We start from the raw sequence: 144,179 nt of genomic DNA on the forward strand, positions 1-144,179 counted from the left end.
CCCTGTGTTCCAGAAGAGAGATGCTGTCACCTGACATGGACCTGCAGTTGCTGAGGAAAGGAATTTGTACAAATAAAAATGCAACTAACAGAGCTTTCTTTCAATCCTTATTAGCTATGTTTGGAAGAAGCATTGCACATGAGTCCTGGTGTCTGTTGGAGGCTACTAGGTTCTGCTTATCTAAGTAAATATACTTGGTACAGGAATCAGAAGGATTTTTTTGGTGGTTGGAACACAGCTTTGACTATTTACAGTAGTATTAGTACAATGGTTGTGCAAAGATCKTTACTAAATAAAGTAACATACAAAATATTCAAAGGCTCTGAGCCTTTGAGTACTTTGGAGCAGCTATGTGAAAGGAAACTCATATCTGCTTTTTTATAAAACACTGGTACACCCATATGAGGATCTGGAGACCACTTGCTTTCATTTTGTTGATAGAGGATGAAACATCAGGACAAATTTGTGAAGGYTGGAGTAATTTTTCTCTTCCTGTCTTAGTTTCTTCGTGCAAAAAATTGCCTCCCTTAGAAACTTCTATCAGCCTATCTGCTGCTTTCTTATCTCACCTAAAAAGCATATTAGGCCTGTGTGTATTCTAGTAAACTATAGCAGAAATATTGCTTAATGTTTTTCCATTTCTAATCTGAACAGCCCAGCAAGACCATGCTGAGGTAGAAGCTGCCTGCTTTGAAATCTACACAATTTACTTGTGTYACTGAACAGAGCTCAAGAACGGTGGTCTGAAGAAAATGAGATCAAAGCAAGGCAAAGGAACATACAAGATAAATCATGCAACAGTAACAATATTCTGTGTGTTTAGAATTCTCCTGGTCTAATATGACCAAATACAGCAAATAATAATCCAGCATTATTGCCTTTGTGCTGTCTTCCTCCACAGATCACTAGGTAATAACTAAGTCTGCCATAAGACATTTTCTCCTCAGCTTTACAGTTAAGTTTTTCTCCTACAAAATAATTGTGATGAATTGAAAAATTCAACATGAAATGAAAACATTATGTAGACATTATGTAGACTTTCTATATTTAATTTTAAAATACTGAAATTAAAGGTCACTTTATGCTGAAATATCTMCATGTCAAAAACTTCCAACATGACTGCTGAATACTGATTCAGTGGATATGTTCTTCAAACAACTTTTAAGTTGTTTCTTGACCTAAAACACTAACAAAAGTGGCACAGGCCTGCAAACGGCCTAGATTTCAGCAAAATCTTTCATCATCTTCTCACATAAGGTGAGATTCCAGATTAAATATGGTAAAAATGTAGGAGTGGGATGGAAAAAACCCCAAAACCCAACCAAACCAACCAGTCTACTGGAAACRCTCAGCCTGCTTTCTTAAAACGCTCACCCCTGTCCGTTCTCCCCGTTAGGTTGTTAATCTCCAGATCCTTTGGATGTGTATTCTGTCCTGTGGGTTTGCTGTGGTTTCTGTGCTGGTGACAGCAGGAAAATGTGCCTGTGTGGGCTTTCAGGGAAGTGCATAAGGAGCAGTCTAGGGGCAGTGGAAGGGGCGTCAGTTAGGATACACCTCAGAGACTGAGATCATCTGAAGGCCAAGATACTTGATCCACRTTTATTTCAATGTGCTTTATGAACCATTAGTGATTTAAGGTGCCACTTGTTCCATAGTGCTTGTCAGCCTGCTGGAAGAAGCTCTCCACCAGCAACAGCAGTGAAGCAGAAATAGGAGAGCAGAGAGAGGCAGCAGAGGAATTGAAACTATCAGTTGTTTTCTGCCAAAACAAAAGGGGAGGGTGGTCAGATATAATTATGTGTTCTTAGCAATTTGCAGTCCTACAACTCACCCTTTCCATTTCTTGATTTGGGAACTGGAAATARTTTCTCCTGTGTCCTCTGTAGCATATGGAAATCTTCATCAATTCTCAGGAAAAAGAAATTAAAAATAAGGCGTAAGATCTCTAAGAAGATCTAAGAGTAATCTTTCTCTAGCAAGTTATAGTGCTGGCTGTGCATTGAGGAAGGCCTTTTATTTCATTGAAAGAGCAAATTGAATTATGTTTATTTTAAGCATTTAATTTTCAGTTCTTTGCCTTTGTTCTTGACCTAAGTCCAGGACTGTTAATATTACTGTAATAACTTGCATACCTGACTTTTTATTTTTCCCATTTTTAGTCATGTAGATCAAAGCAGGGGAGCAGATGTACACAGGAAGAAAAYTGAGGTGCCTTTTGTCTAAAGGCAGCCTTTTCTAGACAGGCTGGTTTTAGACAATCCCAGTGTTTCAGGAGACTTGCAGCCTGCAAAGTTTAGATGCACAGATTGTTGTGTCAGCAGTTTTATGTGTGTGTTGAGCATTGCAGTGCTGGTCAGTTCGAGGTTTTACAGGACACAACAGTCACACCGTCACCTTTTGGTTCATCAGATTAGGGATCTTTTGCAAACCACAGCATTGTCCATGAGCAGATGGGGCTCAGATTCAGCCATTTTCAGATTAAATTTTAYACTATATCCCAATGTAAATGCCTCCACCTATATGACCCAGGTGCTAAAGTTGTAGCAGAAGGTGCCTGGATAAGCAGGATTGCCTGAATATTTACTGTATGGCTATAAGTAACTTAAAAACAAGGGGATACAGTCTCCATATGGTGCAGACCTGCCAAAGCTTTTGGTTTAAAAGTCTGCAGTGGCCTTAAGATAGCTGAGGTGAGTGGAACTTGTTCAGAAGGGTGAACATGGAATGACAGCTTGAGAAAGAAATTCACTGTCTGCTCTTTTTCTCTCCTTCTCTGTGAAGTCAAAGCACTGATCTATTTTTAGTTTGAACTAAAACAAATTTCAGGTTGTTCAATCAAAATTGATTCTTTGACTCCTCAGTGGTATCTTCAATCTGCAAGAATTTTCAGTTTCTTCATTGTGCKTATGAGACCACAAGATATGACGGTATTTAATCTTGCTGGTTTACCACTGTGTGTTTTAAACCTTGGGATATTTATTGGAACCAGTCAAAGACCAGCAGATGTAATTTGATGAATAATTTGTTTGACAAGCAGTGGCAAAGTTCCTTAGATGATTCATACTCTCCTATTGCCTCACCTAAAGCTTTGTAGTTGCTTTGCTTTCMCTGCTGTGTCCTCATTTGTCTCTTTGCAATACTTTCTGCTGAAAGTGATGCAAATCACTTTTCCCAGTCCTTTTCATCTTTCTCTCTGTGTGTGCATAGGAAACAGTGGAACATCCTAATGTGAGCATTTTGAGCCTGTGGTGGATRAGACTTTACAGCATGCACTCAGACYCTTCTCTGAGCCCAGAATGGGAACAGGACATGCAGTTGTGCATTTTTCTGACCAATGTCTCTCATAATCTGTTGAGGCATCCAGGACCAAAATTAGCTTAATTCTAAAAGTAACCAGTTTTCTTCCTCTGCAGTTTTAGAATCTCATTGCATACATGATTAAATATTTAATTTTYAGCCTAAAGGAAGTAATTTTGGGAGTAGAGTTCTGAGTCTCTGATTTTTTTTTTAATTTTATTTTAATTTTATTTATCAAGTGCCTCAAAGCATCAGAAGGAGAGAGATCTTCTCAACAAAGCACAGTCTGTGACCATTTTTCATAAAATGGGATTTCCACTTCTTGTAACAGCTGTGTTGCTATTCTTTTAGGGCCTTTATGCCTATTCATGGAGGAAACTGTAAAGACAGTTTAGTCTTTATCCTCTTCCTTGGAGACTGATGCTTTTGATTTGTTCTTTTGTTGATTTTTAATGGGAATGTGTGATGTGTCTGTGGCCAGGTCCCACTATATCCACACTGGAAAAAAAGCCTGTGTGGTCAAAACTCCTCCCAATTTTGTGATTATAATGAAGGCTTGCATGCCAGTTTTAATTACCTCAAGTGAGCCATTTCCTGGCCATGCTGCTAACACATCCTATTGCAACAACCACGTCTCAGCCATGGTGGAATACCTGCTCGTTTGGGATAGTTATAAAGACAGAGAGTGCAACACCCACCACTGAAGAAGATGTTAAATTTGCTTMTACTTTGATTTCATTGTATTATTCCAATCCAATCTATTAATAAATAGATCTTTAATCAATATACTCTCGCACTTTTCCCAAACTCACAATTTGTCCTGAACATAAAATYTAGTGCAACTTCCTTTATTCACCAGAGTAACATTAGGATGAACTTATTCGTGAACTTCATTTGCAAAAACCACTGGGGAAATGCTACTTTTTCATCTCTGCATGGTTGATTTGTGAGTAGCCTGTTGCATTTTCACATTATTAGGATAAGAATGCTGATGTAGGGGGTCCTGATTCAGCTCCTATTCATTATTCATTTCTATCCCAAATAAACAGTTGAAGGCTTGCCGCTTGCCGTGAGCCATCACGCTGCTGAAASTGCCAGAGTTTGCAGCGAGCAAAACAAAAGGTCACGGGCACTCCAGGTCCTTTGGCGCTGCTGCAGCAGCAACCCTTCCTTACAATGGCATAAGAAAGCAACAAACCCAGCACAACCAGGTGATGATTAGCGGAGTGTTGGGGCCCACGGGAGGTGCAATCCCACCTGAGATGTTTGTTGTTTCTCGTGAGGCCGGTGCACACGGCAGCTGCTCCGGAGGTGTGAGGGGCTGAGGGAGCGGCGCTGCCTCCATCGCGTGCGAGCCCGCGCTGCCGCCCTGCCCCGGGGCCCGTCAGGGGCACTGCGCGGCGGAGCTGACAGGCAGGGCGTGTTCACTGCAGGGTTACTCGGAAAATCACCCTGCTTGCCCACAGGATGGGCTCCCGTTCACGCTCAGCCAAGTTTCATCTGGCTCTGGGATGCTCGGGAAAAGAGGGCACCGAGAGGAGTTTCGTTCTGCCTCGTGACTGCTGTGAAAGGGCCGGAGATAAGAAATGCTGAAATCTGGAGGGATGCGGTGATAACGCCTCCGTGTGCCTCTGGCACCAGGCAGGAATTGGGTCGAGAGCAGCAGCTTGCTCCTCTGATGTTTATGAGCATGCTTGCTGCAGGTTTTTTTACAAGTTTCTGTAAACTTTGGGTGCCGTCAAAGAGAGCAGGCTGGCTTAATTTGGGGTCCAGCCCAGTAGGACAATTTCTGTGTACCGGTACCACCTCCCATGTGGAAGATTTTTATATATACTGATAAATTACTTTCAGATTTCCTTGGTTAAACAGGCTATAGAGCAACATCTTCAGGAAAAGAGGCTATATTAAAAAATGTCAAGTTTGAGTTAATTTCCCAAGTGTTTTTAAATGCTTCAAAATTAATTATTTTAAATTTCTGGTCATGTGCATTCACTTGCTGGGGTGTTTTAGTTATTCTCTCTCTCCCAGACAACTCAAAAATAATGACTCCTTTTAAAGGCACTATGATTGGCAGGACTATTCCRAAAGTATTATGTAGTAGGTAATTTCCACCCATATTCTCTTTTCAGACTTAGGATTGATAGGATAGGTGCCAAGCTGTCACATTATAGCCTTTGGTAATTAAAATATAKGATGGCATTAATATTGGTTCTGGATAATTACTTGTTTTTTGAGCAAAGCTTTGACAGACAATATTGTGGAAGGTCTTCAGAAATTTGATTTTAAAAGCTCCTCTCATGCCAYAGAAAACAAAGATTATATTTTGCAGGTAGGGCTATTTGGAGACCAGTTGGTACCATTTAATGTCGGAGATGGTTGAATGATTTGTGGAGAATAAGGTTATCTGACAAATTCAGCCCATATTTCAGTTAATAAATAATTCATAAGCTAGTCGTGACTTCCACAATGCATTCATTATTCATAAGGGCTCACTGAATAATTTGTGCAAACAAATTTCAGCCTATAGAGTACCCGTGAGTTGTTTTGTGCTTGTTATTCTTTGTGTGTGATTGTGGTGTTTGGTTTTATTTTCTTGCTATACAAAACTTTTAAGTTGGAGGGTAGTAGATAACATTGAATAGTTCCCAAAGCAAAAAAAAATCCTTTCCTGTATGAGACAAAAAATATTTGTGTCATGCTTTGCCACTGCTGCTTTTGACATAAAAGCATYGTTGGGGCTGGAGCTGTTTACATCTTTAAGCACAGGCCCACAAAGATGTGGTTCAGTTGGGCTTAAAATTTTAAGTCCAAATGTCAAGTAGTTTCCAGTTCTGCATGGATTTTTCTCAGGAAATATTTTTATGCCTGACTGGAAGTCTTCCTCTTTTTCTTTTTTTGGGGGTTTTCTTTGTTTGTTTTTTGTTTTCCCACTTCAACAGAATTTTTTCATGTGCTACTTTGCTGCTTTCCTTTTTGTGAAAGTTGCAATTCATCTGATTTCCMGGGGAGTTGGATATTGAGTAAGAGAGAAGGGACAAGGAGTAKGAGATGATAACAGGAATATAAATAGCAGTAAAAAAAGATCTCCTGGAAATTATATATAGATATTTCAAAATTCTCCAATAAGAGGGCATGAGTTGATGTAAATCTCTACATGTAAAATGGAGGTAGCATTCCTTAATTGCACATTCTGAGACAGACTAAAGTTCAGGAGCCATACTATTCCATTACCTGTAGGAAAACAACTGGAATCAAGTTTTCAGTTTTCATTAGAGGGATGAGTTATGAAAAGAGTTAATAAGGTACTCCTTAGGCAGCTGTGGAGRTGCAAATTTTGAGGCAATAGACCTTTTTGTCAGTTTTTTGGTTATAGTGGGCATCAGATGTCTTTTGCACCAGACATCTGGAGTGATAAGCAAACCCCACTTTTTGTGAGTAGACACATAGGAATACATGGTGGAGTCCTGGAGTGCATCTTGATGAGAAATAACACACACACATTCTAATTATTCCTGTTTGGAAAGCAATAAATAATAATGTTGTCTGATATTTGTACAAATGCACCRTCCAGAAGCTCTGAGGAAGATTAAACCAGCCTCATGCTTCACACTAGAATGGCATTTCTGAAGGTCTGGGTATTGAGTGCAGCTCCTTAGACAATCTGAGGCACTGACTATTTGAGATTGTATTTGGATGGTAGAATTAAGTCAGAGAATTTCTGTGAGATGTTTGATGTTCAAGCTGCATTCCTCAGACAGTGTCTGTTTCTTTGTGGATTTGTGATGTTGGGAGGAGAGTCTGGGTGACCTGTTCAGGGGGTCTGGATGCCTCCTACAGGGATAAAAGCTGGAGACTCAGCTATCCAGTAAAGCTGTAATTTTGGGATGGCAATACTTGCTTGGTATCAGACACGAGATGGTGACCTCTTATCATGATTGCAGCAGACAGGAATTGTTGCAGTAGAAATAGTTCCCTTATTTACACTCACTGGCTCTTCACTCGGAACAAGAGTAGAAATGAGTGTCCTCATTGCCATCATTGGATGTTGGCCCAGTTTCTAAATTRAAAGCATATTCCATATGTGAGTTTAGTCACTGAACCTTGGTGTTTGGCCTACAGTCATAACTCCCTGGATCCAGACAGCTCTCAAAAATTTGGGAAAATTTAACTGWAGATCTAATTCTGGATTCAATTTTCACTGCCTGTTAGATGCTTTCATAAGTTTTGCCTGCCTCTGAGCCACAGAAACAAAGCTGTGTTTTCCAGATAGGGGGTAACCAGATGTTCTGCTGGAATGGGATGAGATAGTTCCAAAAGTAAACCTTCCAAGGTGGGAACAGAGCATACTTGTGTGTGTACGCATACTGAGAAGAAATTTCTGTTGTGATATCAAATAAAAGGGTTATTTTTAACCCAGACTGTAAAGGACTTTTGAGCTATGAAAGAAAAGGGAAGGTAAAACTTCTTAAGCCAGTTTTGCTGTCAAAACACAGTGCTTCCTAAAGCTGTACCCCCTTGCAAGATTATATAGACCATCATGAACAAGGTACCCTCTTTTGCAGTACTCATTTTTTTCTGAAAGAGAAAAGCAAATGTCTGTATTAAAGGGGTCATCTTTTACCAGTCCTCAGTTTCCCTTCACTACTTTAATATGTACCACTAAAATGATTACAGATGAAGAGGTGCCATTATGCCATATGTCCTTTTATTGGTCTCTACGGAGTATTTGCAAGTACACAGAGATAAGTGGAAGTTATTGCTATGATAATCCAACCATGCATGTCATATGATATGTAGAAATTATATGTTATTTAATAAATAACTTTTTTTAAAATTAAGTAACATTTCATTTTAAAACATGTATATTCTTACATGTTTATCTTACACCTGGAATGTAAGATTAAATAAATATACGTGTCATGGGAAGGGCCAAAATTCTGTAAGCAGTAGCTGAAGATTATGTGATCAGACCTGGAACCCTCAAGAAAAGGTACCACTATTTATGTCCTCTCACATATTGTACTTAAATTTCCATATTTCCCTTCTCCTTCTGCTGTAATGCTGCTAGTCAACTGGGTAATTTTATTGGCAATGCTTTAATTGCTTAGGTTATCAGTGCATATTTTTTATTGCATTCCACCATCCTTATGCCTAAAAATTGTATGAGGTTTTGAACAGAGAGATTCACAGCTGGACACTTCTGATCCTTCAGTAAGTAACAGAGAATGGAATTAATTTCATTTCTTTGTGTTCTTGGTCTTGGTCGATTTTCTCTTTTCTGAARGTTTGTTTCAAAGTTTATAGTCTACCTACTAAGGTAGGTAGACCTACCTATAGTCTACCTACTAAGAATACACATTTATGAAGGAGTTTAGTGGAAGGAAGAAAACTCAGTCATTGTACTCTGCCTGCTCTGTTCAAAAAGATATTAATCTAAAATCTATATTTTTTTTTATTTTGCCAGTTTTGATTAACTTGCAGAATTTACTTCTTGATTATTCCTRAATATTTCCAAAGCTGAAAATACAATCTTTCTCTAGGTAGCAGGAAGGTGTCCCTACCTACCCCAGGCCAGAATATTCTTGAAACAAGAAACCCCTCATGAAAGAACTTCACACCTAATCCTGAACAGGGGAGAGGAACCACTTTGTGGCTAAAATCTAGTTTTAATTGGGCATAAATTGAATAAAGTAGGAATTGGCTAACTAATACTGACACAAAGAACTGCAGAAAACAACCCAGGGCTTGCTCTTGCTGTATCCAGTTGATGGAAGGATTCTCTCCCACACAAATGGAAACAAGCTCTAGAAATAACTCTAGTATTTTAGCAGCTGTTTGTTTGGGTTTTGTGATCTTCCTTTCTTTCTTTTCTTTCCTCCTGACAACCTACCTGTCAGGAAACTAACCTGCTATTTAATCTAATGATATGTTTACATTTATTAATCAATTTGAATATATATTTTCCTCAGTGTGACATTCTTCCCCCTTGTCTCCTCCCCCACATCTAAGCTGGCATCATTCAAAATGATAAGTATCTTCCTTCCTTTTTCACTTGAGAAAGTGGTGCAGAACTTAAACCACTTCAAAGAGATTGTTATCTCCCCACAGCTATTGTATAATTAAACATCAGCCTCCCCATATCTATGTACATTCTCCTTGATCTTTAAGTAGGAAAACAAAAAGAAGAGGCATCTCCTATATTTGTCTCCTCTAACAGATGAGCATTAGCTTTTCACCTTTCTGCTGTAAACTGACTTGCTTTGTTGGAAAGMAGCTGAACTAGGGCAAAAAGATTTGCATGGTGCTACAGAAAGCTACTAATATAATCTCTCTACCAATTGACTAAATTTTGAGGATGTGTGATTAATGACAGCTTGGTCAAATGTGACCTTTTAAATATAGGACAAGATGTGTGCAATGACTTGCAAGATTTAAAGTGGAGTTTTAAGCTGTGGACAAGGGGATGCTTTGCTTGTCCGTTTTGCTCAGCATGTCTCAAATAGGTTTTAGCTGTAGCAAATTAGGTAGAGCTAGATGAAATGAAAGCCACCTCYGGCAGAATTATCCAACTTAAAACAGCTTTAGCATACTATTTTTAGATTTAAATATTCCTGTTTCATGGTGGGAGATGCCAAAGTTAATCTGCTTATAAAGATTCAGACTTCAGAAGTTTCCACATGGGGTCTGTTCAAGAAAAAAAAATACATTTTCTGTTTTAGTGTTTTAAACAAATTTTACTTTAGGTTTTAAATTGTTTTAAATTTTAGCTAGAGGAGGCAAATTGCTACCCAGGATCACATTTTGGTGTCGTAGATAAATCCTTATCAAGCCAAATTTTCAAGCACATAWACTCGGATTGTGCCACTAGCTTCAATGATGTGGCAGGATTTCTGCCATCAGCCAAGGAGTTTTCTTCTCTGGAATCAGTCAGTGCAAATGGTAGGTGAGGGGAAAGGATGTCATGGCACTAGACACTCCTTATTTTCAGCTGTTTCTGCAAAAAGTAAGAAAAGCTTGATCAAAGGTGTTCAAAAATACCTCTCCTCTTGCTTTAAAGGACAGTAGGCTGACTGTATAGAACTGTAACAGTCAGCTCACAGGAGACAGGTGCCAGCATTTTGCTTGGTTTCAGACTCACTGCAGTAGGGYCTAATGAAAGCATCTGCTAAAAGCTCGTTAATGTTGGAGCTCTAATTCATTGTTATATATAACATAACGATAACTATTAGTGCTGCTGATCTACAGCAGAGGGCTGAATGTGCAAATAGCTTTTCCTCTAGTCTGGAGCTAAATGTTGCTGGCCTGGCTGCAGTCCCAGCTGGCTGGTTAAAGAAATGTGTCAAGGGATCACAGGAATATAGACATCAGTGGTGCATTTGGAATTAAAGCTTGCTCTAAGCTCTTGATTCTTTTATTCTCCKTAAAGATTTCCAGCACAGTGCAGTGTGGATAACTCTTTTTAGCACAGGGAACCTGTCCAAGCAAGTGTCTGAAGTATGGTTTCAGATTGGTTTTCTCAAAGGAAAATATTTGTCTTTAAATCTTTTCAGCTCTAATGAAGCCTGCACACCTACACTTCATGTCTGTGTGAGCTGTAATTGCTAGCATTTGCACAGAGGAGCAAATGAGGAGCTGCCATGGCTGCTTTGCAAAATGCATGCAAGCAGAATCCAGCAGCCAGGCCCAGTCAATTTTAATGACTAGCTGACTGGATCTTGCAAAAAAAAAAAAAAAGAATGGAGCTCTGCTGCATTTGGAGCCTGCTCAAAATAAATTGGGGATTGCTACTGGGGATTGCAAGCTCTTCTTCCCTTCGGGGATTAGACTGCTTTGTGCAGCAGTGGCAGGGGAAGCTCAGGGAACGGCTGTGCTTGGGGAAGGAGCTGCAGCCACAGGGCTGATGCCTTTGCCTCCCTCCCAATCCATGATGGAGTTACCAAAAGCATAATGCTGGGCTAGCAGCTTAGGGTAACAGYTACAGAAATAAGTAAGGGAGGAAGGAGAAGTAGGTGTAGCTGGCTGGATAGAGAGGAACTGATTCATATCTTGGCTCCAGTCGTGCTGTGCCCTGGTCCTGCCTGTCCTGCTGGTGCAGCAGGTAGGTGTGTGTGTGGTGGAGTTGTCTTATCCCCACTTTCCCTCTTCCCCCGAGGCAGTAGGAGCTGCTTGCTAATAGGCTCATGGCAGAGGGGATGGACCTTAGCTCCATTATGCTGTGGATCCGTCCCTGAAGCACAATGCTTCTTCTTCTTGTGGATTTGCTTGGTCTGGGTGAATGGATGGAACGAATCTCTCTGTGGAGCATGGATATGTGGGAGGTATGTGCCTTTCTGTCTCCAGGCAATAGCTACCTTGCTTCTGGAATTGTCTTTTTGGCCTGATTTTTCACCTTGRCTGGCTATCTGTGTAAGTGAAGGCACAGTTTGAGATTGAATTATACTACTGAAATGTTMCTGATGTGTTAAACTGGTGTGAAATCAGACTCTGGTTACTAAGTCAGCTCTCTAGGAGTAATGAAGGAGCTGAATTACTCCATCCAACAGAATCAGTCACTGCTTGCAAATCTGGTACCTTGTCTGATACTTCAGCAGAGACTTTACTGTCCTCAGGTGAGATAGCAGGTGAGGTATGTGATTCTCTACTRGTGAACCAAAACCACAAGTTTATTGCATCAGCTTTTACCTACTGTGGTTAAAATGAAATTTTTTCTCTGGGGTTATTACTGTCACTCATTATTGAAGGTCTAATTAATGCTGTTGATTCTTTATTATTGGTTTAGARTTCATTTCTGATTTCCCACTTGATGAATGTTAGCTATGTAAAAAAGAAGGCTTTAATTAATTGAATGATCTAACTTTTCCCATATATATCAGGCCTGCTCTTTTCCACACAYGTATCCAGAAGGGCAGAATAAAAGTGACATATGGTAAAAGGAAGCAGAATGTCTAAGCTTGGGTCATTAAAACGGTAATAATAAAGGCTTCACTAAATGGAAAATACCACCAGTCTACTCTAAACTGTCTTGATCCACACTCAATTCATTTTTATTGTTTATAGTGTTAATTATTTTGGTGGGAGAAAAAGTTTATATCAATTAAATTCATAGCATGGTTGTTAGATTGTAAATAACTAAAACTGCTGAAGCTTTTCCTCTCATAAAATTGTAATTGGCCTTTTAAAGTAACTGCACTAATAAATTTCCCTTTTCCTCCTTCTTATACTTAACAGAGCAGCAATCCTTAGCTACCATAAGTCAGTGCCATTCTTTTAGTCCAGTGAAGTTCTCTAGCCTACACCAGCTGGAAATCTGGCCCAAAGCAGGGCTGTGATAAGGGAAGAGAAACTTCACCTTCAGTGTATTCACATACTGGATTGTTACTCTGGCTGAAGTCAGTACATTACTACTAACAGAGGAGCAAAAGGAAGGGCATTACAATTGTTTGTACTCATTGAGATGGTTTATACAGAGTGATAGAAATTTGGAGTGTAAAATACAGTTCCATTTTGCAGCTGCTGCTGGTTACACATTTATCTGGTTTTACCAGCAAACAGAACCAATGGTAACTGCAATGCACCCCTGCTCCTCAGGATGTGTAAGAACCTGCACGCTGCTGGTTGGAGCATCTTCTGATGCACAGGGTACCTGATGGCAGCTGTGGGGCTGCAAAATGGGGCAACCCCCCCAGATTTTTTCATCCCATGGTATTGATCTCCATAACTACACATTTGAACAGCCTGGCCAGCTGTTGTGCAAGGATGGGAGCCTCTGAAGGATGAATACTTTTATAAACAATGATATGAATGATTAAGCCAGTCCTCTGAGGCAGTGTGTGTAGTGAAGCAAAAAGAAGAGAGATCTTCCACATTTTGAATKGCCTGTCCTCTCCTTTGTAGCAATCTCAGACTGCCTCTGATGTTTTATTTTTTTCTCTCTGTGCCATTTCTGATAGCAGCCATTCCTAAAGATCATTTCTTTCTTAAAATAACCTTAGATATAGCAATTCTTTTGTGCACAAGAGTTCTTCAGGATTCTCTACTTCCTACTAYCAATATATTTCTAGGGTTTGGCTGTGAAGTGTTTCTCAGTGGTTAATGTACTTCCAGGCCACTTAATCTACAGATTCTGCATTAAATATTGAGGCTTTTATGTGTAACCTTTACAGTTTTACATGTGTACAGTACATGCAAATACTGAAAATACACATTTCCAAGTKCAGCAATCCCATTTTGTTGTATTTATACCTGCAAATTCCATGTACCTTTGCATTCTGACAGCAGGTGTGGGATATTCTGGCAGCAGTTTTCCCTGCATGGGAGTGTGGCAGAATCCTCAGGGTGGAGCACAGTCCTGGCACTCGACTCTGGTTTCGGGTACTGCATTGTGCAAGTGCATCACCATTTTCCCCCAGAGGATAGAGGGCAGGGCTCTCCCCCATAGTKCCAGCAGAACCTCTATCTCCCTTTTAGAGTCATGGGAAAGGCAGCCACCCAAACATGTCACATAATGACACTGTTGTAGCTGCAGTTTCCCAGTTGTACACAGTTTCTCTCCCCTTGCAGATGTGGGAGTGTATGGACACACCAGAAATTGGCCTTAACATGTCAGATCRCAAGGAACCTTCTCTGGGGCCTAATTATTCCCAGTCTGCAGGGCGGCTGATTCCCTGTAAATAGCACTTAGTCTAGTCTCAACCTGTTAAAAGAGGATGACGATTAACTTTTATTTTTCCCCATTTTGACAGCACTATAAACAAAAGCACTTCTATGCATCTTTCTTTGCTGAATTATTTATTTGAATGTAGATATGAATCATCCTTATTGCGGAATACAGTGCAGTCAGGTTCTGGTACTAAAACATCAGTGCTAATTAGCTGGAAATAAAATTGTCAAAAATACTTGATTCTAATTAGGGTCTTTTTAATGTTTATACACTGTGGACTTGATCTTCCTCTCAATGACTGTGTAAATCTGGAATGCTTTCATTTCTCTACTATGGTATATTCATGCAAATAAGATGATAACTTTATGGCTCATTCTAATGGTTATTATATGCTGTTAGCTAAATGAGAAAGCAGTTCAAACTTTAAATTGTTTGATTAAGTAAAATCAGTCCACATGTTTTCCACTGTATATCTAAAGCATAGAAATATTATCAGCTATGCAATTCTAGAACTGTAGATCTGACCATAATCTGAAAAATAACCACATACTYCCACCTCTTTTACATACAAATATGCATGTATAATTAACTGACTCATTTTTATGGCTGGAATTGTTCAGTTTGTATGGCAAAARTATTAGAGCTGATCTGCACAATGGGCAATACTGATTCATAAGTGTTAAAAGTTATCAAGCTTCTCTGAKGTTTCCCCACAAAATTCATTTTACCATTAACTTTCTCTTTGAAGTCTACTGTTTTTTTCTGAAATAAATCTCAGCTGCTTCTTGATGTAATTCCTTAGTTGTTCCCTATCCATTTTCCCATTTTTCCTGTTCATCAAAATSCCCAATCCTGCAGTTTTGCCTCTGCTTTGTACTTCTGTCCCAAGAGGTTTCTAAAATAAGCTTTTGATGGTTGGGYCCAACATTTACATTTAACAAGATGTGAAATGGGTTCGGATTTAGTCATTACTCTGTTTTAATAATTGAGACAAAGTTTGGATGTGTGTCTGAACCCTCACTGAACTTTGAAATAGGGCACATCTAGTGAACATCTCATCCTTGATAAGCAGGAATTTTTGAATCCTGAGTTGACTCTCACTGAATCCTGGTGATCAGCCTGGGACAACCGAAGCATTTCTGCAATTCCTTCAGTCCAGATTTACATGCTGTAGGCTGTTCTCACTAAGGTACATGCCCTCTGCTTTATAAGTATAAAGACAAAAAAAAGTATTTGCCTTCATTTTTTCTGAAATGAAAGTGAACCTAAATTGTAACTTCTTTTTGTTAAGAGTTAAATTCAAATGCAGTCGTGCCAAACTAACATGGTTGCAGGCTGTTAAGCTATTTATTTTTGCAGCTGCTTAAGTAGAAGCTAAAGTAGAAAACATTTTTTACAGCAAATAATTGACATGTTATTTTTCTGCTTTATAAATTGCTTAAGGGGGACTTATGATTTTATTCATAGATTTATAAATTTGTTATAAGTGTTTGGATAATTCTGTGGCTAATCCTTGAGCTGTTAAATAGTTTATCAACTATTTACTTTTTATTTTGAGTATTTTTAATTTAGAATTCAGAGGCTATCAATAGCTGGTTTCTTGTGTTCTTGACTTGCTCTAGGTTCTTGCTTTTTCATGGTCTGTAGGATGAATGTCAGGACCTTCAAAAGCAATTGCAGTAGTAAAGAAATAAAAGTGACTTTAGATTGCTCGATTTAGCAAAGCAGCATATTAGGTTTCTGGTATGACCAGCCCAGTTGGAATCTTGCAGTCTGGGAGTATTCTCTGTTGTTTAGCCCTGAAGTAGGTCTGAGCCAATCATAGATTGGGGTGAATTACCTCAGGTATTGACTCAGGGATTTGCTCACCCCAGGATCTTTGAGGTCAGAAAAGAAACTGCTTTGCTGTTTAGCTGAGAAGTAAATTAGAGAGGTCTTCTTAAGAAATGGATCATTTCTTTTTCCACATAGACCCTGAATTAATTGCCAAATGAAACTGTTTCCCTGTGTCAGCATCCCTTGTTGTCCCAAGTCCTGCTTAATGGAGATTTGAGCTGGATCTGCTGTGCTGCAGCCCCRTTAGCACAATCTGGAGAGGCCATCTAGGGCGCTCACAGATGTATAGTGACACATACATTTGTGTTTGATGAAATATGACCCAATAAATGGAGAGATTGCGTTTATCACCTGTCTGAGGAGGCTGAGTAGGAAACGGGAGGTGCTTRGGAAAGGGCTGTTCAGCCTGCTTTATGTTGTATCTCATTTAATTCAAGAAACTCCAGCTCAGTCAATTCTGCTGCATTTAGGATGACTGTAATGAGGGATGTAATGTCTCTATGAATTACCTGAAAATCTTTTAAAAGCTCTGTCACTATTCTTTCCCTTGAGATTAAAGACCAATCTTGGCTATTTGCCATTAAGGAATCTACCTAATTACCTGAGGTTATACATCGGTCAGTAAGAGATACTTTRTGAAGGACAAGGGAATTGTTCTAGTGTTTGTAAAGTCAGAAATAAGGCACATCATTTCTCTGCAGATTGGTTTGAGGGGACTAAAATAGTAAATTCCTAATGGCTAACTCTTATGAGATGATCCATCTCCTCAAAGTGGGTCATCACCTCACCTGTGGGCCTTGATGACACGAGGACCTCAGACTGGGCAGGAGACAAGGCYCAAAGGATGTATTGCTGCATCCCCAAAAGCTGGTGGCAGTTCACAGATCCAAAGGTATTTCCTCTAGTTATTAAGCAAAATTTCCTTTCTAGGGGAATTTCAAGACCTGAGTAAAAGGTGTAGGGGTGCTATCAGCCCTTCCTGYTCACAGAGACAACCTCATGCACTGGAGCAGCAGCTTTGCAGCCTCATTATCTTTATCACTTTCCCTGCCTTTCCCAGGCTGCACTGAACTCCCTGAGCAGCTCCCACTCCTTCAGAGCATTTTAACTAGCAAAATGCAGTTGCTCTTATGGAGCAAGTACTTTTATCATTCCTTGAAGATCTGTGCTCCCCATTTGGCTTGTCTTATTGGCATTTCTCCCTCATCAGTTCCTCTGGGTTTCTACTGTAAAGGCTGGAAGGAAAGGGTCTCAATTGTTCAAAATCAAGGTGAGGGTTTGTGGCTTGTGTTTGCAGGCTTGAGTGGGTTGTTGCACCCATCCTCCTTACTTTCCTAATGGAGATGGTTAAATGAAATTTATTCCCTCACTAATTGCTGCAGTATGCCATCAGGCTTCGTTGATATGCTGGGCTTTACAACAATTTATTATAATTTTTCAAAGGCAATGGACTGGCTTATTGTGCTTTAATCTATCCTGAAAGAACACATCTAGAAAGTATTTTCAAGTACTTTCAAAAAATATTATGACACTTTGTTGACAAGGTAGCTGCATCTAGAAGCAACACCAAAACAACCCTGAAAAGACAGTGATTATTTGACTTTGAAAAAGGAGTGAAGAATATGTTTTATCATAATTCCCTGACACTTATTTGAGCTGAAACTAATGAACAGAAAGTTTTAAAGGCTATAGATTTTGATGCTTTTTACACTTTATCGCRGGACCACCAGTTCAAATAATGGTGTTAATGCTAAGTATGTCTTTTTATGTATTGTGTTAAAACATCAGGAAAACAGACAGTTATTTGATGGTTTCTGCTAAGTAATACTTTTTATTATGCTTCTACAAGTCATTTTCTCTTTAGAAAACAAGTAGTTTTCTCCTCTTGCTAAAACACAGCTTATTAAGTCTTTACTTTATTTATAAATTATAGAAATTTATGTTTAAAACCTGGTTTTTATCCAAAAACTTACCAACTTGACCTGGAAAGTATGTGTAGCAAAAATGATTTGGTTTTCAGACTGAATTGCCTGAACCATATTTCACACATTATGGGATACATTAACACATACTGGTAGAAAAAACTTGGCCTTGAAAATGCTCTGTTTCTACATATAGAAACCCATAGGCTGGGGGTTCACCTACCACGTACAATAGCCAAGACATAATCAGAGTAATTTCTTTCTAATGATTAATTAAATTACCTGGGAAATTACGTGGACATTAATTTTCGCATTTCATTTAATACTTCCTTGAACCTCCTATGGTTKGGTAAACCTGAACTGTGATTTGTGTTTGGATCAATGAAGCACTTCCATAAATAATAAATAGTAAACTTGTTTATTCTCAGTGGTATCACACTCTCTTCCCATGGTTTTAGGTTGAAATAAAACCTTCAAGATAATGATCATACTTTTATTCCTACCACAGAAAATGATGATTTAGTTGACTCTTGCCATCTTGTAAACATCTTAGTGCATAGGAATAGAGTAATGCATAAGACATCTTTACTGTTTATACATACAATGATGATTTAAATATGTGGTTGCACAAACTAACAACACACAGAATTTGATCTAAGCATGGATATACGTTCTCAGGCTCAGCCTCAAGAGTAAGCAAAATAGCAAAACAGGAACTCAAGGAAATGATCACAGACTGAATCTTCTGAAGTAGTTCCAACTCATTTTACTTGCTGTTTGACTCAAATAATCAGATCATCTTTCTCTATCAGAATGGCAATTTTTGTTTCGGAAAACTGCTTGTTGTAGGTGAGTTTTGTGAGGGAATGGAGGCCAGCGCAAAAAAAAAAAAAAAGTCAACAGTTACATGATATGGTATTTAGAGCCCTCAAATTACTTCCTGACTCCAAACAAAGAAATTTGAATACSATTCTTGTGTCAGCATTGGGAGCCATGTCAGCAGGTCTAAATGCATACTTTGGGTTTGTTTGTGAACTCAAGACTCTGATCGAGTCATGTACTAAGGTGGTCCTGTATCAAAACATAATAGGGGAGGATATTTGATCCTGGTGTAGGTCAAACATTGCATGCTCCTGTACCATTACACTAAGCTTTGTGAAATACAATACAATGTCTCATATCTGGGCATTGCATCTTCCCAAATAATCGCATTGCATTGTCACTGTACTCTGAAGACTAATTGTGGAGACTCACAGAAGGCAAAGATTGCTTTATGCCTTTCCTCAGTAGTGGAGTTGAGAGCAGAAGAAGAGTTCTCTCTCTTGAACAGATGAATTTTATACCCAGTCCAGAGAGAGAACAAATGTCCTCCTATATGGAATGTTGCCAGTTTGAATCCTGATGAAAGGATTAGTATCTTTGGATCTGAGCCCTGAAAATGCCTGATTTAATACAATGTCTTTTACAATTTATCCTGCCAGCTGATGTTTTACCAGTGGCACCATGTGTTTATATCCAGCATTATCCAAAGGGATGTCCATGACTTGTGTAGGTCATGTTGTAGTGATGTATTCCCACTGCCAAACTGGACAGCTACTTCCCCTAAAACCTGTGTCTGTCATCAGCTTGTATTTCAATTTCCCTCTAGTGCTTTTGGATTGTGCTTTAGGCTACMCATCTTTTAAGTAGCTATCGGTAATTTCAAGACCTCCTACAATYTCCACTTCAACCAGGCTTTGATGCCAAGGCCAGTGTGCTGTAGAGCTGGAAGCCATATCCAACAGCACTTGAAAATGACTTCTGCCTTTTAAAAGACTACATGGTTAACCTCTTACAAGTGTTATTTGTGAAAGAGAGAACTGTGACTGTCACATCTCGGGGTCTGACTTTTGATAGCTCYACTCTTTGTTTCCAGCCAAGGGATTTCTGCTGTTTAGCCCTTTCTCAAAGAGTTTCAAGTGGACTGGAAACAGGCTGATGATGGGTACTGCAGAGTTTCTTGTAAAGCTCCTCTTCACCTGCCATGATGAGGTGAAAGGTGCTGCTGCTACCAGCTTATCTCTGTGTTTTAAGTCCCCCAATGAACGACACCTGTAACATGTTAGGCTGCTAAGTAAATATTAAAACCAAAGATCAGTCATAAGAGCTACCTCTTATTTAATTAGATAAGCTCTGCTAAATTTGGGTTTGGGGAGGATTTTTGGGGTTTGTTTGTTGGTTTGTTTGTTTGTTTGTTTGTTTTTTGTATACCTCTCCACTGCAGAGCATGAGATAAGGAAAAAAAATCCTTGACTTCGGATAAACACAATTTAGCAAAGAACCAAAACATTAGTGTGTTATCAACACCATTCTCATTCCAAATCCAAAACACTGCTCTGTAACAGCTACTGAGAAGAAATTAACTCCATCCCAGCTGGAACCAGGGCAGTGTCACAGCAGAACAGATTTTRCATTGCTTTATTAGAAAGCATTGGACTATTCCCATTTAAATGCACTGTACTAGGGATTTTACTGTTAACTATGCATTGACACAGTATCTTGTGTGAGTGATCCAACTTTTAATGGTTTTATACTCTCCGTCAACATGATATATCATAATTGCTTTTTTGGACGAGTTACAAGCTGAGCGTAAATATTTAGTATTAATGAATTCAAGTTTATTATGTGTAAGTGTATCTGCAGTGCAGCAAATATGCATCCATCCATGAAGTATCTTACAATGCTCAGGGCAGGACTTCTCCCTTTGTTTCTCATCTTCTTCTTCCTGTTTATCTGGCTCCTGGAAAACAAAATAACTTGTTTTTCTTCAGTTGTTACTGGTCCCCTCAGCCTTGGCATTTCTCCACGCTTACTGGACACACACCTGCATTTCTGTCTGTCATGTCTTTTAGTATGAACAGGTTGTCCAGATATTCAAATGCATTCATAGGTTGCTGGTCGAGGGCTATATTATACGCTTCTCCTTTAAGTTTGCTGGGGAGTTTTGGAAAGCAAGGTGAGAAATAATCAGGTGAAAGCTGTAGATAAGCCAAAAGCACATTCTGCTTTGCTTTCCAGCTCTGTGGCCTCACTGCAAACCCCTTTTGTGCTTTCAGGCCRAAGAAAGACTTGGTCTTCTGAGAAACCACCATTGTCATTTCTGTCACAGAGAGTGCACTGGTGAGGGGGTTCTTTTTTAACGTCAGCAGCTCCTTCCTGAATTGATGTGTGGTGCCTTGYGGTGCCCCCTCTCTGAGGGCTCTAAAGCTGTGCTCAGACCAGTATTTCTGTGTATTTCAGAAGTGAGACTCTAACATCATGGAGAAAAGCAAAAGCATGACAAATGGTGGTTCTGGGTTTGAAACTGCAGCTTGGGAATCATGGGATGTGAATTCAGGTTTTGGCTCAGCTGTATCTTCTGCATCATCTGCCAGTCCTTGAAACAGGGTGGTTGGTAGCAGTTACCCAAGAGAAAATGCTTAGGAGATCTAAGGTACTGCAAGTCCATAGGACTATATATCTGCACAAGACAGCTGCCATGTCTGCATCTCGTGTTCTCAGTGGGTTTTCTGAAGTCCTTGCCCTCCTGCTSCTCTGCAGCTCCACATGTGGGTCWACTTCTGCTCTGTCAAAACTACATCTATCTTTTTAGGGTGCCCTCTGCTTTCCAATGCTCCTCAGGCACTCCTTTCCCCTTGCCCCTAGATGAAGCTCAAGTGTTGTAAAATGTCAGAGCCAGCTTACAGCTGCTGACRGCTGTGGTGGTGCTGAACATCTGCACAGACGCTCCCAACATGGAGTGCACAGRGTGACTGGTGGTTCTGCAGTAATAAGGGTGTACAGAAAGGAGGAGAAAGGAATGTCAAGAGATTAGGCTGGAATCAAAGGCTGAGAGAAATGAGAAAGAGAGCAGTGRATGTTTCTCTCCAAGAGCTCCTCATGAATCCTTAGGTTTCCTGCTGCCTTCCCACATTTTATAAATGGACTGAACAGATGACAGTTTATATATATAAACCTAACGAGATGCTGCTAGTCTTCTGTGAAATTGGTTGGATACCTAGTGATAAGCTAATATTTGGTAGCAGTTTCCCCTCTCATGACAGTCTGAGTCCTAAATATCCAGTTTTATTTGGTGTCTTTTGTAATAAGGCAGATGATCTCCTCATTAAGGCAGGATTGGGCTAGAGCCAGGCTCCCTCTGCTCAGGCTGCCTGGTCTAAGATGCTTCTGGGCTCTTACAGCTCTTGTGGAGATCAKAGCCTCCTGGGCTGGCTGTGATGGTGCTGCCTGCTGGACATGTACACACTGGCCCTGCCTCAGGGAATGACAGAAAATCCATGCAGGGGAAGAGGAAAGAGGCTGCTGAGAGCACCTTGTTCTGGTAGGGGTGGCTGGCCAGTGGTTCAGTCTAATCTCTCAATCCCAAGCCTCTGCTGGACTGTGGCTTTAAAGTTTCTTAGGGTTCTGCAGAAGTCTGTAATTGCTCTGTGTCTGAGCTGACCTGGCCTGTGCTTAATCATTTACACATATTGCACAGACTTGCCCAGAAAGTGGTAGGCATTTTCAGAGAGCAGGATAACTACTTCTCTAATGCCAGCAATAAAATTGCCATTTATATTAAAAGACCCAGAGTGCTTAAAATTTAGTTGGAAGTAGTASATGAGGCATTGCTTAATTTTCTCCTGCCCTTTCAATATCACAGTCAATTTTTGCTGCTGTTTTTAATAATAAATTGGAGAAAATGTGCATGCTGTAAACCTTTTAGCTATGATTAAACTCCTAGAGTTGTGTTTCTTTTTTCTTTTTCTTTAATTTAGGTTTTGGTAGGCAAATAATTTTAAAATAAAGTGGAGGCAAGTAACAAGGCCTKTTCTGAATAGTTTGGAGGCCTAGACGTTACCTGATGGAAGGCATTTCTCCTGTAATATCTTGTAATTTACTTAAGATTGCTAATATTTTGTAGCCATAAATGCAGTGCAGCAAGAATTCTATAGTCATTCTGTAGGGAACTCTGCCCTCCAATTGCATATAAAAATCTTRAGCTTGAGTTGGAACCTGTTGTAGCTTCAACTCACTGACCCCTTCAGGGGTTTTATTAGCAATTTAAATTAAAAACACCTGTTTGGAAATTTTAAAGCTGTTTTAGAGGATTCTAAAGTGAGTTTCCACTGTGAAAAGGTCATCAGAACAAGCTTGTCTGCTAATTGCCATACAGCCCTCTCAAATGTCTAAAAAAGAAATGCCTTAAATTGTTTTGCCCATTGATCTACTAGTCACTTTAAGCCCCAGTGGAGGCAAGCTTCTTTGAGGGTCTAGATTTGCTTATTTTTTGTTCAGCCTTGCAAACATAAAGTTAAAACTTCATAGATGAATTTCCCTTTGCCTCAATACAACAAAATACAGAGACTATCAAACACATGACTGCAAGCTCACCTTAATAATCTGAGCTTTTAGACTCACTCAACCTGAAAATAAATTGAAATGTACTAGAATTAGGTTCTTGCAGGAACATTTTCTACCACAGGAGTTCTAATAAGCAGGTAACAGACAGACTGGGCAAGGACCTGAATAATAATAAAACACATTAGGGATGGAAGCTAGCAAAATGACAGAAAGTGCAGGAAAACAAAAAGGAACAGCAGTGGTCATTCTCAAAGAATACCATTGGATTTATTAAATCGTATATTAGAACTTTGTCATTGGAAACAGTACAGGCTTAGATTGAAGCTTTCTGCATGAGAGGTGTAAATCATGTGAGCCATGCATGTGTATATCTGTCTGCAGAGGAAGGTTTGGGGAGCTTGAATCTCAGGAACTTTGAGTTTTGGGTGATTTRGGCTCTGTTTTGACTCACCATTACCTTGCATTTTTGCAGTTAAAAAGCAGGACAGAGGCTTGTCTGGCTCACATTCTTCCTGGCCCCAAGAAGCACCAGGGCACAGAGTGCTCCTTTCCAGGGACAGTCTTAGATGTTTGTTTAGCCATGAATATGCGCTGCAGTCACTGAGTGACTTGACTTGGAAGGAAAAAAGCTGACCTTTGYTTATTTCCATAGAAAACAGAGCAGTCAGTTTATCCTCCTCTCTCACTCTGTAGTCCTGACAAAGCACAGTGGGAAGATCTGAGCCTGGCTTTGGCAAAGGATGTGAGGAGGCTGTCCATGGTAATGGGACAGAGGGGATTGAGAGTCCTGCTCAGGTTTCTCAATTTTGTAGTGATTTCTTTCCAACTTGATACACAGTGGTTTGATCTTCTGGTTCCAAAAGCAAAATGCAGCTGATCTGATCAACTTAGATGTTTTCTTCCTGCTAGTCTGCATCTTTGACAGCTTGGTGAGTTTGCAATCAAACTCCACCCAGCTGAAATAGGTTCAGTTCATGTTCTCAAAACCAAAGTAAACCTTTTGTGGAAGTAATATTGATGTCTTTTAAAAGGGATCTTTAGCTGCTCTCATTGTACATCACTATTAATACAGGAATCCAGTCTTTCATTTCCTTTCTGTATTCCTGTATCATTTAATCATTTAAAATAATATTAATGCATAGACTTTCTTTTTTTCTTTTCAGTTCATTAGCCAAATTTAATGTTTATCTCATGAGAGTGAAAAATGTAGGGAAATAGTTAATTTCTAGTTGTTATGCTACTTCTGGTGTATTTAAATGGAAATGTATAACAGACTTAGGGATGCATCTGGCTYGCCTTTTTCTGCTATGCGTTACTCAATTCTGCTGAAAGTGAGGAATAGAATCAGTGCTGTTCTATTCCCTATAATTTGAAGCAATCCATTTTCTCCTAGCCTGAAATTCAGGTTATTTCCCAATCCCACTGTGTTCAGAACATGAAGGAAACACTCATCTGTTCAGTCCTAAAAAAGAAAACTCAAATGTGGCTTTAACATGTCTCTTTGCTGATGTGGGCTTCCTCTGACACACACTGATTGCCTGTCATCCTCTTTAAATCAAAGCTATAGATCTTCATGCTCCATACTACCACTTCTGAAAAGGGATGTAATTTATTTTTTATTTGGCTTGAAGGGCAGTAAACACAGATTAGTAAGTATAKGCATAAATAGCTCCTATGTATTATGGAAGTTTATAGTTTGCATTTATTTTTATCTGCTTTTTATCTGCATTTCAAGAACTACAGATGATAGCATCTAGTAGATAACCCARTTTTGTGACTTTCACTGGAGAGAATCTTTCCTTAGGAGATGTTTTCTTTCCTTGATACTATTGTTTTRTGAACCCTCTTGAAACTGTTCTTGAAGCTGATGCAGGAAGGACAGGGYAACAGGCTTCAGTGTCCTGAGTGGGCAATGGGCCACAGGGCAAGGAAAGGGATGTAATATATTCTGGTGAAGAGAACAGTATTTTCCTGGGTTTAATAATAAAGAAATCATTTAAAAGCATAGCTGAATTGCTCTTCTAAGGGGGACAGTCATCCCCTGTGTACTGCCTGGTGTGCAGATAACTGCTTGGGCTGCAGTGCTTGGAGCTCACACAAACTTCTGTCTGAGCTTCTTCCTCTTTCAGCTGTTTTTAACTGGGCTGCTGCCTGCAATRTAGGTTTGAGAGAGGGGAATCCAGCTTGTATCGTGTCAGGGTTATTGTTTCTAAATAGAAGACCTTTAAAGGGGTTTAAGCTTGCCTCGGAATGTACATGCATTACAACTTATTACCAGCAGTTTTGCAGATTTTAATAATAATTCTTAGTGAAAAGAAAAGCAACCAGACATAATTTTTGGTTTGTCATCTTTATGTAAAATTAGGTCCAGRCTTAATGTAACCCCGGCTGCCACAGATCATCACCTCAGTGTGCACAGAGCACTATTTCTGCAAGCTGAGACRCTTYAAACAYRAKWCTCAATAAAAGAGAAYTCTGAAGAGATTCCTGAGGAATAAAGGGAATTTACACCCTTTCAGTATGAACGGCACAGAGCTGATCACCTCTCATGCAGGGAACCAAACTAGTGCATTCCCTACTTAATCTACCATTACATCACTGAATTCAGGTTTCAAGGATGTTCGCTTTTTGTTTTAATGTTTAAGCTCCCTGAGAAATCCTCACATGGACTTTCACAGCTTGGAAAACAAGCTGTCACTTTAGCAAAATTCCATTTCAGTGYAGCTTTATAGATTGTAGTGATGACCCTTTGGCCAATATAAGTACATGTCCCTAAAAGGAGCATTTAAGTACCATCTGACTTCACTGTCAGAGTTTGTTGGACATAGCTTTTGCTCAAATATTTGGCAAAAAGCTACTTCTGAAGGAAATAAAAAACAACACAGCAGTGCCCAAAATTATCTGAACATCCCCATTTGCAAAAGTAATTCTGAGAGTGATGAAAATCAGCATGTGCTGATTTTTGGCAGCTTTGGAAGTTTATTGGCAGCTTTCATTGTAGCCAGTTGCCTCTGGTGTTAAACTCCTATATACATAAAACCTTTTAGTAGTCTGCTGGATTTCCTGGGCCTTGTCCATCAGCTCTGTGCATGGATAACGAGGAGAAAAGAATTTCTGTACTTTGCATTTGGACAATTCACCTTGATTTCTAAAGGGAATGCATGGAGATGCAATGAATGTGTTGGAAGACCTCGGTGTGGAAAGGGTTCAAGGTCCTGCTGGGTACCTGCATGAATGGGGAAAGATGTGCTTTTGCTGGCTGGCCTCTTTCAGTGTCCTGACTCAAATTACTAAGCCCTGACCACCTTTATGCCCACTATACTTGTTTTTCACATGCTCTGACATGCAATATTGAATTAACTCTGTTTCTGAAAATAAAATGTCCTTTTTTATTTATTTCTCTGAGCAAATGAGTAGCTTCTGACAGTGCTGGCTAAGAAAATGACATCCATCAAGACAAGGAAAGAGTTGTTTTATATTATTATTTCTAAATTTAGATGTGAAGCACATTAATATTCTGTTGCGGCAATAATGATCGCTTTGTTACGCACAGAAAAGTGACATAAGCAGGGAAATCTTCAAAAGGACTTAGTGAACAAACCTCTCCAGGCTCTGATGATAAGAACTGTYGATACTGATGTACAGGATTTCATGTAGCTTTATTTAGCAGATTGAGAMTGTTGAGAGAGGAGGGAGGGAAGGAGACCAGTGTACACATCTCTGGATGAAGAAACTCCTTTTGGGTTTTATGGGTTTATTACACCAGTCAAAAACATTTCACTTAGTTTTTTGAGTCTGCTTCATTTTTTCAAGGCACAGATACTCACTGCTGTCCACTTAAAACACAAAGTGGTGATTGACAAAGGTGAAACCTTTCCTCCAAACATCAGAAGGAACAGAGAGATGATGATGTGTGAAAGCACAAGGTTAGGAATTCTAGCTGTAAAGTCAAAGCAATGGACTCAGGCAGAGCCCTTCAGGTAAAAAAGGATTTTCTGGTGAAGATTTCTATGGGTTCCAGAACCTCTGACAGCAAAGTGATGTATCCAGCAGAAGATTTATGTAGTTAATGAGTAAACTGCAGTAAGTCAATTTTTTTTGTTTCCTATGCAAAGAACAGTCCAGTGCACAAAGTCCTTGTARGTGGGGAAAATACTCAAGTAAGCCTTGCACTGTTTGCAGAAACTTGCACTGTGCATTCCCCTTAAATAAAATTTTTAAGATACAATTTGTAGGTTAAATTTGATTTAGTCCTGTTTAAATTGCTGGTGTGAAGATGTTTTTGCAGTAACTACCAACTGACCTGAATGTCAATGAAAGAAGTGCCTAAAACTGTACCCAGAATATTTGAATATATGCCTGATCAAAAGAATGTAAACTCCTGAATTTTGTCATGTGCTAGGACGTCTGGAAGCAAAATTGCCCTATATTAATATAACAGCTCTGGGGTGATGAGCTGCCAGAAGATAGGCTGTTGCATAAARCTGTCCCTTCAGTGGAACCTGCATCCCTGTCACATCCCTATTGTGACTGTGCTCCTGGGACCTTCTCCCACTATGCCAGGAAGTGCCTCTCCCTTTCTTACCTACTTGCACAGCTTTTAAAGTAAACAAAGAAGCAGATCAGATCAAGGAGTGTATTTTGAACTGCAAGTTATGAATGACAATATTATCACAAGAATAATGTGAATAACTGGAGCTTCAGGTCACTARTTGTGTAAAAAATAATCTGTATGTTTTGCTGTGTATCATGTTAAAGTGAAAATGCTTCTCTTCCTGTTCACTGTCTGTGAGGATTGAAGGGTTCTTTCAGAGTCCTTTCTCTTTGGAACTGGATACCATAAGAAGCATAATTTCATTGTAAATCCAATTTGAGCTTGGATTTTAAAAGAAAAGTAGAGTCWTGTTTGCTCGAGGGACTGAGAAGAGCATCTGTACAATTGCTGTTTGAAAAAAGCCTGAATTTGGAAAGGTTAGACCCAGTGTAACATCTCAGCCCACACAGAGCACTTGGCTTACAGGTCTATGTCTGAGCTTCRGCACTTTTCATTCATTTCTTCAAGTTTAAACTTTTCACAGCATCTGATCCACAAAAAGTCTTCCTTATTCTGTAGATTTTTTTTCCGTTAAAACTTTGAGTCAAAACTGAAGAAACATTTTCTCACAGAAATGTTCAAAAATTATTTTGTATGTTAATTTATTCCCATATCTCATTGAATTTACTTAGCCACAGTTGTTCAGGCAGAGTGGAGTCTGCGCCATGTGGTTTTCCAGTGAATGTGATAAAAACACAGCCTTGTTTGAGCTCCACCCATTTTTGACAGGATGCAAAACCCCACTCCATTAATGTGAACATGCATTTGCACTCAGTTTAAACATTGCATATGCTCCATGTCTAATTCTAGGTGACTCTGAACATATGAGCTTTCATTTGCTGGCTTTTAGCCGTGCATCCCCCAATGCAAAATTAAAAATATCTGTAGCCATATAACAGCARTGCACTTTTCACTCCAGCCTCTTAAGTGTGGTGTATTCACAACYCACAGACGCTCCCATGTGCATCAGTTGGTCACCAGGCACACGTGGAGCTGCAGCACTGGCAGCCCTGAGCCCCAGATACAGCAGTGAGAGTTGGTCYTTCTGAGGAGAGCAGTGTCAGGCCTTTGTGGATGTTCAGGCCACTGCAGTCATCCTTAGTCCTAGCTTAAGAGATGGTCTGCTATGAGTAGAAGCAATGCCAGTGGAAATTAGAACTAGTACCTGCACTTCTGTTTGKAATCTTGAACCATTTGTGTTGAGTTCTCTGTGGATCAGAAAGGTYCATACTCCTCATTTATTCCTTTCCAAGCTGTCTAGCTTATGTTAGATTGGTTATAAAATAGCATAGAGAGTTTTTAATTCCTCAGTGTTCCTCATAAAGTGTTTTGTGTTTGTTTTGATTTTCTGTTTTTTTTTTCTTTTCCCCCAAAAGTCCAACTCTTGCTAGCATTTCCAACCTTTTGCATTATAAAAGTAGTTGACTGCAGAGCATAGCAGATCRTCATTTTAAATCAGATTTTCTGGCATTATATGGAAAACCTGCTGTGGACAGTCCTGGTTAGTTTTGCATTTATTATCCATTGTGCAGTGCAGAGGGATTACAGCTGTCTTTTGGTTGCTCCCCAGGGCCTCAGTTAATCTTACAGTGCAGCCACAACATGTGCTGTGGTGCTTCAGTTTCAATCTTSTGTGAGTCCTGTTGGGGATGGCAGCAGCCAGACTCTCAACAGTAGCAAGACTGCCTAAAGCAGTATYCCAATGTCAAAGTGGGCAATTCTTCAAATCTGCAAGTGGTGTTGCTTACAGCAAATTCATGAGGGAGAAGCAATTTCCACRAAACTCCTGGGTATTTCAGTGCAATAATGCAGGTATTCAGAGAGGGAGTGTCAGCCCATTGAGTGTCTGGAGGATCAAACCCCAGGCCTGTGGTTTGACAGGTGGGATAAAAGAATAAATTTTATTTTGTAGCACTAATATATTCTGTATCCCAAGAGACCTGACTTCTTAAGCAGCCCCTGATCTCCTACCTCAAAAGCAGAGGCATGCAGAAGGAAGAAGTCTGATGTACATAGACAAGTTGGGTGCTCATTTCAGACAATCCTCCAGGTGCAYGAAATGCCTCTAAATCTGACCTTTGTCATGTCTCATTTACACTTTAGCCTATATTTGAAAAGATGGTAGTATTATCCTCGGGATCTTGATTTAAGATCATGGCGAGTCATTTGGAGTATTTCAGAAAAGGAATGCAAAAAAAAGAAAGTGTGTATGTTCTTTGGGAATAAGAAGGGAGATCTCTGAAGTGTTATTAAAAAACAGAGATAAATGTGTGAAATATCTATGTTTAACTTTTGTGAAAAAAATGGCATAGATTTGTGTAAACCCATACCTGCAGTACAGTTCCTTTATCCATGATTGTGATCCTGTCCTTACTTCTCCAGTATTACATTTCATGGTCTGCTGAAATCATGTTTAGGGGGATAAAAATAGTATATCTTCTGTTGTTTTGGCATCCAACCTCTAATTTACAAATATAATTTATGCTAATCTTGAAAGTGCTTCTCAGATACAAAGTAAAATGTGTCATCCTTAGTATATGTGTGTATAATTTATTCTGATGGGGAATAGACATTTCAAAGCCATTTCAGCCCTTCATATGCAGAATATTTGATATGAGCAGGGGAGCTGCGTGTTCACTGCTGTAAGAGCAAGGAAATGGTTAAAACAGCAGTAGCTACTCTCATAACCCAGAAAACATAAATGCACTGTGGGATAAACTGCTGYTTGTACAGTCAAGCCAGCTCGTATAAAATCCTTGAGTTAGGTATTTTTATTCCTTTTGTTTTGCTGATGATTAGTCATTTCTACAGAAAATTCTTCCTACGCTTTCAGTTAATTTTTTTGTGACTTTTCTTCCGTCTCTGACTCAGATGGCTTCCCTGGTGGGTTGGAAGCGTGTCATGGGGGGTTAGCTCTGCGTGGGTTTGCAGCTCCCCAGAGGGAAGGAGCCTGGCCATCCATGTGCTTCGTTTGCCCTGGAATTCAGAGCTCTCCCCACTACCACAGAGGAGCCTGCACAGAATCCCAGCTCAGGCTCTGCCAGCCAACAAAACAGKGTCTGTGATGAGTCTTCTTCAAGCACAAGAGGGGCGAGCAGCTACTGTTGAAATGGTTTCTCTTGGCTGCCTGGGATTTCAGCACTTAGAAGGATGGTGACCTTCTGTGGTCCCTGACTGGAATGTATCACATCACAGCAAAGAAATGGCAAAATACCTTTAAAGGTGCCACATCCCCAGTAGAGTACATCCCCCTTCCTCCTGCTTAGGAGGTCAAGTCTCAGAGTTAGGTATTGCTCCCTTTTTGAACTTGTATCTAAAAAGCAGAAAATCTCATGTAAAGAAGCCAGGAAGAAAAAAGGAAACCATACAAAGATGAGGAGAACTACCAAGTGGKTCTTGGTGCCTGAGGCATGAAACTAATCCAGTGTAAATTTAAACTGATAGGAGAATTTTTGCAWGAAAACCAAGAGCAAGAGTAAGATAGATGGCTGGGAAGAAAATGTATCTCTAGGGCATTCTGAGTTCATGGTCTTAGTCCCAAGATTTCTACTCCTTACAGCTGTACTGAGGGATTTAATATTCCATTTCATTTATAGTTAAACAGAAACACCAAGTAAAACAAAAGTTTTCATACAACTATCAATTTGTTTTCCAGGATTCAATTCAGTTTCTGCCTTGGCCAAGTAATGAAACTGCACTGCAAATTAAAATTGTTCTTTGCAGTATTAAATAGGAACGATGCAAAGTAGAAAGACCACACTGAATGATGCAGACAGTCTCTGGRTACTTTTTGTTTGCCATGTATTTTTCAGCAATGTGATGAAAAATTATTTGTCTTAGTTTTTTAACTTAACAACTTGAAAATATGTTCACAGTCAACAGGAACATTATGACTCGTGGCAAAGCAAGGTGGACACGACCTTCCCCATGCTGTTTGCATTTAGAGTACTTTCTGTGTTCATTTTCAATGTTTAGTCTTCCTTTATAACTTGCACTCTTGTGATGTGTGATAAAATGAGTAACATAACAGACTTTTTCCTCTGTAGTTCTTCAAAGACATAAACACTTCCATTATTCTGTGCTGTAGTTACATAAATACTCCAGTATCTGCTTGATAGAAAAGAGCAGGCAGAACACCAGAAGTGAGCTGGGATTGTCCAGCACTGCCATGACCACAGCCTGTGCTGACTCTGCTGTATGACAGCAAGGCCAGTGTGGTTTAATGCTAACCCAGCATCAGTCACTAGACCTGGGCAAACACTGAAGTGCATTTTCAGCACAAAGTCAGCTTGGATGTGTTTAACGTGAGCGATCTTATGATTAATTTTGTTGTTATATAATCACGGCCCTCTTTGCAGACAAATGTCTTGTATTTTTAATGGTTATTTAATGCTGTACATAATTCTTTGTCAGAGAAGCATTTGATCCTGGCCAAGTTCAAATTGAAACTTCCCAGAGGAATAATCCAAATCTGAATTTCCATATATATTAATAAACTATGTAATACTTGCAGCAACTCACATAATGTAGTTTTGAAATGAGATAGAGCTCATTATCAGTACAATGAGGAGTGCAGACTGTYTCCTGTCAGCAATAATGGAGTGAGATCTACAGTTACTTTCTCTCACTGTCTCTGTAGTCATTCCTGCACAGCAAGGTATGTGTAARTCTTTGCCAGCTTGTTGTGCTGTAGTGGGACACACAGTAGCCYCAGACAATTCCTGTGGTTGCAAGCAGGAGGAGTATATAAATAAATCCTTTCATTCTSTCTGGTTTCATGATGTAACAACAGCAGCAGTGTGCATTGCACAAGTCCAAATGGACCTTCRGGATGCTGCTGCCTGAGGGCAGGGGATGCCACGTTTGAAATCTGCCATCCTSCTTTGAACTTGTGCTCTGGGTATGAGTCTGGAGTGATTCCTTTCTCTTTACACACAGAGGATTTTGGTGTGTGTTGCTGAGGGCTGAAGTGTGAGCTTGGCACCCCAGCCTGTGTTGTGCTGGTGTGTCCTGGTCAGGCTCAGCTGGGAAACACCCTCTGCCCAATACTGGCAATGGCTACCAGCATAAGTAACAAGCCTAAGCCTTTTGTGATCCTGGTCAATGAGCAGGGCTCAGGATCAAAGATGAGAGGCTACTCTTCTTCAGCTTGTAGTTTACAGTGCTTAAYCATCAGCTGAGCATTGGCTCCTATGCTCAACGACAAATATACTCTCTTTTAAATGTGACTGAAAATGAGAAAATGGTCCCCTGCTGGTTTTGCRTGGTATCTGAGCAGAGGATGTAGAAAAACAAGACTGGATCTACTCCAGCTGTGATGCTGAACAGCAAGTTCTGTTCCCAGCTATTCTTTCAACCTCCCTCTGACCTGGCTATGGGCTGTTCTGGAGAAAATGTAGAAAGGAAGTGAGGTTTTAATCTGTGATGCTGAAATTCAGTAACGAATGAAAAAATTGMGGGAGAGGAAAAGAAAGGATGTGATTTAATTGTTTAATGAGACAGTACATTTAGACACTTATATTTTGTGAGTTTTCATTTCTGGAATACATGATGCAGCAGTTTGGCAAAACCCCCCATCCTTCATATAAATGCAGTTCAGTATATTTTTAGGAAAAGGTGAAATATGTCACCTCAGTGAGATTTGTGCAAGTCCATCCACAACAGAACCTGGCTACAGCGGATGGTTCAARCACCTTCATGCAGCACTGAAGTCAATGCAGTAATTAACTAGTTAAGAACTGTAATGTTGGAGACAGGGCAAGCTGAAATTTTCTTTGCTAAACGTGATTATCCAATGGACTTAAGAAAGGAAGCAGATTCCCCACCTGCATTCTTCAGCATATTTGGGTAGTAATCTTCTTTAAATAATGTGACAGGCCCTTTTTGTAGTCCAGTGTCAGAGGATTATATTATTTTCAGAACAATTTATGGGAGATTAGTAGAGACATAGTTAATCATTTGAACTAGCTACAGGTTTTTTAGAAATATTCAAATTAGTGAGTTCTACCTTTTGATCTTTCTGGCTAAAAATCCCTCTGGAATTGATGCAAATTACAATTCAGTAACAACTCGGTTATGAACATGGACCAGTGTGTGCATATGAGTGTGCACACATGTTTACATATGTGGGTAGGTGTCAGTGCCCCTGGAAAGTGGCACATGGTCAGTTAGAGCTGTTCTGTTGTCAGCCAGTTTTGAAAGCAGACGTCTCCACTTGGAGAGGAAATGGAATAACAAAGCAGGGAGAGTAGTAAGCAAACAAAGGTTCTGTTTTATCATGCACAAAGCTCTATATTGCTCGTTGCCAGTCTGGTGCTTTTAGGACAAGCAGATACAGTTTGTGATTTACCTGCAGTGAAGTTGGGGACAGTATAGGAAATGAAGTGACCTTGCTTACTTTTCACACTTTTGAGAAATGTTCTTGTCTTTTAAAAAAGGAAATGTGCTCCAGCACCAGATAAACTGCACCAGCCAAAGGCAACATTGAGTAAGAAACTTTCAAAGAAGCATTGACCCTGCTTAGAGCTTCACTCTCTGTGAAGGGGAAACAGGAGCTAATTAGAGCTTTCTGACACTTCACAGWTCTTGTACTGACATTTCTATGTGCCCACCACATTTCTATGTGGTACCATTTCAAACCTCCTTGCAAAGAGGCCCACATTGACCTGTGTGTGTTACTGAGTTTCTCTGCATAGTTACTGCCTTGCCTGAATTGAAATGYGCTGTTGGTTTGCAGTATAAACACCAGTAAGAGCTGTTTTTTCASAACTGATGGGCATGAGCAGAACAGGAATAATACCAAGTTCTCAGCTGTGCCACCCACAGGAAAATGCAGTACTTGATGTGATAGCACTTGTTTCAGCTGAACTTTCCTTCTTTTTCTGTGTTTCTGAATGGCTGGAGATTATTTTCTTCCTGGTGTCCCACAGTCCACAGCCTTTTCATCCCATACATTTGTAATTTACTAGTCTGAAGCTGCTTGTGTTGCAGATTTATGTGGATTTGATGAGATGTTAATGTTTGGTTTCCTATATCCAAGTAATTTTTAGAACATTTCTTCTTTACCATCCCTCAGTCTCTAGGGAAACGATTGATTGGACCACACAAGCCTTGTTTCCCAAGCTACATGAGCATCTGTAGTCAAAGATAAGTGTCAGGGAGTGTAGATCAATACACCATGTTGTATTTCTAAAGTATTATTYCTTGCCCTACTCACAGTCTCTTGTTTTCCTGAAAACTCAGTTCTGACTTTCAGTGTTTGAAATTTATTCTGTAGAAAATTTCTAGTTACAATGCTATGAAACCTGACAAAAGCTTTTCTTGGTTTCTTCTTGCAAAATTCTGAGTGCACAGCAGTGTATATATGTCTCAGTTGTTGGCAGCTTATGTTGAAAAATAGACTTTTCTGGTAGTCATCTTGTGGATAGAGAAGARCATGGCTTGTTTGAAAATTCAAAAGTACTATCTGCTCATCACAGGCAGAATTGAGAGCCTGGTTCCAGGTACAGTTCAGGCAAACATGGATCTTTTATTTATATTTGTATTTTCTGTTACAGCATAGGTGGAGAAGTAGCAAGAGGAAATGAAGGCAGCTACGTGGGGAAACATTTCCGCATGGGATTTATGACAATGCCTGCTCCTCAGGACAGATTGCCACACCCCTGCTCCAGTGGCTTCACTGTCAGATCYCAGTCTCTCCACTCCGTTGGAGGGACCGATGATGAAAGCAGCAGCTCTCGAAAGCAGCCGCCTCCAAAGCCGAAGMGAGACCCCAACACCAAACTGAGCACCTCATCTGAAACAGTCAACACTGGAACAACAAGTAAAAGTGGGAAACTACCAGACAGGACTGAAGGTAAACACTCTCATTCCTTGGGGGAAAAAAGGGGGTTGATGAAAAGTATTAGATTATCCAGTTGATAATCTTGCATTGAAGAATTACCTGTATATTTCCCTATTTGAATAACAGTGCCAACACAGATATCCTAGATGACTATTTTCTAAATTTTGGACCAGCTTCCAGTTTTGCCTTTGACATTTGTCACAGAACTGTGCCACTTGGATGGTCTGRATGTGTGCTGGAGAGTGAGTTGAATTTATTCAAAGTGAAGGGGAGAAGAGATTGTTGTCATTTGGAATGTAAGCCAATGTCATCTGCCCACCAGCCAAGGACCACTGACCATATCATCAGTGCAAACCACAGCTCTGGAAAGGGTTCTCCTCAACAAAGCAATCAAGAATAGAAACTAATAAAAAGAATASTGCTAGGCCTCAAAACTCCACAGCAAGGAAATATCATCCAACAGTAAAACTTTTACTCATGATATAGTATATTGTCCAAAGCTTCTTTTTGTGTCTGAGACATCATTTTCTYTTCCCACTCTTCCCAGTTACATTTCAGCAAGTGCAGCATTCGGAAGGGAATTAACAAATGGTTTTAGTAAGGATATTGCTTCCTTACTCTGCACTGCTAAAGATGAGCTAACGCTGTAGGGATCATCGTCTTCCTTTATTCCWTGCTGGAAATACATTCTGTGCAGCAGTAGGACCAGCTGTACTCTTTCCTAGGAGAGATCAGAATGACTCTGCTTCACAGTGTGAGCTGTAGGAAGGAACCCTTAAGGACAAATGTATTTGATCAGTGCTGGTGTCTCCCACTGCTGTGTTACATATCGGTTTTGACATCCCATGCAGCACATTGTGCTCCTTGTGCATATCCTTTTTGCTGGGTKTTGTGGCCACAAATACGTGCTAGCTACATTCATGCTATGACCTCTTTTAACCAAATCCKATTTTAAAAAGTTGCCAGTGATAACAAAGATGTAAATGAATGTGTAAATCATGGTGACACATATGTCTATGATTGTGAAGTTGAACACAAGTTGAACAAAGCTGTGGATTTATTTATGCTTTTGGTAGTTATTTTGTATATGGCATTTACCATGACTTCCATAGCTTGTCCTCTTCAAGCGACCATGACATCAGCTCCATGCAGCTAACATGATAAATGCAAGCATTAAGTAGCTGTCCTTAACAAAAGCAGTTTTCCACCATTTTACTGGACCAAAGTCTACACAGAAACCATTTAACTTGTAGTCACAGACAGATTTAAATTCTTATATCAKAAAGTCTTTCAGATTTTAATTTAATACCAAAAGAGAAGTCATGGCACAAACTTCTTGGTCTGATATGCCCTGAGCTGAAAGGCAGGAGATCTTAAGTTACTCAAAACTTTCTTTAAAAAATCCATTTAAAATTATTTTTATAATTCTTTAATATATTCATTAGCACTCTTTCTTCCTGAAAAAAAAGTGATTCTGCCCAACCAGAATCACCAAGACTAGATGAAGTTTGTTTTGCAGACAGTAACAAAAAGTTTAGTGTTTTCTAACTCGTTTAATGACTATTGCTGCAAGTGTGCATTGAGTCACACAGTAYATTGTGCTGTTCAGTATGGCTGACCTTGGCATTATCTCCAGGATGATTAGGAACAGAGTCTGTTTTACATCCATCTCCCAGCCCTTTTCCTCATTTACTGAGAAGCAAGAGAATTTGACAAACCTGAATTAGCAATAATAATGAAAATGACAATTGAAATGTATTCAAATATTTTGCCAGCCTCAGAGCAGTTATGGCAGACCCCCTAAGCAGCCTTTGTCCTCATGGAAATAGGTTTTCTTCATTATTGWCATTCTGGAAGGTTCTGAAAATTTTGTTTCCTTTCCCTCATCTTCTTCTGTCATCTGATATTTGAGTCCAAGGAAAGAATATGTAGTCATGTCTCCTTTCTGCCAGATTTCAAACTTTGAAATTGGTTGGCATTTCTATTTCCAAAGACATTTTTCCTCCTCCACTCCTTGCAGGTTGRGCTTCATCTATCCCATCACATGATGGTTATGAATGACATGTGTGGTACTGTAGTCTCATTCACTCTGGTTCATCTGTATGACAATGGTACTATACCAGAGCCTAAGTATTGCAGAGCACCTTGGATTCTTCATTGTAAGCAAGAGCTGAATATTCATAGCAAGATCTCTGGAAAGAACTGATGAATGAGTAATACTCCATCACTAGTGTAAAAGAGAATACCTAAATGTTACCTTTCAGGGTGAATAAATGCCTTCATGGAACATTAAGAATCTCTATGATGTTTAATTTAKGACATGTATTATGTTCATTCTGCTGTTTTGCATGCGGAGCAGTAATGGGCACTTTCAGGCTAAAATGAGGATGCTCCTGGTGGTTTTCAATTGACAGAACCCTTTAATCACACTGTTGTTTTCATGTGTTCAGAATGTCTGCCCTGCTTCTATATATCTGGTTACTGGGGTTTCACCAAAGAGTTTAATACTTAGAAAGATCCGACTGTAGGGTTTTGTTTCTTTTTTTTGTTTTGATTTAGGCTTTAAAAAAGCAGTCAWATTTTTAAGATAGATATACTAAAAGGTGATACAATATGGTGTTTAGATGAACAGACTGGATTTCYAAGATGTTTTGCTCTCACTAGGAGAGGCTTTGTTATCACCTGTGCACGCCAAGGTAATGTTTGTTTTGATCAATTTTCACAGTCTTATGGCTAATATGGGAATGTTTATATACAAACTATGGTCATATATTGATGTGAGCATCTAAAGATGAGCAGAACCAGATGAAAGTCAAAGTTGATTATCTGCARTATTGTTTAATACAAATATTAGGCAAGCTTTGTCACTGAATATGAAATCATTATGTTGCTTTAAAATTATTTCCTAGCAAATTTTGTATCTGAAATTGTGCTCAGAGAATCTTGTGAAACTCTGATTCTACTAGTCTGTTTTTTTGTGGGCCAGTGATTATGTTTTTACATATGTAGTAGTTCTCATTCTAGTAGCAAACTTTGAATTCAATATATTGTAAATCTGTATCTTCCCAATTTCAGGTGAGAAAGTCCATAGGATACAATATTCATGTTCTCTTTTGGAGGTCTTTGAAAGCTCAGGTCCAAGAACAGGCAAGTTTAACTTTCAGTCACTGTTGTCCATTTTGTACCCAAATATTTGTATATGTGTGTGTCTCACACATTTGCATGTACTTGTGGTATTTGCAGGCTGAATGACTACAGCCTTTTCCAGGAACAATGGAAAATAATGATGAAAAACCCTATTGTTTCTCCATCAACTACTGTGGAATCTCTACAAAAGGGTTGTCACAAAATTGTTCCCAGCTCAATTTTTTAGGGCTGTGCAGAATAATTCAGACTATAATGTCTATTGTCTGACCCTGTGGCTACTTTAAAAAGGAATTTGCTACATTTTCTAGACAACTAGGGACAGCSTCACCATGCATTTTTATTAAACATGTTTACTTTTTGCTTTTTGATAGTGATCCTCTTTATGCAAACAAAAGCAGTTACTGATAGTAACTTTGATACTCTCTTTGTCCATGGTGAAATCAAAATATTAAATTTATCCATCATARTAACATTAACATCTGCCATAACATTAGATTATTTTGAGTATGAGTCTGACTTTACTGCAGAAGAGGCAGTAGAAATTTGGTCATGAGCTTGAAAGACCTTTTCCTCCTGAAGCACAAATAGCAGCAGTGTCACCCACACTGGTTCTGTGCACTTTTCCTATAAGAGCTCTCCTTCCACATTTGTGGGAGTGTGAGAATCTTCCCTTAAATTGCGGTGACACATATTGGCCCTGTCTCGTTGTGCAGCAGCATGGTAACACTTGGGTTTGTTTGGTTCATCCCAGCCTGCGTGGCTCTGCCTGAAAGAGCCCACTCCATCCTGAAGGCATCATTCTCCTTAACTTGACTTCAGCTTTGTTGCTGTTTCCACACTTTGTGTCCCTTCCTGTGCTTTAATATTCCATTTTTCACTCCTCTGGCTGCCTYTCATATGCACCCACTGAACGCCTTCCACCCAATGCATTTCTCCTCTGTGACAGATTTCTGGAAAGTGGCTTTTAAAAAATGTGGGTTGTCTTTTCTTCAGAGTTTTCAAACTCTGGTAGGAACAGCAAACAAATGGAGCTGTGCCCCATGCATCACACATTGGAAGTGAGAAGTGAACAGAAAAGGGTAATTTAAAATAACATTTCAGCGTGGAAGGCATATCTAATCTTGATCCTGAAAGGCWTTTTATTGAGAAAATGCAGGAGTGTAATTAATTGATTTGTTTTCAGTGCCCAATCTTACAGAAAAAGGAAGTAATAAAACAATATAATTGACTCATGTAACCAGCCTCAAGCAGTGTTTTTTGATATGATCACTGCATATCTACAGGAAAGGTTTACAGATCTGCTGCAGTGTGAGCAAAAATGAGGAGATATAAGTGAATTACACTTCAAAAGATAATTTTTTGTTAAAATCCTGCTTAGTAATATAGAGTATTACTTTATGCAAAGAAATACACATAAAATATGTAATTTAATTATACTATTTAATTGATGCATGCATAATATACACAAGTATAATGAAAACACAGCTTCTATATACTTGCATGTATATATAAACATGTGCACACAGATACAAGTCAGAACTCAGAGCAGCATTTTCAAAATGCTATTCATGGTTGTAATTCTGCTGCTGCCAGAACTAAAGGAAAATTTACCTCTGATGTGCGAAAATACTTGCAGGGGATCCACCTCTTGAACCCATTCAATTTGTTTAGTGTTTTTCCTCCAAGTGTCTTGGGGAAGAAGATATCCTTCTTGCTGCTGCCTTCTAAGCCCTTGCAGTGAGCTCAGCAATTTCTAAAGGTGGGCAACTTGTAAGGAAAATTTTCCTCTGGAGACAAGCAATTACAGTAACAGTAACAGGGTTGCAGTCCAGCTGGTCTCTCTCATAAATCTACTTTTCTGTCAGCTAGACTGGTGGCTCTTCATTGTAAATTTGAACTTTTGCTACTCTTATTAAACAGAGTTTGGATTAAAGGGATTTAGCACTTCTGCTGGTTTTGCATAGAGCTGGTTTCCCTTTATTTCCTACCTTAGTGAATAATGTATTTAACCTGAACTTTGAAATTATGTCCTCTGTGGTAACCACGACATGCCCTCTCTTATAGCCAGATCTTATTCCCAGATCTTTTTATCCACGCCTACCAAAGGAAGAAATATCATTAATGAGCCCTAATCAGACCTAACGAGTCTAAAGGGACTGACAGATGAGTTCTGGTGGGTTGACCTGTGGGCAGTGTGAGATGCTCCTGCTCTGGGCTATCTGCTTGGCCTCCTGCTGACATGACAGCCCAGCGCTGACACAGCACAATGCAGTGTTTTAGGGACATGGCTTTGAGGCACGAGTGCTGCTGCACCCCCGTGACAGGAGCGGTGGCACAGGAGTGGGGAGGAGGCTCTGGMGAGCAGCATCCTGCAGCACAGCCTGTCAGAGCCCTGCACAGTGAGCACGGGATTTGTGCCATGGCTCTTGCAATGAGCTCCCTCACAGCCAGGGCCACTTGTCCCTGTGGTTTGCAGTGCTGCTGCAGTGCCAGGCTGTGGGCATGGAGCAGGAAGGGCAGCGTGGCCAGGCAGCTCCAAGGCATCCTCCCAGGGCATGGCTCCTCAGCCAGGTGCTCAGTTTGAGCTGCAAGGGGTCATTGTGCCTGAGAGGCCTCAGTGCTTACATACTGTGCACTGTGTGTTTTCCAGCTCATTTTCCTCTTTCCTACAGCCCGCACTGTGTTTTGAGCGCAGTGGTTTTCCCTGTGGGAAGCTGCAGCTTGGTTCACATTAGCTGTGTAGGTATAATGTGAGCCAATATTGAGCCAATATTGTGTAAAGCAATGTGTTTTCCTTCACATACCTTAATCTGATTCCTGATCTCAGCTCTGCCTTGCCCATTATTGTTAGTATGCTGTGCTGTATCCCTTGCAGCCTGTGAGGCTTGAGAGAGCTTAACTTGAAACTGCACGTTGGGAGAAGGGCTGGCACTGACAAAGGGAAGAGTCAAAGCCAGAAAAGTCAGAAATCACGGCCYTGCCGTCAGTAGAGCGAGGTGGAGCTGGCTTTCAGCTACCATGTATGACTCCAGAGAAGTGTTGTCCTCTCCAGGTTGTGTGGGGATGCACATGGTGCTTTCACAGTGGCCATGCAGCTCCTAATGGAACCCTGGCACRTCTTTCCCTTTGCTCAGCCCTTCCCCTCACAGCCTCCTTGCTGCAGCAGGGATTGGAAGGGTGGAGGGCAGCGCTGGCCTGGGTTTGCCTTGGGACTCGGCCCAACAGTGCCTCTGCTCTGTGTTTGGCCCCTTTTGTTGTTGAAGCATCTTGTCAAACTGATCTGCATTCAAGCAGGTAGGACATGGCAGAGGTTTTGGTCTGTTCTCTAGTATTTAATGGTTTAGAGATTTTCAAAGGTTTTGCTTTTTGGGGTGGTAGTGGTAGTAGTTTGTCAGTGCTTTGGGATTTGGTTTTCTCTGCTTTTTCTGAGATTTCATTTGCCCCTCACTGCAGTGAGTCAGTTTTCAGATTGCAGCTTCCAGAGCTGGGTTATTTCCCTGCACCATCTCCTTCAGCCCTTCTCCTTTTCCAGATCTGCTTTGTGGTCCCTCAGACACACAAGGGCAAGGGGAAAGGAGGGAATGAATCCATTCCAATGGCTGTTTTAATAGCTTTCTGTGCAGAGCGATGAACACAATGCAATTTTTGGAGGGATTTATAAACAAGTTTTGAAGCCACAGAGGGAAYATGTTCTTACCCTCAAGGCACATATGCATGCTCATTAACGTTAATGGAAGCTGCAAGCATTGAACAGCAAATAGACCAGGCACTGGTAAAAGACACGAAGCTCTGTTACCCACTTGGGAACCACACAGTGCCCAGGACTTGGTAGTTGGCACTTCAGCTATGTTCTGCTAGTCYATCCTGTGTACTTACTGACTTTTTTAAATTCTTCTTAATTTAACAAAGCTGCTTCATACATTCCTCCTYGGTCTTTTCACAATAGGATGTTGCTCATTTGCTGAGACTCAGCACCTGGGTAAAAAAAAGTCTAAAATTAAATGTGCAGCCTCCCTGCAGTACMGCTATTGCTCTGCTCTCAAGGGTGATGGAAGCTGTGATGTTCTTGATAATAGAAAAGCTTTAATAATGTGAGTTCAGGGAGTGTTTTGCTGATTTACCAGATTAACTGCAAATGCAGCCAGTCCAGGAGGAGCTGTCTGCCCTAAGCTGAGGCCAGCAAACTCTGCTAAACATTTGTGACTCCTGCTGTGACTGTGTGGGCTTTGCTGCTCTCTGTGCCCCAGTGCTCCAGGGCTTGTGAGAGTTTCTAAGCCTGGTCACAACCYCAGGTCCAACTGCTGGTGAATTCACACCACTCTGTCCTGAATTAGCAAAACCATCTCAGACCTAAGAGCAGTGTTGGGCATAACACAGTCATACTGTATAGGAGATTTTCTCAGGTTGCTGTCCTCTAGCTGTACAGGTCACTGTACCCCCTGGACATGCCAACAAGGCAAGGAAATGTGAGCCACTTATTCATGCAGTCACCTGGGATCTAGGAGAGAGTATTAGCACAGGTTTCMTATTATATGAAAGTCACTAGGCTGCTTTTAGAGCCAGCCCAGCCCTGGAAGTACTTCAGATGAGCTCCTTGAGGTGTCTGAATCAATAATCTCTGCCAGAAAGACCAGAATGAAGAGGCAGTCTCAGAAGAAAGCTAAAGTGCGGGTGGTCTTGTTCACTGCATGGGTAATTTGCAGCCTTGATAGACAGCCCCTATGTAACTTGTAAGATTATTGTATCAATAAATCCATTCATTGTCAGGAGGTCACTGTAAGTCATCATGTTGGTGACTTTATTTCATCTTTTATTTTGTTTATACCTCAGGGGACCATAATACTGAGATATTATGAGCTGAAATACTATGAAACACTAGATTCTTGCATTATTTGCTTCACTGAATGGCTCTGAAGTCAAGGCCAGGAGAGGAGGGGAGGAGAAATCCAGGTTAATTCTCTTGCCTTATTTTGACAGCACATCACAAATTGTTAAGTAAAATTAAATGCCTCTGAAACTGCAAAAATAACAATCTGAGAATACTCCTACTACACTTCTGTTTTACATACTGTSTTTGGCATGTTTGTCTGTTAAAGGCACTATGGACAAATGGGTAAGGGCTTGAGGGATCAAACTGAAATCCTAAAGCCCCTGTTTACTCTCAGAGCTGTCTGTAATAATAGACAAATTGGCAAAATTCATTTCGAATTAAAGGAAAAAACCACAAAGCAGCYGCACTTTTTATTCTACAGCAAATACATTGGATTTGTACCTCTTTGTCTTACCTTATTTTTAAGTGGTGCCCTAATTCTGTTCTCACTTTAACATCCAAATGAGACAAATCCTCATGGAGTGAAGCATGACTGAGCTCTCARAGCATTTTGTGCCCCCTGCATTCACATTGGCTTCACTGGGAATGCACAATTCTTACAGAATCACATCCTAAGAGATTCAAGTCTAGCTCCAGGTGAGATCCTGTCATGGCCAGCCTCTGTTTCATTGCTAATTTCTTTCTAATGACTGTTTGAATACAGTAGTCTTGGTTGGTGCACTGGTTTGCTGCTTTCATCCCTTCCACTTGGCTTAATGCTGGATGACATCAGGGAACATATGCCTGACATGGCACRACTGTGTTTGGCACTTCATCCTTTCCGTCCATCCGTGTACAAACAGTGCAGTGCTGGAGTAATGTGCACGGCACTGACAGCTCCACAGAGCACAGCTTCCTTTCTGCAGTGCCATCAACTTGCCTGGAGGTCACAGTGTACCAGCCTGGGCTTTTCATAGATGCAAGAGGGGAAAAAATAAAACTACATGCATAATTTTGGTGCTAATTTTAGTTGCCATAACTTTAAACTGCTGGCATGTCAAACAAGAAGCACATACCCCAAAGTCTGATGTGGTTTGTAGCTGGCTGCTAGTTTYGGGTGGGGAAGGGCTTAGAAGTGGGCAGTAAAAAGCTGGAGCATGGTGTACTTTACATCAGCAAGAGCTTATTATCCATTTCCAGTGCAGTGGTATAATATTTACTATGGCTTCCATAATTTCTCTGAGATAATCATAAATAATACTCTACCTTCAAATTCACAACTCTCTTGTATTTAACAATTAAAGAATTATTGCTYCTCTTATGCTTAGTAGTAAAACAAAGCCAATATTACAAGTACAGGACTCTGAGCATAAGYTTGCCTGGAAAAACCCAAGTCTCTCTTGGGAGCAGTATTACCTTTGGGTTGTTAGCCCTTACAGTACTCTGTGGGATTAAGGAGATTCCTGGACTTCTCCCCTCCAGGCATGACTGCAAAAGGTGTTGTCTCCTATTTCCTCTCTTTTCAATACCAAAGAATGGACTGGCTATRAACTTTGCCTTAGAATCAGTGGGGTGATGCCAGAAATCTCAGTTTCAATGGGGTTAGGATTTTGCTTATGACAATKGAAGTCTCAATATTTGAATTTTGGTGAATAGGATAGTAAGTAACCTTTTTATTAAAAGAAAATAATCCACAACCATAAAAGGCAATGTATGAAAGTGTGCCAAGCACAAACTTGAAGCTATAGGACTAGTGTGGATGCAAAGGCTTGATATGTCTAGACTGTTTATTTTCTTTAGTATGAATATTTAAAAGAAAAAGCATGAAATCTCAAAGTGTTCTATGATTCTGAATTTGTTATTTCTGTTAAAGGTGAATTAATTTTTAGTGGTGGTGTGGTCAAATATCTGCTGTGACTCATTGCCATATGATCCCAGTTCTGCAAATGCATGCTTGCATGTCAGTAAGTGTTATGCCAAAKGGAGAATTCTGTAAAATAATACTAAGCATCATCTCCCAGGGGTGTAAGTGGAGGAACAGCCACTGGCTCAGATGACCTTGAGCRTTTCACTTGCCCTCAGTGTCACAGATTCCTCCTTTGTAGCACAGAGATAGTGACAAAGGCTTTGTTTAGTGAGGCAATTTGCAATCAGCTAATGATGAGAGTTTCTGCTCACCTGGAAAACTTGAGCTGMTGGGACACATGTCACTTCTTCTGTGAGCAGCACTGTAGAAAGGGGCTTTTGAGTAGAGAAGGGAATATGTGAAAAACACTGTTGTTGCTAATGTGAAATTCCACACATCTGGCAGGGTTTTATTTGTGAACTCAGGGCAGTCACTGTGGAAACGAAGACTTCAAGCAGCTACTTGGTGTAGGAATTGCTCATGTCCCCTTTTCCAACCTTCTGTTGGTCTCACCAATGCTGCAGAGTGTGAATAAGGATGGCAAAATCTGAGCTGCCTTTATGGTCCWGCTCTGAAGTGCTGAGTGCCGTGGGTTTACAGAACAGACAGTCCCAGGAGATGGTGTGTAACAACCCCCACGGAGCTMAGGCTGTTCTGAGCTGCACTCTGCTGTGGACTGCTGGGGATGAATTCCTGCAAAGAGCTTCACTTCTGAATGACAACAAAATGGCACCAGCTGCAAACACTAGGTTAATGCAATAACTTCTGCTTTCCCATTCSTTTTTGTGCTCCATATTTGCCTTTTCATCCTCCGTCTTGCTTCTCAGGTGGARCAATGAGGTCAAGCCTGACCTTTGAAATAGGAGTTGGTTCTCCTAAAGCTTGAGCTGCATACAATACTGTCAAAATGGCACTGTCCACTGCAGTCATACCAGGTGAATTTATGGAGATTGGGCCCAGCTGCTTGACCCTTGTAGATCAGCACTATTACAGGCTCTACTAGTTTCACTACACTATCTGCAAATAAATATGGGATAGAAACCAGGCACACAGCATAGCTCTGAGTRTGAGGCAGCTGATAAAGAGAGTCCTGTCTGTAATTTTGTCAGCACTTTATTTAGAGTTGAGGAAGAGAGAGGAGTCACCCCTATGGAGATGGTAGTAAAATTAATAGCTGGGAGGCATTTTTCCTAAAGCTGATTGCAGTATTTCATGCCACTCAGCCTCTGATCATAGTGCTGTTGCTGTTCCATCTCCAGGCACTGCTGCCTGCCTGTGAGCCCCTCTGGAAGTGCTCTGTCCACTTCAGCTGTCATCATATTCACCCAAAAGATGTTCAGTGACAACCTGCAAGARCTGCTTCTGCAGGGTCACATTGTGGCCTTTTGGTGGAGGAAAAAGTGCCCTTTTCACTGAACTCTTGTTCATTGTGGCTCATTTGCTTTCTGATGCTCCTGCTGTGGTGACTCATCTGACCCTGGCCATCAACCCTGTGCTTTGTTTTGAAATGAAAACTCYGTAGTGGCGGAAGGACCTGCTGGATGTGTCAGTCAGTGGCAGCAAGAGGCTCTTTGTACAACTGCCTCAAGGAAAGAACTTTACAGAGCCCAGAAAACTTCATGGGGAGAGGGGGAGAGTGAAATCTGTTGGTTCGTTGTCACTTTTGGAGATGCCAAGGAAGCATAGGAGCCTGTGTGGGGCTGCCACCCCTGTGGAACATTTGGACACAGCACATCTCTTGTTGAAGTTCCCAAGAGCTCAGTATTGTGCACAATACCACCTTGGTAGGCCTGCCAGCTTGATTTAATGAGCTGCAATTATTTTAGAAGCTTGGCAAACAGATTGTTACTTATATAAGCAAATAATGCATTTGACCTACTTATTGTAGCTGTAAATAGAAGATAGGCATTGCTGTGGATYGGAAAAATGAAGAGTCTCATATCCCTGGATAAATTATTCAAGTCTTTGCATATAGTAATTGCTAGTGTTCTGGTCTGGTTGTTTGTGAACCAAAACAACAAATCAAGGGAGCAAATACAGACTGTTTTTTTAGATAAATAAAGTAGGTGAGTTAAACTTACTGTTTCATTTAGCATTTCTTCTTTCTCTAGCTTGATTTCCTTCTTTACCATTTCTCCAGTAAATAATTTCCGAGTCTACTATTTGGGTGTATGTCCTGGTTTTAGAAATCCCCCAGAGCCAGGAAGTCTTGCAGACATCTGCTTCATTCGGTGTTTGTGTGAGCACTGGGTTAGAAAGCCTGTGTGCTGTACCTTCTCCAAGAAGTTCATGAAAGTTCAGCAAATGATTTCGCAAATGGTTGCCCTCAGCTGTCACAGCCAGTAATCAATGCAGTGTTGTTCCTGTGAAGGCAGGAGCTGCATTCAGACTGGAGTGTGCCTCTGTTTCCAGGAGCAGCAGCAGATGATAGCGCAGGGCCTGCGGTGCCTTTGGGCTGCAGGGAACGCAGCAAGGAGAGGCTCACCCCTAAAGGATCACTGGCACCGGGGCTGCCCTCCACACACCGAGCTCATGTCACACAAGGGTCCAAGGTGTTGATGGCACTTAGCTCTTCACACACCCCAGAAGCTTCCCTTTCTGAACAGAGGGGAGATTTTTTCTTTCTGCAGGCCAWCAGAAATGCTGCTGTGTTTGCAGCCATCCCACGGCACATCCCGTGGAAACTCAGAGCAGATACAGAGCCTCACCATCGTCCATGGGATATTCAGGGAATAGCTACAGGGGAGCTGCAGAGAGGGAGAAAGGGCAGCTAGTGCAGGGTGACAGCTCCACGAGAATTGCACCACAGCAAAGACGCTGATTTGGGGGGTGGGGAAGGCTGATGTCACCCCTTGTTCTCTGCATTAAAGTTATAGGAATAGAGCAATASCACTTCGTTTACAGTAAACCAACAAACTCTTCACATTTCATTTTCACAATGACAGTCGAGATTCCATAAATGCTGCTATGAACCAGAAGGGCTTTACTGATCTGCTCTGTGGCTGTTTAATGTACTCTGCTGTAAACATATTTAACCTCTCAGTGCTCCAGCTCCACATAGGTTGCTGCGTAAGAGACACCAACAAACAATACACTTTGTGAATTAATGTCTGCATGCATGATTCAGTAGTTCTGTTTGCACTCTCTTCACTAATAATGCTTGTGATAGAGAAATTTCCATGCCAATTGTCTTTCTCTATCTAGAATTCCTTCAGAGTATAGAGAGTTACAGACATTTTTATTGTCACTGTAACACTGGTTGCAAAATCTGTTTTGCATATCACAGTCTTCAGAATGAACCASAACTTCAAAAATACTCATTGCATATGTGGGCAGCATGAGGATCTTTCCCCAGTAATCCTCCCACCTCTCTGTCCTCAGAGCCTCTTCCACTGGAACTGCTATAACTTTAATTCAAGTAATGCCAGAGAGCTGGTCCCTTGATGGTCATATTAGTTCAAGGATATTTTTCTAGATGGGTACCCAGAGAGTAACCTAAAAGAAGTTACTGAGAGATTTTCGTTTGCTTCCATTTGCACTCAGCACATCAGTTTCCCTGTAAAAGGAGGATGAATAGTCAAATTGACTATTCTTTCCTTAATTATCCAAAGCCTCGCTTTTTCTGCCTTTCCAGGCCTGTGCCAACTGACAATAACTTTTAGCCTCAGTGAATARCACAGAACAGCTTGATTGCAAATAATTTGTAATTATTTCTGAAATACCCTTTTTTTCTTTGCCTATTCAGTATTATCTGGAAAAATCAGGGACATCAATTCCTCTTTCTTTAAACAGACTAGGATGTGAAGTTCAAAATATAGGAGAGCACGAGGCTGGGCATTCAGGAGGAGACATTCACTTTATAATTTTTGTAAGTTTTTGAAGACCTTTKCACTGTAGGAAAGGGTAATAGGCCAGATGGATGTACAGATAAGGGAGAGCTGTGGAGGAGAAGACCTGGCAGTCAGCCTGCTCTGGGATGTGGCAATTTGGGTAGGAACCCTCTGCACCATGCTGATACTCCAAAGCTTTTGACATCTCSTGGCACCTCGGGGTCTGCCCTTGTTTGATGCTGCAGAGCAAAGGACTGGCTGCCCCTGCTGTCCTGGGAGAAGGCTCTGGCAGCWCTGGTGCCCTAGGCTGGCTTTTGTGGGCCCTGGGAAGGAATGGCAACCTTGGCATGTGCGGAGTGGAAGGGGCTGTGGTGTTGAGGCTGGGACTTCAGTTTTGTGGCCCAGACATGCAGCTCTGAGCTGAAGCTGGCAGAGGAATGTCTCCAACCATGGTGCCTGTCAACTGCAGTGGTTGTACTGCTGGAGTAATGCTGAATTTAACTGCAGGCCCCATTCTGCCCTCTATGGCACCAATGTTTAATTCTGGAGTACCACTCGTRAAGCCACTAGCTCTCCACCACTTTGAATTAGAGCACAAATCAATCATTTTAAAAGCCAAAAGAAGTTGTAGCCAAAATAAAGGGACCTGAATGCTTTTGAGGAAGTCTCCTTAATCATAGCTTTGAGACATACAAGTAGCACATCAGTATTATTTTATGACACTGACTTTTAGTCTTTTCATTTTCAGTATAGTTTTGTCCTCTTTAAATGCCCAAATAATTTCCAGTAAGAGCTAATACATTCAGGAGAGGGAAGAAATATGTACTGCTTGAAACCATTGTGCCGAAACCATCTATTRCCAGTTTGAATTAATCAAATGGTTCTTTTATTCCTCCCATGTGCTTCCCCTCTTATAGAGCATTTTTTAGGAAAGAAGGAGGAAACCTGTAGGGAAAGCCCTTGTGCCCATGAGGACAGTGGTATTTTGAGAGCCAGGCTTTTTTTTTTTTTTTTTTTGAGAGAAATATATTCTCTGATGTTAATTCCACCTATTGGTGATATTTCAATAATCATTTGCTAAGATGCATCTTTTTGTGTAAATTTTATGGCTATCCACAATGTAGGAACATTTGTCTCCAAATACTTCGTGGAGAAGAAAAGATGTGTGTTCAACACTGAATGTCTCCAATAACAGCATTTAATTTGTTTTTGTTTTCTACTGTTGCTTTCCAATGATTGGAAGCCCTGTGCAAGTTTTAATATAAACAAATAAATGTGTAAAAAACCTCAGAGCCTAACCTGGGAAAAAAAGAAATATTGAAAGGTGGCATTAAGGGATCAAATGATAAGTGAGGCCCTGTGGCCTGTGAAAAGAGATGAATTAAACTCAGGTCTCCTGAGTGCCAATCTTTTGCACAGTTCAGAGGACTGTGCCTTTTAAAATTCAGTTTCACTAAGAATATTCAAACTTCATCTACAGAGATAATGAAATCTAACTCAATATAAGCACCAGTGCACAAATGCACTTAAGACCATGGGCRGCTCTGAGTAACCCCACTGGCTTTAATGAAATGAACTGCTTGTTCATAGTCTTGAACTTGCACATATATGTGTAGGCTCTGTACTACCCTAGAGCTGGATGTTCTCTTCTGAATTATGTGATGCAAATCAGAATCTGTGCATCTGTGACTCAGTATCCAGCACATTCAGGGTTTAATTAAAGAAATTMTATTTCCTTTCACTTCTGGAGGCTCTTTATGGTAGAGGTACCCCTCACAATAAAGCAAGATTCATTCCTTCTGCTTTTAAAGTCRCATTTTTAAGAAGTTTAAAAAAGTTTAGGCCCCAAATCTATCCTTCATTGAATCCTATAGCCTATCATAGAAATTGAAAGAGAGGAATTKTCATGTTACATGTGGGTTTATTCTGTTTGTTACAGTGAACAGCACAATCCACTGGATTGGTCTGTGAAATGCAAAAGCTGGAAAATACCTAAAGGACAATATAAAATGACAAAACTAATTTTAATTTTTAAATGGTTTCATTCATTCCTTATACAGTGAGCAAATAATAAACAACAATCTGACAGCACATTTTTATATTTCAGTCTCTCCTTAAAGAAGAAAAAATGCTTCAGAAGGATAATACTAGAAGCATTCTGTATTTCCAAAATTAAGTATGAAAGGCAGATTATCTGGGCATGTCTGAAAGCTATGCATAACCTTTGCGCTACAAATATCTCATTTCAAAAATGTCATATTCTCCTTATTCAGTAGGACTTCCACAGGGCTATTTTAAGTACTGTGCTTCTTGCTTCAAGATGAGAACTGGAATTCCTAGAGTTGCATTTCTTGTTTCCCTTAAAGGTTGTTAGAGCCAGATAATTGCTTGGAAGGAGTGCTCTACTAAACACAGGGAGTTCCTGCCCAAGCAGCGGGAGCTCTGTGAGATTCACTTTTGTTTGCAAGGTTCATTGTGCCTCCAGTTTATCAGCTGTGATAGTTTGGGTGGCTCTGATGCAAACAAGGAGGTGCCAGCCCAACACTCCAAGCTCCCGCAGCCAGGGCATAGGACAGAGGATCATGGAGAAAGGGCTGGGCATCATCCCCTGAGCTCCTCCCATGTGCTCAAACTCCTCCCAGGCCTGGTGCTCTCTTGTGTTTGTGTGAGTCTGTAATAGAAGCMCTCAYGAGAGGTTTSTGATGCAYTTTGAGATGGGTGTTTAAGGGAAGTTGCACCTGGCAGGGAAAGAAACAGTTCTCACTTTCATTTCTTCCACTTAGCTTTGGATCTCTGTGTTCTGATGTACAAGTGGTAGAGTCTCAACACAAGTTACTGGCAACAGTTTCATCAAGGACACAGTAATTCATGTTGAAAAGCACTTAATTACTCCATGTTTAGAGCAGTCAACACGGCTGTATGTGTATCACCAATATGCCAGCGTGGTTTGCTTTTCATGGAAGTTTATGTTCCCAGCAGGCACYGAATGCTTTTTCTGCCTGATAAATGTCAAGTACTTTAAGCAATCTTGCCTGTTCCTCTCTGGAGACTGCCAAATAATCTCCTTTCAYTGGGTATGGGATCTTGCCAGGGCTTCTGCATTCATGCACATCTATCCCTGCCAAAAGTTGGCAACACAGGAAGWGCACAAACACTCCCTGCTCCTTTCATCAGCTTTGTTCAGCTGCAGGATTCCTGTTTCTTTTCTCTGTTGTTCTGGGTTGGAGCAGTTCATGGTCCATATTCCATTAACAGGTGTGCTGTAGAGTTCAGCCCTTGCCATGGAGCTGTGCTTCAGAGTAGAAACTTTTATAAAATAAATATGTCTTGTGTGATAGCCTTCTTAAACCTAATTCAGATTGCTGTCCTYCTGAAGCTGTGGGAGTTCCCAATAGGTGTGAACAGCTCCTTTGTTTCCAGAGATGATATAAAGGTTCCTTTGTTGTTTATTCATTTACCTGTGTATTTTCTCTAGGAAGTCTTATAACAGAAAATGTCCATGCTCTGTGCAGCATATAGAAGGTACTTTTTTACCTTTTAATGTATATATAATATTTAAACTAATATTAATTTAAACTTAAAATAATTTAAATTTTAAAAAAATTAAATTATTTAGTTTAAATTTTTTAGTTTGAAAAGTCCACTTTGTCAAGAAAGGAAAAAGATCTCTGTAACTCACCACATCCTGGAAATAGAAGGTTTAGTAAAATGAACTGGGGAAAATGAAAAATGCTTATATAGAAGATGGAAAGTAAACCACTTTGTCATATTTTACTCTGTCTCATACAGCGAGACTGGGTCATTTGACCTTTGTGTTGATAATGTCACCAATACATTCTAGGCCAATACCACATATCATGCAATGGCAGATGAGGCTCTGTGTGTCACTGTGGTACATAATTTCAACCCATGCAAAAATACAAGACTAAATTGCAGAATGTCAATYGCTTTGCCTTGACATTTCTCATTTCCTCGTTTGTAATGTTATAACCTGCTGATGTTGTACATGGGAATTCCAACACCTAAGGATGGGTTTAGACCATGTAGCAGAACTTCTTCATTTGGATAAAAATTGTGAAAATGGAATGAAGGAAGAGAAGAATGTGCTTTTTCTAGGTTTTGCRACCACTTCTGCCTATTTTTAGATAAAAATGACAGTTACCATTAGTCTTGAATGAGCACAGCACAAGAGCAACTCAGCTTTTAATTATTTTGTCCATCGTTAACACCCATCCAGATAAAGATATCAAAGAGTGGGATTGTGGCTGTAAGACAGAGCACATTCTCAGTGTGACACCTGTGGCACAGAAGATGTAAAAGGCAGCACTGGGAGCAGGGACYTGGGGAAGCAGAGGAGCAGGAACTGTTTCTTTCTCAGGTATCTATTAGAGATGGCAGCAAGATGCACAGGGAACTGAAGACTGTGAGTCGCCTCTGTGTACAAAACATGWGATTTTCAAATGCAGCTAAAGTAGAGTTCAGGTCATGTACAATATGTTCACAAATGATCAGGCAGTTTGTGCCAGTTTCATTGACTGTCTCTTCATTTTAATGACAGCAATCTGAATAAGATTGCTTCTGACAGGGTTGTAAATCAGATTAACAGAGGTTGGAGAGAGGACTGAGATCAAGTTTATGCTAGTAAAATATATACAAACATAATATACAAATAAGAGACTAGGCAGAAATGAAATTATTTAGCTGGAAGCASACGAGAAAAATCTGCTAGTATTGTCAAATACATCACAAGTAATATTTTCTGCAAAGCCCAAATGATTCTGGTAGCCTACATCTTATTCCCAAAAGTCTAGCCTAATACATTCAAGAAAATTAATTTGGGTTAATTAAAAAGACAAATTTAAAATGCATTAGGATATATCCACACAGTAAAAAACTATCAAGCTACCAAACACTCTTATCTGTGGTAGCTTTTGCATGTCCCTAGCCTGCTGCAAAGTGGAACACATTAATTGGAACCATCATGAAAGTATAATATAATTTTTTGAGTCTTTTTGTTCTTTTAATTCTGGCAGAGTTCTTTTGCTTTTTGAATTGTTGTACCTTAGTTATGTATTAAGCTTAAACAAATGCTGCTGACAAAGAGTGGTCTCATTACTTCATATATGTACACATTCAAAGCTCCCTATTCCTGAACAAAACTTGTTTATCKTTTGCCTTTACTGCTATGCCTTGTGGGAATTGAACAGAAGTTATTTAGCAGATCAAAGCAGAAGTGTGACAAAGTGGTAACACTGTTTGAATCCTCCTCTGATAGTGACCAAATCACGTTAGTAAGATGCTTTATGCAGGAGTTTTCCAGCTCTGAGCCAGCATCCTCCCCRACTCAAAATGCTTTGAGCTGGCAGAGCACTGCTGGCCTTAGGAATATGTTGAAGACTGCATGTTTAAGGGGTTTCAACTCCATGAGCGCTGCCTTCCTGGTTMAGCGACAGATGTTTGCTGGTTGTTTGCTGATGGGTCAGCAGAAGGTGTCTGGGAATTTCTCTGAGCATTAGTTCAGTTGGCAGATATGCAGTAGTGATTTCTGAAAAGCAACCAATGTGTTTGCTTCAACTGGGAAACTTACTAGTGAGGTACCAATTACCTTCTAGAAATATAAGCTAGGTTTAGTGTWTGTCATAAATTTTGTTTCTGAACAAGTTTGTTGAGTCTGCTTACAATAAAAACTGACTTTACTTAAACATTTAATGAGGCATTTTATTAACCCTAACATTTAATGAGATGTTTTATTAGCTCTTTATGCAAAATGAASAAAATGCAATTTGCATTAGTTTCTTTATTGTATAATTCATAATGMATAATTTCCAAGAAACCCTTGACCTCTCATTTCAAATGAATTTCATCACAATGTTTTGATTTATAATTTCAAAGACTAAGTTTCTATAAAAAACCTGCATGGAAAGGATCTAAATCCATGAGATACTTTGTTATTCTTTGATTTTATAGAAATCTCATTAACAATAGAATAGAGTCCAGATAAATCACTMGGATTCTCTCAATAGCAGATTTTACACTTTGTATATGAGTATTTTCTTTCTCAGTTAATGCTGAGACAATTGGTGTGCTTTATGCAAGAAGTTACTATAAATGAAAAGGTCTTCATTCATCCCTTTGTCACTGCAGAGTTACATCACCGTCATTCCTGTATGACTGTCCAGGATCTTAACTGTTCTCTTGGAGCCAAAGAGAGCTCATTTTGATACTTAGTGCTCTGTCTTTGGCAACTCTTTGGGTCTTTAAAATCCCACAGTGATATTTGAAAAGCATAATATTTAAAAATGGAAAGTCCCCTGTCCCAAAGAGTTTGGGAAAGAACAGATGTCTCGGGGGAAGGGAAGTGCTCACTGGTTACTTAATACTGGAGTGTCAGAGCAYTCTGGGGGAAGTCTAGGAGTGTTTTGAGTAGAGAGTTATTTTTATAGTGTTCTATTGATGTAATACCAGAGAAAACCAGCAACAAGCTGGTCCCAGAAAATACATTCCAGAATTATGACACTGTAACAGAGATCCTGTTGTTGACAAAGTGTGTTACAGGCATCTGACTAGTTTATGTTTTGTTCTGTTTTCAGTGTCAGCCAAACCAAGACCTCACAGTGATGAGTACACAAAGAAGATTCCACCTCCTAAGCCGAAACGGAACCCAAACACTCAGCTAAGCACATCCTTTGATGAAACATATATCAAAAAGCATGGCCCTATGAAGACAACACTCACTAGGGATGCCTCGCTATCGCAGGTCAGCAGTCCTGCTCCAGACACAGAGGAAGAAGAGCCTGTTTATATTGAAATGGTTGGGAATATTCTCAGAGACTTCAAAAAAGATGAGGATGACCAAAGCGAAGCAGTCTATGAGGAGATGAAATACCCTATATTTGATGACGTAGGCCAAGATTCAAAGTGTCAATGTGAATATGACCATCACACTTGTTCTTCTCAGTGTGCTACTCCCACAGTGCCTGACCTAGATTTCACCAAGTCTTCAGTGCCATCTACTCCCAAGGGCTTGCTTTGTGATATACCCCCGCCATTTCCAAACCTGCTTTCTCACAGACCTCCACTGCTGGTCTTCCCACCAGCACCAGTGCAGTGCTCCCCGAATTCTGACGAGTCTCCTCTCACTCCACTAGAGGTCACAAAGCTTCCCGTTTTAGAAAATGTGTCTTACATCAAACAGCAAGCTGGAGCTTCTCCATCTTCCCTGCCTCCTCATACCCCAGGCCATCAAAAACTGGAGAAAGACCAGACAGTATCTCATGGAACTAGCACYCCTGGGCACACCTCCTCACCTCCTCATCCTTCTACCTTGTACAGAACGCAGTCTCCACATGGGTATCCTAAAAGTCACTCTGCCTCACCTTCTCCCGTCAGTATGGGTAGGTCTCTTACCCCCTTAAGCCTCAAAAGACCTCCACCTTATGACTCTGTACATTCAGGAAGTCTCTCAAGAAGCTCTCCATCAGTGCCTCATTCTACAGCCAGAAACACATTGCAAGAAGGAGGAAAGATGGTCAGTGTCTCAGTCAGCACCTACGGGTCATCATCTCAAAGCAGTTCCCGTTCTCGGACGCCCACCAGTCCTCTGGAGGAACTAACCAGCCTCTTCACCTCAGGACGAAGTCTCTTGAGGAAGTCCTCCAGTGGCAGAAGATCTAAGGAACCTGCAGAAAGTAAGTCCTCAATGTAATTTTTCCCTGTTTTTCTCTGTAGAATAATACCTGACATAAAATACCTGTAAATAATATATATTATTAATATAATTATACCTGTAAATAATATATAAATTATAATACCATAAAACATAGACATAAAATACCTGTATTTTACTAGATCAAGTGCTTGCAAAAATTAAATATCTCAGAAGTCTGAATTCCTTACATAAATTTTGTGTAACTAAAAGAAAACGATTGCTGAAATCATTTCAGTCTTAATCTTTATTATATTTTCAAGCTTTTTAAGTAAGAATGCTGCACTGTAGAGTACAATTCATGGCTTCATCTTGCAAAAAGATGAAGTTTTCATTAATTTTTCCATGACTGTAGAGATTCCGTGTGAGTTCAGATCTTCCCAGCATGTCACATCCTTCCTTTCTTGATGGATGTTAAGACAGTTTTAGCTGCTTGTAGCAGAATAACCACACAGTTGCTGTTGAGGAGTATTTGCTAAGATCCACTGATCTCCCTTAACTTGGCCAGCAGTCCTAGAAAATATTATGGCAACCAGAGGTACCAGCCTAACCTTGGTTAAGCCTTGGTCAAAGGTTAAGGTCGATGATCTTGGAGGTCTTTTCCAACCCAAATGATTCTGTGATTTGCTGTAAACCATGCCTCTCCTGCTGTGCCATGGATTTTCCTTTCAKCTGGATTGGTGTGACTGGTTGGGAGGCTGTGCTGTGAATTGATCTAAAAACCAACATGACCAATGCACATAACCTATAAACCTGCACAGGAAGGAAAGCACAGAAGAAGGCTGTGAAGGCAAACCTTAAGCCAATATTGATTTGTCATATGCTGTGTCATAAAATTGATGTTCCATATGCATTCAGTATATATGTTTGTACACCATGTACACGATGTACTTCTGAGCTGGTGAAATATGGAAAGTCCTATAATCAACAGGAGTCACATGTGTGAAAGCAGAACCTGGCACCAGTATTTCTGTTGCAAAAGTGTTCCTGTTCAGYGGGTGTCCTGCAGTGGAAGGTCATTCTAACACCTCCTGTCACAGTGCAAAGCAGACTTGGGATGCCTTCTCCTCCATTTCAGTAAAATCTGTTTATGACTGAATTCTTGACACCTGCCTAATGGAAAAGCTGTCTTTGGAGAGCAGCTGATCTCATGTTTGTGTAGGTACTGAATTATGGCTATTGACAGCTCTAACTTATTCAGTATGGTATGATAAGCTGTGCTGATTTATACCTGATAAAGGAAACTGTTCTGGTTTCCAGGATACCGTATCAGCACTGAAGAGAAGTGAATTCTGCACTGCGTTTCTGGTTGTGCTTGTGCCACTCTGTTTTGTCACTCATTGCAGTGTGGCACTTCGGGACGTGCTCACCAGGACATCCCCTCAGGGTTTCCGTGGGCAGAATTGTCTGCCTCACACTCTGCAGCTGAGTGAGGACATGCCTGTGTGTAAGAATGGAGAAGCTTGGTGGCAATGAGTTGGGTTGGCATAAAACACCTCCCTCCTGACTCATGRACCCCACTTCTCCAGCCTYGGTATTATTCTTATTTATCCCTGCACATATTAGGAATAAYRACTCTGCAGTCAGAAGGTGGAGGTGAGAATAGAATTAGTGAAATACTGAGAGTACTAGTTATTGCAGCAGTTTGCTTAATTTGCTTTTAGTATTTTCATAGCCTGCAGTCATTAATCCTGTTTTATGAAAGTCTCAGCTCCATGATTCATTAGGGTTTCATTAAKTGATTGCAGTAGTAAAATACAGTAACACCGGATTTGTGTGCTGGATGGAAGCAAGTTTATATCTAAAAGGCAAGATGATTTTTGTAATTGTGGACAATTATGAGGGATGTGATGTGACATTTACAAATAATTTCACTGCAGTGCTAGGGAGATTTTGSCAGATAATACTGAACATTATTAAACACGCTTCTTATTCATAAGTGAGCAGAAATCCCCTGTAAACCCCATGATACACCAGATCTACCCAGTGAAGTTTGTATGCTCACCWGTGTAACCAGGTTTGGAACCTGAAGAAATTCCTGAAACTTCTTGAATATTGCAATCCTGGGAAATTTCAGCATATCTGTGCTGCTGTCTCTTACCTGTCCCCAGAACACATTTTTTGTATTCTACTTGACTGAACTTGAATGCAAACCTTTCAAGGGAGTTTTCACTGATAAATTTAAACTGAATCTTGCCCTGCAGATCTGTACCAAGAACAGCTTTTTTTGACCTCTGAAGGAGAGCTCTCTTTGCTCCTTAGGAAGTAGAAATGTGCTCCTTATTTGCCACAAACAGTAACAAGAGAGATATGAAATTGAAATTGTGTTTATTTACTTTAAGAAAAACACATTCATGTTATAAATAAACGCCAGTGGTGAAAAGACCCTGAAGTGCAGCTGTGTTGAGTAAATGAACAGACTGCCCATCTAATCYGATTGTAATTTGTCTGGTATTTACAGTAGGACTTAATCCTGTGGGATTACTGCCCTGAGCAAGAACCAGGTTCATGTTCAGATATTACAGAGGTAGAAGACACTCTAGAAGATTTATAGAAAACATATTGGTCTGACATTTTATGTCTTGCAATTCTACATTGAAATGGTCCTCCATAAAGAATSTAAATTGGGAAATTTGAACATGGCTTTTGACCAGACTGCCACATTTACACGTCATGATTTACATGGGGACAGACAGGGAAGGCTGGGCTGCTCATCTGATGTGTTAAAGAAACTGTGCTCCTACAAACCACCCTGGAAGCCTAAGGCACTCACACTGTTCTGGGCTGGTCATTTGAAGCAGTGGAAGAGCAAATGCAGACTGAAACTAACTGGGAATGCCATGTCAATGTAATTTGTTCTCAGCATACAGAAAGATTTCCAGAATTTAGAGGATTATAAACACAAAAGAAAAAAAGGAAGTATATGACTCTTAAAAAGTCATGCTAGGAAATTAAGAATATTTGCTCCTAAAATATAAAACTATTCTGAGTACATCTCAAGCAACTTTCTCATTGAATCCTCCAAGACTCTGCCCCCTGTGGCTTTTCTGAAGTTCTCGCTACCATATGCTAGTATGAAAAAAAACCCACAATATGAAATTTTTATGTTCAGCTGAGTCTATTTGAAAAATACTTCAGCAGTTACAGAGATAATTGTCTCATCATTATGGTTACTGCAACTGACTTGGTGGAAATTCGGCATCAAAGTTCAAACTCCAAMTGTATTTGCTGGTTTTTAATTTGTGGCATTTTTGAGTGGGTTCTTTTTGGAGGAGGCAAGACTGCACAAAAATTATTTCCAGTCAAAAGCTTTAGTACACAAGCAAAGCTGCCCTTTTAGCCTTTCTGCATTATTTTCTTCATTTTTCTGCCATTTTTCCATTTTTATTCCACTCCTTTTTATTTCTTTAGGGTTCATTTGCATTATTGAGAAATTTGGATAAATCAGTGATAGTAAGCAGTCTGTCACCTCACACATTTTCTGAGGATATGAGCTTCCATTGAATCTCCAGAAATTGTTGAACACACTCAGCATCCAGTGGTTGCAGCTGTGATGTGCAAATCTGGATTTTATAAGCAGCACACTTACTGTCTTGTGTTCTAAAACACCTCTTGTATGTTGTTAACATCTTAAATATGCATTAGAGCACAATTATGAAAGTGGGGGGAAAAGAACAAAGAAAAGTAAATTGTACAGCCAAATAAAAAATTTAAAAATTGGTGAAACAGGATACAAAAAAAAAGGCAGAATGATGAAGCGAGCCCTACAGAAAAACAAAGAAAGGTATAGAACATGAAAAATGTGAAGGAGTGGAAAAGGTAGATATTATTAGTCACCACTGACTGTTCCTTAACCCTTCAGGTTTTTTTGTGGGATTAACCAATATGGCAGTGTGCCCTAGCACTTGGCAGACCCCTGTGAAATACAGTGTCAGTCCTCAGAGGTTAGAGAGAAACTGAAGGGTACCAACCCTGCCAGGTGTCCTTGGGCTGCTGCACTGTGCCCCTTCTGGTGCAGCTGGAAGGTGTTTACAGGCACTCAACGTGGAACCACGCAGTCCCTTTGTTGTCACTGTGCACGGAGTGTCTGTGCCACCTCTGTCCTTCAGAAAAGAGGGATTTATGGAYRGAGAGGAAGGGAATGRYCTTATTTTCCTGGAGCTGTATTTGCTGCTTCTGTCTTTCCTGCGCCATAAAAACCCGCTGTACTCCATGGGAAACTAGCACTGGAGTCATGTGCCTGGAGGCAAACCCACATCCTACAGAGCAGAACAGAGGCTGCTGTGCTTCTGCACTGCGCTGCCTTTCAGGCTGTGTGTGGCTCCAAGGCTTCCTTTGTGAGATGGTCCTGTAAATCCTTGTCAGTACCAGCCTTTCTTTCTGTRTATTGATTGTTTCCATTTGTTAAGGCTTCCGTTTCCTCACAGTTTCCTGGGAACTTCATGCCAGTTTCGAGTGATTATTGCAAACACTCACCCTTAAGGAGCAGCACAAGAGAGCAGTGACCTCAGCTGTGTGCCCTGACTCTGGATGAGCACAAGGTGTGAGATCAGAACAACTGATGCACGGTAGCTCAGAATTATTTTCCTGAGCTGCTCTGCAGGGTTTCAGGGCTGCTTTGGCTTTTGCCTGCACAAAGCTTCACTCTTCAGCTTCTAGGCACATATAGGGAGGAAATCTGTGGTTGTGCTGCTTTGAAAAATCAGTTATAGTGATTGAAAATTGGGATAATTATTGACATTTCCTGTTCCTGGCTGGTATCCACTAAATAAAGAATCTAAACCTATCAAATAGTGTGAGGAGAGGAGGGGCGCTAAAGTAGCTAACTTGTTAAAAAGGAGCTCAGGCTGCTGATATGTAGAGTAGATTTTTTTTTTTTTCCTCTTTTTTTTTTCTGTTGCTGCTTTCCCGGAAGCTAGAGAAGTATAGGATGTCCCATTCCTGGCACTGTTAAAGGCCGTATTGGATGGGGCCCTGATCTGGTGAATGACATCCCTGCCYATGKCAGGCAGGTTGAAGCCAGATGTTCTTTAAGCTCCCCTCTAACCCAGACCATTCTATGTTTCTCAATCATCTTTGAGTTCCTTACTAGATAGAACAGTGTCATGGAGAAGAGAGTATGGGAGATGCACCAAGTGAAAATTCACCCCACATGGGCCTGTTTAACCTCTATCTTCATGCTTTAAGCTCAGAATGAGGGACACATGGCAGGAGTTCAGTTTATGTGTTTCTAAGAGTTAAGATGAGAAATGTTGGCCTAAGGAGGGTGGGATTGGGATGCCATTGTGTGGATRCCTTCTCATTTGTGTACCTGCTCAGCCTCTGGTATCCTAAAGAGGGAAGGCTTACCTGCAAAGTGAGGCTAGACGTAGAAACCATGAATGATGCTTCATTACTTCCATTGCTCAGCTACTGCACAGTTGAGTCGACATTAGAGACTGAAATTTGAATATCTCTGACCTCTAGGTTAATATTTTTTCCATACTTTTATTTAAAGGGATGTCAGCCTAATTCTCTGTCACTTTTCCACATTATGGCAATCGATTCTATGCAATATGATGTTATATTCAGTCAAATGAGACAGCAACAGCTTTTCAGAAATAATACCACATAACTGAAGTTATTCCTGAACCTTTGCCCAGAGGTGTAGTGGCTTCTTCATCAGTGGAGAAGCACCCATTTCCCTAAAAGTAAGATTTTGTAATCTGATGAGCCATGATATGTGTGGGATTAAATGAGGTGATSAAAACCTCAGTCGCATCTCATTTGACAGTCCTGAAAGCAGGTCTGRAAGCAAACACTGAGTGGGAGCAGGGGAAAGTGACAGAGGAAAAGGTAAAGAGAACACGAGCTTCGAAGAGAATGGCACTCATTCACCCCTGGAAGGACATGATCTTGCAAGAGTTAATTCCATTTAGTTGAACCCCAAGAGGGCTACGTTGCTGCATCTGTTCTGATCTACCAAGCTATCAGCAAGCCAAAGAGTTGCAGTATCAGAAATACTTTCTTGAGGTGCTCACTTGTGAGTACATATTTGGGGCAAGAGTTGTGAACACCTGCAACCACAAAGATCATGATCTGCCCAGCCTGCCAATGTCACTTGGGTCTCTACAGCTCTGTCCTTCCCTAAGGGACAAATCTGTTGGGGACAGTACTGAAAATGCCTGAAGTGTGCACATGGGGACGACCACATGTGGTCAGCATMCTTCAGGAGACAAATCTCTGGGGAAAAATAAGATTCACTTTGCAGTTCAGTGGTATTCAGTGCTGCTTCAGCCTGCTGTTGCCCTTCCCCAGTAACCCTTAGATCCCCAGCAAAAGAAAGACTGGACTAAGTATTTTGGTCTGGATCATCTAGTCCGGCCAGCTGGAGACTCTTGTTGAAGCTGAAACACATTCCCCAATTAGAAATCACAGACCAGAATCTGAAAAAAAAATCATAATGTGTCAGTAAGGTCTTTCAGCTAAGCCCAAAAAAGACAGGAAAAGGATATTTCATCTGGGTGAAATGGGAAGTTAAGGGGAAGGCGCGAGCTGCAAAGCAAAGGTACAAGGAGGAAATGTTTGGAAGCATGCCCAGCAGCCCTGTGGCACCTTGCACATACCTGGGTATAATTCCGTGCCACAGCTACACCATCACTGCCCCATTTTGCATTGCACACCAGTTATTCCATTCTGTCTTGGCACCAAGGGTAATGTCAGGTTTAAGAACTTGTTTCCAATAGGGAAATCAATGGACACCTGTTCCTTGATTGAACTGCACTCTGTSTGTTTATTGTCTTGCTGCTTGCACACAAAAGTCGGTATGGCCATTTTAAGGGCATTTAGTCATTCAAGTCACTGATGGTGGGATGTTCCTCCATGTTTAGGATGAAGGAAGTCTTTGTTAGATGCAGTTATTRAAACAGAAAACAAGCATTTTGAGAGGATATGCAATACTTTTGCTAATTGGTACCATGGCATTGTCTCCTCTTCTAATTCAGCAATTTAGGCTCATCAGGAAATCAGGCCCTCCTGGGATTCTGAGGGTATGCAGAAGCATTCAAGAAGACATAATTTCATAAATAATTGCTCAGGTTTTTCTGGAAACAGCTGCTGTCTCTGATTGATGTACACAGATTTATTTATTCCTTCTGTTTATATTACTTGACTGCTTGATAAAATTTCTTTTTCTGAAGAAKAAATAAACTCATAAGGGATAAAAAAAGGAGATTCTCTGTTATTGTTCAAGAAAAAGATGGTTTCAGGTAAAGAAATAAGAAAAACATATTCTCTTTAGGTTTAATGTACAGTAAGACATGAGATGTCTGAAAGTTGTTAAAAATAGAGGATGAAAAATGCCTTAAATTCACTTACTAGCACCCATTTCACTCTGTTGTAAATAAGCAAAGTAACATGCTGCACTTAAGGACGTGGATAATGATAATGGGTTCTCAGTTTTAAGTGCCATTGATTTTCCCCAGTCCCCTGAACAGAGCTTTCTAAGCCAGGGAAATATCTTGACCTTTAGACCAAATCCTCAGCACTTATAAATCACAGCTTTYTATTTGAAATCGGGAGAGGTACTCCAGTTTATACCATCTGCTTCTCTGGCTTCAAGAAAATAAATGTGTCCTTTGTGACTAGAACAGCTTGTATTCAAAATGGTGCAGTGATACAGCAGGACGCTGAATTGGAGAGTTTATTGCCTTTCTGATTCAAGCAAGACCACACAATTTATGAGCAATTTATGGGTGCTCAGTCTTAATGGCAAGAAATGCTTAATCTGGTGGTGTTTTCCATAAGCATATATTGACTTCAACAAAACAGCTAAATACATTTCCTTAAGATTTCCCACTGTGGTTTTTTTAGGGGGTGTGGTGTCAGTGTAGGATATCAGCTCCTGTTGTGAGAAAACTAAGAAATAAAAAAGAGGGTAGGGATGGAACTACTCTGATCTAATAGAATGGTGCAGGGTTATTTATGTAACCTTCACTCAGGAAGTTGGCRCAGACACATCGGATGAAGCCGGCCGGGCTGGCAGTGCCAGTGGCTTGAGAGGACAAGCTGCCAGCTCTTTCAGAACTTTTCTTTATAACCAAGCACTGGACCTGGAAATACATATTTTTTTCTGTATTAAGAATCAGATTTTCTTTGAACTAGGATTCAAGAGCATTTTCATTTGCTAAGCCCTAAGAGTAAAACTAGTGATTATTATTTGGAAGGCCTGTGTTTGTTGTAAAGCACAGTGTTCATAAGGCACTTTGAACCCAATTTGACATTTTCCACAGGTATGTGCATAGAGACAGCATTTAAGATTCTTTGCTTAAACAACATCACAGTGAAGGCGATCACAGTGTTGTTTCAAGCAAATAATCAAAATCACCCAGACCAGGGATGGTGACTCCACACTTTTCTGGGCAGTCTCCTTGAAAACTCTTTCAGTAAAGAAGTTCTTCCTGATGTCCAGCCTGAAGTTCCCCTGGTGCAGTTTGAGGCCATTTCCTCATTTGCTTTCATTAGTTGCCTGGGAGAAGAGATAATATTCTGATAAAGTCTTAGGCTCTAATGGAAGACAGGTGGATATGTTTCCCCCAAAATTTTCTCTGAACTTTCCAAGACTCTATCAGGAACAAGAAAAATCAAAGTGTTGGAAATAGTTTTATTTAGGTTATACAAGTAAATGATTCCAATATCAAACTATGAAATTGCTGGRGTGTACAAACATGCTAGGTATAGATAAGGTGAAAAGTACAGGAACATTGAGGAAATAATTGTGGGATAATAATGCATATTARAAAATCAGGTTCCTTTACATTCAATTTGATGTGAAGGTTCACGTTCCTTTCACTCCTCTGAACAGAATTATCCATCCCTAATAATTATTTTATTGTTAAAACAGTAACATGCAATTAGCACTTTATCTGGCATTTAAGAATGAGTAAGGAGAGCCATTGTTCTTGTAACTACTCATCTGAAAGAGAGAAGCTGTGTGTTTAATTTTGCTGAAGATGGCAATTACTTTATTTTTGTGTGTGAATTTGAATTCCTGACTCGAAAAGTACCATCTTCCAGGAAATCTGTAGCTAATTTACTGCTCCAGCAATGTTTGTGTAATTTACATGTAGTTTGTATGTGCTGTAACACAGCCACAGTGGCTGCTCTGCCCACTTGTGAAGGCAATAATTGTGAAGCCTTATGAGCACAGACATCAGCCAGGGCTGTTACAAGACCATCTGCAATCCTACTTAATTCCTCAATAGCGGAAGTCTGTGCTGGCGTGGCTTCACAGTTGCTTTTCTAGCAAGAATAAAACCAGTTCACAAAATGAAACCTCTAATTAGAAAGTGGGGAGGGCCTAAAAGAGCTAATTCTGTTAAAATACATAGACAGCCAGAATGACGTAAAGGTTTWYATCCTGGAWCAGGGAGGAATCCTGAGCATCTACYTGSAGAGCAAAAATTTCCTGGGGTCCTGACCTAGCTAGGCTTGGCACAGAGAGTGCACAGAAGTGTTAGGTGCTTGTGCCTGGCTCTYTAAAACAGAACAAAATTCAGATGAGGCCAGTGCTCAGRAAGTGTCAGGATTCCCTTTCACAGRTAACATTCTGCCATAGAAGGAGAGCTGGACAATTGGCATGTGTGTTCTAATAATGAAAGGCAAATTTTCTAATTCATTAATGGAGTTAATAAAGAAAAATGCATTAATAAAAATGTTTTTCATAAAGGCAGTTAAACCATAGACAAAACAGTCAGGAAAAAAAAAATTCACTCAAAATTTGAAATCGATATTTTTTTGTGAACATAGGGAAGGTTTCTGTGCCCAGTTTTCACAGTCCATACTCCTTTATCTTCATTTTCTGACTAACATTTTCTACTGAATCTGGGTAAAACCCATAYACTTTAGACGAAGTTAAAGTTTCAGGCAATGGAAAAACCTTACATTCAAACTCCTGAAATAGTTCAAAGSCTGTTTTTCAGCAGAAAACTTGACAAAAGAAGTGTTGACAAGTTTAATATAGTCAAGACTTCTATGTATGATTGATGTTTTTGAAGTGAAGCTCTGAAACATAAGGTCATGAACTTCCTACAAAAACATTTTTCTTTGAGTGTCTACATACTTTAGCTCTTTTGGSTCACTCTTGCCTTCTGATTTTTTGCCATACTGTGCTAAGATGTGTGCAGGACCTATCAAACCATCGTGTCCTCATCCAAAGAACAAGCGTGTATTTTAAAACATGAATAACAGAATAATTGCAAGSTGAAATGATCAGGGCTGAGAAGGAAAGCCTTTGAATGTGAGTAGGTACTATCCCTTCAAATCAAATGCCAGGCAGCCATTGGGCCACCTTTTCCAGTCACTGATTTCTACAGTTTCATTACAGGTTTCATTAATAGCATTCTCTTTGRTCACTGTGGAGTTTAGGGTGGGCATGGCAGTCTGTGCTTGTGTGTAATGTTGCTGATCAGACCAAGGCTAATTTCAGTGAAACCAGCTTCACAGACTTTTCAAACTCACCTTGCTTCTCCTACTTAAATCTAATTTTCTGCAGTCATAAACATTGCTGTACCCACCTACAGGTACGAAATGCAGGTGCACACATTTAGTTTTTTAATTGAAAGCACAGCCTGAATTATCAGCAAATCTGATACACAGACTATGTAAGAGAAATGTTTGCATCTCCCCATGATCAGCTCTTCCATACATTCATATCAATCAGCATGGCTGGCTAGCCCCAGCTAATAACTGCTGGAAGGAAAACCCTTGCTCTGCTAAGTCAATAACAGAATTCTCTTCGACTTGCTGTAATTACGTTTTTGCCCAAAAACACACCGGAGGACACAGGCTTCTGTTAAGGTTTTTCTAAGTGCAAGTCACCAATTTCCAGTATTCCTAGCCCTGAAAGAAAAATTATAAAAAAAAAAAGAAAAATGCAGTGAATGTCAGAGAATAAAGTGTTCTGCCTAATTATGTAATCGTGACTAGTCTGAATKAAGTAGAAAACTTGTTAATAGAGTACCATGTGATGTAATGTTGAGAATTYCAGGACAGTGCTTTTATTTGCTTTGGCAGTACTTCTGAACAGTGCATATTTTCCAGATGTGGTGTCTGCAGTCAAGTGATGGGGCTGTGATGTGATTTGGAGCAGAATAGGCACACTTAAAAGAYCAAGCACAGAGTAAATAATTAAGAAATAATGATGACCCTGTTGGAAACACATGATTCTCATCACTTCTGTAATATATGCCAAAATATGATCATCTCGGATCAATCCAATCATAGAATTAAGGTTGGAACAGACCTCTGAGATCACTAGGTACAACTGTCAGYCMAGCACCACYACCAYGTTCACCATTAAACCAGRTCCTCAAGTGCMWTATCCACACAYTTTTTGAAYATTTCCAGAGATGGATAATGYCTCTCCTTATTTAATATTAAAAACAAATTTYCYGTTATTTCRACATGCAAAAGGATTTTTACAATARGRCATCARAYAATGTTGAATATGTCTTACAATGGTGAATTTTTAAAAATCTTTTAAGTGACTCATACTGCCAGTTGAAGTTTATTGAAACTTAAAGAATTATATTCTATTTTTTCAACTGGATAATAACTTTCATAATTTTCATTTAATATTTTTATTCTAAAGCTTTGGTTGACCTTTTGGTATAAATTTATCCCTTCTTTATTAGTCTTCAGTTAGTTGCACTGTGACATTTTCTTTTCCTGTCTTGTTTTCTTAACCAAGATTGTGCACTTAAAAGGTTTGGGACAGTCACAGAAACTCAACTAAATGCATTTTCCTTAGCAATCCCTTTTCCCCCTCCCTTTGCTGTCTGTAGCAGGCAGATGTGATCTGCATTGGATTTCACCATATAAAACAAAAAAATGCCCTACATGTGCTCCGTGAACACCAAGAAGCAGTTCAGCCATGTCTTCCTAAATGTTGGATGGTTTTTGAGACTTTCAGGCTTTCTATTGATTTTGCATGGAACTAGGTCAGAGCTGCTTTTAATTGAACAAGCTGGCTGCTGCAACTCTCACTTAACTGTAAAAAAGGGGTATTAAAAATTGATATGCAAAGCAAACTTCTGCTTAATTAGCAAGCAGATGAAGTCAGAATAGACAAACCACTATAGTTAATAAAGATGAGGTTTCACTAACAGTATAATATACTCTCTTTTTTTTTTAATGGCTAAAGCACTGAGCATTATCCATATTTCTTACATSTGGAATTAATAGCTGATTATTTTTCTTTGGGAGAGGTTGGGATAAATTTACAGCTATGCAAATCAGACAAAGCACCACACATCAAGAAATCCAGTAAAACACAGCTCTAATTCTTAAATGTGTAATAGAGGTCAATTCAAAGCCCTGGGGTGCAGAAAGRAGAAACTCTGGGATTCTCTGAGASGSTYAGTGTTGCTCCACASCCAGTGCCTGTAGAAGTGGTCAGAAGGGCAGTGGCAGAAGGGGCACTGGTGGAGCTGTGCCTGGGGCATGTCTCAGGTAGCTCTGATCATCTCACACACATTCTGGCTGCAGTCTAGCCCTGCTTCTGCATCCCTCCAGGGGTGCCCTTGGGTGCTCTGTGCTCCTGCTCTTCAGCCAGGGCCAGATGAGGTGAGGTCTGACATGTCAAGGCTGGAGGAGATGAGGAGTTCTAGCTCAYATCTAAACCCCATCCCAAATGACTTACTTTGCTTTGCACCTGTATGTGTTTGCTGAATTTTACAGTAATATATTATTGATTTATGTTTATAACAGACACATAGAAAAAAAAAGGAATAAATTAATAACGTGTGGATTAGTTTATACATTTCAACTCACAGCTGAGAGATATGGCAAAAAGCAATCACCATTTCAAGTTCCTTAAGACAATTTCTTTTCTTTCATCCCCCAAAAMCCCAAGCAGTAATATAGGTTCTGCCATTTATCACTTAGCAATGCACTAAGAAGCCACCTGGACATGAAATTAGTGCTTAAGAGCAGAGTGGCAGACTGGCCACAGAGTTCTACTCATTTGAATGAAAGCTTTTTAGGTAAGATGTTTTCTGTAGCTGTAATTTCAGTTTTCTTTGGTCCAAGTTACAACTGACTCAGTTTGTTTCTCACTTCCTTCAGCATTTCCAGGTTTTCTGGTATCACAGCTCACGTGCCAGCCTTGCCTGGTGCACAGCTATTAGGGGACCTTTCTTAGAGGGGAGATTGCACATGCCAATTATTTGTAAAATATGCACTTTATGAGAGATTTTAACCATCTTATACTTTAAATGGAAAAGCCTGRGACTCAGGTGAAATAAATAAGAAAAATGCATATGTTTAAATACTGAAATACAATGACAGCTGGAAGTACTTGAAAYATTTGAGTGCCTTTATGGCAGTTTAACCAACTGTGTCCATAAATATTTAAAGCAGTGAATTATTTCTTGAAATTTACATTTTTATGTACCATTTTGGTGGGAGATGTATTGAACAATAAAGATGCTTTACATAATAATTTCAGCTTTTCAAAAAGTAGCACTTGACTGTGAAAAGATTTTCTGGTGGCCACCATGTGATTCAGTGAAATCCCAGCATAATACYGACCTTTGATATTTCCTAACTCCAAATTAAGTTTTTTAACAGGACAAGATAACCTAGATCCAACCTATGTTGCTGCACTTCCCAAATAAAAACCAAAAAGCTGTGCAGCAGCTTGTGTTGCCTTTCAGCTGTGTGTCTGTGTACATAGATACATCTGACTGGTTAGAGTTCCTGTTTTCAGTATGGGATCAATAGGGATAMAGTGGCCGTTTAAACCCTGCTGTAGCTATTATAAAGGGTTACTCTGTGTAAAATATCCTGGTTTGCTCTTCAGTGGATGATAAGAACCCCACCCCACAGGTAACCACAGCCAGCAGCTACCGGCGTGTTCTGCTCTCTGCCAATGCCTTGTGCCAGGCTGCAGGACAGAAAACACAGAGAGGAAATGTGCTCTACTGAGACACAATCATTTGTGCCACTGAGCTTGCCACATTTGCAGCAGGGAGTAGTTGAGAAAATGAAACCAACCTAGTGGCTGGGACAGTCAACAAATGTGCCAGTGAGGGGTTGAGACCTTGTAGAGGAGCATTCTGCATTTCTGGAGCTTCTGGGGCACAATGGAACTGAGGTGCTCTTTCAGTTGACCRAGAAGCAGCAGAGTGATTTTTTAATTTTTTTTTTTGTAAACTGAGTATGATTCCCATTGACATTTATTAAAGAAGCTAAAATTATTCTAAAATCTTCCCCAAAATATTTGAGTAAAAGTGAAGCAGCTTTTTTCTTTTTAATTTTTTTTTGTATTCACAAGTGAGCTGAAAACTAATATTACAGAAAGCTTCATAAAACACTGACATGTTGTTTTCTGTCTGTGTATCAATGTTACTGATAGTGATCACCAAATAATAATGATTCAGGCTCTGTGATGGGTTACACGATGTTATAATCTGATTCAATCTGCTTTTCATTTTTAGGATATATTACTTTTCAGATAAACTGTGAACTGAAAATCCCCAAGAAAGGATAGTGGAATGTAAATTTACAAAGTCTAGACAGCCAGCTGAAAACTGATTTTCTACACCTTATAAAGAACTAGACTATAAACCAAATCTTTATTTAGTCTGAGTATTTCCACAGTTTCCAGCTGGTTGCAGTGAACTGCTGTGCTTTGATTCAGCTGACAATAAAACTAAGAATGCACAAAGCATTTTTATCAGGYAACAAGTGCAAATGCTTCTCTGTTAAGTAAACTGAAGTAGATAAATCCTTAGCTCCACACTCACCAAGAGCATTTCCACWGTGACAAGGGCTGACTGCATGTGTGTGAAATTTCAAGGGGTGGTGTTCAAGTAGTGTCAATGAGGAGCACACAGAGAAGGTTTTCACTAAGGTAATCACAGCATTTCCATGAGCAGCTGGATGACATAGTAAATTAACTCCATTGAATGATGCATTAATTTAGTAGGGCACTTGCAGGGCCCAATTCTGATTTTTTAAAAAACATATCCAAGTCTTTCATCTTTCTGTTAATCTTTCTGGAAAGAATAAACTGCAGTSTAGACACCATGCTGTACCGGTAGGAAAGAGGATTGTGTGCATTTCCAAGGAATTTTGAAACTTTACTATCTTTCCTTTTCCCAGATAAATAGTATCTTAAAGAAGTGAATGTCATTGATGTGAAGAAAACAATCACATACAATTGCATGCATCTGTTATATAAAAAGATATACCCAGTATTTTTGATAGCTCAATGCTGTTAACAGAAACAGTTGAAGTCCTGGCAATAATTTGGGCTCTYCCTCTCTTCACACAGCTCTTTGCATTAGCTGATCTCTCTGTGCCTTCACAGACAGATCTGTGTCACAGACATCTTGTAGCCAAGGTCCCTGAAAGGCAGATGTCATGTTATATTGRTACAGACTGTTATTCAACCTTGTACCCTGCTGGGGTTACCAGCTAGGGAAAACAAACACTTTGGATTTTCATTCCGTGTCTTTTTGCATACATTAAAGTAGGTAAGTGACCTAGAAGTTCATGGAAGAGGTTTGAGTTTTGAAGGTCTTTGTCACATAAAATGTCACCGAATCCTATTTATGACTCCCCTCCCAAGGCTGTTTGATCATTTTCTCATGGTGCGTTACTACTGGAAGGTTGTGGCAAGATATCTTTAACATTAAATTTTACTAGTAACTGATAGTAATAGAWAAAATACACTAAGGATTACATCCTGCACTGCATATCCAGTTAGATGTTTTTACRTATTTCCTAGATGATGTTTAATTAAGGAAATCCCGGGCTGACTGTGTTGCTACTCATGAAGTTTGTCTGCAGACTGGAATGTCAAAGAGCTCAAAACATGAGATTTTGTCAGTGTTATCATAGGTAGGGCCTCTACCAACCACAGATGTCTGACATCTTCCATTGTTTGCAGTACCGYGGGTAACAGTGTGTGGGGTATTGAGGCACAGGGTGGTTCAAATGGAGTTCTTTTTCTGGGATTGTATAATCTGAGTGGTGACCCCTGTCACACAGTCCCAGCTCCTGGCCATGCACATACCTGGGGGAGGCAGTGGCTGCTCAGACTGCTAGTCCTGCTCAGCCCCATTCAGCGTGGGTCCCTTGGGGAGCTGCTGGCATCTCCTGCCTCTGAATGGCTCCGGGCGTTTTCTCTTTTCTTGGCTCCCTCAAATCTTCTGAAGTCTCTTGAAGCTACTAAAAGTTTTTGAGATAGAGCTCAAGGGAAGATTGTTATCTCTATCAAAGTGGATTCCAAGACTGTACACAGAATTTAAGGTACATCAGGGGTTATTAATAAACCTGTGTGATTAGAACTGAGAGTATCATGTAAGGATGTCTTTGGGTTTGAATATATGATATAAAACTCCAAACTGAGAACTGATTTTTTTTTCAAAATAAGGTAAACAGCAGCTTTGAATAACTGACTAGCACAATAATTAGCTCACACAACTAAAGACCAATCTGATGTTTCTTCTGTATCTAGTTTTTCATGTGAATTTTTCATAGCTACAGATGGAAAAGAGCAGGAATGAATTCTTTCTCYATGCTCAATCTGCAAGAAAAGAAATTAGGGTCTTGAGAAAAGAACAAAAAATCACCAGCCATGAAGAAAGCAGACATCACTGCTTCACTTGAAAAAATCATTCAACTGTGTTTTGAATTGCTCCTCTTTACATTGACTCAYGGAGTTGCAAGCAGAAAGTAATTTTCTGACTCCAAGGATTTTCCAATCACGTGAAATTTCATTCCCTAGGTTATGGTTCTGGACACACCCAAAATGGATTTGTGCTCTTTTGTTTTGTGGATGGTGTGCTTTTATTGGATTTATTGCTTTTTGTGGATGGTGTGCTGGTGAGAAGTACAGATATGTTGCTTGCACAATATTGCCTTAGGAGAGAGCTTCCTTTGAAAGTGCCTGAAGGAGAACTTGTTCCCAATGAAATGACAGCTGAAAAGATTTCAAGTATTTCTATAAATTGTTAATAAACCACAATTTGGTAGGAAACCAYTTTCAAAATTATTTTCCTGGCATATAAAAGTTGTAACAGAAAAGTTACATTTCATCCATCTGCTGCATAGTGTGTGGTTTTAATAATTAAAACCTGTATTGAAACTTGCATAAACTAGAGGGGTTTGGCCCAGATGGTAAAACCATGCTTTAAATTGCCCTTAAAGGATTTATGATTGCTGTGTGTGAAGTATTTTGCAAAATATTATTGCATGACGTGGATGATTAGCTGTCACTCTATAACGAAATGTACACTTGTGTATTTTGCAGAACCACTAGATGAGCTGAAGATCAGAAGTCACAGCACTGAACCACTACCAAAGCTGGAAAGCAAAGAGAGAGGCCATCACGGGAGCAGGGAGCCAGGGAAAGCTCAGGAATGGGATGGAACGCCAGGCCCCCCTGTGGTGTCCAGCAGGCTGGGGAGATCCTCTGTCAGCCCAACCATGCTGGCTGGAAGCAACAGCTCAGGTATGTCCAGTAACCAAGCAGGGAAGATCTAACAAATCTTGTGAGATGAAGAATCTCTAAAGATACACAGATGTAGGTAAGCATCTGGATTCTTTAGACTTCCAAGTATMTTCTAGAATTGGCCCTGCCCATTGGCTGCTGCACTGATGAGCCTTGTGCTGCCTGCTTGTGCTCTGCCTGGAAGAGCCTGGGATGGTGGCAGGTGATTGAAGCATGTAAACATACTGGTTACCTGCTTCAAAAGAAGTGAGGAATTCCACTTGACATTGAAAAGGGATACTATGGCAAAGACACCTCCAGGATGGCACTTCAGAAAGAAATTCATAAATTCAGCTATCACACAGAGTAACAAAAACACACTGTGCARAAGCAAGTCTATTTTACTGAGGGCACGGTGACTGGACAGAGGCAGCCTTTGCTTTCTGCTTGTACAGAAATTTCTAGAAAAGTGACTCTGAATCTCAGAAGTCTCAGATTCACACCTATTTATTAATCCTATTTTATTAATCAAAATTTTTTATACAGTAAATTGCCATAAACTATGGCATTATAATGAAGTATTGTTTATAAATGGGCTAAAACAAACAGAACTGATAAATAAATAGACATCTATAAAGATATATCTATGGCCCTTGCACGAGCACTGCATTGGTACTTTTGGGATTTGGAAGCTCTCATAAAAGAGTAAYTTCATTGCTTATTAGTTGGATTGTGAAAAATACCCACTTTAAGGACAGTTGCCATATCTAGTACTGAAGCCTCATGGTCAATGTTCAGTAATATAAGAGCACGAATGAGCTACTCAGACGAGAAATCATTCCTGCCTGAGAGATCTGCTGGGCAGTGAGTGGCAGCAATGAGTGTTTAAACTGCTGAGTGAGCAGAGATGCTCATGCCTCACACAGAACATCGCTTCCCTGTGTGATAATGGGACTCACATTGTCCCTGGATCGCTGAAAATGACACCTGAAACTCAGTGTATAGTTGAAGAGTCTTTGCTGATACGACATGTCATTTGCAGCAATCATGTAATCCAGATTTTCTTGCTGCAGACGCCCCAAACTGTCCTTCCTGTGGCAGTGAAAGTGACTTTTCTGCAGATCTTATGAGTTGAACACAGGGATTTTTGGTGCRTTACTGCCATTTCCTTACTTGTCTGCTCTCCCAAAGCTTCCTGGAAAGTGGGAATTTTCCAGATTAGCTCATAGCTTTTGGTAAAAAAAAATCTGTTTCCAGTGTATTCGAGCATCATCTGTCTTCATGCAGGTAAAAGGATGGGTTTAAAGCTACCACATCAAAGTATTGGGACATCTGATAATTAGGCCAAAGGTGTGTACCAATCTCTTCCATTCTTCAAGATGACACTATGGAGCAGGATAGTAAAGAAGTTAAAATTAAAGTATAAGTTCTTAGCAAAATATAACACTGCTGTCCAACGTTTATGCAGCAGTTTCATTTCAAAGAGTTGGTTGATCTCCAAAAACAGACAAAACATGTTGGCCTCAATCTCCATTTGGCATCAGTAAACTGTAATAGTTGTTGAATCATGCCTTGATTTAGTTAACCATGACTTTGTCTTATATTCTTAGGACTGTCAATGAAAAATTGTATTTTCTTGGCTGAATTTCGTCTCTTTTCTATGATTAAAATCTGAGAGCTGATTATGACTTTTCTTTCCCTGCAGATTTACAATATTTCATTTGATGATTATTACCTCTTATCTGCCCTGAATATTTTTTCCCCTGTGTCTCTTGCTGTTGCCTGAGCAACATGTTTTACCTTTACTTGGTGGGGCACTGCACTGAGAATGCTGCACACAGTTCACCTCAATGAACTTGTACATGAGCTGTAACAGCTCATTCTCTGCAATTAAATTACAACTGTAACAGCATGCAAGAAGAGAGATTTAATACTTTCATATGAATACAAATGTTTTCTGGAGTCAAGGAGATAAAGTAATTCTGTGCTAGATTTACCACAGGAYCAAATAAAACCAAGGCAGTCTCCAKCACAGTTGTCACTGCTGTKKCTCTCTTTGCAATATCGYAGATAACAGAAAACAAAAGCTATTTTTTTTCGTGTGCAGACATGTACTTGAAACACCACAGTTTGCTACCTGCCTCCTAGCTCATGCTGGTACAGGCATTGATTAGGGCAGTGTTGAAATAAATTAAAGAAAATGGGGTTGAATTGCTCTGCTGTAAAAGAGAAAGGGTGTGAAAGGACTTCCCGTGTGTGCTCATCAGGCAGCTCTGCTCCAGCACRGATGAGCTGGGGGCTGGGGTGGCCTGGGTGACAACACTGATTTTTGGTGGGTTCTCCCCAGCTCTGAAACTGCTACCAAGATCAGAGGGAGTATGAGCCATCTCCAAACAGAATCTTGAACTTTCTGTCCATTTTGTTCAAAGAGCCTGAGCTGTCAGCTGCACACAGCTATCACTGTCTCTAATGCCTGATTGTTCTGTGACAGAATTTGTCAAGGGCACTTTCTGTTTCTTGGYATCCTATAATTTCTTATGGAAAGCAGTGTAATTTTAGGGCATGCTGACTTTTAGGAAAGTTAGTGCAATTGCGATGAACAAGCAAACACAATCTGTAACACAGAAGCTGTATAACTTCACTCCAGGAGGCYTGAAGAGTATTTTCTGGAATGTTGCTGCTTTTTTTCCTAACAGCAAGCAAGAAGCATTTTGCATTGCCACCTGCTGCTGGAGACAGGCATTGCCGTGCCTTTTAAATCTCAGACAYTGTTGTGTCCTGGTTTTGAATCACCACCAGCTTGTCACTCAGCCAGCCATTAGTATTCCAGCTGAAAACACTGCAGATAATCGGGAAGGGAGTAAATGCCCACCCTTCATTGAAATTACTGGCCATCATTGTTGATTTCCAAAAGTAATGAATATTTTAAGTTCATCTCTTTATAGGAATGAGGCAAAGCYTGGGAAGTCCAATATACAAGATGCATCCACTGGTATAAGAAAAACACACACAAAAAAAAACTGAACAAATATATGGAATACTTTGAAGTAGCCATGAAATAGCAAAAAACCACAGCCAAATCCTGCAACAAAAGCTTTACAAAGAAAATAAACACTAATATTTCAGGACACAAAGTATATTCCACTACAGCTTTTYCCTTTGGGCAAAGTATCCCCTAAACCTAAATAGAGGATTCCTTTCAGACATGGTTTTCATCATTACCTGACTTGGTTTTGAGACTTGCTAAACTTTTGACCTATGGATATCCGGTAACACTGAGCTCCACAGGTTCAGCACTTCCTTTGTGAAAACTGTTCAGTTTGATGTTCTGCTGTGATATTTCAGCATTCATTAGCTTCTGCCAGTAGCAAAGTATACTAATTTTTTTTTTAGGTAACAGAATACTATGTAGTTTATTCCAYCTTAATGTGGAATGTTTCATAATTTCAAGCTATGGTTCAGCTTACTCATRTCTTTTTAGGCCAGTATGAAAATGTGATGTATTTTTCCAGTATGCATGCTTTCTTTTTCTTCTTTTTCTTCTTCTTTTTTATATTTTTTATGTGATTGCTCTCAGCCTGTCACATTGCCTTGTTTAATTCAAAACGYGTTTCTTGGCAGCTGTAGCAAATAAGCAATATTTCTCTTTTCATGTGCAAAGAAGAGACTGTGACAGGATAAGAAGCTTCTCCAATGTAAGTGACAGCCAGAGTATTTTTTTGAATTAAGATTAGGATAGGCAGAATGAAGGCTTCCTTGGATGAATAAAGAACTCTTCCCATTAAGATCCAAAAATAAAAATCATGAAGAGTTGTTGTACTTCTGGAGAATATAGAAAACCATAGCATATTGGTATAAAACTGATTAAAAATATTTCCGTAAAATCTTGTGGCATTTCAGCACTGTGCTTTATTGAGGAAAATCCCACAACACCCTATGTCCCAAATGCAATCAGCCAAGCCTCTGCATCTTTAGTCATGAGGCAGCCCTTGCATTTTTGGAAAACAGGCCATTTATATGAGTGCTTAGATACATAATTAAATACACAACTTCARGGCAATCCTGTTTGGGTTTGGAAAGCCTGTATTTGCTTGCCTGTGTCTGTGTGTAATCCTCCTGGTGCTGTCAGGACTRAGTTTAAACCTGACAGTTCAGAAATGCCGGGCCCATTGGAGCTGATTTTGTGTGGGGCTTTGCCTGGTGTGAGGRGGCTGTGGTCCCACTCCACTCTGAGTGTTGTGGCCACCGTGGGTGCCTTAAGAGGGGACTGAGACCCCACCATCCCCTCCTAGCACTGMACTGCACCTGCCTCCCAACATCAACATTGCATTTTTCATATCACGTCACAGCATGCAAGATGTGACATTTGGAGCTGTGCACAAAAATACCACTGAAATTCCGAATACACCAACTGAATTTTATGAACATTTTTGGACATAGCATGTCGCAGCTTTCTGGCTACCCCCAAGAATCTGCTGAATTCAAACCTCCTGCTGCCCAATGATTGCACAGAGCATCTCTRATGGCTGCTCACATGCCCTGCATCCCCTGGCCTGAAGAGCCTTCCCTATGTGCTTATCAGGATGGCTGACAGAACTCAGCTCCACACTATGAATACTGTCACAGAAGGGACTTCTCAAGAAGCCCAAGACTACTCATTTCAGATGTCTCAATATCAGTCACAAGAGTTATACGTGAACTAAATGCTAGAAACCATCCCTGATATTTGCTGGCAATAATTCTTCCTGTTAGATTCTCATCAGTAAATAGGAAAAYCCAGAGAGTCCCCGTACCATAAATAAGCTGCCCATAGCTGAAAAATAACAATGTGTAAAATGCAGAGCAGTGAGTTGGGCAGCACTTAACAGACCATTTTATGGATTATTTTTCCTTCCCAATAGTGTGCAGTGTGAAGCTATTACTCAGACAACTAATTACAGTGGAATATGGTATTTATTTGGTCTAAAAATATTGCCACTGAGACCAAAATGCTGGCTGGAGCCATGTCAGAAACACCTTTTGGTGAGGATCACCATGGAAATCACAATAGTTTCCTTAATACTCTAACATATATTACAGGGAGATAAAGGAGCTAATACTTCATCTGTCTGTGATAGGTTTTATTTCTTTGATGCCAGATGAAAGGATTCTCTTTGGCAAGGAAATGGTAATCTCTTGTTGTTGCACATAGATCCAAATTGGAAATTATGACACTTCTTTCTGCTTTCCTAAAGCAAAGAAAATAATTCAGAAGCACAGTCAGACAGTGTCTTGGAGTTTTTTATGCGCKGAGTGTCTGATTCTGCTTGTCACAGCAGAAGCAGAAACTCTACTTAGCAGTACAGAAAAACAACTGAAAAAAAACCCCAATTCTTGTCCTTTATGAAACCCCAGCAAAATTCCAGGAGATGAGAGATGAGATATAATAATGAGATCCATTATTATATCTAYATTACTGAAAGGAACAGTCAGGAATCTGGCACAGAGACAGTGTGAAATCAGAACAAAAACAAATCTAATCAACCTTCAGAATAACAGCCCAAGTCCAAAAAAAGCAAACCAGCAGACTGTGTACAAAAAGCAAGGTTATGGAGGAGGCCAGTCTGCTCCTTTCTGTGTGCCTATGGCGGTGTTGACTCGTGGTGTGTTTACACACTGACTAGGAGAGTGAATTGAATAATGCATTCGGCGAGCAGCATAAATATTTTTGCTGCTCAGCCAGCTGGATGTTAACTTWCCCATTAATATTTAGTTGATGAATATTCACCCATACAGATGCTTTCATTGGTCTAAGTGCTCCAGCATAAGTGGATAGCTCTTCTCCATGCCCTATTGAATTCTGAAATATCTGAGGAAAATAAGCATTTRAGGTGACAATGAGAAAGCATCAGTGAGAATGGAAGAATCCATTTCAGCATGCTGCTGCTATGTGGAGTAATGTGCCAGCTGTCCTCAAGTTTCCAAGGAGTGCCAAGTGACCTTGAGGACCTGCTGGTGATAGACATCTTCTTCCTTTCAAACCAGTGACCAGTGGTGATASTACAGGTCCACACATGAAATAGAGAAATTTGTTTAAAACAAACACAGACAAAGCAACAGTGTAAATGAAAGCAGGAAAAATAAGTTTCAGACAGACACAGGCAAAAGACATGTGCTTCAGAGGCAAATTTGCTAAACCACAACTGCAGGAGGTATAGGTCYTTCCTCTCTTCTTGCAAACATGGGATTAAATAGGAGGAATTCTTCAAAWCTTMTTTAAAAAAATTAAAATTCTTTCAATTGTAATGAAGCATGGTATTATRATTACTTGTTATTCATGGTAACACAGCACTGTCAATTCTAACACTCTGTTAGTGTACCAAGTCTGTCTGGTGAGTGCAAATGTAGTGTTTGCCCACTAAATAGAAAAAGCAAGTGCAGGGTTGGGAAGAAGGTTTATGAAACATGAGGAGAATGAACACATTGATCTCAACTGAGTCTTAGGCTGAGAGGTGTTTCCTCAGCCATATAAAGGAAATGTAAGGATAAAAAAATTTTTGGGGCAGAAATGGGCAGACCCTTCTTTCAGGAAAAGACTGTTTCCTCTARACCAGCTGAAGACTGGGGTAGCACATGGGTGTCAGCACGGCTTAGACATAAAAACCTTTGTCCAGGCCTCTTGAGGTGCATGGTCACCTCGTGTCAGTGTGTACAATAGTAACCTGTGCTGGAAATCAGTGAGGAGCCTTCTCAGAAATTACCCCATATAAAACAGCAGAAGACTGTGAAAGAAAATAAAAAAACTGTGTCATTTCTGTGCAGTTCTTCTCTGAAATTGAGCTTTCTCTAAAGGCAAACTTTGCTTCTGTTATCACCTTGATTCTGGGCAACTGACATTGCCACAGCAATGAATTGAGAGACATAAAGCAGGAAGAAAGGAGGCAAATSWKMWSATTTGCCTCCTTTCTTCCTGCTTTATGTCTCTCAATTCAKTGCCACTGACATGAGATTCCCAGATACTGTTGGTGTCATTCTGAATGCCCAAGTGTGACAGTATCCTCACCATTTTTATATACTGCCCCCTTCATTTTCTGGCATTTCCTATTTCCCTTTGGGYTGCCATGTCCCTCAGCTCTGGGATGGAGAGATGAAACCAGAAGCTTCTGTAGCTCCCTTAATTATTGCTGTATTTCCTAAGTAGAAAAGGTGCTGGGGAGCAGGGGAGAGGAGCAACAGGATTTTTTTTTTGTATTCTACCTTCCTGCTGTTTTATGCTCTATAATTCAGAGAGCAAAGATGCCAGGACATGGCATGAGTCCTGTCTGAATGCTCTTCTGATCTCAGCTTCCGCTCATGGTTCAGCAGAATCCCCAAGACTTGAACTCGTAACCAAGCTGGAGTCTCCATTTCAAGGGGATCCTGGRCCTACAGTGTTTCATTTGCTGCAGCAGTACACTCCTCCTTTTCACTGGTGTTTGTGCTCTCTCCCTTTCCAGAGTCTAAAGCAAGCTGCCGGTTAGGCCGGTCCGCGTCCACGTCAGGAGTGCCTCCTCCGTCTGTGGGGCCGCTCAGGCAGCCCGGTGACCTCCAGCCGAGCCAGGTACCATCGTTAGCCAATCGGGAATGACTCCRTGTGCTGCAACATGCCAAATGTTCTCACCTCTCTGTCTGTCGTTTGTTACAGTAAATTTTTTTTTTTTTTGGTCTATTTTCTGTGTGTGTGCGTGCATCTGTGTGTGCGCATCTCTCATTGGCAACGAAACTCCGCTGGCCGCAGCCAGCAGAAATTTCTTTGCTCTTAATTCCTTGTATCTTTTTTCTGTCTTCATTCTGTAATATAAATGTAGTAAAACTGTACTGTATGAACTGGCTGGGTTTTTTATTTTTTCATGTTTTCTGTACTTTTTTACTGTCTTAAAATTTATCAAACTTTGATAAATTTAATCTATGTTTTTATGTAAATTTCTTTTAAATGTCTTGTCTAGAGCACTTACACCAATGTTTGTCAATGACTTGTACATACTTGACTTCTGCCCAGTTGTACTTTAATATTTGTGCCAGTCTCACATTTGGTTGGAGCTTAATGCATGATTGTATTACACCGTGRTTTATCACTGTCCTGAAAGCTGCTCTTACAGCAAGTGATTTTGTTTAGTTGAGGCAGCTGGACTCTCTTCAGCTATAGACCATGTAATGCTTACAGGACTGTTAAATAGTCCACTGTAGTTGTATTTATTGTATATTGTTAGGAATCAAAGAACAACCCCAAATCAAAGGGGCAATATCTCCTTTTGTCTTAAACAGATAYACTTTTTTTCCCCTCATCAGAAACAAAACTGCTACATAGGAAAAAGTGAAAGTGTTTGGGTTTGGCAAATTTCTCCCATAGAAAACGGAAAAGAAATAAAGACACGGGAAACCTATACTTACCTTTATTTTATATGCTAATACTGATATTGTAACATTTTGTTGCACAGACCTGTATTATTAGTTTGACAGAACTAACTGAGAGTAGCAATTGAAAGAAGAGGTTTTGCTTAAACATCACGTGAATGGCTTCTGTCAAAGCACTCGGCACCGCATCACTGGTGTGTATGTGTGGAGTGTGTGTGCACAAGGAAATGGGAACACAGATGTATTTATGTGAACATGCATATGTGTATGCACACACAGGCACCACTATTTAAATGGAGAAATTTTATCTGCCTTTCAGGGAGTTGGTCCCCAAAATCCTATTGAATATCAGTGAGGTTTTAGTGGAAATCTCCCTGAGAAGTGCTTTGCAATAATTACATATTTGTGTTTGTAGCTTGGTGAGCTGCCCCAGTAAGGTCCTGACCAAAGCAAGGACCTCAAGAGTAAGGTTGATTTACTCATTCCAGACAGCCAGCAACTTGTTGGGAAGGTTGCATTGGATAACCTAATCTGTACAGGTTACAATTCTGTAACCTGTATGAACTGATTACGTTTCTTCTGAGCCCTGCCAGACATGAAGCCTAAGAGAACCCTGCACTTTTCTAAAGCATATTTTACTTAAGCAAATCAAATCCATAATGGAGATTCAAAATGACGGCCTATTTAAATAACACATCAAGTGTTCCTTCATCTAAGGAAGAAATTAGGGTAATTGTACTTCCAAAGGTTTTCAGTGTCCCAGTGTTCATGTAGTATATTTTTTTGATTAAATGGGTCTTAGAGCACGCGTGATGCTTTGCTGTTTACTCAGTGGCAAAGGCACCTTGGGTGTTTTGAAGGGATTTTAGCCTGTCAGTTTACTCTAAGAACTAAACAATAAGCCTTGAAAGCAGAAGCTGATGTGATAGAAGAGATAATGAGCCTCTTAGAAGCTGCGGCCAGGGTTCACTGAAACTGTGGAGGGAAAAATCCACCTCAATTCATACAGAAGAAAGGAACAAAAATGATAAGAGGAATTTTCAAGTGACTGCAGGAGGATGATCTTGTTAATTGAATAATGTATGGTATGGTCATGASTTCATGAAAAACAAGAGAAACTAGTACTGAAAAATTAGAAAAAAGCTTTTTCTCCTTAAGTCTTCCCTTCAAGCTGACAATCTCTGACTGCCATCTATTATGTTACCATTTACTARGATAGCATAATTTTTAAAGGTGTGGATTTGACCGTGATTTCAGAGGAATGACAGAAGTCTTATCCCCATGGCAGATACAAACATTGATTGTTCTTTCAACACCTATTGTATTTTAATGGGCAAATAATGTATGATGGGTGAGATGTGTTTCCAACAGCTGGGCTGTTAGCCCATTCTTAATCTGACAGATTATGGTGTACAGGGTATCTGTTTTTGTGTGCTGTGGCTATTGATTGTATTGATACTGCTTTACTTAACAACATCATAATGAGCAGGTAGACTTTCCAAAAGATTAAGAAGATGCATWGTGTTACCCACCTCTTTGTTGATCAGATGGGCACAGCTAACATTCAAACAGRGATACAAGGTCTGTGAACGGGCAGATTACTCTTCATTGGCTTTCTCAAATTTTCATGGATCCCAGACTGATGGTTTTCAAAATGTTTAATTTGGAAAAAAAAAGACAAATTGGAAGCTGAGTTCTCAAAACCCATCATTTTTAGTAAAATCGTTCAAAGAAGTGGTAACTATGCTTAGTAATTAAAAATAGATCCGACCTAAGGAAACTTGTATAATTCCAATCATATATTGGATAATTATGTAGCTACTGTCATTTAACTCTCCTCTGCCTTATTTTCTTATTTCTTGTTTGCTTATTAGTGTAGGAATTTTGAGGGTTAATCTGTTAGTATTCACAGAAAATAGTCATGGTACATTGATGGTAAGAAGTACAGGGATCATTTAAAAATAAGAAGAAAGGGTTTATAAGCAGAGATTAATTAAGTAGCTCCTCTCTGACGAAGAACACTAAAAATTCAGTAGTGTAGCAGCCAGCATTTACCAACATGCTAAGCCAGACAGAGAGCCTGCTCYCTGTCCTTAATTCTGGGAAATAGTGAGTGCATTTGGAAAGAGCTGGTTGCAGGAAGCAACCTTGGATAAATTGTCTCAATTTAAACTGAAAGGTAAGTTTATCTTGGAACTGAAGTTATTGATTGTGAAAGGACAAAGCTTAAGAAATTAAGGAAGTAGCAGAGGAAGTCAGGTGGGGGGCTTGGAACAGTTATATGGCAGAAGCGTAAATTTTTTTTTGAGCTACAAAAGTGGCACATAGCTGTATTTCCTAAATGCATATCTAAATAYAAATATCCTAAAGGGAGGAGTGGAAGTAGCAGAGAAGTATTCTAGATATTATGTATTGTCTTGTAAAGAAAGGAAAGAAGAAGGAAATCTTAAATGTGCAAAAGCTGGCCATCCTCATGTGCCAAAAGACAAACCAGCRGGGAAGATGACCAGCCTTCTGAACAGTTTCAGAGATATTTGAACAGTTTTAGCTGGAACTCAGGAAAAAAGGGGTTTATGAAAGTTGGAAGAAGGGACAGGCARCTCAGGAGTGCAAAGGTGTCATGARGTTATGCASGGAGAAAATTAGAAGGGTCAAATCCTGACTAGCACTTAACCTGTCTACTGCCATAAAAGRCAATAAAAAMTGCTTCTGTAAATACATTTGCAGCAAAAGGAAGTCTTTAGAGAATCTCTGTCCAGTTTTGGATGGGGGGACACATAATGACAAAGGATRAGGAAAAGGCTGAGGTACTTAATGCCTTCTTTGCCTCAGTGTTCAATAGTAAGAGCAGCYGTTCTCCAGGTAGCAGCCCGAGCTGGCAGACAGACACAGGGAGAAGAATGACACCCCCAGAATGTGAGGGGAAATGGTCTGTGACCTGCTACAGCACTTAAACACACATAGYAGGATATCATGTGTAGGATATCAGGAGAAATTTCTGCATGGAAAGGGTTGTCAAGCAACACAACAGGCTGCCCAGGGAAGTGGATGAGTCCATCCTACCACCTTGGAGGGATTTAAAAGACATGTAGATGTGGYACCTGTGGGCATGATTTAATAGGGAGCTTTTCAGGCTGGGTTAATCGCATTTTTCAACCTAAGTGATTCTCATTCTATAAAGGTATTCTGGTGCTCACAAAAAGCTTACAGCAAATCGAGAAATGGTGTAGAAATTAAAGCGAGTTATGTCTCAATGATAAGAAATGGGTGAATAACATTAGAGATAGTAAAAATCCACCTGTGTTTGGCCTTTATATGGAAATGGAAACAAATAACAGTCTTTTGTAGTCTTCTAACTGGACAGAGAGCAGTGGAATTTAACCACTTTGTGAGGTTTATARAGTACAATAACATAGTCCACAGACACCCCAGCAAATAACTCCTCACCCATTTTACTGCAGGCTCCGTGCTGGTGCCTGAGAATTCTGTAGCAGGCAAGGTCAAGGGTTTCACCCTGCAGTGGGAAATGCTCAGTCCTGCCAGGGGACCCTCCCAGCGAACAAAACCGTTCACCTGTGCAAAGCAAGCAGGGTTTGGAGTCACAGGTGTCACTGCTGTGCAGTGATGTTTTCCTATCGTTCTCCACATCTTCACCTCAGGGTAACAAAGGATTCCATTCCATCGATGAGCTCAGATATCCCTGCGGCACACAGGCTATGTGCGCACTGAGCATGTCTGTCACAAAAGAAGAAAACGTTTCAAGCAAACTGTGGAAGTCCCTCTGCTGGAGAGCAGAGCCTTTTGCATCCAGAGTTTTAATTTACATTAAATCCTCTATGTAACATTGCCATGCTTCTTTGAAACAGTCTTCAGCACAGCAAAACCCCCCTGATTTCCATTGTAAGAAAAGAGGAGGTCGTATAAACATCTCGGGATCTTTTTCTGTAAATGAAATTTGAAGTGAGGTTTGTTTTCATTTGTTTGTAGACAGTAATTGGAAAATCCCATGTACTAAGCTGCATAGAATCACAGTAGTGCAAGTTTTAAGATCCATGGTCTGAACAAAAACACACTCTTTGAAAACAAAACTACTGACAGCTAGAGATTTGTATTTAAGCTTTCCTGCAAAGCAGAACCAATTTTCAGACAGATTACCCCAGAACTGTGTTCCTTATCTGCAGATATGCAGCTTCTCTTCGTGTTGTCTATTAGTTTCTTGCTTTTCAGTGGCCAGACAACACTGTCCTTTCCTGTTTCCTCCTCAAGTTATGTCATCTTAATTCTGAGGGTTTGTATGCCTCTTAAGGTTTGGTATCTTCTTGTGGGGAGGATTGGGAAGTCATATCTAGCTCCAATTTAAGCAAGGAAAGAAGATTTAAACTTTACAGAGATGATCAAAGTAAAATCCACGAGCCATGCTGAGATTAGAAGGAGTAACTCAGAGGAGGGAATGAAAATACATGGACAGCTATGAATTAAGGAGTCTCAACAAGCATTGAAGGGATAAATAAAAAGCTAGAAAATATATCAGCATCAACACTGAAATTTTTTGTGGCTTATTTTAGAAAGATTGCAGCTCAGTTCATTACTTGCCTGGTATCCRACTGAGCCCTCTGCAAGCTGAGGCACCATTTCACTTTCCCCACATGACCACCTTGGTAAACATGACACAGAAGGCACAAGATGGACAAACTAACCATTATCCTCYAAAATTTATGATTTAATTAATATAATTATATAACTATATTTATTAATATAATGTGGCAGAAGGGAAAGGCCTCCCAAGAGTGGCCTTGACCATTTTCTTGCACCAAATGAAGTAAATCCATCAATAATTTATTTGAGAATGTGTCTTCAATAGGCAAGAATTCTAGATACAAGTGGGCTCCTTAAATTCATACCTAGGTAGAAAAATAATAAAAGACTTGTAGAAGAACCAAGTGCTGGGGAAAGCTGGTGCCTGCTGGCAGATCAAGGGAGCTGCGGTACAGACATGGAAATCCAAGGTTCACAGAGGCAAGAAGCAAGAGACCAGGAGTTTTCCCATGTAGCAATGCAAGTAGGGAAGTAAGAAGCAGATTTTTCTTTGAACACAGAGCTGGGAAGGTTTGTCTTTGTGTTCATGACCTGGGGTTTGTCTTTGTGTTCATGACCATTGGCCTGGGGGTAGGGCACACCAGGGAATGTGAGCAAGGACAGGAGTGGAGCCCCTTGGGATCGCTTGCGTCCATGCTGGAGGTGGCCTGGACAAAAATGCACTTTAGMAACTGGTCAAAATGGACAGTTTGGCTAATCCAAAAGGATTAGAAAAGCTTTATTTGCTCCTGAGGTGGGGAGGTGAAGCAGGGTGCTGCTGGAGGTTTGACCCCTGTCCCACTGTGAGCAGGTGGGCTCAGCACTGGGCTGAGAGGGGGTTGGGCCCAGCACACCCCATTTGGCCGGCCCATCCCACATCCCACATCCCACACCCTCATCCTGCACCCTCAGGGGAAGTGGAGGCTTCACCAGGGGCTGTCCCACCCCTGCCCTACCCTGGAGGGAGAGAAGGCAGGGGAGAAGGAGGAGGCTTGCTCCAGCCTCAGCTGTTAAATCCCCACTCCTCCACACAGCAGCTTAGATAATGTCTTATTTACGACTCAGTATTKAGGTGCTAACTGAAATGCAATCAAAATGCACACATTGTATTGTGAAAAAAAAAAAAAATTATATCTAGCATTAAAATTCATGTGAGACCTTCAGGGTGACCATCATTTAATTTTGTACCCTAGCTGAAAAATCCCAAACACTAATTCTAATTGTTCCATTTTAAAATGAAAGCATGATGGAAGGAAAACACCACAAAGAAGAAGCTGAGACATATATTCAGCTGCTTTTCACATGCATCAGTTGAGCAATACCTTGTAGTTTAAGTGCACTATAAGCTCATTGTAAAAAATATACAAAGCTTTAGGGTGAATTCTATTTAGAATTAAATTTTGACAAGTACTGAGTACTCTTCAGCAACACGGCTACATATTTGTCTCATGCCTAAGGTCACACTGTTTTGGGTCAATTAAATATCACAAGCCCAGCTAGTAATGTCTCTAGCTTTAGTTGTGTATACAAAACATACTATAGTCTTTGTATGCTTTGTAAGCACTGTGGTCACCCTGTAATTAATGAATGCAGGGAGTGTAAATTGTTACCATTATGGCTATAATTATTTCTGAAGGCACCTAGACAAAGAACTTCCCCAATGAATTGACATTATCATGCTTTAGTTGGCAAATGTGCATCTGAAAGTGAATACTCTGTGAGCATAAAYGAAGCATCTGTGCTCTTCTATTATTCTGAGTTTAAAATTGCTGTTTTCCCCAGCAGTAGTGTACAAGAGTTCAAAGAGTCAGCAAACACCCTGCAGTTGTGGGGCACAGGAGCAGAACTGGGTTCCTGACTGCTGCAGTTAATAAATTCTGCTGCTGAGGAATGAGCACCAAAAGTCCACTCTTCTCTATCTGCTCACAGTTGTCTTTTTTAGCTTCCATTATGGGAAAGAAATATAGTCATTACAGGTAAATGGTGAACTCTGTGGACTGAAGAGGTCCTTCATCCAGTTTGAATAGTAGGGAAATAGTAGTAAAAAATAAAGTGTTCTAGTAAGAGAATTTGTCTGTGTTATACAGCTCGAGCCCATGTCAGCTCTCAGTGCCGTCAGTCTGTACTAGGTGCACTCCCTGATGAATCTCAGCCTAGAACTAGCATCAGACTCCTGTCATTCTGCTATTTCTGCTCTTATAAGGTACAAGGATTTGCAATGAAAGACACAATTTCTCTCATCCTTGTTCTCTGGACCAAAGGGAAAAGCAATCCATGTGGGCTGCTGATTRAAGTTCTCAGGGGACATGCAGTTCCAGATTTCTATTCAAAGGGAATATGTAACTACTGTGCTAATTGCCACTCTTACAGTTTTCTCTGTCCCTCTTTTCTCCTCTAATTTTCTAAAGTTCTGAAAGTCTATTGTGTATTTTGGACATAGGATAGCAAAACATATGAAACAATTCATGGGACAGTGGCAATCATTTTCCTCCCCCATGCCAAGTGTTCCTCTTGAGCCAGTGCAATGCCTCTGAGATGTCTGTCTCCRTGCTCCTGGAGCCAAGGTTATGGTTGCTCCTTTTTGATACTTGATCTTTTTCTTCATCCAAAATATATGTCCACAGTGTGGGAACAGTCCCAYGCTGCTCACTCTGTAATCAGAGCCCCATGGGGCTTTGGTCTGGACTTTCTATACACTATTTATTACTTGGGATGGTAGTTTCTATTTTTGCTTGAGAAGATATTCATTTAAAGGAACTTAATTGCTCCTTATGTTTAGCCATCACATTTAAGGCTTGGGACAGTCACTGGATCCAAAACCTGCTTAATGCTGGCCACTAGGATCTACCACAACATCGATTGTGGTGGTGTCCACAAGTTGTAGTTCTGTGTTGGTAGACAATATGCATGGAACAAASACTGTTCCTGCCCCAAGGATCCATAAGTTCAGTGTAATAGATGAGAAAGTAAGAGGTTGCAAATGGGAGTATACTGGTAAGTCTGTGACTGTCAGGAATTGTTTAAGGTTTGGTTTTTGTGAAATTAGAAAGTGCAAAAACTGTTCAGGGTGCAATCTGCTGTATCTGTGACAGTGATTTTACACATTTTTATGTGTCACTGATACAATKAAATGCATTTGAATTGTCTAAAAGTGGGAAACCAGGTATATTTTACTTGGAACACTTTACAAATTATGTCTCTGTCTCAAAAGGCCCTCTCATGGAAAAATCTTTAATGTTTTGTGTAGGCAAARAAGAAGGAATAGGCATAGACTGAATCTTGTGTATCATAGTTTTGCAAATGCTGTGAGAAGGGAAGTACTCCGGGTCCTGCCTCGCAGGATGGGGAGGATGGACAGATGGGAGAACCCACAGTGGGTACAGGGAGTGCCTCCTGGCACAGGCACTTCACTGATGGGACAGGGACCACTTTTACCTTGAGATGATGTGTGGATTTGACCAGTGTGTGGCCTGAGTGTATTTAAAACCTGGATCATCCAGAGCCACAGGATTTTATTCTCTTGTTCAGATTGAATGTTTGTAGAGTCAGGGATGAGTACCCTGACTGACAACACCTTGAAAGGAGTGCCCGGGCATGAGACATGAGCTGCGTCCTGCAGTGCCACACGGCCCTCTGGGGACCTGGCGCTGCTAAGAATCTGTAAGAGTTTGCATTTCCATGATTTGTGCCCTTTCTAAAGTGCAGCAGAGCCCTGTGCCCACGAGAGGGAGCGGTTGGATTATTTTCCACAGTTCCGGATTTTTCCTGCGAAGGCAAATCTCTTGCACACATGAAGGCAAAATTCTGCTGTCGACAGTCCAGCCAAATATGCTGTCAACATTTTGGATGAGAGCAACAACAGGAATGCTAATGCTTTGGGGAAGGCTCCACATTTTATTGTGTTGAGTTTCAGCTTGAATCTGGTCTTACATAATCAGTGCATGGGTCCAGAGCAGTGCAAATKGCTTCTAAATATACAAATTGCAAATAAAGAATGTTTATTTAAAAAACAAAATTAAAGAAAAAAAAGGAAAAGAAAGAAAAGAAAATGCAAACCTTGAAGTAGATGGAATTGCCACAACCATCATTCCTCACCGCCATGGCACGCCTGACTGATTGGTGTGAGAAGCAAAAGTGTCAAAGCTGTCTTTTGCTGGCAGACAAGCCTGCTGTTGCTGTCCCARCATCTTTTCTACATCACTCAGCTGGGCTGGTTGTGCAGCAGGAGCAGGTCAGTGCACTGCTTTGCCAGGACTCGGGTTTAAGGGTGGCCCCGCACTGCCAGCACAGCCCCTGTCCCCAGCATGGGGACACCAGGCACAGGTACAGGATCTGAGCGTGCACTGCTCTCACGGTACAGAGAGCCCAGCATGGCTTTGGTGACTGTCCCTCTCTATACAGGTAATAGTGGGGGATTTAGGCACAAAATTGATGTGTCAGGGGGAGGCAGTAAGGGGTGAAAGTAGATCAGCTGTAGAAAAAATAATGCCACTTCTTTCAATGTCTGAAAGAGGGTGTGAGACATGGGAGCACTGATAGTCTGAGTGCCACTCCTAGAGTCTATCAGCCTGCCCAGCCCTCGAGTGCCAGCGTGGCTGCCACTGTTTCAGCTGTGGTGGAAGAGAGGAGGAGAAGGAGCAGCCCATTCCTTTACCCTGATATCTTCTTATTCTTGCATGAACTTTGTAAGCTTGTCAGCAGAGAACAGAAAGAGGTGAGCTCTGTGACAGAAATTGTTGAAACCTTTCAAATACAATGATGTTGTGACAAAGAATGAAATAATACAGCATTTATGAGGTTTTCTCTTCACACTCAACATTTTTTTGCTGTCCTTACCTAGTTGTTTCTCAGGTTGAGAGTTATGGTTTCTTGTCCAGGCACAGGACAGACATGAGAAGATCTCAGCTGTGTGGTCAGAGGTTTCAGGGGGTTGCTGAGTTGTGCCTGGTTTTGGTAGAGTGGAGRTGTTTGTTTCAACCATTTGAGAAACAGTCAGCTCAACAGAGAGATTTAKGGGGGCAGATGCTGCAGCCCATGCAGCTCAGTGTAGGTGGCTATTCCCTGGAACTTGATGGCAACTGTGCATCTCTGGAGCCTGAGGGCTTGAATGTGGGGACAACAGCCAAGCACGGCCTCTGCACCCMGAGTTTTCTTTTGAGAGTCAGCCTCGAGCCCAGGTTTACACAGTGGGGTCCACAGGAACTCGTAACTAACATTGCCAATAAAATACATATGCAGGTCARTGACACGGAGAGATCCAGCCTTGAAAGCCTTGTGTCACCATTGAGCCTCTGTGCCTGAGCTGTGGKTCTTGCAGCTCACTGAATCAGAGACCACTGTCTGAACTGCCTACTAAAGAAAYTAAAAATTATCTGGAAGTTCTTAATCTCATTTTTAGCTGCTCTTACAGCAATGTACATGGTTCTACTAAAAATAGGTAACAAACTAATGCCAAACAAATATATAATGTCATTTGTGTGAAATAATTTCAGTCCAAACATCARTAAGTTGCCTATGAAATAATTTAATTTGGTAGCATTGGTAGCATTCCTTCCTCTTCAGGGAATCTCTCTKTAAGGCATATGTAATAAATTTACTTATTCTCTTCTAAAACTTGTAAATTCACTTCAAAACTTGTTCTGAGACTTTTGTATGCAAACAATTAGTTTTGCCACAGTCCCAGAACAATAGCACTTGCTAAGTTTATTTCAAATGGTCTTGCAACCACTCTTGAAGACATTGTGCCTTGGTTAAAAATTTATTTAAATAAAACCCAGAAGCATGCAATTTCCTTTGTCCCCACTCCCTTTTCWGTGTGTATTTATGTTTAACTCAGGGCAAGAATTTTATAATATTCTTAAAGGAAAAGGTAGAAATAAAAAATGGCATGAATTCATGAAAGCATGGGTTTATATATAGACATTCCCTGTAAATGAACCAAACATTCTGTATCCTAGGTAGAACAACCTTATTTGTCTGCTCATACACATTTCAGTTTCCTCCACGCACTCCCACTTCTCSTTCTTTTTTGAGCTGAGTGTATTCCATGTTTCTGTTGGAACTGCGTGTGCCTGATGCATCAAACACGACMCAGAGCAGCCAGGTTGTCCCCACTGTCTGCGTTGAGTCACAACCCATCCAGGCTTTGTTGTCATGGCTSTCACCACCCCACCAGACTCTCTCGGTGTTTGTGTAGCCTTATCCCGTATATTGCACTGACTGTACCTGTATAGTATCTCGTCTGTACACTGTATGCACATAAATATGTATATTCACTCATGTATGTATGTATAGGACCTTTCTATATCTCTGTATATGTACGTGTGTTTGTTCATAGTCTTCCACTAGAAACGTGTGGCTATTCATATACATTGTGTATGTCAATTATAAAAAAAAAGTATGAATGCCAGCACCCACTTTTGATAACCTACTTTTATTCTCACTTTGTCTTGTTAAAACAATGAAAATAAAAACATCATGTATTTTAAATGAGAACTTTAAAAGATTWTTCTTTTTACTAATTCTWAAGGTTTCCAGTTCTTMCAGAAAAATTTTGGCACTGATCCARAATGGCAAATATATTRATGTTTCTCCTGACAGTTYTCTGTAGTTRAAAATATTTGGTAAAAGMCTMCTCTGTGTAGTTTTGGCTGTCTGTATCTTATGCAGGTCAAGTGCTCCAAGGTTTGGAAATGCCCTAAACCAGCTGGACTCYTGTGCTGTAAATCCTAACTCTATTGTCATAAGGGACTTGGTGTCAATCTTGGGATGACTCACATCCATAACACCTTACATGAATAGATAGTGGATATAGAAGGRCCTTAGGCTGGAAAGGAAGTTTCCCCAGTGCAGGTGAGCCTTAGGAATGGAGAAAAATACCCAACTTTATTAGTGGATTTTATGGGAGCATTGCAGACTATTCATCAGACCTCTTACCYTTTGCAGCTCACAGTAACATATAATTGCCAATTGATTAGGCATTTATTAAAACAGCTARCAATCATTTATTAGCCCTCTATAAAATGAATCACCACACAGCTGTATGGAGGCTCAGTTATCTGGCCTTGAGACAGCAAAACAGTGGCTTATCTTAAATAGCAAAGTATTTCTGTWAGTCAGGGGGATGACTGATACACGCTTTCCAGTTGGACATGTGTTTAGRTTATCCATTGAACTGGAGATTAAATGAATAGTCTGTGTTTCTCTATGAGACTTGTGAGTGATAAACGTTCTCCCTTTACAGTTAATTTTATCATTGTACTAGCTTGTCCAGCTGGACCAGTCTCAGTGTGCAGTAAGTTACTGCAACTGTGTGGCAGCAGCTGCTCAGAAAAATCTCAGAAGGAAGATCTTTATGCAGGAGCTACAGAGAAACTTGCAGGGTGATGGATACACTGTAAGGAAGAGCCTTCACCCCAACTAAAATTGCRTAATAGAAAATCCTTTTCATTTTTAATCTAAAGTTACGGGGTAAATTCTGACCTCACATCAACAGCAAATTCCCATTTTACTCATAAGATGWAACTGGAATGTCCAAGGAATGCTTTTCCTTAACAAAATATAGGATGGAGAAAGGACATAATCCACAAATTGAGAGAGGAGTATAAAGGGCCAGTGGCCTTATCTTAAGCCTTTACAAGTCCGTGGCAGCAAGTGGACTCTTGGATTCACATGGCCCACCTCTTTTGACAGTCTGGAAAAGCACATTAGCTATCTGGTGTGTCTGATCACAGTTGTATTAATCACAAGAGGAAAGAATAAAAATGAGAAAGGCAATAACAATACGCATTTTTAAAGTTAACATTGGTCAGATCATGGCYCTTGATACCAAGTTTTAAAACATAAACACAGTGAGAGAAAAGCAGGTTGAGAGTTTACGTTACAGGTGATATGTGTCTATAGATTAATAAGAAGCTCAATGTTTTCTTTGCCATGCATTGCTCTTAGCCATTCCCTTCAAGYTGGATATTGAAATCTCCTTCCTGCCCTGGAGATCTGAATTTGAGCACAGCCCATGCTGCTGACGCAGGCTAAGCTGAGTTTGCCGGGTCACTCCATGGGYTGAGGAGGCTGCTGCTCCTGGCTTAGTGTGTTAGTGCTGATTCACAGTGTCAGCAGCACCACCCCTTCAGAGATTCCTTCTTAAACAGAAAACCTGAAGCAAGSTAGTGGGAATCTCTGAACCCAACAAATCCTATTTTCTAAAGCACTCAGATGCCAGTCTGAGTCTCTTGCCTGTATCTCAGCTATTCTTTGTGCCAGGAAATCATGTCTGTATTAGATTTGGGTACTATATTTTTTAGCCATTCCTGGTATAAATCAAATTGCATTATGTTGCTGTGAGGYAACATCAGCTGTGGTATCTCATACTGAGGCAGGCTCTTACATATTTATATTGTTTAGAAACTCTTACATGGTTTATAACTTTAACAACTGATTATTAACTGCATTTCGAATTGCAGTTAGAAATGAATGATTATTGAAGATCTTTGTCTTTTAATAATGTTTTTACACATTGTTAACAAGAAGTTGTGACCACCTACAAGAATATTATTATCTCTGAACATTCAGTGTTGGTTTTTCAGTCATGTTTTCCTGAACATTTTTTCCCTCCATACAATCAGTACAATATTTGAGAAATTGCATTTTCTCTAWGAAAATTATCTTTGACTCAGTTTTCACTATCAAAAGTGGAGAAATGTAAGAGCATATTTCAAAATTTTTCATAAGTAAAGCAACTTTAAAGTAAAGTAACTTAAAATGCTGWGGCATTTTCCCTCCTTACATTATTTTGCTAATTTTATATTTCTTTAATTTTAAGGGGAGTTTYTGGCCATTTTCTTGAAAGCACTAGAGAAATATAAATATTTAGGAGCTTAGCTGGTAAACTGATGTGGTGAAGTYCTTCATCTGTCTCAGCAATAAAAGTTAGTTAAATCTTGGGATCTGGTACTGACTTAATTAGAAATAGTGCTGAAAGTCATGTATTTTATTATAGTTTGGAAACAATTAAGTCCAATAAAATGGGGAAACTAATGGARTTTGTGGTGTCCCCACGTCACATTTTTGTAACTTTACAACTGGTTTCAATGTTCTCTTTCTTGTAGTTCTTAGGTTTCCAAAGTTATGGTCTTGTTTCCATTCACTTTCATTCTTCCATATTCAATTTTTGGGCCCTTCTCTAGAGCAGATCTAAAGCATGCACCCCATTCCTTGCCCATGAGAGCTTTTGCAGTCCACAGGGTTTGGGTCCAGAGGAGGAAAGGACCTTGCCCACAGCAGCTCTCGCTGCTCCACACCACCTGTGTGCAGAGGGGAGGGCTGTTCATTTCCATATGAGGTCTAGTTTTTCAAAAMTGCCATGACTGAGAGTAAGAAACACTGAATGCAGGTGAGTTTGCAGGCATGGTGAGCCATCGGCAGGGCCAGCTGTCGTGGTCAGTGGGGTCACAGCTCAAACCACCCTGCTGTCTGAAGTCTGCTTCACAAGCAGTTGCAGCACAGATGCCACAGAGCAGCAACTTCCAGCAAGGGGAAATGCTGGAGAGATTGGTTTAGGAAACCCCCAAGGATATCTGTGACATGAGAGTGTTACCCTGGAGCTRCTGCACTGCAAAATGCAGTAACACAGGAGATCTCAGTATCACTGAACTCTAGCAGTGTCTGTCCTTTGTCCCTCCTGTGACTGAYCTAATACAATATTGTATTTTCCTTTCTATTTTACAGTGAATGACAGGAAGTATGATGGTGGGTTGCTTGAGTTCTGCATTTATTGCTGAGCAAAGGCATAGATGAAGCTTTGATTTTTCATGAGTGATCTCAATAAGAATGCACTTTGTGATGATCCACTGAGATGCATGAGATGATTTTACACAGTATCCCCAAAATCAGTTAATTTACAGGCTGTTCTTTTGAAAGCACTTACATAGTGTGTTAACAGTGAACAAGCAGTACATTTCAGGCAGTTGTTTGATGTTAAAAAATAATCTTAGATGAAAAGAATACATTTCCAAATAAGATAATAGTGCAAGCTCAGAAAGATCTATAGCTAGACTGATTGCCAGYATGAAAATGGAAAGCAGAACAGGGAATTTGTCACCTAAAGTTTGCTTTATTAGGAGCYTCAGCAATAATCTGAGGGCTACTGGAAAACTTGAGGCACAGGATTATGTGCAGAGCTGGTTCTGTGTAAAGTAACTGTGACATTTAGTAATTGAAAGCAATGAATCATGAAACTGGAGGTCTGGAACCAGAGGTGCTGAAGGTTTAATAATCGTTTGCTAATTTAATTTTAGCATAAGTATTAATTGCTCATAATTTTGAATCTTTGGGAGTTCCTGGAGTTCCAAATATTCTTGTCAGTCATTTTTAAGTGGTGGATTAGTCAGGCCATAGAGCGCAACACGATGTACTAAAGTCTTTTAGTGACTTCTAAGATTGAAAAATGGTGTCCAGAGTTTTTTTTACTGCACCATGTAATTACATTCAGTGATACGRTGGTTTTTCCAGGGACTCTAGTTTTACAGTTTTACAGGGACTCCTGTTTTAATTTTTTCTATTGTATTTTTTTTTTTTTGGAAACAAAACATATTTTCAGAAGTTTAGAAATTCAGAATGATGTAAATCAAAACCTTAGACACAGCAATTCAAATGTTATAAGAGCCATAAAATGTGTTGCACATGCTATTTCATAGGGTGAAATAGCAAGTGTCAGTGAATGCTTTTAACGTTAAGCAGGTACAGGATAAGAATACAGGGTGCTCCATCCTACCCATTTTGTCAAAATAAAAACTAGTATGATGGGGAAATATTTCCCGKGTTCTTGGAGGGAAAATAGAAATTCATCTTGTGTCCCTTGCAAAGAATAATTTGTGAAAGGTCAGAAAGGGCAGTTTGTGTAGTGCCTAATACCTTATGTGTGCACTTGTGCTTGTGATGCGAGTATGTAAATGCACAGGATCATCCCAATGTGGTTGCTGGCGCCAGAGGAAAGCTTCTAGAAAGCACTTGAGGCACTCCCAGGGAGGAATTTGCAGTAARGCTGTCCACTGTCCCCCGGAGCGTTCCCAGGCACTCCAAACTGCATGGAGAGTGTCTGCTCTCACAGCTCACCTTGCACATCCCACGTGTTCCACAACATACTGTTGCTTTTAATCACCTTTGTATTAATAAATAACTGTTGTTTTGAATTTGACAGTAACAGGAGAATGGGTTAGYGGTACTGAGCTGTATGAACAAGTTACTATCCTGGGCCAAATGCTGTCTTTCATGTCAGTATTACTCCAGAGTACCTCTGTCAGAGAGAGGGGGATGACTGCAAATTTAGCCTGTAGTTCCATCCTGACTTGCTGACTTTTGCAGCCATTGGAATTGACAACATTTAATGGCAGTGCAATGGTTATAACTCACGGTTAGCAAAAGAAATCTTGTCCAACATAATTTTCCAAGTGCTCTTTTGAAGTGTTTTAAAATCATTTTTATTGAGGTTATTTTTACTGTTTATTTAAACAAACTATAGTCAAATTCTTGGACCCATGAGGTCAGACGGTAAATTCCTGTTGGCTTCAAATGGGTGAGGATCTCTCTGCTCTGAAACGTGATTCTGGCTGAACTTCTTCCTGCCCTGGACAACTCTCCTTTTGCCAGCGTGTGCTAAGAGRAGCTGCACGTCAAGCTGAGTATCAGATAGCCAACTAACTGCTGCTGCTGCTTTACATAGCCCTCCAGCGCTGGGGCACAGGACTGCCTSCTAGGAGTGGGATTTCACACTTCCCATGGAAATACCTTACCCGGCCGGGGGGCTGGGAACCAGCTGCACCACAGAAAGTGCCGTCAAGAGTTTCAGTGGGAAAGAGTTTGGAAACTCCTGTCTGAGAACAGGCATGAGGGAGGGAGTACCTTTTCCTCCCAGAGGATGGTAAGTGGCTTTCAGAAAGCCTTTCTTCTTCACTTACTGCAGCCTGCCAAAACAAACCAGCATGCTTGGCTCTGCTGAATGATGTCTAGCACTGCACACAGATTGCACTGTTAGAGACCACTTGGCTTACAGATCCWGGAGATATTTCTAATAATCTCCTCCTGCTGCCTTTTTTTTAATTTCTTTGTATTTTGTGTTAATTTAAGATCACTTTGTTCCAGCCTCATATCAGCTGTTGGGCTTTTATGTTATCTGTGTTATGCAGTTGTGACAAAAAGAAGGGTATTTTTATACAACGTTCATGATCACATTTGTGTGATGTAGTTTTCCCCATTCTTCAAAAGTCAGCTCCTCTGGTCATCCAGCAGGAGAGGGAGATTCTCATGAGGGCCAGAAGCAAACAGCATTTTCCTCAGCCCCATAACCTATGGAATGTCAGCACAATAAGTGGGTACTCAGAGTAGTAGAAAAAAATTATGGAAACACAATGGAATCATGGGTCTCTCTTATTGCCCAGAGCTTCTGATTTCACCTCAAACAAACCAACAGCATTATAAAACAAGGCAAGCAAAGAATTTAACAGCCAAGATGTCAAGAGGAGAAACAGCTGAGGGGGTTATGGTGTTGTCTAAAGACCTCACGTAAGCTATGGTGGMAGATATTTTTTTAGGTCATTAGAAGTTCATACACCACAAAGAACACCCTGCTCACAGAAGTGTCCAGAGCATGAAATATTTYGTGGTCACTTCAAATGTTAAAAAAGTTTCCTCAAAAATGAATGAAAATTGACAATATTTTCAAACTTAGTGATTACTAATAGAGCTGTGAATACTAATAGAGCTATACTAGTGAATTCACTAGTAGAATATTCACTAGAATATTCACTAATACTAGTGAATACTAATAGAGCTGTGTACAATATTTCAAGTATTTCTTTTCCCACGTGGCATTTTTAGCAGCACATGTTTTCACGGGCACTCATGTGAATAATTATCATGCACCTTCGATGACAGGTTTCCTGAAACACCTCTTAGCACTGGGAATTAGCATGGCTTTATCTTCATCCCATACTTCACGCCAGTGGCCTGACTTTGGAGCAGCAGTATTGCTCCTGGCTCTTGCTCTTCTCTTGTCTCTGCCTGCCTGGTGAGCAGGGCTAAAGTTACCTGGGGCTTGGTTTGAGACAAGGAGATGAGTGGGACTTATGTAGCACAAAATGTTTTTTTTTTACTAAGAGAGAGGAATTATCCATCCATGTATTTATGTAACTTTTTATGTCACACATGAACAAGTAAAATTTTTCACAGCTAACAGAATCCCAGGCCTGGTGCTGAGGAAGTTTCACTCTGTATTTTTAGTTCTGCTCATGGATTTTTCTTTTCACAGCCTTCATGGTTTTCATTTGGAAAGGCTATGCTACATGGGATCATTTGGTTTGTATGTAACTTAAAGGTATCACCATRTTTTTTTTCAGCAGCATCCATGTGTTCAGGAATTTGCACACACCTGCTTGGGGCCTGTCTGGTGCACTTTGCTCCTGATAGTGACAGTCCAGTTCCTGAAAGGCCCAAAAGTCAGCCCTCATATTGTGGCTATTCATCCACGAAAAGACACAAGATGTTTTCTACACCTGGTAAACACAGCTATCCCATGTGCCAAGTTATGTCCATCATTAGCTGCTTAATTTTATTATTGGATAATATTTTCTCTTTTTCCATCTGTAACTGTGACTCTCTTTGACAAACCAAACTGTTCTCCTTAGCTAAGAATGAGGAAAGAACCATGTTCACTTACATTTCTCTTTCTTGCTTTAAACACCCATATTTTGGGCACTTTTGTGGATGTGCTGGTGCAGCGTGTCACAGCACAGCGAGGGCTGGCATTGTCCTGYGGTCAGTGGTCCGGGTGCCCAGGGCTGGGCAGAGACAGGGCCAGGGAATTGGAAAACAGAAATAGTCTGCTATGACACCAGGGACTTCCTGGCAGTGTGAGTCACTGTCTGYTCCCCAAAGCCTGCTCTGAGTTTTCCCTGGGATTTTGTGCTTTTCCCAGTAAATTCTGATGTGGCAGAGCTGTGGCATGCACTGACCTCTGGCTTCAAGTCCTGGCCTCTCAGAGCGATTGAACTGGACATGTTCTGCCCATCAAACCTCTGCTCCAAGACAGTTCTGTGGTCTAGCTCAGGGCAATCTAATTTAAGCAATACATGGATTTGGAAACTRTTGGGACTGCTAATTATCTTCCTGGAATAATACAAAATTTCAAACCAATGAGATATGAGGTCAGGTCCACTGCTAATGTAGGCATTTACACACAAAAATGTACCATTTTCACTTTGCAGAGAAGGGAACTGCTTTGTCTAGTTTGTTTCTTTGACCTTCATAAAGCATTAAAACATCCACCAGAAGGAATCTTTTTTTTTTTTTTTTTTACTTTGAAAGATTTTAATTTTGCATTGTTTTGAAGATATGTAAAGTGTTTTTTTTTCTGAGTTGAAGATAGGTTTATAATACTACTCCTTGTTTCATGGCGCTACCAACATAGAACCAAAGAGTACATAAAAGATCTTAATAAAATTTGCTTTCAATATTTTGGAAATAAAAACATCAGAAAACTGAGAGCAAACAATAAAAGTAAGGCAACAACATAGGCTGTTTTCTCCTAAAGCCTGCGAAAAAGTTGGTGATTAAAACTGAATAGAAAACTTCAGTTTTGTATACTGGAAGAAGTTTCTTACTTTTTGTTGTTGATGTTCAAGTTTGACACAAGTGTTTGCTTTGAAGAAGATTTTTGAAGGAAATCTAGAGRCTGATGACTAATCAAAGGGTGAGTGTGTTTACCAGGCACTTGCCAGACATCCTCGTTTTCTCTTGCATTCAGTCACATTCAGGTGAGAGAATTTATACAAACACTCTGCATTCCTGTGTACTTCCTACACATCCAATTATCACACAGCTCTTATTGCCTGCTTTGGGGCAAGGATTTGAGCCTTCCTCCAACACCCCCTTGGTGAATGTCCAAACTTCTGAGACTTTGCCTGGTGTTTTTCTTCACTCTTTTGCTCTATCTTATTTAATTTTATATATATTTTAATGTCTTATACCTTGGATAACCTARTGAGTAAAAATTCCATCAAAACARAAATGGATGTGCAATCAGMAAATGTTGTAATCCAAAGGTTATTATGGGACATASTACCTGATACATGTCCTGGAGTCTCCAGGAGGTCCCTTCTTACAATCCTAACATTAGCTGCTGGCTCTTTCTTCCCTCTTCAGTAAAAACAGGCTTTGGGCCAAGATTCCTTGGTCAGAACCAAGTTTCCCTMTTCTGTGCTGTGTCTTGTTGGCTGCTCCCACCAGTGCTGATGCATTTTGTGCCTGTCTGTGTACATCCACATCTGCAGCCAAGCTCTGACATGCTGCAGTATGTGCACCATTCCTCAAGTATGATGGGATCTTTCCCAAGAGAGTTGTATAGCTGTAAAACGTTTTAAATGCTCCACTTTTTTCCATAAATTAGGTTGTAACATCATTATTTTTGTGCCTCTCACACTGAACAAATTCCTTGTTATGATTTAGCAGGGATATTAACAGCCTGGTCATATTAACCATATGAGCAGAGGAGCAGGCTGAAGCCAGAAAGGAGGAAGGATGTGAAAAAAATTGGTGCTGGAACTAAGTGTGAGTGCCATCAATTCAGTCACTGGAAGGATTAGGATTAAGGCTTCAGTGTTAAACACATTAGCTTTAAACACCTCGATAGCCCTTCTGAAGTCATCGAGGGTTTTTACTGTGATTAAACAGCTGGGTTGAGTGCTGGCTTGTGAGCCTCAGTGCCTGTTATTTGTCTAGGACACACTGAAAATTTAGTTAGCACTCTGGGACTTTGTAYCAACAACATGGTTATTGTCATTTCAGTGATTCTTTGATCTCCAAACTGTGGATGTCCTCTTAGGTCTGTCCTGCAGCTTCCAGAGGCCTGTTTGTTCCTAATATTTTTATTTTATTGCACTTAAACACTAAACCACTGGGCAAATAAAACCCTTTGAGATTTAAGATTAYTTTAAATTTTATATTTAAGCTTTTTTCCCCCAGGCTGTTCAACATCRTATGTGTTCATTTGGTGTGTTTCAGCAAATGACTTTGCCCATCCCAGTTCTACATGCTTCCCCTGAACACACCATTACTGAACGCAGTTCCAGGAGAGGACTGTGCCATGTGGACAGTACATCTGAGAAGATGTTGATGTGTAGGACTTCACCATCAAACTAAAACAGCATTAAAAATATCCCAAGTAGACTTGAAAATCTGTGTCTGGGAAAGTGGGAAAACTGAARTTCTCCATAGTAAATGATTCACCAACTGTAAGAAAATACGGTGGCCAGTATAAAAAAAGKATTTTGGAGCTGCCTACTCTTGGGTATATTTTAGGTGCTGTTTTGGGGGCGTGGCAGAGTGTGTAACTGATACATTCTACAACTCCATTTCTATCTTTGGGAAGTTGCAGCTGGCATTTTAGAAATCAGCATGCCAAAATGCTGCTTCTGTCCCCTTGAGTACCTCCTTGAATGAAGGAGATCAGCCACCACAAGACCCCGTGTTGGCGATGCACTGCGCGTAGCACGGCGGTGAGCGGGGYGTGAGTGGATGTGACACTCTCAACGTGTGTGGCGCTTGTGACACTCACTGCCCAGGGCACGGCGTGTGATGTGGCAACTGGCACTGGCACAGCTCTGCCTGTGACGTGATGGGCTATAAAAGACCAGGTATTTCCCGGTGCCCACCAGAGGAAATCCGTGCTCAAGCACCGTTGTCATCAAGCTGGTGAATGTTTGTGTAATGATTTGTGTGCAGACTGTGTCCTGTCCTTCCCCACGGAGGAGGACCCAGCCAAGCTGAAGACGCTGCTGTGTAAGTACTGAGCCACCGCTGTGAGCAGTGGCAGGAGATCAGGTCAGCTGGAGCTTCTCCAAAGGGATCTGTGGAGTCGAGCCGAGGGCTGGGAGGGGAGGATCTCCAGTTCAGTCAGTGAGTTTTTGACCAGGCCTGGGCACCCAAAGAGGGAAAGTCTCGTGGCCATGGCAGATGCTGTGCCTCACACTCACCTGCACTACACTAAATGATAGATCTCTCCTGTAATGAAAGATAAGTATTCCATTAAAAGAGCAGGCACAGCAGCATTSCCGAAGAAATGGCTCAGCCCTACAGGAGGACACATTGCAGATAAATTAACTGTGTAATTCAAAATTTGCACAAATATTCAAGAACAAAAGTCATATTATGGTTTAAACTTGTTTTACTCAGAGTACTATCRATTGTATAAGGTAAGCACAGTTTTGTGATAAAATTATTTTATCCTGTTTTGCCCCTTTTTTAACAAAAATACACATGTTCTATATTCTATTATTTTTTTCTGTTTGAGTACATTATTTGTTATTACTTTTTCTGGTAGGCTTGCTTACATTTATTCCTTTGCTTTGTTCCCTGCTATGAATCTGAGCATTTGCATTATCTATTATCAGTGAACGCTAAATATACTTCATGCTTACRTGAGATCCTTAGAAGTTTCTATGGGGGCTCCTAAGCAAACCAGACCCCGGTTCTAGGGATGTGGAATATGCCCACTCTTGGCATTCTAAGACTCATGAATGAAAGGCATATGCATTATTAAATGTATTCAAATACTCTTMATAACAAACATCCATTTCCTTCATGAGCCACAAACGCTGCCAAAGTATTGCTGTACACATTTATTTTCATGACAAGAGCAGAAATGTACCTGGACAGCCCCTGTGAATATATCRTGTGTGTCTTTACTTGCACACAAATCCTTAATTCATGATCAGTGTGAGAAATAAATGTGGGGACACTCAAGGCTTAATTTGTGAAGTAAGWGCTGAGAGGAAGTTTGCTGAGCTGCAGGTATACAATGTGATATCCAAGACCAATGAGCCCTTTCAGAAGAGTTTACTATTAGTGATTTCTGTTCCAGTCTAAAGCCTCTGAAGACAAAACATTTTCATTTGTGAACACCCYACTAAACTCAAATGAAGCCACATTCTCAGCTTCAGAGGGGCTGTGACACGTACTCACAGCTAAACATATGCTAACCTCCACTTTTGGATCAGGATCACATTTTCAAGAATCCCACATGCATGAAAACAAGGAGTTTCTAAACTCTTGGTGTCTTCCAGTTAATGAAATACCACGGAGCAGGATAGGTTAATCCACATAATTCATATGGAGTTCATTAAATCATTTTAACAAAATTTAACAGTTATATTTAGCTTGATACTCAGAAATGTTAACACCCTGCTTTTAATGTGACAGATTGGATTTGGAAAGCAATATAAAACATGGGTTTCAGTGCGCAGAATTTTTTATTTCCACAACTTAAGGATKTTGTTAAGATCCATGTGCATTTTTAAGATCTATTCCATCATTTAAAATCCAACCAGTGCTAGATAGCCAAAACCATTTATCTTTATTAGCCTTTAGTGCTCTGGAGAAGTTAAAACAGGGATCTTTTATTACCCTTTTTTTTTTTTTTTCCTTAAAGAAGTAGTTAGAAGTAAAGACTAACTCTTTCAGTTGTTGGCACGGGGATTTTTATTCATCCAAGTGTTTCAAATAAATGTAAGCTAACTTTGCAAAGTAAAGCACACTCAATCTATGACCAAGACAGTTATTTGTATATTTTTCCCTCTTTTTTTTTCCCCCTTTTCTTCCTCCCTCCACTTCCCCCAATAGGTGACATGTATGCAGTGGTTGCAAGGGGACCATACGATGCTGGACATGATTGAAAAAAAGCGCTGCCTCTGCAAAGAAATCAAAGCTCGCCAGAAATCAGAGAAAGGACTCTGCAAACAGGACAGCATGCCTATTTTGCCAAGTTGGAAAAAGAATGCCGGGACCAAGAAATACAGCCCTCCTCCTTATTCCAAACAACAAACTGTTTTCTGGGACACTGCAATTTGACAGGCCTGTGGAGGATGCCCTCTGCACTGTGTTGCACCGAGCACAAGTAGCCTGCTTTCTTAATAAGGCAAAGGCTCTAACCTAAGACTTGCCTACAGGTGGTGAACTTCCAAGGAAAAAACACACTGATACAGTGCTCACCTGTCAATCAAGAGAGAGATTTAAGTTTCCAACTGGATTAAGGCATACATATTTATCCAGGATTTTTTTGGATCCAGAAGATATCAAAATGTAAATATTTCGCCAATATATTGAAAACGCCCAAACTAATACACTGTTTAAATATATAAATATATATATATAAATTCAAAAATTTATGGAGAATTTTACTATATAATGTTACTGTTATACTGTTTTATTACCTATTTTCTATGTTCTATTCTACTGTTCACCCCTGCCCCTGCTGCCACCATTTTATTTCTCTGACCTGCCTAGATGTGGCCTCTGTACAAAAGCATGTGGTTGTACGTGTTGTTGAAGAGGACAATGTACAAAACAACTCGGTGCTAGGGCTGTAGAAGATAATTAGAGTCRTACTTGTTAGATGTCCTTAGCGTTGGGGGGGAGGGATGGACAAAGGAGAGAGTTCTGCTGGGAAACAGCAAACCTGCAAGCGCTGAAAATACGAGTGCTCGATGTGGGTGCCCAAGTTGCATTTAAAATATTGTTCTGCATCTGTTCTCCCGTAACATTAATCAGATAAACTGCCCTTGGTTTTATATGAACCAGTTACTAAAATGATTTGGCCAAGGAACTAAATTTTCTGCAGCAAAGCCTGCGACRGAATCTCTTCCTTCGTGACGTTGCGTTGATTAGCAGAGACCATGGTTCACTGTGATAAGCATTGTACAGCCCCTGGCGGAGAGAGCCGGTCGCTCGGGGAGGAGGCCACTGCAGCCACCATCCCTGTCCACATTTACCGACGGTCCAGAAAATAAAGGCGACAAAATCTGTTTACATGTTTATTATTTTTAAATCCAGCAACACATCCTTACTTACGCTGTGTCAGATCTCCTCGTGTTGTTTCTGTGGGCTGGAATTCAGACCCTTTGAAAGGCAGTTGGGAAATCCCTCTCGATTTCATGCGGTTTTGAAGCAGAAGCCCACGTAACGTGTGCTCCCGGCAATGCCGTTTCTTCTTCCTGGCTGCTTCTGGAATTGGCTGGCAATCCTGTATTRTATTACACCCATTTTAACAGAATATTATGTCATGACCAAAGAATTATGACCTCCTGGTTTTAACRGGAGAAAGAGATGGCTTATGCCGATTATGAGGGTGAAATCTGTGCGGTGAAGTATCTTCCAAAAGGATCTGTTGAGAATGAGGGAAACTTGTACTGCAGTGGAGTAGGGGGGAAAAAAAAGATCTATGGCATATATTTTGTATATTAAAATTTCTATCTGTGTTTGAAGTTTGGTAGTACAAAATTCCCTCTTTAAAGCAATCATTTTGATGTTATATTTGCCAAGAAGAAAAGGTGTGTTGTTTGAAACTTCATGTTGTATTGGCTTTTCTTTGAAATTATATTGACAGCATTGCCACAGCTGTAATTGCTGATCAAAAAAGACCAAAAATAACAAATTTTAGAAGGTTTTTGTAATCTATATTGCTAAAGTTTGAGTTTCAGTAATGCTTTATCAGTAGTAGTTTCTTTTCAGCCTCTGAAATAAAGTTTTTAAATATTTTATAACTAATTAACTAATGTATATTTTGATGTCCAAACTGAGATTTCTGTAAAAGATGAAGTGTGTGTTTATATGTGTGTATGTAGATTAGCATTATTGCATATGTATATATGCATATGTGTACACACATATACATGTATATATGCATGTATCTATATATACCCATAGATGTGTGCATACGTATATATCTGCATACGTTAAATATTGGTGTGTCATGAGTATACAGTGGCTGGAATAGGTACAGAATCGAAATGCAGGTTTGAAGACCCCCTCACAGCCAAAATGACAGAAGACATGGAAAAACCCAGAGGCTGTGTGGGAATCTTTGAATACATGTTACATCCAAAAGACACCAACTGTATATTCTGCTTATTCTCTTTTTTTTAAAGAAAGAAAATGGCAGAAGAAAAACTCCAGAGATCTCGCAAAGTTCCAGAATTTGCTGGAAAGAAGACAACTTGTTGGTCATGAGAAATCTGTTGAGATAACAGGTTCATTATTCAGCAAGTGTTCATGCTTTGTCTTCCTTGTAATGTGGCAAGAGAAGAATTTTCCATATCCATGTGTGAAATACTTAGCTCAGCCCTTTCCCCCAACTGCACCAAGTCCCTGGTGACAAAACGCAAGGCGGCGTTCAGTCAGTTGTGACACTCGCTGCCCTCCCTGGTTCCCTCCCGGAGCAGTTCTGTCAAAGCCGCGCTGGCAGTGCAGACCCTGGGCACACCCCTGGGGSAAGGCAGGTGTCAGTGTGAACAGTTCCGTGTTTGGTGGTGTTTGTTCATATCGTGTCCTTTCCATATCCAGGTGTAATAGGAAAAATGATCAGGGAATTGAAGCATTCTTGTCCTAAGCAGACTTGCTTGTACACTTAGCCCACCGCAAACTCCTTGTTTTGCTTTTATTGATCAACACTGTTTATGTTGTCCTTCCTAAATAACTGCCCACGTGCTTCCAGAGCTCCATTGTATCCCATGGAAACAATGGCTTTTTGTTTTAAAGTGCGACAACATGAAAATTAAAATATAACTTAGCACTTACCTTCAAAGCACTTTAGAAAGGTGAAGTAAACCTCATGCTTGCGAGAGCTGTTTTACTGAGGAGGGACGTGAGGCTCAGGTGGAGGAGTTCCCAAAGGTCAGGGACAGAGCCAGAACAGGACACAGCCACTGCCCTGTCCCGTGACTGCTGGCCCACCCCATGGCTCGAGTAAAAGGCACATCGTCCTGCGAGAGCTGCCATCACAATGCTGTCAAACATTCCTGCATCTCCTCTTGTCTCAGCAGCTTCGTGTCACAGGGTGAATGGCAGTGCTTAGTTACACACGCTCATTAAAGCTGTAGTCTGTATAAATATGCAATCTGTATATACATACAGATCACATATATACACACACTTATGGAGACTGTATATATGAAATTGTTTGGTATGCACTTATTTTGCTTTAAACTCCTGAAGTTAAACATTATAGTGTAGCAATTTGTGTAAGGTGCACTGTGATTTCAAGAAAGCACAGTAAAGTCACAGGTCTTGTTATTCTTGCACTAAAAATGTGTTTACGTATATTAGCCAATGTATGTCTACTTTATCGCTCCTTTTGACAGATTAAAGCAAATGGTATAAAATAGTATGGGGTTTTTTGGTTTGGGTTGTTTATTTTTAAGTGGACAATGGCACTATGTTTTTAAATGACAGGGTTTTTAAATAAAATGAAATCATTCTGTGTTCATTCCGATGTAATACATTTACCAATATCTTGAAACTGAATGTCATGTTGCTTTTTTTTATATTTCATTAGAAATTGTCAGGTATGTGCCTGARATTGTGTAGGACTAAGGAGTAGCTAGAGGCTAACTGTAATCATATATTATTAGCCGTTTCTATATACACAGTATAAATACATATTAATTTTCTTTTCATTTTTGTACTTGATTTTTTTAGGTAAGATGTAATTAAATGTACTTTGATACTTCTGAGGTAATAAGATGTTGTTTGAAGATCAATTCTGCTTTCTTTAGTGCATTGACAATATTTTACAATAATTTAGTGCTTATTTATTTGTGCTCCAGTGTAATTATAATAAAAAGCAATAGTTTAAAATATTTGGMTGTTCATTGTCATTTGATGTTTAAAGTTTAGAGACAGGTTGTTCACTAGGGATTAGCCAGAGATTCCTAGGAAGAAAAGTCAAGTCATGGATGCATATTTATATCATTCCCTAGGCATATTTTAATCACACCATTTGTTGGAGGAAATGAATTAATTGCTTTAATAGGTTAGTATTTGCAAGTCATGCCCGGTTGCATCTAATGCCATGAGTGCCATCCTCAGCTAAATCCTTAGGATACAATTTCTCTGAAGAGCAGATAAATTTTTGTGTAAGCACCTTTCACAGTTTGGGATGGCAGATGTTCACTTCAAAGACATCCTCTTCAGAGATCTCCATGCGTAGGATGTCCCCAAATGGGAGAGGGACCTATCACACTCTYCACAAAGCTCTAAAAATCTGCTTAAAAGTAAGCATAATCTTTATGTTTCCAGATAAAAACTTCAGTCTTATTAAGATGTAAAACCCAGCCATTGCAGAGGAGTTCCACAACTTTTTTAAGAAGACATCCCCCCACRTATTTTTAAGAAAGCACTTTGTTATTTTAAAAGGTTTCCAAGAACAAGTACGCAAGTAGTTAATAAAGAACCTAGTAAGAAACAGTCATGTTCTTGCTGTGGAGCTGAGACCATATTTCTCTCCCTTCAGGAAAAAAAAACTGCCTTTAATATGCAAAATAGGTACTCTCCATGTCTATACAGATCTGTATGCAGAAGTGCACTGGAGGCAGGGAAAATTCTGGTTGTCTTCAGCAGGAGCTGGTTCTGGGGCAGGTTGCAAATGATCCAGAAAGTGCTTTCCAAGTGCTTCCCTGCCCCAGGAGTCCCCTGCTTTCCCAAGGCTGAGCCTCTCTCTCCTCAGCAGTGACCTCATTGTCAGGGCCCATGTATAGGATGAAGAGCTTGGTAACTCTTCATGCTCCTCTTCCTTTCCCCAGCCCCTGACATGGATGTTCGGAGTGGCTCATCCCCTAAAGCAAAGTCCAGCCTTTTTCTCTCAGGCTCTATGTTGTGTATGAAGACCCCATACAGATGACTAGAAATTAACAGAACACTGTTTTACAGAGATGCCTCCAGACCTAAAAGAGGAAAAGAGATTCTGTCACATTGTCAGATTGATGTCTGTGCTCTCCAGCTGACAAAGAACTGTGTCCTAGCTCACTTCTGAAAGCTTGCTGTGGTGACTTCCAACATTCACCTTACTCCACATGGCATTCCTGACCACTGCTGGAGACAGCAGCACCAGAACAGAAAAGAAGGATTGCCAAAGGCATCAGGGAGTATAAATATGGGGCAAATTCAGACTTTACCCTTTTCAAAATATGTGTATCCTCTTTCGAGGCCACTGCAGAAACACTTTTATATGCCATTGTTTCTTAAACAGAAGAGGTTTAAATTAAAAGGAGACAAGACCATAAAAAGCAACAGTTGAGTTTTACACTTGTATGTGCTCRAAGTTTATTTAGAAGTGGAAAGGTGCCTGCAGTGCTCTATCTTGGGTCTCTTTCCTTTTGCATTTTGAAAGCYATCACAATACCACTGGCTGGAGTTGCTGCTGTCTCTCCTACAGTCACTCAGAGTGACCCCAGCTGGTGCCAGAGTGGCTGAGAAGCAATTAAAGCACAGAGGRGCCTGTCTTACTGGGAACAAGTAACCTGCCCTGAGCACAGCAGGGAAGTCCAGCAGCCCTTAAAGGGAAGATGGGCCAACATCTCTCAGATCTATGGCCAGCAGTCACAGAGCTGGCAAGGGAAATGCAGGGAACTAAATAAAATTTACAAAAACAGCACACAACTGAAAAGGAGCATTGCTCGAAGGCAAGGCTGAACACATTTGGCATTTATTTTCTAAACCTGCCATCATCTCTTTTATGGTGCTTTATTTTTATCCTTTAAAACAAGCTTCACACCTGTCACCTTTTAACTTAGATTTTGGCACTGGGGTGGATTTCAGTGTTTTCCCCACTTGTGGCATATTTTATCTTCTTTTGTCTCCTCTCTGTTTCAATTCTTTCTTTCATGATGTGTTTTAGGAACTACATTTGCAGGTACAAGACTTCCCATCATCTTTTTTTAACCCATTAATGTTGTTTTCTACCTCCCCCGTTCTCATCTGGCTCTGTGCTCTCTGACCCTCACAAAAACACACGAGAAGAGCAGAAGGAAGAACAACCATGGATTTTCTTTTAGAGAGTAGGATTTACCAATGCTGTTCTTGGTTTCACAGAGGGCTGGGGAAAAAGAAATGGGTGGGAATGTGGGGGAAAACACCGAGCTTCAGCCTCTGGCACGGGGGTGTGGCAGCAGGGCCAGTGACAGTGACCCTGCAGTGAGCCAGGCAGGTCCCTTTCCCTGGCACAGGTGACACCCGCCAGGAGTCACCTCCTGTGACAGGTTCTTGGTGGCCATGGCAGCGTGCCGTGTTTGGGAAGCAGGGAAAGCGCCCGCCTGTCAGCCCCGAGGAGAGGAGCCTGCWCTGCCTCAGCAGCCGCTCCTGAGTGAATGTCTTTGGTCCTGCTCTCCATGACCTTGTACTTTCTTTGGACATTAACACCTCTGAAAAGTGGGTGTTAAATGGTGCTGTTAGTGTCTGTAACGTGGTTTTACATCCACTTGAGAAGTGTAAATGATTCTACAAGGTGCAGAGCACTGGAAAATCAGCTTTCCCCAGGCTCCAGCTGGCTGGGGAAATTCAAATTAACTCCTGCAGAATCCAGCTCCTACCAAAGAGTTCTTTCCTTTCCCAATTTCTTCAGAGTTTTTTTTTACTGTTCCTGTAAACACAACAACTGCATAGCTAGTATGTTTATTTTTCTAGTTTAAAGAGGCTGAGATGTCCCTGGCCAAGCAGGAAAAGACATTCACTTTCTGCCTGGCTTTTGAGCCCATTTGAGGATTTTGTCACAGTTTCTGCTGACRTATGTGGCCCATCCAAGAAGTCCAYGCTTTCTTTTCCTGGCTCTTACCCTGTGTGTGGGATGTGGTGGCACATATCGTAGATGGAATAAGCTGACAGGAGTATAAATCTCCACTACATTGTCTGAATTAATACTCTGAATTTACGGCTCAGAAAAATGCTGAACGTCCTTCATAACAGCAGGGTTTGAAATKAACTAAGTAACATGTCAGATTCTTATTTTTATCTTTTCCAAAAGTTTCATAGTCCTTTACTTTCCATCTGTTTCAGGAATTCAAGAGCAAAAAATAATCAGAAACTTGGTACCTAAAGAAATTTCAAATTCTGACAAGTTTGAATCCAATAGAAAAGCAAACTTGTGTTCATGCTTTCTTTACTTCCATAAGAAAGCTTTCTTACTGCCTATTTAATTYCCACAGAGATGCTGTTGCTTATGTTAACAGGATTCTACCACATATAAATCACTTTTCTGTCCTTCTCTCTCTGAGAAAGAATGAATATGTGGTGCTTTTCACTCAGGTTTTTCCTTCTCGGCGTGTCCACAAGATAAATGAGTGCTCTGTCAAGTGAGGTTAGTGGGTTTAAGGAAGGGAAAGATTGTTTAGTGTTTTGGTGTGGTGAAATATAGCACTTAATGTACACATTCTGCTAGTTCAAGGCATGTTTTAGGAAAGTTTTATACTGTTTCCATGACAAATTAATAGGAAATGGAACAAAACGCTGACTCAGAATTTTAGCTTGTGACAAAGTGTTCTCTGTCCTTCAAACTTTATCYTGACTGAAGAGCATAAGATAGCACAACCAAGAAGAATAATTAATGGTACATTTACTGCTGTTCTAGGATAGACAAATACACTTGTATCTTTACTCTGGACTGAAAATATTTCATACATCTTTGATTTATCTTTGGGTAGGCTGCTAGTGGCTCTCTGATWCTGTCAAAGATACATCAAAGCCTTAATGAAGGATTGGTGTCAACTTACCCCACTATTTCAGAGAACATTTTAAAACATTGCAGACCTCAGCCTCAAGTATTCCTTTGCCTCTTCTCTCCATTTTTAAATTCAGTCCCATTTTCTACAATGTGCACCTTACAGATGCTTTCCACGTTCCTGCTATTAGCTAGTTTGCTATGAGTCTTTTGTGTTGGGTTTGGGGTTGTAAGTCCTGTTATAAGTTTTTATACCCTGACACTCTTTCATAAACCTTTGAAATAAGGGATAAATTAGTTTGCCATGACAAGGAATAGGCATATCACACATCTATTCAAGTATGTATGTGTGTGTATGTTAAAACCAAAATGGGTCTCTGATTCTATAAGTGCTTCCAGAGAAGAACAAGAAAACATGTGCCTTTTTGGCATTCTGGTCCTTCACATTAAGGAAGTCTCATACCTATGTTACGACAGCTCCAGCTTGGAATCCTAATTTGAAGATGTCATTCATTTGCCATACATTTAGGCACTTATTTACTTAGACATGTGAGCAACTTTCTTTTAGAGAGTTCAAGAAATGGCATTACATGCTCCCACAGAATTCAAACAGCAGAATATGCCGTAGCTTAACAAATTATTATTGTTTTAAAAGAAAATAGGTTTCAATGTCACAGTTGTCAAGTGCTATTTGATGGATGTAATCCTGCAATGGAATGTGAAACTTTAACATAGTGTCTTCTTTTAAAAACTCTTCTGAGGGGCATTAAGCTCTAGTGTATCTAATTAATGCTTTAAATATTCTTTCCTATCAGTTCAATCTTTATCTATCTCTGTGCTGCCTTATTACTTGGTATGAACTGCTCATTGAAATCGATTGTTCCTGGTCTTTTCAACCGTTGATTGTTCTTTCATGGCTGAACATTTTAAAATAACAATATTGATTTTTCTTACATTATAGCCCTCCCCATAAGTCCTAACTAGAGACTGTCACTGTGGCCTAAGAACATGTGGGGACACTTAGCAGTTCTGAATTYAGAATGAAAAAGGTATGTTTTGTGCAGTATTCATCCAAGCATGGATCTTAAAACAATCAGTCCTAGGATTCTATCTTRAAACAGTGTTTTGGTTTCTTTTTCTTTTAAAATTGGTGAAAGTATCTACTCAGAAAAGTGAAATAGTGTGACACAGATCCTAGAATGTGCTGACTGAAACATCTTGTGTCTTCACAAGGCTTCAGTTTACTGAGTTTCCACAATTTCATGGGATCAGAGTAGGACTAGAGAATAATTTCTGTTCTCCATAATTGACTCCATCTCTCAGATCTCTGGTCCAGAGCACTCACCATGTGCTTGGAGGTGACTTTCAGGCTGGTACTCACTGGTGAATGTGCAGGAAAGGATGTTCACATCCGTCTGGTCTGGCAGGATTAGCAGTAGCATGGCAAATTGTGGTCTCGTATTACTGCAACATTCAGGCCTGGCTTTAGGAAAAATAATAATTGGATTCTTTTCCATTTTCACAGGGGAAAGAGGAATAAACTCCTTTGTGTATTATAAATGATAGGGCATATCAGGAAGATAAATGCAAAGAAGAGGAAGTACAGTTGATCCGAAAATTCTAAGTGGAAGAATTTTTTTCTAGACACTTTTATTTTATAGCAAMAGATGTTAAAATTTTGGTTTCATTTAAAAATATGAAGCAATTTTTTGAATGTTGGTGTGTCCTAAGATTAACTTTGCAAGTGGAATGGTTTTCTTTGCCATTTTGAAATGGATTTTTAGCACTAAGTAGGTTTTGCACATTAATAAAAAACTCAAGAAAAATCACTATTTCAGTGCTGTCGCTCAAGTTTCAGACCTAGGAGTAGGAAAGACTAGAAACCTTGTTTCTTTTGGAAACAAGTTTCAAAATGATTACATGTTTCACAAAACAAAAAAAAATCTGATAGGAATTCGAAGCAGCAGAGCATGACACAGTGACCCATAAACATCAGGACAGTGGCCACGGTGTGGTCTTTCAGAAGAGCTGGCTGTGGGCATAGTGTCAAAGGACAACAYGAATATTAAGAAAACCCTTAAATAAGCCCTCAGATTCATGARAAGTGGTTGCCTTGTGACCACACAAAATGATGTGACTAAAAACTGAGGCAGACAAAAAATACTGTGTGTCGTGGCTGTTCTGTGAGATAGCAACTCTTTCTCTGCAAGAAAAAGCCCCGTTGCTCTGGACTTTCCTGGTGATCTGAATTGTTACCTGCACCCCAGCCTGCTCTGCTTTTATTCATCACATCACTGGAAAATTAATAGTTGAAGTGATTAACAGGAATGTTTATAAAAGGACAAAATCAGGTAGAAGAAAAGCTGATGCAGCAGTTTGAACAACCATAGAGAAGAGAAGATKTGACACTGAAAAGTTTGTAGCCTGACCCAAAAAAAAACGTGAAATGATGGACCGACTGAAAATGCTTTAGTGGAGGAAGTAAAACTAGGAGGGTGAAAACATTTACCAGGGTTGTAATTAATGGAATTAAATAGCACCAGGAAAACAGCCAAAGATGCTATTAAAATTTAAGCCTGACACAAGGATATTCAGAATAATTAGTGAAAAATAAACTCTGTAGGGATTAACTAGGTAAATCAGAAAGCCTTTTCAGGTGGTTTTAGGTCCTGCACCACCCATATTGATGACCGGCCCTTATATGGTGTGGATTCAAATATTTTTTAATCTGAAAACAACAGAGAGTTTGGGACCTTTTTTTTTTTCTGGTTTTGAAAACTTGGTGCATTATTGGCAATGCAAAACGGTGCCAGAGATGATCGCACCAGGGCAATGCTGTTAAYACACAGCACTAAATGTGAATGTTTGATCTTGGGACAGGGATGTTCTGCGTAAGATGTTCCTCTCTGGCCTCAGAGGGKTGGAARTGGTCAYGAGAGCTGTCAGGTTTGGACTCAGSTGTTAAAATCAGGCTGTTGYAGTGAGGTTTGCTGTGGTTTTTGGATGTTTGCAYKGCSCTGTCCCACCCTTCCCTCACGAYRCTGCCAGAGGAGCGGCTTTGGCAGCRCCATGAGGGGAACGCAGCTCCCCAGGCCGAGCATGGAAACACGGTGAAAATGCTGTCAGCAAAGCTTGCACTGGGAAACAGTGCCTTTGGGTTTCAGGGAAGACTTCTGAGCATCATCTGAGCAAGTCTTTAAGCCTTTTTCCTGACAGTTGCTGTCCAAGCTAATGAAGCACCATGGAACACAAACATCACCACCAGCGGCCTTGTGAGTTTGGCCTCTATTATCTTCTTCTGCTGACTGTGTAACTCTCTGGCCCTTCTTTGTAAAGGAGTGATCTTTTAATTTTTTTTTTTTTTTTTTAGATTTAAACATTATGCAGTACAGCAAGGCCTTTGGTCGTTAGCAGGGCTCCTGGTCAGATTGATTTTGGGCAGGTTACTGAGGTGGCCTGGACACAGCTGTTGGCCCTGGGCCACAAACATCAAATCACATTCACTTTGTGAAAGGAACCTGACATAACAGGGAGCTGAGGCAGCCATGGAGCCAGGGGACCTGTGTGCTCATTGAAGCTGGACCAGGGTGGCCACAGAACTGTGGGATGCTTGACTGGTGGTGGGCAGATGCTCATGAAGGCTTCCATAATAATCTCTGAAATACCCTCGATTTAATTTTTGCATCAGGCTTCTTACTTCCRCAGAGAACAGTTTATAGCGGAGTTTTGTGTTTACAGAGAACTGTTAGGCTGCCCTTTAAAGTGTTTAAATAATATTGTATCAACATGGTGCAGGCTGATATGTATCTTAGCAACTGTGTCAAGTTCACCATGGGCTAAAAATCCAAATGGGAATCAAACAATCTGGAGCCTTASAGTTTAGAAAGCTGAGAATAAGGAGAAAATTACAAGGTTATTCTGGGCCCAACTAATGCAGCCCATCAGCTTCACACTGTGTTAATTGTAGGCTAGCAAGTACCTTAAAACTATAGTTAAAATGAAAGATACACACAGTATCACCAAAAATTATAACATAAAAAAGGTGTTCCAAGGCTACAGAGATCTATGACTCAACTTTGAATGAAGCTGATATTTAAAGGCATTGTTAGTTAAGGTTTTTAAGTACCTTGAGGCTCATTACAGGTCTGAGTTTCTAGTTGTCTGGACTTTAATTCATGCTTCTCTGCCAGGATTCCTAAAGACAGCACTGTGCTTCTTCTGTTCATCTTTTTCCTCTCCAAGAACATATCTAAGAGAGAAAAAACGAATAATAATGGCCCAAACCAAAACTGACACTAAGCTTGTTTTAGGTGTTAATGGTTATGACATAGTAATTCTTGGATGTGCTGGGCAAATCACTGCAATAAATACCAGGGAGTCTCAAAAAATAATCTGGGCCCCTGAAATTCCAGCCAGGTTTAGGGAAGGGATGCACTGTGTTAGAACAAAGCCTTCATTTTGGTGCATGGAGATTAAAGAATCCATTTGGTAAAATGAAGCAAGAATGCAGAGTTATTAAAGTTAAAAGTGTCTTAAACTTGATTCATYGCGTGATGTGAGGAGGGCACAAGGCATTTATGTGTTAGTGCTGCTTCTTGTACCGTGTGAACCTCTGAAGAGTGGAGGTCCCATCAAATCTTAAATTACTTTCTCCTTCCCAGTTCTTGTGTCATGCCTGAGATGTGAGATTTCGCTGACTCTGTGTGCTCAGTAACTGAATCTGCCAGCTGATGACTTGAACCTTTCCCAGGAATCACAAGGGACAGTCTAAACATCTCTGCATTTTAAGACACTGAGAGAATTTCACCATATGAACTTCTTGAATATCCCAATATACTGGGGTATTGGAAGAAGCATTAGAAATGGGAAAAAACTTCAAAAATCAAAGAGTAAACTTATTTTTAAGAGTTAGTCCTTTGGAAGAGGTTAATTTTTATTAAAAATTTTAAGTATGAAGATCTAARTAGAAAGGCAGTGAAGTGATTTCTCAAGAAATAATACTCTGTTCCCAGCAAATATTTTAAAATAATTTACTGTGAAATCAATTTTATCAGATTATAAAATCATACGGGTCTYTTCCTTCATGCAAATTCTCTGAAATGAAATGCCTTTTTTGGGTGAAATAACCTGTTTTTCCATGCACAAAAAATGGTTTTACAGCAAAGAAAATATTTTCCCCTCAGGAAAACCTTGCCTGAAGAGAGAATATGAAACTGAGAGGCTCTTTTCCTCTGAATATCTACCCTGCAGTCTCACTGCCATTGAACCAGCCAGCCAAGGGAGGCAATAATGTCTGGGAATTTGGCTTCTCTCTGCCAGCCTAGGCTGTGTTCAGGTCAATTTTATTCCTGTGAAATTCTAGAGTCCTTTTAAGTAGACAGCGGGAAGAGAAAAAGCATTATCATTCTTCCAAAACAGTCCCTTTTTTCCTAAAATTCCCTGTCAATAAAGGAAAAAAACCCCGCATTTCTAAGTTTTTGGCCCCTCCTAGAAGGAGCAAATCTTTCAAAACTCCATACCTTTTTGAAGGAATGGATGTGATTTGATTTTCCCAACTACTCTAGTTAAGACATTCACTGGATTTTTGTCGAACATTCAGTAGGGATTTTGGAGCAGCACTTGAGGAGTGCTTTGTGGTGGGAAGGAGYGTTGTTCCCAGTGCAGGTGAAGCTCCGAGTTTTCAGTGGTGCTGGACACAGGATTGTTGATGTTTCAGGATGAAGGAGGTGTTTACAAGGGCTTTAATCTCCAGTGGAGCTTCACAATCAGTATTGTATTAAATTCTGACAGCTGTCTAGTAAAACTACTTTTTTTAGTCCATCCCTGTTTTTTTTTTTTTTTTCATCTGTTCTCCCCTGCTTATCTTTCCCCTGGTTTATCTTCCCTTGCTTTCTGTCACCTTTCTCATTATGTACCATCCCCTTACTTTTCTTTCCACAGAAATTTCTTTCTTGSAGGTGGGAAGACAAGAAATTTGTTGTATTTGATCCCATTTCCTCCTGATTACAGTATTTTTAACATTTATCATRTCTAAAGATACTGTCAAGATATGAGAGAAGAAAAAAAACTAGACAGTGACACCAGCATTCCATCTGGTACAGTAAGAAAATAAAATTAAATGGCWCATAAATGTTTCTGCCAATGATAGTTATAACAGCACACATTATCTTAATAATAATGCTCTTCTCTCCCTGAAAGGCRAGGTAGTAATATGAATATGTGTATTTTTCTTTTTATCTAAAATACTGTGATTTAAGGGTCTTGATCCTTTTTGTTCTTTTTGATTTGCTCCCTATTCTACAATTAATGTTGATTTCTTGGAACTGATACTTACCTGATACTTTCCGATTGAATAACAAGTCCTTGGACCTCAAATAACAGATCAGACTTTGCCTGAGAAATTCAGAAAGAATTATGGAACATACACATCTTTCTGTCTGCGTGCTCTCCTGCTCGACAGCTRGGAGTTTCATCTGCCTGCAATTTTAAATGAAAATTTTTGGTGATTGACTGTAAAATAATAATTTCTCAAGCTATATTTCTGTTTCAGCAGATTTTGTTGATATTTTGTAGTAGTAACTTTTTTCCATCAGGAAATAAAGGAAACACATCTATTTCTGCCCAAGTTTTACAAGAGAAAAAAAAAAAACCTGTGTAGTCGACAATCCTTTATTCTGGTTTTAGACACCTTTGGAGAGAGTATAGCAGCTTTATGTAGCCCATGATGCACTAAGATGACTTCAAGAGCTTGAAAGAAATAATAATTTTCATTTCAGCATTTGTGTCTGACTGTAGATAACAGCTYTGAAGGGGATTTTGTCTCTTGCTCYTCAGTTACACTATTTGACACATCAGGTACTGTGTGGAACTCAGTTATTCTGTTCCAGGAGAATGTATTTGTTTACCTTTCCTAGCTAGTTTCCTTTTGCAAAACTGCTTCTTTAAATGATTGTTCTGCTTCCAAATGTTGTTTAACATTCAGCTCCCCTCCTTTGGCTTGAACCAATGTTGCAATGTTCTCATTTGTTTTGAGATTAACTATGGTTACAACATTTGACTTCAGCGTTTTGAACACTTCAGAGTTAAATAGCATTTAAATCCAAGAATAATCAYGTTGGGTTTTGCCATAAATWAATTCTGCCATCTGCTAAATTCAAAATTACTTTGGGTTGAGTAGTTTCAAATATTAAGAGCAAGGTATTTAAGCTTGCTTAAAATCTAYTATCTGAAATCAAAACCCTTCCACTTTCTTTATACTTGGTGTCAAATCACAATMCATTATTTAGAAGAATTTTTTGCCCAATTTCATCAGTCACAACAATATAACAAAATAGGTGTCTACTTTTTGATTTAGCACCTGGAAGACTTTCATTTAAACCTGCCAAAATATAAGATTTTTCATTCTTCCTGAAATGTTTCAAATTCAAACAAACATGCAAAATGAAGACAGTTCTGCTGGTTACTGCTTTGTCCACGCCTGGTTACTGGGCAGCCTGTGAGCATCTTTGGGAAGGCAGGATTTATTGTCATGATTCTTTTCTCTTGAGTGGAAGTCAAATTAGAGGTTCAGGTCAAGCAGTTATTTTACAGTGTATTTTGTATTTYCTCTGAAAACAGTATATTTTGCCTGAAGAGAATTTATATAAATCATGGCTGTGGATTTATTGGGAAATATTTCCGAGTGTTCTTGCAGAAACTGGAAAACTTCACCTTGAGTGAAGTCTATGGCCAACCAATGCCTTCTGTCAAAATCCCTGTTGAAGGCACTGTTTCAGGGAGGACAAAATACATGATAAAATGCTACTGCCTTTCATTCCCTTCATGTTCCTCCCTCTTTCAGTTAGGGGGTTTTATGGCCCTGCAGTGAAAAATATCCAAGACTAGTAGTCTTTTTTTTTTATGCTTCCTTTATCACACTGGCATTTTTTCCATTATATCCTTTTTTCAGACTTGTTATTTCACCTCCCCTCTCTCTTTTCAGCCYACTAAGGGGTTAAGAATGAAAAGGTAGTACATGAATTCATGAGAGCAGAGGTTGCAAAAGTGTATTCCATTCCTATAATGCAGAGTACTTTCATCTTCAATTAAAAGGAATAATGAATGAATCTGTTTAAAACACAAATTCAGTCACCAAATTATTTCCTTTTACCTGTGTTACTGTGGCTTAAATTTTTCATACGGCACTGGATCTAATGGAAATTCTCATCTGAATGATTAGGAACAGAGTCTTAAGATACTGCAATTTAAAATTTTTAAAAATCATTTTAAAAATTAATTTTGAGCTAAGACATGGTTCATGCAAAATTTTCTGCTTCATTTTAGAACCTGCTAGTTAATTAGGAAAAAAGGTGAAGAAACTTCATTCATTWTTGCATAACTGTATCTTTTAATGAATTTTTAACATCTAGTATATAAACAGGTAATCAAGTATTGCATTACTCTAATCAATACTGTAACTAAGTTCAAGAATCAGTCAAAAATAATTTCTTATCTTTGTGGACTTAAGTCACACAAACATATATATTCATTTTTCTATGCAACGGAGCAAATGTGAGGACATGTATGGACATAGATTAAGGCAAGTTGGGTGACCTATAAGGGCCCTCTGGGGAAAAAAAAGAAAAAATTTTAACAGTGTAATTTAAAAAGATATATAAATCAATACAAAACTTAATCTACTAATCCCTYTCCTTAAGGTCATTGAGTTTTATAGAAACTACATCAGGCTGTAGTTACAATGGTATTTTGATACAAAATGCATTAAATATTACCACTAAAAAATTTAAGGTTGCAAGGTGGATCTTATTAATCAATGAAGATGCATTTTAAGAAAAAACAAAGCCACATAACTATTGAACTAAAATAATGATCAGTTTTGTGTGCCTTCATGAAGTGGATAAGTAGTCTTGGAGTTTTATTATTTTTCTGTTAAAGACAAACATAGGGCATTTAAAAAAAAAAACAAAAAGAGAAAAATTATATACAGAGACCTTTACTGTGAGTGTGGGTCACAGAAGAGTTTACTTCCTCAAAATCTTCCAGACCATGGTAAGTCTAGCACCCATTAAATCATTCAGGAACATCAAAAATACAAAAGTGATGAAAGTGAGATGTGTTTTTGATTACTGTGYTACCGATTTTTTTTCATGGTTAACAAAAAGTAGGAAAACATTTTCTTATTTAATTTTCAGTCTTTAGTTGGTGAAACAGAACCAGTGCCTTGACCCAGAATGACCAAAAAATTGAGGGCAATAGAACATTTGCTGATCTGGAAGCTTTTCCAGGCAGTTTACTGTCATTGCTAAACATTCATGCTGTTTATGAATTTCTGGGTACTGACTTTCTTCAGAAACTGAAGTGCTCTTAACTTATGTCACACTCAGAAACAAAATTGTGTATTTATTTATATATACATATATAATTGTGATAGGCATGTGTTTGTGCAAAAATGGTGAAGAACTGCATTTGTTTACACTTCCTCTTAGCAGTTTTGCTAAACATGCTCTGCAAAAGTGRAGCTATAAAGCCAAAGTCTCAGTTTCTGAGAAATGGTGGCATTGCACCTGTTAGCTTAAGCTTTAGGACGTGCACTCAGTTCACACAGATGAAATGTTAGGATGGATTTGATATCACAGTCAAATTTTCATAGAAGCTGCATAAAGACAATGTGTTCAGAGCTGAAATCTGGTCAAAGCAAACTCTGTAGCAACTGAGGGCTGCCTTGGATGCCTTCCACAGTTTGCTTTTCATTGTAGTAGAACTGATTGATCCCAGAGTACAGATGGATTCCTGAGCTCCAGAGGTTAGTTGCATACTAATATTGCCCTGGCATCGTATCTCAAAAATAATCAACACTTTAGTTCTGAATCTTTTTTTCTTAGTAGTCTTTTTCCCGGGTTTGTGATAATCCATCTGCCAGAGCCCTAATTTCTGTTCTTTTGCWGCTTATCTGAAAAATCTGATTTTTGCATCTTTATGTACCACCTGGCTTGCAGGAATGAAACTGAATATGAACCACAACAAAGAAAATAGAGTTAGATTTTTCCCTGACAAATCTTTACTGTAGATGAAACTATTCAGTTCCTTAGGGACTAAGTGAATATTTCTTCTTGTGCCACACWTATCTTTTATCAAGGCTGGGTTTTTCTATCATAAATGCTTAATCTTATATATGCTGTTAATAAATTATTTTGAGGAGTATGTGAGGGAAGACAAAAAGTGGGGGTTTGTATTTCTCCCTATGTAAGCCTGAATATTTCTAAATTCATAGAATCTAAAATATTATCAATTCCATGTTTAAATCACTTAACATGCACAGAATATTGAGGATTAAAAGGATGCTAACTGAAAATTCTGCATTAAGAAAATTTCAATGCATTGTTATGCACGCAAAAATAAGGAAATTACCATATTAAGATTTCATGTCAAACCAAATATGCTGCCTTCATAATTTCAAGACAATACAATTCTTAGATTTTAGTAACAGACTGCAGTAGTACTTCTAATATATCTTATGGGCTCTAGCTGACACCTAATATGCACATCTAGACTGGAAAACAATAGTTCTATTTATTTTTTTTTTTTTAATAATTTGGAATTTTTATGTTTCAACTTGCATCCTCTGAGAGTTTTCAAAATCCTGGCGAAAAATCCAAGCATGGCAGAGGAGCCCTTCTCTGGCAAGGCTGGTTACCTGGCATTATTTTGGACCRGTTCTTTGTGGTTATATTTTCTGTCTCTTATATTGTTCAAGGGGCAGTCAYGAAGTGAAAAATTTCTCCAAGTCACTTCTGCACAATTTTGGCCCAGGAAAGGATGCTGTGTTTAAATCACATTTAAATCSTGATCATTAGTGCTGCCAGCACAGGGTAATGGGTTTCTTTCCTTTTCTGTGTTATATGAATGTTACCTGCCAGGAGCCCCTGGAATCAGCTACATCCACCCGATCAGAGCCTCACCCAGCCACAAAGTGTCTACCCATGTGCACTCTAAGATCCCACTGTGCAATGAGAACTTGCTACTAAATAAATAAACCTGGCTTGTTCTTTTGCACAGGCTCTATCTAAATCTCTCTTTCATTTAGATCAGAAGGAAGTCACTTAAATCCAGYGAAATCCAGACTCCCAAGTGAAATAAAATAGACTTGGGAGAGGTCTTGCACAGTAAAAAATACACCTTTTTACTATGCACCCTTGAGGGCTGTAGTAAATATGTTACATTTAATGTAGTGWTTTTATGAGCTGAGAACACAGCTTGCTGAATTTTTTTGTCTCTGATTATTTAAGACTGTATCATATCTGAACTTCTACTTTCAATAAGCTCTGCTATGATTACTCTGGGGATGTGAAAGCCAAAGCATAAGCTTTATCATAGGGGTGTTTCCAATWAATATTTCTTTTGATTTGTTTGTTTTATTTTGCCTGACTACTTTCACCACCTGTTTAGCATCTTCTCCCATAATAAACCAATTAGTACCAAAAAGTTAATGAGAAAGATATGCTGAGTTATGGGACCAACTGGTAAAAACTGCTGGGGAAGGGAGACATTTCTACTCATGAGAGAAAATCAGGACCTTCATTCATAGGTGGCATATGCAATGAAAACCTGGTGAGCATACTTCCCACATCCCTGGCATATTTATATCTTGTGTTGACAGGGTCTACTGGATTTGCAAGCCAGCCCAGGATGCCCAGGCTGTACTGGTGAGCAGAAGTGGAAGACAATTAAAAGTGTTCTTGTTATAGTGGGTTAATTGGCAGACTTTCTGCCCCTCCACATTTCCCTAACCCATTTCACACTCTCCCTTGACCTTGTCTGAACCTYTGGTTTCTCCCAGTTGCACACATTCTTCCTTCCCTTATGAATAATCAGACGGTGAATCCTCTCTCAACGAGAGCCTGGAACTGAGAAGCTGAAGTGTGCAGGAAGCAGCCTGTTGTCCAGCTCGCTCTCTGGTCAAGATGGAAAGAGTCTAACAACTGCTGAGTACTTTGCTGCATTTCCTGTTACTGTGCTTAGACACTTCTTGCATGCATTCTGTAGTTCTTTCTAGTCTCTAGCTTCCCTGTATGGTTTCAAGCTTTGGAGATATATGCGCTCTCCTTCCATAGGATGATTGTGCAGAAGCCAAAGCATGTTCCRTCACTCTCCAGACAGTGTGGTTGGAGCTTCCTGAAGGGTAAGTCAACTGTGGCAAAGTAGAATGAMTCAGCCATAGTTTTAACCACGAAGGATTGTACAGCTACATATTTCAGACAAGAAAAATGCTACAGAGTAAATCAGATGCGTTTTTAAACCACAGAGCAGAATGAAAGTGGTGGTTATGATACAAGCTGTTTTATCACCCTAGCAATTTTCCAGTGGTCTCAACTATAATTTTAGTGAATCCAGCTGTGGTGTCCAGTAAAAAAAAAAAAAAAAAAAATAAAAAAAAAAAAAAAAAAAAAAAAAAACCCACCTTTTTTTTCTTTAATTGACTGACTTTTCACACACTGTAAAAGATCAGAGATGAATGGGAAAGGTTGATTCATTTTTATTAAAGCTCTACCTGCCTCTGAAAACAATGTTATGTTCCTCCCCTTGTCCTGAAGTTGGCAATTTTTCTGTAACRATCTGTATCTTGTGGTCTAAATCAGCCTTATTCCAGCAAAGGGAGGCAGGATTGGCATCTTTGAACTAGAGACACAGAAGYAGCAAGGTTGTTCTTTTATAAACCCCAAGCATACTTTTTACAAGCCTGCTCTTTAATTATGGTGAACATGATGGCCAGCCTCCCTTCAGAGTCCTCTTCCAGGGAGCACATCTTTTTATTTTTGGCTGGGAAATGAGAGGGTGGCCTGGCAGGGAGCAACATTGCTGGAACTCACCCGCCCCTGCCAGAAGTGGCTCCCAGATGTTTGTAAGATGATTTCTGAAGCCATRAAAGTCTAAGAGAATAATGCAGGCAAGATCTACAGGCAGAATTAATAGTTTTTATTAGATTGATATTCTGGGGAAAAGATATGCTTTCAGGCACTCAGCCTGTCTTCATGTGTGAAATTGTGCTCTACATGGCCTACCATGGGCTGACAGGTCGAGTGCCYGCCAGCTGCTCTGCTTTTTCCCAGCTCTCTTGTTTTTTTTCCTTTTCTTCTAATCAAGGCTATTACCTCTTCCTATAAATGCTGACTCTCTAACCTTGAGCCTTCAGCAGGTGGCAGAAACAAAACTAGTCTGGATTGCTTCATCACAAACCTGAGATGGAACAAATCAGAGGTGTCCCATCCTGAAATGAGGGAGAGTGTGTTTCTATCCTCCTAAGTCCAGGATTTATTTCTCACTGTATGTTCTGCCTATGACAATGACCCTGAAGGATGACAGAAACTGTAATWGAAAGAACGAGGTTCTTGGGCAGTATGAGCCTAGAGCAGCCCTTAGCTGCTTGCATACCTTTTACACAAGTTTGGAGTTTTTCCCCCTTTCCTTGACACCAGACCTTGTTGTACAGCTGGTCCCTTAGTCAGTTCCTTGCACAATCATACTGCATCTGAACAATGATGAAGAGTGCTATAGAGGCAATGACCTCAAGTAGCCTCCTCTTAAAACTCCAGACAGTTCAATCAACACCTACTAKAAACAGCAACATGCATTTTACAACGATTTTTTAACTTCTGCATCTGACTATATGAATATACTAAGTATACCTAACAAGGGCAAATAGTATCATTTTTATTGCCTCTTCTTACTCCAATTTTTTCCCATATGATTCTTTTCCTAATATAATGGAGTTAACTTGAATTGTTTATGTCTATAATTTGGCTCTGYAGAAATCTTGTGGCAATTCCCAGGTGTTTCTATTCATAGTCAGCCACTCCTCATTCTGGTACATAACCCTTAGGAGGTGAGTAAGAAGTTTCTTGGAAGGTATTACTTTCCTGCCTTGTTTGGGCCTGCTAAAAGACCTCTCACTAATTATCAAATGAGTCATGCAATCCTACTGAATTACAGTGTAAAATGTTACACCTGTAAAATGTTCTGCCAGATAAAACAGTTTCTCAAGTGTAACTGAATGTATTAATGTCAAAGTCAGCTTTGTCTGTGATGGAGTGAAAAGCTTTACATCAGGTGCAACATTTCTTTAAAGTAGATCCCCAGCTCATCATTAAATTAACCTCATGCAGCTGTGATAAAAGTGCCAATCTCAGCACCTGGGGCCACTTTAGAAACCTGGTGTTAGTCTTGTAAAGGACAACGAGGTTCAGCTGTTTTGGGATTGTTGACTTCGCCCAGGCACTACATAAAAGGAGCCCTGAGAAGGGCTGAGGCTTCTTGTGGCTTGGTGCAAGGGTGCAGTGAGTATGGGTTCTGTGGAGGTGAGGAGGGTTGGGAAAGTTTTGCAGTGTAATTTAGAAGAGTGATATGACAGAGATGCTTCTCTTAAATGTATTAAGCTAAAAACCTGCTCCTCGTTACTAAGACATCTTTCTTTCCTCTTTTAGAGAGGGCAGCAGTTTGAGACTGAGAATCAAGTCATTTTTTCCAGAACAAAGGAGACTTGTCTTAGACTACCTGCAAAACCGGGAGTAAAGGTAAGAGAGAACTTTCAATGTGTCTTCCTATCTAAAAGCCACTATTATATATTTGTACTTTGGATTTAGAATTCATTGAGAGGTGTATGTAATAATTGTCTTGATGTCTTTTGCTTGGGATATCAGTAAYAATGAGGTCTTCTAGAGAAACTGTTTTTATTACTCTTGTCTGCATTTGTCAGAAGATTAGAGTTGGATTTTTTTGCACATTTCTTGTTGCTTCTGACTTACTTGGTTTAGATCTGTTCATACTCAGTTCAGAAGACAGAGGATTTTGAAGTTATAGGTTCTCAGTTGAGGTGTGTCCATTTAACAACATACATCACAGATTTTAAAAAAAGTGTGCTTGGAAAGGAAAAAGGTTTAAAAATAGTGTTGAAAAGCAAACTTACTCTGTGGAACATACTTAAAGTCTTTCAAAAATAAAAGCATCTATGAAACCTTAAATTTAACTATTATTAACAGGCATAAGGTCTGAAAATTAAAGTTTCTAATGGAACCAGACTTGCTACAGATAAGCTGGGGCAGCATGCCTGTGTTTGAGGGAGTGTTCAGAGTAAGGCATTGCACCTGGGAAAGGTCTGGAGCATGAGTGTCATGAGGAGCAGCTGAGGGATCTGCTGAAATGGAGGATCAAGGAGAGCCACAGAGCTGTTGTAGGGAGGCTGTAGTGAGGTCTCTTCTCCCTCTTAACAAGCAGCAGGACAGCAGGAAATGGCTTCAGGTTGTACTGGGGGAGGTTTCATTTGGGTATCAAGAAAATTTTTTGTGGAAAGAGCTGTCAAGCCCCTAGAAGAGGCTGCCCAGGGAGGTGGTGGTGTCACCATCCCTGGAGGTGTTTAAGATGTGYAGATGTGGCCCCTGGGAACATGGTTTAGTGGTGGATTTTTGGTAGTCTTATGTTTAATATGTTGTTATGTTGAACTTGATGATATTAAGATCTTTTCCAATCTAAATAACTCTATGATTCTAAGGAAACCTTTATAATTTCACCACAAGTATAACATGGTAATTCAGATAACTGGTGTTCTTATTCATTTGATCAAGTTGAAGGGCATTACTAATGTTATGGCTGTTTATACCATCAAATATCTCTCAGTTGTGTGGGTTGTTCCATGGCTCCTTTCATCAAGACTTAATCTGTGATTAATAACTCTTAGTAATGAGTCAGATTTTTGGTGGTTTCCACACTACATCTGGAGGAAGCATTACTTTAAGGTAAAGTCTTAATTATTTATAGTGTTACGAAATCCTAAAAGTGGCTTAATTTTTTCCAGCTTAGCATAGCACTGGGCCTTTCTAGTTATTTCCATATAGCTTCTCACAGAGCATATTAATAAGAGGCAAACTCTTTCATTAAAAAGAAATTTCACAGAAATTTTGGAGGAAATAATCAAATAAAGAATTTGCTCTTGCTAACATGTGTAGATCTCTTCTAGTCACAAGAACAAGATTGTCCTGATATGTTTTGGCCTTTTGTTTTAAAACATGTATGGAAATGGCCAGATGTTGGGTTTTATGTGGYTTTGTTTTTGGGGGCATGAGCTAATAAGAGACCAGGAAAAAGTGAATCTTAAATGCAGCTCAAAACCACAGAGGAAAAATGAACAATATGGCAGGGAAATAATGCAAAGGAGATTTCTTAACAGCTAATAATTTAGCTGTTGCCACAGCTCCTAGCACTGTGCTGGTCCCTTGGTAACTTTCATGCTTGTGTTTCTTCACCTGGAGCAGAGAGGGCCTGCTCAGCAGGGAATGAGTTCTTGTTCTGGTGCATCACAGCCTCACCTGGATGTCTAATGGGCACTAAGTAATGCTGCTGAAATTGYATTTCAGAAAGGCCAAGGTACATACTAAAGAAGGTCTTTGCCTTATATATCTCCCAGTCCCCTCTACCCAGCAGAAACCCCAAATCTGTGATAGTTGTGCGAGCATGAAATAKGAGGAAGGGCTTTGCCAACTCTGGTGCCTGAGGCATGGGTTTCATTAAACATACCATCTTCACAGAGTGCCTTGCTTCTAACTGTTAATGCCAGTAATTAAATCATCCAGATTTTTAATGAGAGCCTTGAACTTAGTTGCCCTGGATCTTGATTCAGTATTGTTTCAGATTTAGAACAGAAATCCCCTAACCCCATTTGCTCTAGTAATTGTGTTATCAATAAAAGMAGAAACCATCTTGGGTGGTCATGCATCTGGCACATAATATTATATGAAGACTGTAAAGTAGTTAAAAAGACAGAGTTGTTCAATGCATAMTAAGAATCTGRATARCCAAGGTATTCAGGAAAAGTATGTCCTATCTGTCAAATAACTTTAGTTTGTCTTCAGTGATTGTCTGGTGCCAGTTGTTTTTTGTTTTTTTTCTCAAATGCAATGCAGTCACCTTGGATCTTAAAGTCTAAGTTGCAATATGTAAAAAGAGCTCAGTTTCAAACAGTTGTTAATCAGACAGAATAAATGTTTCCTAAAATTTGAGTTCATTTTTTCCCTATTTTTATGAAATTATTTAGGCGTATAACTAATTTTCAGTAGTCCCTGAGCTTCATGCAGTGCTGCTGTGTGTAATGACTGGCTTGGCCTAGGCAGTGAACTGAAGCCCAGGCCAGAGGAAAACTTTCTGCAAAGCCATTCCTCCCCGTTAAAAAAAAGAAATGCCAGTTCAGCTGGAATACCTACACATGCACGTATGTGTGTACATAAAAAACTGCAAGTGTAGGCACACACTATGCATAAACAGCTCAGGAGAAATCAGTGAGCTCCCCAAYAGAACCAGAGAGAAGAAAAAGTGGAAAGTAGGGTACACAAATCGTTGGGGAGCTGAGAAGGGACAGCTTTCTTTAGTTTCCTGGGTGACAATTTGACATAGAAACAGAAGAGATCCTGGCTCCAGCAAAGGAATGGGTTAGTGGGTGCTCTTTAGAATGCTGGTTCCCATGCAAAAGCTTTCAAAGTTTTAGGGCTTATTTAACTGTATGCCACTTCTAAACAGCAACAAGTAGAACTAATTACTTGTTTATATTTATTTATTTTCCAACAATACAGACTTAACTGGCAAACAACTTCTTTCTTCTCAAAACTGACTTTGTAAGGTTGGGTAAAAAATGTCAAAAGTTTTGTTTTTTARGGAGATTTTTCTAAGGTTCTCAGAACTAAAATGCAGCCTAAAGCTAAAAATGACACCCCCAAATATGAAGTTTGGATAAAATTAGACATTCTAAAAATAATTGAAGTTGGTTTTGCTTCTGTTAAGTAAATRGTACTTACAAGAAATTCTTGTCTGATTACAAACTGAATCCTGAGTCATGTCCAATATTAAACTTATCCTGGATCAGGTAYTTTCACCTTGTCAGTGGGAATTATGTTCCAAGATTTCTATAGGCATCTTTAATTCCTTATGTGTGTTTCAATGATCCTGTTATAAAGCTTCTATGTAACCAACTKTTCCTGGTTTCATGAGGACATAGGGTTCTGAGAGTTTGTTCACTAAGTATAAAAGTAAGAAAGTCTTGATGGTATAGAAATCATGTAGCCCCTTTTGGTATGAAGTTTCAGAAAGGATGCATTAAAAATAAGAGCATATGCAGAGAACTACAAAATTAATTGTGGTATAAGGACACGCTGTATATTGAAAGATGTCTACTTGGTCTATTAACTTCTCCAAGTAAAGGTTAAGATGCTGCTTAACAGTGGTCAAGTGTCTTTGTAGGAAAAATTACAGAGAGCTCTTATATTCAGCTGGAAAAGACAGAAATCTAATCATGAAAAGTGGAGGTATGTAAATTCAGACTACAGATAAGGCAGTCTCTTATCAGTAAGGGTTATTCATCACTGGAACAGCTTACCTAGACATATAATAATTTCAYTGCCACTTAGTGCATGAGTGAAGATCTTTCTAAAAGAGATGCTATAACTCAAAAGCAAATTATGGTCTTGAAGCATMAATTATTGGGTGAAGTTCATTGGCCTGTTTTATGCAGGAGACCAGACAATACTATCTTAACAGTCCCTTTTTGCCATACTGTCTGTGACTACTAAGTAGCTGCCAGCAGGATTATTAGGAGGACTAAATCCATTTTAGATGAATATCCCTACTGAGCTTGACAACTTTTGTAAGCACACTTTATGGATAGGCAAAGAAATTATTGTCCACAAGCACTTGACTGGCACTGCATGTAGGAAAAACAGTATTGTGGATTTTCTAAATGCCTCCTTGTAGTCAATTGCAATCCATTAGAACAGTAATGGTAGGAAAATATCTAGGTTATTATCAGCCTTGTTTGCTTAATTCTGCTGAACTATCTAGTGAAATCCTAGTAAGGCTGCTGGCATATTTACAGCTATCTGCAAAACTATTACAGGATGATGGAATCTGAAGAACAACTTGTGATATCAGTAAAAAACACCAGATGTTACATGCAGGAAAATGTAATAAATTAACTGACRTCGTTACAATTGATAKAATAATAGCCCAAATYTACAGGCACTTTAATAATGGGTGATACACAAATACATGTACTGAAATCARTTGGGCTACTCACATTGTCTAGYARCTTGCAGGAGCCTTGTTTCTTATCSTACCTAAATAACTAAAAGRTCAGARTTACATAGGCTTGTACAGATTTGCCATATGTTTAACACCCTATCTCATCAGACTGCTAATACTGGTACAAAAGATACCAGTACTGGTGGTGAATGTTTTTGGAATCTGAGCTCAATTGTGTATGTGTTCTATTGTAAACAAAGAGGACAAGGAATGCTGTCTCTTGGTGCATGACAGAGCAGCAGCTTTWACCAGCTAAAGATACAGAGGTCTCTTTAGGGAAAGAACTGTTGGCCCTGAGTGTGACTTTTTCTTTAAAAAAAAGGACCTCAAAGGACACCATGTTCTCTTCAAGGTCAAACTGACATGAGCAAAAAAAGTCTAGATGAGAAAAAAAAAAAGGCTGTGCTCTTTGTACAGCCTCCTTAAAGGAACATGCYAGCTTTGACATCATGGAATTCAAAACAAAACCTGACTGTTTTTAACTGTAATTAAAATATGCTATTTGTGTCAGCTAAGTACATAATGCCCTTAAAAGATCATTATCTTGGGATCTGTCAAGGTTGAACTGTCTCTATAGTAAAATCTGAGAACATATATCAAAGCTGACTAGATTCCTCTGAAACCCTTTAAATCCTAGTAATTCAACACATCCTCACTGTCAACTTCCACTGAAAATATGTATTTAATTCCCTAAAATTATTGTAGCCTATCCAGCAGGAGTCTTCTGCTCTGGTTTAATTTGTAATTAACTTTACTGTGTGTTAGATAGCTATGTGTAGGATGGTCATACAGTCTAGAGAACTGTCTCAGTTTATGTATTTTTAAGGGTGTATTAAACAGACCCCAGAAAATTGGTGTGGGCCCAGCTRGGCCCTTCTCAGCAAGATGATATTAGTGAGRGCTCTRGACCCWKGSAGGGTTTGCACCCTTKTCTCTGTGGAGCCCAGTGCTGGRCAGTGAAGGAAGCAGCAATGGGACYAAAGCTGAGAGCAATGTATATCTATTCAAGACCAATTCTGAGTGCATTCCTAGCACAGTTTTCTTTCACTTTCTTCAAGAACCATTGTGAGAGTTTCTGTAACTAATTTAAAAGCAATAACTGCATTGATAGATGGTGTTCAAATGTTCTCAAAAAGCTTAAGAACAGGGAGCAATTCCTGCAGCAGCATTAGAACAGTGGCCAGGGCTTTTTTTATTGGAAAGCATAGTATATTCTTGGACTGGACCGAAGTAGGCTCATTTATTCTGTGATGGAAAGTGGCATTTTGAGAATGGAGACCAGTGTTGCAAAAGACAGATTGCCTAACTACTCTTGTTACTAAACCCTCCACTAGGGTACAAGTCAAGGCTTGTGGCAGCATTCTARCATGTAATTTTGACCTGCTTAAAGTTGTCTATAGGAACAGTCAGAAAAGTAGTTTTACTGTGGATGAGCCCCTTTGCTCTAGGAAGGAAATGATCAGTAAGTGAGAAGAACGTCTAGGTGGCTGTGTGTTCTTAAAGTACTCTCATGGCACTCTTGAAGTTTTCATTGAAAACATATTTAATAATGCAGCCTTTTTCCTACTTTCTTTTAAAATCCTGGTAAAGCATTGCAAAAAAATCTAACAACATAAAGGATTGAAATTGTGTTTGAAAAAGCTGSCTAATGTGGGTTTGATATCTTTTCATGTAACCAAAATAGTTACCTGCAGACAGTGACAAGTGTTCAGAAATGCACACCAGATTGAGGTAAACAAAGCATCACTGTGRAATTTGAGGTAAACAGAATGTAAATAGAACATTTGGAATAAATGTGCTATTTCTAGAACAAGCAATTATTCAGCCTTTCTTTTCCTAATAACTTTTTATTCAACTGATTCTTATAGATGGAAAAAATCTTTGTGTAATGTATAATAATTCTCAGAAGAGATTCTATCACMAGTGTATTTAACAATGCTTATTGTTGCATTGCACAGTTGGAGGACAAATGGCTCCTTGTAGTGAGTTTCTGTAACACCCAGTGCAGCCAGACAGGGCAAGTTTGCAATGTTAGAGTGAATGAAGGTGAAAGGCATTATTAAAGAAAATATGATTAGTGAGTATATGATCCTTGGTACCACCATTAGGTTCACAGTCACTTCTTTACCAGTTTTCTGGAGAGATGGGGAGGGAGGAGGTTACATTTTCTCTTACCAAATGGTTGTCAAGCAGGTAATCATATTACTTCTTGTTACTGTCATAATTCTGATGTAATGGGGATCAGTGCCCACTTTAAAGAGAAAAATTTAAATTCATGAGTTTGCTCAGTAGCTTAAAAGACCAAATTCATGGGTTATTTTAGSATCTGACAAAATAAGGACTGAAATGAAATGTAATGCAATGTCATTTAAGAAACAATTTCTAGAAACACAGCCTTGTAGGCACTGAAGCCAAGGGCAGCATGTCAGTTTTATCTCTGCAGAAGGAAGATGAGGCAACTGGTCTTYTGATAAAAAAGGATAGGGGTCTTGAACCTTTGGTTCAAGCAGCAAAATTATGAGTTTCCAAAAGAGTTGGAGAGGAAATAGCAATAAATATCTGTATGAGGTCTAAGTTTCAGTCCAGTGGCAGAAACACAAGAGGACTACTATTAAAACCTCGCCTTCTCTATAGAATACATATTTCCAKATCTGTAAGAGCCACCTTCCTTTCCTAAGGTGGCATCAGCTGACCYCTCCAGGGTCTCTGCCTGTGTTTCCTTGCTGTAAAACCTCCAGCAAAGGCCACTGTAGTAGCTGCTAGCTGTCCATTCCTGTACTTCTGAACACTGCCTTTGGACATGTTTTACTCATTTTCTTTGGTGGCATTTCCTTCAGCTGAAACCTCTAAGCTCCTAAACCTAGGGAATGGAAATATTTCGTTTCCTGCCATAGTCTGCTATGCCTGTTTTTCAGTATTTTTTTTTTTAAGAATAAACAAGTCCAGTTATTTCATTTTGTGCTATTTTCTAGGCCTTGAATATTTTTCATTTCTTTCCCTGCCCTAACTGATCATTCTTATATTCTGGTAGCCACAGCAGAGGTAATCCTTACCCTRTGACACATGTGGGATCAATAGAGCAAAGTGACTACTTTATGAAATTTGTGCTTGCAACTGGCTGCAATTACCTGGTTCTGTTCTATAGATAAACTACTTGCACAATCCTATGTTGTTTTGGGTTTTTTTATTTTAAGAAGAAAAATACTCTGTTAGCCTACTTGACTAGTAGATGTGGGTTTACTTTTTTGTTTGCTTGTCTAGAATTCAAATTAACTTTGACCATCCAACATCCATAGAGTGAGTGGTACCAGAGCCAGTGCAGAGCTCTTCTTTGAGGAATCCTTCTCCCCTGGCAGTGAGCAGCTGACAGCTGCTCTCTCGATATGATTTTCAAGCCATTTCAAAAACCTTACTAAAGTCAGGGTATGACATCTACTGCTTCTCCTCTGTCCATAGCACCTGTTATCTGAAACAAATAATGTCAAATCAACCCCATTCCTTTCTGTTACAGTGTAATGTCCATTGTGGATGTGYTAAATGTCATGTTATCTTCTAAGTATTTCTAAAGAGTCCAAGTATTTTTCTGCATGTTGAAGTTAAGCCAGCTGGGATATTTTCTTTCAGCATCCTGTCTCTGTTAAAACATCTGTTGATATAACTGAGTACAGCTGCAATAGCATTCATGTTACAAGGTATCTAGAAGTTTCACAGCCARTGATGGGAATCTTTAGACACAGTGATGTATGGTTTTGACAGCAGCAGTAACTCACTATGACTGACTCATTCTTAAATCCTKACAGCCACCTCATGTGTAAAACTTACTGCAAGGGTCTGAACTTACTGGCACTGAGAGGAGAGTTCAACCTTGTTCTGAAGCAGCAGGTGCTAACTACAACTAGGTGTGGAAGAAAGCCTGAGCAACAGTTTAGTGCTAGTAAAAGTCATTTTACAGCATGGTAGGTTTTGCTAAAGCCTACTGCAAATTTTTAATTGYGTCAATAAATCCTCTGATCTAAGAAATGTTTCTTTAGGACTTTCTTCTCCCTTAACTTCTAGTTTAAAATAGTCCAGTATGTGAAAACATAAAATGCTCTCTATGTTCTTAGTTGTTGTGCCAGCTTCTAAAATAAAGGGCAAAACAATGGCAAAGTGTCTAGATGTTGCCTCTCAAAGTAAAAATACTTTGTTAATAGATTCAAAATTCTGCATTTCACAAACTAGCAGCTGTGTCTTATGTTATATACAGGCAGGCTAACTTCATGCYTGTCTAAAAGGTTTCCATCTGTTTATATAGAGTGAGGTGATAGAAGTGACTGGAAATATATTACAGAGCTATAAGGGGAGAGCAATCTAATAATACCATCTATATGCTCCAACATTTGGCAAATAAGTATTGTATCATATAAGGTTTCTAACCAATTTAATCTAAAACTCATGCTATCTGGCTTCCTAATTGAAGTGATATTTAAAATTGCACCAATTTGAGTAGAACTGGATTCTGTTCAATTATCAGGAATACTGTATTAAAATAACTTTCTTCACACTAAGTTTTAAAACATAAAATCTAGGTAACTTTAAATTCATTGAACGTGGTGTTAGTTATACTCACTTGTCTGTTAAAAGCTGCCTCAGTAAAATGGTTTAGATCATTTAAGAAAAATGAAGCAGATATAGTAAAAAACACTGAAAGACGTGACAGGCTGTGGGTGAGTAGCTAGAGCCAATTCCAGCTCTTGGATATGCTTGTGACTTCCGATCATGCACATTAGGGAGCAGAATTTGGGCCAAATAGTAAGTATTTAACTAGAAAGTTGGATATAGAGAGGTATGAAAATAATAAAAGAACAGCTGGCAAACACATTCTGTAAAACAAATTGAAAATGAAGCTGAAGACAATACACTTAAACCAAAAACCTTAATTCTTGCATTCATTTCTCGAGTCTGTTTTTAAAGGAAATTTGAACTCTGGGGAAAAATTAAATACCATTAAACACTTTCAGGAGGAGGATGATGTCATTGTTGCAMTTCAGTTGTATCAGTATAGCTGGTTCAAATATCAGGCTTCCAGCTCCTAAAGTGCACYGTGAGAATAGGTCCACAGGAGAGGAAGAAGTTGAGCCAAAATTGGATATGGAAAACAAAAGTCTAATACATAAATTGCTCATACAGATGACTTATTATAATAGCAGGCGTTTGTTGCTTAACAGCAAAAACTATTAAAAACAATAGCATTGYTACAAAATGTTATAGAACTTGAGGGTAGGATGAAAAAGATCAGTCAGCTGACAGTGGTGTATAAAAGGGTTTGCAAAATTATTGCAGGAGAGGTCAATTACTCTGAAAACATAAAAAAAAAAGGAAGCAGACCCCAGGAGGAAAAAAATTAATGAGAAGATGCCCTATTTTTGTTAACCARTGAGGCTACATAAAGAATGTATTTTTGGTTACTTTCATAGAAGATGTAGTGGTCAGTACTTTGGTACCGAAAATGGAAGAGTTTTACTCTTGATTGGCCTCCTTGCCTTGAAAAACTTTGTGAAAATTGGAGTACACCTATGTTTTGATTGTTCTCTCCAYTCTTTAATGAAGGTGCTAAAATAGCCCCAAGGAAATATCAAGGGATTGACTATTATTGATTCAGTACAAAGCAAGGTTTGTGCAGAGCAGCAGCATCTCTTATTAGACCAATTTGTTCAGTATCAAGGGATGTCCTATTTTGAGCAATTTACAAAGTGAKGTTATTCTGTTGGTTTGCTGCACTTGCACTTGGTGGACTTAGACATACCACAACAAAACTGTCCTAAATCCAAACACCAACACTGTGAGGCTGCATTTGCAGTAATGTTTWTAACAGCCCTTTGAGGCTTTGTTCTATGAACTTGTATATTATGCAGAAATTACTGCTCTTTTGTTCCTCTTTTGGCATGCAATGCTTCTGATAGTGTTTTGCAACCAGCAACATGCAGTAATGGAAAAAGGGCTCCCTTTGGTTTTATTTCTGAGTTCGCCACTCTTTTCATTTCTAATTCCTGATATTAGATGTTAACCTTATCCACACCTCTGATATTTGAAAGTCCCACTACATTTGTTTTGTACTCTTCCACCAGTATCTTGAATGGTTTATTCAGTCTTTGCATGGAAACTGTTACAGGTTTCTCAGATCATCTTCATCATTCTTGTTTTAGTCATTTTTCCCCTCTTCTGTGAGATGATTGTAACTATACAAAGTCTCAAGGGGTGGCTGTGCCATAGATCAGCAAACYAATGCAATGGCATTTTCTGTTTAGGTTCATTAACTTCTAATTGTGCTTTCATATCCTTTTGCCTTCGTGAGTGCTGCTAAGTATCAAGATGCATTTTCTACACATCTATGTAGAATCCAATGTAATTTTCATGTTATAGCTAATTTAAAACCCATGAATTCTAATATATTTAGGGTTATTTTCCTTGCACATGTAATTCTAGTTTGTATTTTGCTAACTACTTTCTTTCTTGTATGATACCATGAAGCACTTGTTAAAGGTGAAGGGCAGCACTTTAAAGACAGCCCTTTCCCAACCATACAGGAGGACATTGACTGTCTGAGAACCAATGCACTGTTCAGACAACAGGGACAAGCAGTGCATCAGCAGGCCTTGATGTTCCAGAGTAGGAATAAAATAGAAGGAAGGAGACATGGAGTCTAGTGATGACTTAATTTGTATAGAAAGGATTGTTTCTATGAAGTCAACTGAATATGAATTTTCATGCTTTCGGACAGCACATGTAATTTACAGTTTACTGATTATAGAATTAAAAACTTGTGTTATATACTTTTTGGGGTTTTTTGTAAGCCTCAGGAACATAGTTTATCTTTTCCTTGGATTTTTTAGCATTTTCCCATTCGAAGTGCTCATCTTTACCCTTTAAGTAACCCATCCTCTGGTTTGCTAAGAAATAGCTCTGCTTTATTTCTTTCTTGGCATAAGTTTTCAAATGTTGAAGTCTAACAGGCAAACTTAGATGTTGCTTCAAAGCAGTGTAAAAAGGATTGCCAAAATAATCACTGTATTTTACCACTCTGCTAAATATCCAGTAGTAGGATAATATTTCCCTTGTGATCACCTGGAATTTGTGTTGCTCCTAGGAAGTAAGTGAATTTTCAGCAGATTGAGCTATGTTTTTGTTTATTACTCCCATGAAAACTGAAATTAGAATTTCATCACCTTTATCAAGGTCTGATTTCTTTGTCTGCCAGTATATACACCTGCATTGTATTAACCACTGTCAGTTTTCCATGGTTTCTGCAAACAACTTAAGCAGTTAAACTAATTGGCAAGCAATCAAAGTCTTACCCATGTTAATGTTTTCTTGTAACTATCTTATCTGGTTGGGAAACAAGAAATCTAATGTCTAATCATCTTGATTTGTGAAGCTGGAAACTTAGCAGTATCTGGTTTTAATCCTAGATTTTGCAATGGGAAAAACTTTCTTTGAGMTGTGGCTTTAGCCATGGGAAGATGCCTTCCTAATACTGATGTAGTCCATGTAATTAAACTCAGGAGGAAAATAGTTAGATTTGCAAATTCAGGGTGRGCAATGGCTTTTTGCTGCCAGGCTGCACAGCAGTGCTACAGGGCTGGATTGAGGCACCAACTTCTGACATTTGTTACTGAAGAATCATTTTTCACTGGTCTCTCTCATTCAGGAATATTTCTTATATTTATTAGATTGTGCACATTAACAAAGGCTGATTCCAAGCATGCARGTGTCCTAGAACTATAGTATAGCCTAAAAAAAACCTCAACGATTCTTTGACAACAAAGAAATAACTGTGAAAGACCTACTATCAGGGGTACAAGTCAGAATAAATTATCCATTTGCCTGTAGAATATCATCTCCCTTATTCAGTAAAATGTGTCTGGTGTAATTTTTCAGTGTAGAATAGGCTTTTTAGGGACTTGTTAGTATCTAKGAATTTAAAGGGACACTTTTATAATTCTGTTTTTCTAACAAAATTGTAAGTACAGCCCAMAAGAGGCCATTTGCCTGAACACAAATTACTGACTCTTCAAGTGTGAGTGATGCATAGCAGAAAATAAGGTGACAGACTGAATTAATAGAAAATTGTTGTCTTTGGGCTCTCTTTTGAAATTTTCCAGTAGGTACAAAGTTACTGGGRTAGACTGACATGCTTTATACACAAAGAAAGATTGCATAAATTCCATTCCCCTAGGACACAAAAATAAAAAACTGCAGTCCTAACAATCCCTCTAGAGCAAGACCCCGGTCTGCTGAAATCTAGTGGGAGTCTTACCCCTTGATTTCAATGGGATCCATGTTTGGTTGTAGAACTCTATACCTAGTTGGAGCAGTTCTGTGCTTTGGCATTGATAGATGTGTAACACATTTAACAACATGATGCTAGCTGGCTCTATGCTTAATTGATTCCTTAAGTGAAATCAGAGCTTGGCCTTTTCTTGTGCCCACCAAGACAGTATTAAAGATGTGCAGTCAGACCAAGAATATTTTACTGGTGTCTCACAACATGGACCACAATGTACAGGGAGCCTCAGGAGTAAGAGGGACCTGTGTGTAGATGTATTTGATGGCTCCATTAGGAACATGTTTTTTACCTGTACAATGTTAAATATGAATCTGTGTTGCATACTGACTTATATCGTGGCTTGGAAATTAGAAACAGTGGAAGCAGCAGCAGGCCTGATTTAGGTACCTTGAACAAAGGAAAACGCCCAGTGCAGTTTGAAACATTTGGGTGATAGGAATGGGGGTCATAGAGAAGGTGCAGTGAAGGGGAGGAGCTCAGGCAGACATGCAGCTTTCAGAAGAGTTGTGTGGAGCCCAGCAGGCTGCTCTGCATAGGTAGCTGGCACTTGATGCTTCTAGACRGGCAAATAAGCCAGTAACCACTCATGATTGAAGCTTTTGCATACTGAGGTCCCAAGATTATATGTGCAGCTCTCCTCAATCTGTTTGCTTGTTGCCAGTTCAAGAGTAAAGGAAAGAACTTGCAGGAAAAAGATAAATACAAAAGCAACATTGTGATATATTATTTTCATTTGCCTAGGAGCAAATTATAGCTCTCCTTTATTCATACAAGAGGTTGGAGCAAATAAAATTTACTATCTTTTATTGTATTTGGAAAGGAAAAGTCTTTTCTCTTGAAATAGAATTGAAGAGAGAAGCAAGAGCTCTTCTCTTCTACAGAAATTGAATACTGAAGCAGTCTGAATTCAGCAGTTTTAATCAAGGGCTATTGAGAGCTTGCCTGCCTYTGCAGGCCATTTCCCTGTCTGAACTCTAAGTCTGTTCTGTTTCTCTGCCATAGAAGCATAAATGGTTGTTCCTGGCCCTGCATTCACCTCAGTAAGAGTGCATTCCCCTAAGACTGTACTGTGGCAAGCCTGCAGGGTCCCCTCACACCCTTTGAAATCCCTGTGGGCCCCTGTGTAGCAATACAGCACATGGTACATCCAGACAAATCCCAGCAGTGGTGGTAAGGTGGCTGTTTGTGTTTTATTGTGGCTGTCCTTCCTGGGCTCTCTCTGCCTCTACCACATCTGGAGAATCTCAGCCACCCCATAATTTTCTTCCAGGTCACACCTCATGGATGCATAGGGTGCTGGGTGCCCTCAGTGATTTCCCAGAGTCTGCCAGTTCCATTGTGGGTATTTATCACAGTACAAGCAACATGCATCCAGTTAGGTTTTAGCTTGGGTGCAAAGAATACAATCGTCACCTCACATCYAGGAGCTTTGCTTGTGTTTCCATCGTGGCATCTTGTATTACAGCACTCTGATAAGAGTCTTTGCTTTAACACAGCCTTGAGTGAAGCTTTGGTCAACCTTATGCCTTTCTGCTCTAGCAATTCCCTCAAAGCATCCATACTGTGGGATATCTTCCTGTGGTGAGGCTGAGTAAGTGTTTTTGGCAAGTGTAGTCAGGTCTAAGAACTAAGCATGGATCCATGAAAAGACCCAGAGGGATACATGTGTCCTAGAGYAGATAAATAAACTTGATACGCTCATGTCTGTAGGGCTACTGATAATTAAACAGAAAGTGCACCTAGCAAAGGCAACATCAACACACTGGAGACACAGAAATATCAAGGCAGCTTAGTACAGAGTGAGTTACTAAGTAAAGGACTTGTGGCAGCAGAGCAGCTAGGGCCATATGAACTCCACAGGGAACAGGCTTCCTGCAAAATGGATTAATGTCTGTGCTAAGGAGGGCTGCTTAGTGTAGCCTGAGGTACTAAATCACTTTGATAACCAGTCTGATGTACGCACCAGCTACTTTAATGTAAACTAACCATGGTTAAAGTGGTACAACTAYCCAATGTAGACATGGCCTAAAGCAGTGCAATAAAATTCCCTTCTTTTCCAAGCCATTTGGGGTTGTGTTGGCAGGTAATATAAYCCTGGAGGTGGAAAAATTACTGTATTACCAATGGAAATTGTGAGGGAAAGTCAGTTAACAATATTGCTAGCACTCTTACTGCAGAATCAGCAATTACCACACAATTCTCTCTGGTTCTGAAAAAAAAAAAAAGTGGGGACACGCATCCTAAATCTCACGAATATGCCATCCCTAAGAGCAAAGAATTTCTTATTATTAGCATGTGAGAGATTTTTGCGTAATCTGTTTTGCAAAGGGTTATTCAGACCTATGGAAGGAAGTCTGTGTCACTACATACCTTATTTTACCTTATGTTTCTATGCTAGCTATCCACATTTGGGAGAAATAAATATATTTCAGCACTATATATTTATAGGTTCCTAAGACTTCTAAATGGAACTTTAATAACTTATTTTGTTTTACGTTATCTGTTTCGTGATGCATCTTGTAGGATTGTATTTTTAATTGTTTGTGCAGTTCTCTGATGACTTGGATGTCAGGGTTGCTCACCATGATAATAAATAAATGAAATGATTGGCATTTATGATTGTATGATGATGCAAGGGAAAAAGGCATTTGACCCTGGGGCACACAGGTCTGGGGATGGAGATGTTTCTGGTGTGGTAGCTGAAGGCTCCCTGTTTTGCCAAGATGGTGCCAATGCCTTCTCCTCTACTGTATTTTCACACAGTAAAAGGGATTATCAGGTTTTGTCAGGATTACAGGGTGTTTGGGACATTTGCTCAACTYGGTAAGAAYCTATAGGTACTTMTGAA

General features: G+C 39.8%; 1 protein-coding gene across 1 annotated transcript; it reads left to right on the forward strand.

The window, feature by feature from the left end:
* The first annotated feature begins 11,506 nt into the window (after nt 1-11,506).
* Nucleotides 11,507-110,033, forward strand: NYAP2 (neuronal tyrosine-phosphorylated phosphoinositide-3-kinase adaptor 2). Its single transcript, XM_057366878.1, has 6 exons — nt 11,507-11,615; nt 35,248-35,546; nt 55,818-56,915; nt 74,232-74,432; nt 81,887-81,990; nt 106,029-110,033. The coding sequence occupies exons 2-6, from the start codon at nt 35,306-35,308 to the stop codon at nt 106,254-106,256; spliced, it is 1,872 nt and encodes a 623-aa protein (XP_057222861.1). The 5' UTR covers nt 11,507-11,615; nt 35,248-35,305; the 3' UTR covers nt 106,257-110,033.
* The last annotated feature ends 34,146 nt before the right edge of the window (nt 110,034-144,179 follow it).

This window comes from Malurus melanocephalus, unplaced genomic scaffold (assembly GCF_030028575.1).
Source record: "Malurus melanocephalus ecotype Western Australia unplaced genomic scaffold, MMel_1.1 scaffold_73, whole genome shotgun sequence".
In the NCBI taxonomy this organism is placed as follows: domain Eukaryota; kingdom Metazoa; phylum Chordata; class Aves; order Passeriformes; family Maluridae; genus Malurus; species Malurus melanocephalus.